The sequence below is a fragment of the Arvicola amphibius genome, chromosome 12, assembly GCF_903992535.2.
Source record: "Arvicola amphibius chromosome 12, mArvAmp1.2, whole genome shotgun sequence".
Classification (NCBI taxonomy): domain Eukaryota; kingdom Metazoa; phylum Chordata; class Mammalia; order Rodentia; family Cricetidae; genus Arvicola; species Arvicola amphibius.
This window is the reverse complement of record NC_052058.2, coordinates 38,476,859-38,621,037: the sequence shown is the minus strand read 5'-3', so window position 1 is coordinate 38,621,037 and position 144,179 is coordinate 38,476,859. Positions and strand designations below refer to the sequence as shown.

Here is a 144,179-nt window from a genome sequence, read left to right as displayed (position 1 = left end):
CTTCCTCTGCTGATTATTAAATACAGAGTCTTATACAAGGTAGAGAAGTGGTTCTTTAGACAGGTAAGTATCCAACCAATGAAATATTCTCCTTTGTACAAAAAATTATGTAAGGAAAATAAATCTAACCAAATTTGTAAAGTTCATTAATATTAATTGTTGGCCTTAACCATGAGTCAGCTTGCCATTTAAGTTATAGGAGAGAAAAACCCGTCATTTTTGTTTGCATTTGACGAGCTTTGAATTATTTTTGAGCAAAGCTCCTTTCCTTCAGAATATAGTCCTGTAACTCTGTGCTCCTGAGAAATGTTTCTCTTTAGAACATGCAAATTTTAGATGGCCTGCCATTATGTGCTTGTGAGGTCTTCAAAATGTGTTGTTTGGTACGTTTGGAACGTGTGAGTATTTTGAATAGCATGTTGGTATGGGTTCTGATAGTGAGCTAAACTTTCTTGTTAGCATTTGGTTGCTGCAGTCGCTTCAGTGAGGATCAGCTATTCTTAACAGGCTTCTTACGTGGCAATTGAATCACATTTTGACTGTTAAAGCAATTCCAGTTAGGTTTGGCACTTCATCTGAGCAAATATCACTGCTTTCTATCTCTAGTTATTGTGACAGCCCTCGATTTTGTCACGATGTTTGTGGTCAGTCTGTCCAAATCAAAGCTTTCTCAGAGATCCTAATGAAAAGACAAAGGAAACTTTAGTTTAGTGTCCTTTTACAGGAGTGAACTTTGCAAGGCTGGTCTAAGACAGGAGCCAGGGCCTCAGAGGAATTGATTTTGTGACTTTCAGGGACCCAGCTTTTGCCCCTGTGTCATAGGAGGATGCCGCTAGTTTGTTTCTGCCTGCTCAGTCCCAAAAGAATCATACAGAAACCGTATTATTTGCAATACTGTTTGGCCAATCACTTAAGCATGTTACTAGCTTGCTCTTATATCCTAAACTAACCCATCTCCATTAATCTGTACATCACGACAAGGTTGTGGCCTCCCAGCAAAGTTTCAGTGGGCTATAGCAGAGGCATCTGTCCCCTGCAGGGCTACATGGCTTCTCACTGACTCTGCCTTCTTTCTCCCAGCATTCAGTTTAGTTTTCCCCATCTAGCTTTACTCTGCTAAGCCACTGGCTGAAACAGATGTATTCATTAGCCATTAAAGGCAACACATAGACAGAAGGTCTTCCCACACCACTCCTGGGCTGTGGTTATCTGTCCTTAAGGCAGCTGTGTCTGAGGTATCCTGTGTTCTTTTAGCCAACACTGTCTGACTCAGATCTCTGTTGATCTTGCAACCTCCAGCCCAGCTAACAAATTTTAATTCTTCTTTTTTTGTACTGTCCTTCTTAATTAGCTTGTTTGAGATAAGCTTATGAAAGATCTTCTGGTTCAAGCTTTTGCTTTGATTTTCTTTATTTCTCTCACCACTGCTCCTCCCCCTTATCACTCATCATTCAGAACCCTTATCCCTGCTGTTTTGGATCAGATGTTGTGTGGCCACATCCTCAGTTTGCATGTAGAATATATCCACTGATTCTCATTAGAAATTGTTCATGATTATCTTCACAGATGTTTTCACATATGTGAGCAATCACACCATGTCCCCTGGATGACAAATTAGTCACCTTTTTTTTTTTCAGGAGAAACTTATTTGTGTTGTAATAATGTTTCTGCAGACAACCACAAGCTTCTAGGACCTTGGAGCTGTTGTGCCCCATCTGGCCTTCACCTGGCATTATACATGCTCCATGGCACCAGTGTTCCTGACCTAGGATCATCACAGGTGGTGGTATTCAACTTCATATCTTAGTCCTTAATGTGCGTGTGGCATCTTACTATTTATGGCTAAAACATGGTGAGTCATAATTTCAGAAGGCTGCATAACACACAAATGGTTTTTTATTTGAGGCTTGTTTTCCCTTCTGATGCATGAAGTTTCTGTAAGAATCAAGAGGATTTATATCAATGTATCTAGTAAAATGTAAATTACAACAGGCTGTCAAGAGGATTGCTTGTAACACAAAATCACTAGTTTTTTAACTAACTAACTAACTCATATTCATAGTATAAGAAAAATGTTAAGTACTGAAGACAGTAGTCCTGTGTGACAACAGAGGAACTGTGGATTTCCCGTAGGCAACTTAAGAAGACAAGAGTTCTCAACTCACAAAAGGAAGACAGCTGCAGAGCATCAGGATAAAAGGGAACACACTCTAAGTTCAGTGATGTGGACACTTTTAAGAACAGATATATTTATCTTAGTCAACCTTTGATATTCCTGGAGGATTGACTGCAGACTTCTGTAATGACACCAAAATCCAAAGATGTGCAAGCCTCGGCATGTAGATGCTTTCTTGTCTGCGGACAATCTGTGTGCTTCCTCCTGCATACTTCAAATGACTTGTAGATCACCAGGGATGCCAGGTACAATGTAGGGTGCTATATAAGTACATGCATGCTTTTGTTCAAGAGATGGGAGCAAGAAAAACAGGACTTTTCCTACTCAATACAAATATATCTCATCTTACATGTTTAATACATGGCTAGTTGTTTCTAAGATTGCAGAACTCACAGAAACAGGAGGTTGAATGTAAGATGTGTTTTGATTCACTGTGACTTCTATTGCCTTTGAGTTATCTGCAACGAGACCTGTGCCCACAGTATTTACCATAAAGGGCATGAATAAAGTCTTGGAGGTTCAGTGTGAATAAGAGAGTGGCACCTGCCTATGGTCCAAGAGGTGCTGCTCCTTTGGCTGACAAGATACAGTCAATCTGCCTTTGCCTTTCTTAGAAAAAGATTGCTATTTTTGGAAGTAGAGGATAATGCAGAAGCTGTCTTAGAGGCAACATGGGCAAGTTGTTCCTGTTTGAATGTTCATTGTTAGTGCTACTTATATTGAGAAAAGCTGGTGTTTGGCTGCCATGTTCACTGCCCATGTATCATGCCTCTCATAACCTTGTCTTTGTTTCTCAACTTAAAAGGGTGCAGAAATAAAAGGAGTAGAGACTTTGTGAAAATGAAGGTTCTAAGTAGGAGAGAACATGAACTATATAAAATTACATATATATAATATATACTTTATATACATAAATCTCCCTACATACAAGCTATTTAACAGATGTTAAATATTTCTTTAATTTTAAAACATTCCATATTTGGCTAATACATGTAATATTCCTCTCATTTATGGAGAAATGGATGTTTATATGTTAGTAAGATTTGACACTCATCAATATTGTGTGTCTCCAGTATAGTTTCATGACATTAGTAAGATACACGGTAGCTATCAGCAGTAACTACACACATTTTTCTGTCAGTCCTTAGTAGTTATTAACATGTATTCTATCACCATTGCTTTTCTTATTCTGAATATTACATATAAATACAAAACAGTCTTTTAATTTTGCCATCTTTTACTTATTTAATTGGACACAGAAAGTTATACATATTAGTAGGATGCCATAAAAGCACTAATGTTTTAATACATATTGCATACAATAAAATACTAGTTTTTTTCTGCCTAAACAAACTGTAGCTGTTGCCAATTCCCTCCCCAGTCTCTGATAACACCCGTGCTGCTCTTAGTTTATATGAGATCAACTATTCAGATTATACTTATGAATAGCCTGGCCTATGCCTTTACCTTGTCTGTCTTCATTCATTTATTAAAATGCTCACAAGATTCATCTACAGTGTCAGATATATGGATGAAGTAACAAGAGTAAAATGGTAGCTTCTCAGTTTCAGGAGGTACCATTTATTAATTGTTTCTCTCAGTGTCTGTGCTACTGGTGTAATATTTAGGAAGCAGTCGCCTGTGCCCATACTTTTAAGACTATTTCCCACTTGCTCTGGATTTATGTTGAGGACTTTGATTCATTTGGACTTAAGATTTGTGCATGGGGATAGATATGGGTCTGTTTGCATTCTTCTACAGGTTGACATTCAGTTGTGCCAGCACCATTTGTTGAAGACGCTTTCTTTTTTTCCTTGTATAGTTTTAGCTTCTTTGCCAAAATGCAGGTGTTCACAGGTGTGTGCATTAATACCAGGGTCTTCAACTTGATTCCATTGTTTCACGTGTCCGTTTCTATGTCAATACCAAGCTGTTTTCATTACTATAGATCTATAGTAGAACTTGAAGTCAGGAATGGTGATTCTTCCAGAAGGTTGTTTATTGTACAGGATTGTTTTGGCTATTCTGTTTTTGTTTTTATATAAAGTTGCGTATTGTTCTTTCAAGGTCTGTGAAGAATTGTGTTGGGATTTTGATGGAGATTGAAATGAATATGTAGATTGCTTTAGGTAAGATTGCCATTTTTACTATGTAGATCCTATCCATTCAAGAGCATGGGAGATCTTTCCATTTTCTGATGTCTTCTTCAATTTCTTTCTCTAAAGGATTAAAGTTTTTGTCACATGGGCTTTTCACTTCTTTAGCTAGTGTTACCCCCAAATAGTATATGTTATTTGTGGCTACTGTAAAAGGTGATGTTTCTCTGATTTCTTTCTCAGTCCTTTTATCATTTGTATATAGGAGGACTACTGATGTGTTTTTGAGTTGACTTTGAATCTTACCATATTACTGAAGATGTTTATAAGCTGTAGGAGTTCCCTGGTAGAATTTTGGGGGTTCACTTATATAAACTATCATATCATCAACAAATAGTGAAAGTTTGACTTTTTCCTTTCCAATTTGTATTCCCTTGTTCTCCTTTTGTTATCTTATTGCTCTAGGTAGAACTTTGAGTACTATATTGAATAGATATGGAGAGAATGAACAGCCTTGTCTTGTTCCTGATTTTAGTGGAATCATGTTGAGTTTCTCTCCATTTAATTTGATGCTGTCTGTCGGCTTACTGTATATTGCTTTTATTGTGTTTAGATATGTTCTTTGTATCCCTGATCTCTCCAAGACATTTATAATGAAAGGGTGTTGGATTTTGCCAAAGGCTTTTTCAGCATCTAATGAGATGATTATATGTTTGTTTTCTTTTTTAGTTCATTCATATAGTGGATTACATTGATAGAGTTTTTCCTATGCTGAACCATCCCTGCATCTCTGGAATGAAGACCACTTGATCATGCTGGATGATTTTTTTTGATGTGTTCATGGATTTGGTTTACCAATATTTTATTGAGTATTTTTGCATCAATGTTCATCAGGAAGATTGGTTTGAAATTCTCTTTCTTAGATGAGTCTTTGTGTGATTTGGCTCTTAGGGTAACTGTTACCTTGTAAAGAGATTTTGGCAACCTTCCTATTGTTTCTAGTATGTGAAACAATTTGAGGAGTATAGATATTAGCTCTTCTTTGAAGTTCTGATAGAATTCTGCATTGAAAAAAATCCAGCCCTGAGCTTTTTTGGTTAGGAGACCTTTGATGTCTCCTTCATTTCCTTAGGGGTTATAGGACTATTTAAATAGTTTATCTTGTCTTGATTTAATTTTGGTATGTGGTACCTGTCCAGAAAATTGCCCATTTCTTTTAGATTTTCCAATTTGGGGCAGTACATATTTTCAAATTACTATCTAATAATTCTCTGGATTTCCTCAGTGTCTGTTGTTATGCCCCCCTTTTCATTTCTGATTTTAATTTGGATATTCTCTCTACTTTTTTGTTAGTTTGGATAAAGGTTTGCATATCTTGTTGATTTTTCTCAAAGAACCAGTTCATTGTTTCTTTGATTCTTTGTATTGTTTTCTTTGTTTCTATTTTATTGATTTCAGTTCTCAATTTGGTTATTGCCTGTCATCTGCTCCTCTTGGGTGAGTTTGTTGCTTTTTGTTCTAGAGTTTTCAAGTGTGCTTTTAAGTCACTAGTGTGAGATTTCCTGACTTTCTTTATGTAGGTACTTAGTGCTACAAACTTTCCTCTTAGCACTACTTTTATAGTGTCCCATAGGTTTTGGTATGGTGTGTATCAAGTTTCATGGAATTCTAGAAAATCTTTAATTTCTTTCTTTATTTCTTCCTTGACTCAGGGTTGATTCAGTTGAAAATTGTTCAATTTCCATGAGCTTGTAGATTTTCTGCAATTAGTGTTGTTGTTGAATTCTAACTTTAAGCTAGAGTGATCTGGTAAGATGCAGGGGGTTCCTCCATTTATTTTTATCTGTTGAAGCTTGCTTTGTTACTGAATATGTGGTCAATTTTAGGGAAAGCTCCTGAGTTCCTAAGAAGAAGACACACATTCTATTGTATTTGGATGGCGTGTTCTTTAAATGTCTGCTAATTCAATTTGAGCCATGACATCTGTTATTTCCCTTATTTTTCTCTTAAGTTTTTCTAGCAGATCAATCCATTGATGAAAGTGGGGTATTGAAGCCTCCTACTATTAGTGTGTTGATGTGTGATTCCCTTCTATATACTATGAATATAGTTTATTGCCATTTATTAATACAGAAGCTGCTTTCTGTCAATGGCTTAACAGATTATAACCAGGGTGGAAAAAAAGTTTTAAGCTGTTTGAACTGTTTGCTTCGCTCGTTTGATTTTTTTCATAGTTTTCTTGGCTTTCTTTAAGAGATTTATGGATTTCTTCCATTTTTTTGTTTGTCTTTTCCTTCGTTTCTGTAAGCAAATATTTTATTTCTTTTTTAAGAGTCTCTATCATCTTCATAAAGTTATATTTAAGGATGTTTTCATCTGCTTCATCTAGGTTAGGATGTTCAGGTCTTCCTTTTGTAGGACCACTAGCTTCAGGTTTTGCCATTTTGCTCTTTAGGTGGATGATTGTATTCTTGCATTGGCTTCTACCTATCTCTTCCTCCTAGGGGTGCAGGTCGGGCTGTGTCTTAGGTGGTCACCCTTCCTCCTGGTGCAGGTGGGGCCATGCCTCTGGTAGTCACCGATGTGGCTCTAATGGTTCTTCTCCAGGTGCAGTCAGGGCCAAGGTTCAGGTGCTCATAGGTCTAGTGGGAGATGGTTGTCTTATGCCCAGATTCACAAAGTCCCCCCAAAACCAACAAGGAGACTGAGTCCTGTATGTAAAAGCAAAGAGCCTTTATTTTATACAAGTCTGCAAACTCGGTCCCTGTGTGGTCAACATTTTGGAATAATGGGAGAGTCCCAAGCTCAGTTAGAATTGAGTTCTTATAATACCAAAAATGGTTGGAACATTAGTGATTTCCTTTGGATGGTCTGTTCTTGGGTGGTGCTTGGGTAATCTCAGTTTGTGTTCCTTTCTTCAACCAGGTATTGCCTCAGGGTAAACTACTGAGACTCAGGCTTCCATTAAGTTTATTGTGGCTAGGTCCAACACTAGTAGAAGATAATGACTGGAAGTTAAGAACTTCCTTTGGGTCATCTGTTCCTACTATTAAGCTTATTATGGTTGGCCGAGTCCTACATTCTGAATATTGCTCATTTATAAGATACACGTTTTTCAAAACTTTTCCATCATTCAGGGATACTCTTAAACTTTTTTTGGTATTGTCTTTCAATAATTTGAGTTAATATGGATAATAATGTATCTGATTTTTCTCACAGTGATTTGCACACATTTACTCAAACCATTTACTGACTTACGTGTTTTTGTAGGTCCTTGACACATTTTGAGTTTGCTGTCTAGCTTATTCCTGCACCTGTATGGGTGGGTTTTCACGGCATCATTTGTTGATTGACTTACTTCTTCAAATAATATTTCACCCCCTGTGAGAAACCAATTGCTATGAATGTGGGTATATTTAGAGACTTCTAACTATCTCTATTTTTATGCTACTAACTGAAATGTTTTATGGCCCAACAAGCCTCTCTTTCAATGCAATAATCTAAACCATACCAAATGAAACTGAATTAGAAAAAGCCCAGGTTTAATGGATGCTAGTGCTCCCAAGGGGCCTGGAAGCCTCCCCTTACTCCCTTTCCCCCCCCCCCCCACACACACACAGACACACCGGATAAAAGGCCAGGAAACCACAGAGAGGGTAAAGAAAGATCAAGAAGACTATGTGCTAATTCTCTGGGGTGCGGTTTAAATAGCCTGTGGGAGTGGTCTCAACCCTCCCTGTGGAGGTTGTCACTATTTAAGAAGCCTTCTAGGAGGTGGAGTCTGAACTGAGGCAGTTCCCAGAGGAAGGAGCTTGGGGTGGAAAGTTCGGTTCAAACATGCCAGGGACTGGGGTGAAGCCTGGACCCAAACACTAACAGTCATAACATAATAGAGCTTCATATTAATATTAAATTTGAAAACAGAGATGAATTGGCTTTTTTTTTTTTTTTTTTTTTTTTTTTTTTTTTTTTGGTTTTTCGAGACAGGGTTTCCCTGTAGTTTCTAGAGCCTGTCCTGGAACTAGCTCTTGTAGACCAGGCTGGCCTCGAACTCAGAGAACCGCCTGCCTCTGCCTCCTGAGTGCTGGGATTAAAGGCGTGCGCCACCACTGCCTGGCTTCAGAGATGAGTTTTTAAATTTTGATTTATTCTTCGGTCCGGTCATATAATACTTCATGACCACAGCCTCCTCTCCCTTCACTCCTACTAGTTCTTCCCCCTCCTTTTCTTCTAATACTTTCTAGTAGGGCTGCATTTGTGGATAGATATTGTTTGAATTTGATTTTATCATAGAATATCTTATTTTCTCCATTTGTGGTGATTCAAAATTTTGCTGGGCATAGTAGTCTGAGCTGCAATCTGTGGTCACTTAGGGTCTGCAGGACATCTCTCGAGGCCTTGCTGACTTTTAGAATCTTCACTGATAAGTTAGGCATAATTATAAAAGGTCTGTCCTTATATGTTACTTGCTCTTTTTCCCTTGTGGTTTTTTCATATTCTTTCTTGGTTCTGTATGTTTAGTATTTTGATTATTATGTGATGAAGGTATTTTCTTTTCTGGTCCAATCTTTTCAGTGTTCTGTATGGTTGTTGTATCTTTATAGTCACCTCCTTCCTTATATTAGGAAATTTTTCTTCAATTATTTTGTTGAAAATATGCTGTAGACCTTTGTGATTCTTCTGTTCCTATTATTGTTAGGTTGAGACTTCTCATAGTATTGAGATTTTCTGAATGGTTTGTGTCCAGATTTTTTTAGATTTAACATTTTCTTTAATTGATGTATCTATTTCTTCTATTGTTATCCTTAATGGCTTGGAGTCTTTCTTCCATCTTCTGTTAGTGAAGCTTGCCTCTGTAGCTCCTGTTTAACTTACCTAGGTTCTTCTTCTCCAGAATTCCCTCTATTTGTATCTTCTTTATTGCTTGCATTTCCATTTTCAGGTCTTAAAATGTTTTGTTTCCATCAATTGTTTGTTTTCATGTCTTGTACGTTTAAAGTGAACTATTTGTTGCCTCCAATTTTGGTTTGTCTTTCCTTTGATTTCTTAAAGGAGTTATTCATTTACTCTTTAAAAACATCTATCATTTTCATAATGTTGGTTGTAATGTCCTTTTCTTCTGCTTCTCCTATTTCAAATATTCAGGGCTTACTGTAATAGGAAAGCCGGGCTCTGGTGATGACACATTGTTTTGGCTATTGTTGTCTTCTTAAGCTGGTACCTAAGCATCCAGGTTTGCAATGATTTTATACTTCTAGTTGCCAATTTCTTAGTTTGTTTTTGTTGAGGTCAAGTTTTGTTCTTGAAATCTGTCTCTCTCTGGTCATCTGGTTGGTGTGACCTGTATTAGGTCTGAGTTGCATTTTTTTCTGCTTCTAGTTAGCTACTCTTTAATCCCAGAAAGGTTTTATCAATGCTTTTTCCTAGGAGAAAACTGATTAACATGCATTTACTATGCATGCTATTTTATATATATATATATATGGGTTTCTGTATGTTTTTGCATATGTATACTGTATTCATTTCTCTTTATCTAGGAACTCTCTTTTTTTCCTTTTGGCCTCTAATAAATACCATTCTATATATGTGACAGCTTTCTACTTTCAGCATATGATAAAAAGATTGTACATATGATCTATTTCTATTAAATGTATTTACATTTTATACATATGTATTCAAATTGCAGGATTTCAGTACCATGTTATTTTATATACATGTAGGTGGTTCACGTGTTACATGCTATACATTGCATATGTATACGCATATTTTATTATATGATTTTTATAGCACAAAATCAGTACATTTTATATTTTATATTCACCAAAACATTCTAATTTTTAAAAAGTTATGAAAGATTTTTAGAACATGTGTGTAATATTTTGTCTACATGTATGTATGTGCATTATTTGTGTGCCTGGTTCCTCAGAAATTAGAAAAGGGTGTCAGATTCTAGAACTAGAGTTATAGATATCTGTGAACAAACAGATGGGTGCTAGAAACCAAACTTGTATGTATGTATATGTGTGTATGCATATATATGTATATATATCAGATACGAGCATATAGTATTTTATTTTGATTTGTTTTACTTTATTTGACTGATGAGTTTTGGAGTTTACCAAATAAAACCAACCTTTCTACTGGCTGTTTCAGAGATTCAGTAGATAGATTTAAAAAAAGGGAGGGTGGTGAGTTTTGAGAATGAGGCTTTAGACAGTGTCCAGTGACTTTTTGCTCCCTCTTGTGGGCTGGCTGATATTTCCTGATAGTTGATGGATGTTCACTTCAGGCTGCTATGCAGCTGGAGAGAGATGGATTGAAATAGAACAAACTCAATGTTCTGACCAAGATTCGACCATTTTTTTTTAATTGAACAAAGCCACTCCAGAATGATGCTTTGGCTAATTGCCAATGTTCTAAAAAAAAAAAAAAAAAAAAAAAAAAAAAAAAAAAAAAAAAAAAAAAATTCATTCTGGCAAAGTTTTGCAATCTTTTTTTCTGTTGCTGTTATAAAGGAAAACATTTTCAGAAGTTTTTAGTTTGCAATCTTGCTGACTTTATATAGTCTTCAGCAAAAATAGATACTTTCAAAATCCAGGGAAAATTACTGCATGTTACTTAGTACCTACATTCCTAACTTGTGATGTGTTTTGTATATAATTTGCTAATTTACTAGTAAAGAATGGTACGAAAATCCCTGAAGGTAGACCAGGCAACAACAGTCTTCCAGGTCGTCACAAAACCTATCTGATGCTTTGGATTTCATTGCCTCATCCCACGTGACAAGACTGCCAACAGTAAACACAGGAAGACGTAAAAACAGGACTGTAAAAGATATAATTATCAAATGTCTGACCCCTATTGCATGGAAGAGAGTGAGAAGAGAGACCAATTATTCCAACAAAAGTCTGTGACACCAGACCGAGGCTTCCAGGAAAGATGGTGGACTGGGCTGCTTGAGATTCTGTCAGAGAAAAGAGTCAGAGTTATGCGTGAGTTACTGTATTCTAAGAAAAAAAGTACAAGAGCATCAGTAATAAAGATGGAGGAGGGAACACTGCCAAATTCATTCTGTTTAGCCAGTGTTATCCTGAGGCCAAACTCAGAGGAGGATGCAACATAAAAAGAAAGCTATAAACTGATATCCTTGATCAACATAGACTGAAAAATGCTGCAAGTATACTTGCAAAACAAGTTCACAAATACATCAAAATATTATGTGCCACGATGAAGTTTGTGTCCTTCAAAGAACGAAAGGAGGCACAACAGTGTGTAACACAATGCATAGATGCATCAAGAAAAGAGATCACATGCGTATTCTAAGAGAAACAGTAAAAAGCCTTTGACAAAATTTAGCACACCCTAAGGATAGAAAGTTTCTAGAACCTAGAAACAGAAGGAATGCTACTTAAACATATTGAAATTAGTAGCCAACATTATACCTACTGGAAAAATTCTGAAAGCATCTTCTCTAAATTTAGGAAGGGAGAAAGAGTTCTGCTCTCACTTCTGTCAATCAATACAACACTCACAGTCTTGTATATAGGAATAGGACATGAAAGAAAACAAAAGAGCTACAGAACAGAATAAGTCGAAGTATTCCTTGTTGTAAATAATGAAAACATAAAATTCATGCTCTGGCAATTCTGAAGCATGCATAGGCAGCCTGTATATGGTAGTTCTGTTGAACCTGTCCATATTGGGTTTCAAGGTCTATGTTGATGAGGACGACTGACTAGGTCTCTTCCTCAAGAGGGCACCAGCTCTTCTTACAGGTGTTGAGCCACCATGTGGTTGCTTGGAACTGAACTCAGGACCTCTGGAAGAGCAGGCAGTGCTCTTAACCTCTGCACTGTCACTACAATAATTATGATTAAGAACCTATTGGTTGATATCACTGGAAAGTCTACTCTTTTCTAAAGACAAATGGAAGTACAGTGGATCTGAGGGAGAGGGAAGGTGTGTGTAGATGAGGGGCCTATAGGAATAGAAGGAGAGGAAGCTAAGGTTAGGATGTATTTTATGGGAAAAGAGTAAATGAATGGAAAAAGATAGTTAAGAGCCAACAAAAACACTTTTTTGCCCATTCTTGGGACTCTTTCTGTTGGGTTGTCGTGGCCAGCTTCAATATGATGGCTTTTGGCTTGTCTTATTTTGCCTTGTTTTGTTATGTTTGAATGTTGTCTCTTGGAAGCCTGCTCTTTTCTGAAGGGAAATGGAAGGGGAATGGGTCTGGTGGAGAGAGAGATGGCAGATCTAGAAAGAGTGGAGGGACAGGGTGTATTGCATGAGAGAAGAATCTATTTTGGGGGAAAATAAATAAAATTTTAAAAAGAACCTAAAGAATGCACTGGGAAACTCCTTGATATGATAAATTCTTTCAGCTAGTGAGCACAACAGAAGATCAATACATGAAAAAAGTAGTTTTTCTATATGTGTGCTCTGAACATGCTAAGCAAGAGTTTAGGAGAACAATACAGAACAGTCTAAGGAAAATAATCTTTGATTTAATCTAATCAAGCAGACAAAAGACTTCTACAATGAAAATTTTAGCACACAACAATAATAAATGTATTAAAGATGGTCCTAGAAGATGAAAACCTCTCTACATTCCTTAATAAAAAAGAAACAGCCAACATATTAAGCATATTCTACAGAACTTCCTCAAAAATACTGAACATGGACTACAAAGATAGCTCAGGAGTTAACAGCACTAACTGCTCCTCCAGAGAACCAAGGCTGGATGCCCAACCCCCACATGATCACTCACAACCCTCTGTATCCCAGGAAATCTGATGCCTTCTGCTGGCTCACATGGCCACCAAGCATGCACATGGTGCACAGAAATACATGAAAGTAAAAATATCCACAAATATATGTGAAATAAATAAGTGAAATTTGAAGAAAATGAACCATGCACATACTTTACGGTACAGCTATACCACTCCTGGGCATATACCTGGAGAAATCCAGTAGGTGAGCATTCAATGGTAATACTTGAACACTCACGTTTGCTGCTCACAGTAGCCAAAGTATGCATTCAGCTCTAGTGACCATCAACAGATGCATGAGGAAAGGGAACATGGTAGGTATAAAACAGTGATGTATTTAAGGAAAAACAGAATTATGCTGTCTGTAGACAATGGGTGGAAATAGAGATCATCATGTTGCATAAAATATGCCAGACTAGGAAATGCATACAACACGTATTATTTATATATTATATGGAGGGGGCAACTGAGGGTAATGGGAAGGTAAATGTGAACAAAGTACATTATGTTCACATTCATGAAGATGTCATTATAAACGTTTGTGTAGTTAACATATATTATTTTTATATACAAGGCAACTTGGATAAGGGAGGACTTCAGATTAATACCCAATCCCACAGAACTAAGAAAGGCAGGAAGAAAGCCTGTGTACTTAAAGAGTCATTTTAAAGGAACATTCTACCCTGTGCCTTGGGTGTGTGTACATAGGAGATATCTGTTTACTGAGGGGCAGAGATGCCCAGAGTTAAAGAAAAATATCTGACACATACATGCATGTTTACATATATGTGTAAATTGTTAAAATATATATATATATGTGTGTATTAATCTTATTATTTTAAAATATTGATATTTCTGTATTTTCCATACTATCTAACAGAAAAATTGCAACTAGAAACAGAAAATTTCACCAATAACACTAAGTTTTTTAAACATTACTCTCCTGGATTATGATAGTGATATATTAATCACGGATATAGCTGGTACACTTTCTAGATGCCATAACTGAGTCCTATCGAGTCCTACTAATTACAAGATGAAGAAAGATTTTGTATATCTAATGCACTCTTCTGTTGTTTATATACTTAATCATAACAAAGAAAAAAGTAACAAAGAATCAGAACTTACTAGCTAGAATTCTATTTATTTTCTTGTTTCTCCAATTTCATTAAGGACTGAAGGACTGGGCTCCCAAATTTGCAGAACTTATGGTGAGCCTGAACTTGTATGCAAACTGTTTAAACCTCCCGTGAAAGCATTGAAAATGAATGAGTAGGCATCCTTCTCCGAGGTTGGTTCTCTGACATGAGGCCACAGACTGAATGACCCCATGGTGATACATCTCTCACAAACGATAAATAAATAAGTAAATTGAACAAAGCACAGCATTTTTAAAAGAAAGAAGAAATTGCTATATTTCTGTACGATGAGGAGATGATTTTGAGAATCTGACTGATAAGTTTGTTTGCCAGATTTCAAGATGAAAGACACCTACCTGCCTTACTCATTAGCCAGTGGAATGATCCAATCCTGTGAGATCCTGTCACTTCAAAGGGCCACTGGAATGTTACTTCCAGGAAAGACTGACTAATAGTTTCCTTTGTGAATATGAAGGAGAAGATGCTCTCCCTCAGGTGCAGCTTTCATCACACTCCTAGGTGGATATAACTTTTAGGATTCTGCATTTTTTTTTGAAGAACCTTCCAGATAGGTAGATTTCAAGGTTTCTCTTGCACAAGCCTGTATGCGACATGCGGTATTTTCTTCCATTCTTCAATCACAGTCTGAATTTTTCCTCCTTGGGAGTTAGATGAGCACCTAATTTTCTTGTTTATTATTCAGGTAATTAAAAGGGAAAATGTACTTGAGGTTAAATATTTGGGAACCATCTAGATATTGAAGTATTGAAGTATGCAAACAGGCAGAAGCATGATTATGAGTTTGGAACCAGCTTGGGATACTTATAGCAAGACTAGAGATTCATCTCATCAGTAAAGTACTCACCTGGCATGTGCAAACACTCAGAGTCTCATTCTTAGCACTGCAAAAAGAAATAAACAAATAAATACAATTTATGCTCACCATGCTTTATGGAAAGGTACTCGCTGGGGATCCTTGCCCAGAAGTCAGATGTGTGCCTTGGAGACCATTATAGACATTGACAGTTTGCTTCACTGGGACTCACAGAAGATCATGGGAGAGGGTAGATGAAGAGGGGAAGAGAAAGAAAGGGGAGAGAATAAAAATATATAACTCAATAAAAAAATAAAAAGGAAAAAAGAAATAAAGGGCAGGACTGTGTGGAGGGGCAGTAAAAACGTGTAACTGTCAGCATATTAACCTTGAGGCTAGTCAGCACCTACACTGGCTGTGCTTGTCAGGGGAAGACTTTGGGCTAATTGAATATTTCCCAAGAGATTATGTCCATCATCATGGCATTCCTAAAATGATGACTCTTAGATTTTGGTGTAGTATTTTCTTTAATGTTAAACTAAAAACCATAAACAGTGACATTTTGCTTTTTAATCTTAACCACTGTAACAGAGACTGAAAAGTATTTCAATCTGCAGTGTTTGTTGGGAGGTCAGAGTTGAAGGAAATTCTTGTTTTGGTCTCTGACAGACCTCTTCTTCTTAGCAACCATTAGTAGGATTGGGCATTTAAACCTCTATTTCAAATACCTGGTGTCTGCTGATGAAATGAAGATGTCTCTTCTCCTAAAGAGAGCAGGGTTCAATAAATGTGGGCAATCCAACCTGCCTCTTTGCAGTATTTTTCGGTACATCAGCTCTGGAAGTTCTCTATTTCAATTCTTTAGTACTTGTGTTTGGAATCCAAATGATCACTGTTTGGTATATAGTTTTCCTCAATTCTCACACATATAATCTCCTTCCTGTTTACCTTGTTCTGTAGGTAATACAAATGGTCTTTCCAGAACATGCTTATCAGTATATGTTTTTGAACATTCAGGAGTGTACACACACACACACACACACACACACACACACACACACACCAAGCACATTGTGGGCAAATAAAATTATCTATGAACTAGCTTTAAAATGTTGCAAAGGGCTAATTTCAAAAGAGAAGGCATATTCATTTTTATATTCTTACATGCATTAAAGATAATTAGACTTCGAAGAGGTAAACTAAAAACAAAGTGTAAAATAGAAAAAATTACAAAATATCTCCTAACTGCTGAGGCAACTAGAATAGAATGGATATTTTGCTGAATGTAGATGTAGTTTTGTTTTTGCCTAGTTGGTATGAAATTCTTATGTCTTTTCACTGTTATTCATAGGTATTAAAGATTTGAGCAATAATTTAACCTCAAATTTCCCATGTGAAGAAAATTAAAAAAGAAATATACCAGGTTGCATCATTATTCTTATTTCTATTAATAATTAAAAGCCCACAAACATTCTTATAATGTTAAAAAGATATCTGTAGAGTCGCATGCCAATCCTGAACATTAATTAAATTTCTATAAAACAATGCTCAATGAGTCTTTTTGGTTTGTAGAAATCTTTCCATCATTTCATACCCTCAAAAGTAGCTAACACCAGACACACCCTGCCGTATAGGACTATAGTCCTATACTCTTCTAGAAGGTGCTTGACTGTAATCTCAGCACATGGGAGACTAAAACAGAAGGATCGTGGGTTTCAGGACAGCCTTGACTCTTTAGAACTCTCCAGGCCAGGCAACTTAGTGAGACCATATCTAAAAAACCAAACCAATCAACAAACAAAAAACAAGCTGGAAATACATCTCAGTGGTGGAGAGCTGTCTAGTATGTATGGAACTCTGGATTCAATACTCAGTGCTACCAATAAAAATGGAGTCACCAATAATCCCTTGTTCATCTACAATAAGGTCAGAGTACACCCCACCCAATGACGGCAAATTCTTAAGCACTAAAAGGTCTTCTGAGGTTAGAAATGTCTTATCTGTCAGGGTCCAATGCCCCAACATAAAACTCCTTTTCCCTCACTGGACCGGTGCGGAGGCGAAGGAGAAAATGAGACACAGCAGTTCATACAGCAATATGAGTTTCAGGCTTTATCCATTTTTGAAGATTACCCACATTTATTATTCAAACACCTTTTATTCCCCCAGGTAAACCAAGGTGGAAGCTTATTAATATTCTCTTTCCAGGAGACGTGGAGGTACAGTCACACCTGCAACTCGGTCACCAGCTAGGAAGTCACACCTCTTCCCAGGTGATCTACATAATAACAAAAGAGAAGGAGCAGTCCATTTTGAGCCCTTTGTTAGGTAGCCACAGGTTGTCTGGCAGGTTACTAGCTGCCTTGGAAACCAAGCATGGCCAGAGAACTTGGCTGTCACATCTTGTAGGAAATATGGGCCTACACTTATCTCTATAAAACAACCAGAATCAGGGATGAACAATTGGTGTTCTTCTATGTGACTGGCAGTCGTGTTAAATAATACTAACATCCTTCTCTTGGAAGTCCAGGTTTAACCACAATTTGATCATCAGACTTGAGGAATCTGCTTATAGCAATCACCCGTGTAAAATCAATTTCCCACATTTGTTTTTCTGTCTTTGGCATCGCCATCATCAATGCTCAACACAACTATGACCATTAATAATTTTCTCAGATACTTCTTAATAAAAAGCTTGATCCAGTTGATAATTTCCTTAACAACCCAAATGTGTAGTCTTCTCTCCTTTCCTCTTTACTTACGCTCTTTTCTGCCTGCTGAGACAGTACACACACACACACACACACACACACACACACACACACACGTCCTTTGCTCCACTTAACTAGATATTTCAAATTCAGGACAATTAGCAGCCTATCTACACCTTCAAGATGCTTTAGAGTATCTACTTGACCACAGTGGGCTTTGTTAGTTATAACCCATATTTTAAGCAAAGTTGATGGTGTTTTGCTTCTCTTAAAATATCCTTTTGTAGAGACAAGCACTTGCCAAAATCCACTCAGAGATACCAAAACCAAACTTGCCAGTAACCCTGTAGGTTTTCTTTTCTTTTTCTTTTTCTTTTTTTTTTTTTTTTTTTTTTTTTTTTTTTTTTTTGGTTTTTCGAGACAGGGTTTCTCTGTGGCTTTGGAGCCTGTCCTGGAACTAGCTCTTGTAGACCAGGCTGGTCTCGAACTCACAGAGATCCGCCTGCCTCTGCCTCCCGAGTGCTGGGATTAAAGGCATGCGCCACCACCGCCCGGCTACCCTGTAGGTTTTCCTTTGAGAATATTTCCTGGTAATAGGGATAGCAAACTCAGACAAAGGGCAGACACAATAATCACCAGACTCCGGAGTCAGTCTGCTATGTCTCACTCTGCTGCCTGCTGGTCCTGATGTTGTACACACACACACACACACACACACACACACACATGCATGCACATACACATGTAAACACATGCATGCATACAAATACACACATGCACGCACACAGACATGCACACGTGCACACACAAACATACACGTGCATGCACGCACACGTGCTCACACAAACACCATACATCTTAAAGGGCGACTCTGCAGTTCTGCTCTCCCATAAACCTCTCCTGCATAATACAGTGCAAGTGGAAGGCTCGTTATGTAATGCCGCTCTCTGCTTTTCATCACTGCAATCAAATACAGGTGACAACTCAACTAATAACTTCAAGTAGTTTATTATTTCACAGTTTTGGACTATAAGAGCAGAATCAAACGTTTTTGTGATTGAGACTTCGGGGGAGGACACTGGATGGCAATGGCAGCAGTATTTCTTAAAGTTGGTGCTCATCTCTCTAGCCAGAAGTAACGCAGAGTAGGACTGTAAAATCCCGTTTGCGAGTATCTTCCAATGACCTAAAGACCTCTCATCAAGCACAATCTTTTAAGGTCATCACCATCTCTTAATACCAGCAGGTACACAGAGGCAATGAAGATTTTCATTAAGTAATCCTTGCTCCTCCCTGCGTGTGACAGCCACAGCACCAGGCTCATGACACACGACAGTTTTTAACTGTTTAATGACCTACTCCAGGATATCTGCCTTTTCTCTTTAAAGAATGAGCCACATCAAGCATACAAGTTTGGATATCGTATACAATGATATATGATATAGGATAACCCAAGAAGACATGGGTTACAGAATACCTGAACATCTTTAGAACTATAGACAATCCCAGAGAAAATGCATAGGGAAAAGTAAAATACAGCCCACATACAGATCTTAATATTGTGTTAGAAAAAAATGTGAGGGCCATTCTAGAGGCATCGATTATTGTGGGCAAGATCTCAGCGGCTAAAACCAAAGCTATTTTACCTTCAATTTCTCTGAGTGACTTAGAAGGATATCTGCCTGGTTGTAGGCATCATGTAAGTCAGGGGAGAATTACAGAAAATTATCTGTTTGCGTTCTCCCATGGAGAAACACATGGACTGTTATGAAGGCTTCTCTCTAAATCTAAGAAAGTGGAGCACATACATTTCTAGAAAACACAGGTGAGGTGCGGCCAAAGATTTATTTATACAAACATGAAATCACATCAGCTCTTTCTGAAAGCAACAGTATTATGCTGCTTTTCTTAAGAATAATGAGGCTTGAGACAAGGATGTTTTTCCTCGGTTATAGGAAAGCACTTCAGAGAGGCAGCATCATAAGTTCAGTTGTAGCTTCTCACCCTGCTGTCTGAACCAGGAGTGAGAGATTATGCGGAAATGGCCCAGTAGGATGCTTTCTGAGGTCTAGAGGAGGAAGAAGACTGGAGCTTTCTACCTTTGTTTTCTCTGATTTTTCAGTGTTTGCCCGATGTAGCTTTCTGAGTCAGCTAGTAAGGCAAATCTCCATCAGCCAGTCTTTTAATCTTAGATAGTAAAAGTATGCTGATTTCAAGACGGTAGATGATCAGGATGATCTATCCATTTGGGGGAAGAATACCAGCTACAGAAAGGCAAAAATTAACCAAATTCTGTGTCTTAATTAGGGTTTTCATTGCTATAAGGAGACGCCATGACCATGTATCAGAAACATTTAATTGGGGTAACTTGCTTACAGTTTCAGAGGCTCATTCCATTTTTAAGACAGGAAGCATGATGACAGTGTCCAGATAGACATGGTGCTGGAATAGCTGAGAGTCCCACATCTTGCAGGCAATAGGAAGTCACACTGACAGAAGCTTGAGAAAAAGAGACCTCAAAGCCCACCCCTACAGTAACATACTTCCTCCAACAAGGTCAGACCCACTAACAGGGCGACTGCTTCTGGGGGCTACTTTGAAATCACCACATGCTTGCTTAACAAACAGTGGTGGCAAATGAAAATGCCAAGAACAAAGTGCTGTTTGTTACCTGAATATTGCGCTTGTATGAATTTGGTAGAAAAGAATGGTTTGTTCCTCTACAACACTGACTTCCTCTAGCTCTGAAGTCCAACTTATTGTCTGCTGCTTCTGCTGCTGCTGATGGTGGTGGTGGTGCTGCTGCTGCTGCTACTGTTGCTGCTCCTACTTCTGCTGCTGCTCCTACTTCTGCTGCTGCTTGAGTCCACCCTGGAATCTAACTAGCTGTTGCCAGATGTCTTCTTCCATGTTGAGGATGGTCAATACTTGATGTACCCTGTGACTATGATCCACTTTAGCTAGCTCCCCTAGTTGATCTTTCTAAGGATAGTTTGTATCAACTCAACATGACTCTCTCAAATACCCTGGGTTTTATTTTGAGCACTTTAAGTTTCTTATGAGTCTGATTTATCTTTATTTGAAATCAAAGGACTCAGTATTTGTGTTCAAACATAGCCTCTGGTGAATAGATGCACTTCCAAAAAAGCCCCAATTTTAACCTATTTAGAAATTGTCCTATCCCAACTCCATCTGAAATTCACCACCAATTTTTTTTTCTTAGCACCTTGTTTAAACTACCAATTCCACATACTGATCTGGTCAGTGCTTAATTTATAATATAACTTAAATTTATTAGCTGACATTCCAAATTCATGAGACTTTTGAATAATGCATTTTTTTTTTTTTTTGCAACTTGCGAATGGCTACATCTGGAATTCCTCACCTTTCCACTCTGTGATGTTTGTTCTGGATTACTCACATAAATTATTGTTCATTTTATTGATGGCATGATGCATTGGAAAATTCCATGAAGTCTTGATGTTGTGAAGACTGCTTTTTCTACAGGAAGATTTCCTGGTGTCCTTTTGGATCGATCTTATACTTTGAGTTGATGAAGAGCCCAAAGAAATAGTTGAGGTCATTATTGAGAGATACAGAAAAGAGAGGATATTTCTATTTTCAAAAGGTCATCACAATTTCTATAGAACTTTTATAGTTGCAGCCACAGTACTAGGCTCAGACTAAGTTAAGAGGTAAAAAGGAAATTGATATGGTTATTCAGAAGAAGGCAAGCTTCAGCAATTATAAAATGTTTATACTGTGAGATGTGTCCAGGTATCAAAATGCTTCGAAACTTGAGTCCAGAGAGCAATATGGAGAATAACTGGGGTCTGTGAGGCAGACTGGCTTTTAAGTGACTGTAGTATAATTTGATCTCACAGTTAATAGAGAGTTCTGCCATTCAATGGTAGGAATGTGAAGTTCTCTGGCATTAAAAAAGGATGATGGTAAATCAGTTAGATATTTACACAAAAAATGCCTACTATAACCATGCCAAGAAAGCTTATTCTTTGTGGACCCATAATACAGTTCTCTTTTCTTGGTATTCTAGGGTTTATTTTTGGTTGCTATTGTTTGCTGTCAGTCACTTTCCCTACAATACAAACTCCATGAAAGGTGGGTTCTGCTCCCTCTTCTATCCTCCAAGGCTCACATCTGGTTCATGATGAATGAGCTAGGTGGAAAAAAAAAGAGGAAAAGTAATAAAATCAAAACTTTTCTCAAAATTAAAGTCTCTTAAAGTCTGCCATTCCCAGGCTGGGCAGGCTTCCCCAAGTAGGAATACCTTCTTATGAGCTCTGATAAGAATAAAGTGACTTGGCAATAGGATCTGGACATTTCTGGCACCCTCTCCTCAGCTGCCCAAGGACCTAGCTGGGGGCGTCTTCCTGGACACCTGGGAACCCCTCTAGAGTCAAGCCTCTGCCAACCCTAGAATGGCTCCCTTAAGTAAGATATATAATTCCTTGTTCCCATATCCACCCTTCCTATATCCCAACCATCCTATTCCCCCAAGCTCTTCCCATCCTCCACTTCACACTTTTCTCGCCCCATCCCCCCTCCCCCCATCCCACCCCATACTCATGAATATCACCATAGAACCTTCACCTGGCATTGGATGGAGAAAATGACAGAGCCCCACATAGGAGCACCGGACTGAGCTCCCAAAGTTCTGATGAGGAGCGGATGGAGAGAGATCATGAGAAAGAAAGTCAGAACCATGAGGGATGCGTTCACCCACTGAGACGGCAGGACAGAACTAATGGGAGACCACCAAGTCCACTTGGAATGGGACTGATGGAACATGCGACCAAATCGGACTCTCTGAGGGTGGCTGATGGTGGAGGCTGACCGAGGAGCCAAGGACAATGGCGATGGGCTTGGTCTCTACGACATGGACGGGCTCTGTGTGAGCCTTGTCAGTTTGGTTGCTCACCTTCCTGGACCTGGGGGGAGTTGGGAGGACCTTGGACTCAACATAGTGTAGAGAACCCTGATGGCTGTTTGGCCTCAAGAGGGAGGGAGTGGGGGTGTGGGTGGAGGGGAGGGGAGGAGGGGAGGGAAGGGGGAGGAGGAGGGGAGGAGATGGCAATTTTTAATTTTTTTTAAATAAAAAAATGAAAAAAAAAGATAAAATAACCCCCCCCAAAAATAAATAAATCCTCCTTCTTCCACCCCCCCCCCAAAAAAAAGAATAAAGTGACTTGGGAGGCTGAATTATTTTGTAGGATAACAGATTGGAAGTGTTTGGCCAGTGGTTACTGCCAACCTTGCAGTTCTCGATGAAGGATTTTTAGTAAGGGTTCCATCCTTAAAGACAATCGTATTGTAATGACAGAAAGTAAATGGCCTCGTGTTTCTGAGCTTAAAGATTTAGTCTTTGAGAGAACTGAGTTTCTTCTGACTCAGAGAAGTAGCTGATGACCATGCTTCAAAGATACCAAAAGTAAATAATCTCCTTAGTGATACATTTCCATAAAATTAAGTAACAGCTTTATTTGATAGTTGAGAAAGCTGGTCCAGAGGTGCTTTTAATCATAACCAGAAGCAGAGATCTAACTTGAAACTGAGTCTTCATATGAACCCATCATAGTGCTTGGCTTCATTAAACTATGAGTCATCAGAAGCAGGTAGGTGTCTTAGTTACTGTTCTCATTTTTTGATGGAATAGCTGGCTAAAGTAGCTTAAGGACAGAAGGTGTTGCTCTTGCCACAGCATGAAGATGCAGATCATACAGTTAGGCAAGTCTGGTGGCCGAGTCTGGAGCTACCTACTCACATTGCAGCCACGGGAAACAGAACAATGCATGCGGATGCTCAGCTATCTTTCTCCTTTTCTTCTGGAACTAGACATTAGTCTATAGACTATGATTTGAGTGAGTCTTCCTGCCTCAACTACCCTCATCTAGAAAATCTCTTATTTTCTCAGAGGCTTGTCTCCTTGGTGCCTCTATGCTGTGGGACAATGGTCTTGTACCCTGTAAAAATTTGTCACTGGTATTGTTTTAATAAAACACTGATTGACCAGTAGCCAAGCAGGATGTATAGGCAGGGCGACTAGAAAAGGAGAATTCTGGGAAGAGGAAAGGGTCAGTCTGCAGTCATTACCCAGACACAGAGGAAGCAAGATGAGACTGCCTTGCTGATGAAAGGGACCAAGACATGTGGCTAATACAGACAAGAATTATGGGTTAATGTAAGATTTGAGAATTAGTTAATAAGAAACCTGAGCTAATAGGCCAACCAGTTTTTAATTAATGTAGGACTCTTTTTTTTTTTTCTGGAACTGAATGACTGAGGGACCGGGTGGGACAGAAGACAGAAACCTCTGTCAACACCTGTAAGTCATTCCATATAACAGACTACCTTTGGTCCCAAAGGAGCAAGAGAGCCCACTACTTGATCTTGACTATTATGGATACACTTCCCCAATTCCAGTCCAAATGCTTACCACCTACTACAAGAAAGCCTTACAGCACAACTCCACCCTGAGGATGGTTCCATCTGCTAACCACTTCTAGATGGCCCATTACAACCTGCTCCCTAATGGAAAATTATTAATGCCTTGGCATTGGGCTCCCCTGCCTTCTCCCACTGGGGATGCTTTCTGTGTGAATAGTTGATGCTGAGTGCAGTGGCTTGTGCTCCTGGAAAATATGAACTCAGTAAGGAACCATGAATAAGCTCTTAGAGCCGAGAAGCAAGGAGGAGAGGGAATTTGGAAAGAGAAGTTAAAAAAAAAAGACTTTGGGACACAATGAAGAGAATGTGGACATTGTCCAATAGTGGTTTCAGGAAGAGAGCATTTACCCACAGAAGCATTACAGCACCTCTCTGTGATTTGGATTTTTTCCAGTGGGGGAGGAAGAAGGCAAAGAACACAGAATACTGGGGGTGGGATGGTGATGAACTAAGTGCAGAAAAGAAATCTTCTTTCTCAAGTCGTCAACAGCAGTACCTACTGTAATGTGGAAAGGCTTTTATTTACTGCATGAGACAGGCAGGGAGCAGATGCTTGGCAGCCCACAGAAGGTTAAGGCTGGGTTAATTTTTACTTATGCCTTGCATTAGAAAGCCAAGAGTATGGTTTCAACTCCCCCCCCCCCCCCCCCGTTTGCAGTTCTCAGCGCCATAATTCAGCACTGCTAGGTTAGGGCATGTTCTGTCAAATTAAAAACCAAAGGTTCTCCTATGGGAGAAATCTCAGTGTTAAAGCTAAAAGAGGTGACAGCCACATTACTGCCATCAAAAATAATTTATTAATCATGCCAGTGCAAAGAACTCTGGTAGGCACAGTTCCCCAAGGGCTTCCTGTTTGAACGCGTTCTCTGCTCTTTCCCATCTCCTCAGAGTCGCATTCGCTTTTCCCTCCTCACCTGTGAATAAAATAAAATGGATACCCAGGAAACTTCATCTTTGCCGAGTGCATCACAGGACAAGAGAATGCTGTCTACACCAGCGTCCCCAGACAGCGCTGCCAGGGAGACTAGTAAGAAGTTGCCATTCCTAGGCTCCCGTTCTTTCTTGGCGCTTGTAAAAGTAAATAAATAATTTTTTTTTTTTTAAAATCGCCTCTTTCGTTTCCACCTTAGCCTTAGGAGTCTGGATAGTGTTGGGAAACGTAGCTTTACATCAGTAGTGTGTTATTATATTAGTACCGGCTCTTGCTCATCCCTCTCTGTGCCACCCGGTCCTCAGGGAGGTACCACAGTGCACCCGATACTGGAAAGACTCCTGTCTCTCTGTACCCATGAGAAGAAACCGGCCACGTAATTTGAGAGACTAGGCAGGATCTTTTTCTCATTTTTGCGTCTTGCTCTGTGACGTGTGTACTAGGGCGTACCTACATTTATAAAAGACAATACTTTTTAAAAGGTTAAGTTAATGGCTCGGAGATATGATTGCAGAAGCATCTTTTTCAGCAGAATCTCTTGGCAACTTCGAAGAGAAGGTAGCTCTCCGTCCAGCTGCACCGCGGCGGGGCAGGGGAGCTCAGAGGCGCCCTCCCACCTATCACGCCCCTGCGCCTTCTCCCTGCAGCTTCAGTCTCTGACCTCGCAGGATCCTTAACAGAGACCCGCACAAAGGCAGAACCCGACCTGCGGGTGCCACACATCTCCAATGAGGGTCCGCTCGCACCATTTATTTATCTAGAGCACTGGAAGAAAGCACCATTAGGTGTTGGTGGGAGGCGCTTGTCCGAATCCCACCCAGTCCGCGGCGATTCCGAACAGACACCCGCGCCCTCTTGGCTGCTTGCGAGAAACCGCCTGGAGCAGCCTTTCGCTGGGGGATCAGTGCCGCCCCGGACACCCCGTCGCGGTCGCCAGTTTCTGCTCTCCTGTTCTACCCTGCAGCGGCGCCAAGGCTGTTTGGAATCCTCTGCGTGCTGGTCGGGGTGCGCCCCCGGGTCCCCCGCTCCCGGGCGGCGGCGGCGGCGGCGGTGTCGCTTGCTGGAGTTTGACTCAGGGGTGGCAGCGGCAGTGGCTGCGCAGAGCCGCGGGCGGCGGGAGCGAGGCGAGCCCGGCTGCTCGCCCTCTGAGCTGCGCTAGGATTGGTTTTTCCCGAAGAGCGCTGACCGAGGGTTGGCTGCGGGCCGGCTGAAGAACAGGTGCACCTCATCGCCCGGGCTCGCCGAGCAGCTACTGAGCATCGCACCGCGCCGGGGCTAGGCGAGCGGCTGCCAGGCTGGCCCCCTGTGTCGGAATGCCGCTTGCCGGCTCCGGGCATCAAACGGCTGCCTGCCCGGACCCCTGAGGGCAACGTGAGGCTCTGAGGTGGGGGCATCGGCAGCGCGGCCAGGTGCCCCAGGGAGCGAGCCGGGCGCGGCGCCCCAGGATGCCGGCGAGGCTGGAGTGCTCACAGGCGGCGGGCAGCACCAACGGCGGCATCAGCATCAGCATCAGCAGCAGCGGCAGCATCAGCACCATCAGCAGTCGGGGGACCCCGGCGCGCAGGAGGCAGCTAGGCGGGCTGCAGACGCGCCCCGCCGCTCCCTGACCGGCCGGCGGCGCCGGGGCCGGTCTCGCCCCTCTTCCGCGCTCCTCGCCGCCCCCTCCCCGGCCCGCGTCCCCTCCCCCGTCCTCTCCTCCCCGCCCGCCGCCCGCCTCTCGGGGGGAGGGGCGTGGGGGCAGGGAGCCGATTTGCATGCGGCCGCCGCGGCCGCGGCCTGCGCCGGGAGCCCGGCCGCCGCGGAGCCCCGCGCCCAGGGCGCCCGCGCCCGGCCCGCGCGGCCCCATGCCTCTGGCGCGGCCCTCGGGGGGCGAAGGTGAAGACCGGCTCCTAGTAATGAGTTGAAGGGGCGGGGCCGGCTGCCCTCGCCACCTGGTGGGCCGCTTCGGCAGCCGCCGCCTCGGCCGAGGAGGGCACCGCGGCGGCTGGCGGCGGCGGGCGGGGGCCCGGGACGGCGGCGGAGGAAGGGGCGGCCGAGCCCCCCCGGGAGTTACGCTGTAGCGACTGCATCGTGTGGAACCGGCAGCAGACGTGGTTGTGCGTTGTGCCTCTGTTCATCGGCTTCATCGGCCTTGGGCTCAGCCTCATGCTGCTTAAATGGATCGTGGTGGGCTCCGTCAAGGAGTACGTGCCCACGGACCTGGTGGACTCCAAGGGAATGGGCCAGGACCCCTTCTTCCTCTCCAAGCCCAGCTCCTTCCCCAAGGCTATGGAAACCACCACTACGACCACTTCCACCATGTCCCCCGCCACCCCCTCTGCCGGCGGCGCCGCCTCCTCCAGGACGCCTAACCGGATTACCACCCGCTTGACCACCATCACGCGGGCGCCCACTCGCTTCCCTGGGCACCGGGTGCCCATGTGGGCTAGCCCGCGCTCTACCACGGCACGGAACACTGCGGTCCCCCCGACGGTTCTGTCCACCACGGTCCCTTTCTTCAGTAGCAGCACGCCAGGCTCCAGACCCCCAATGCCAGGAGCCCCTAGTACGCAGGCGATGCCTTCCTGGCCCACTGCGGCGTATGCTACCTCCTCCTACCTCCACGATTCCACTCCCTCTTGGACCCTGTCACCCTTTCAGGATGCCGCGGCCGCCTCTTCTTCCTCACCCTCTTCCACCTCCTCCACTACCACCACCCCAGAAACTAGCACCAGCCCCAAATTTCGTAAGTAGACTCCTTGTCTCAGCAGTGATTTACTGCCGAGTTTCTTTCTGCTTTCCGGCTCTCTTTTCTCCTGGTTGCCACTTCCCCAATACCCGGTTTGGGGCAGAGTGTGAGGCTATGGTTAAAAATGGCCTCAAGGGGGCCAAAGGTGTGGGTCTCTGCTGTGTCTGTGTGTGGAGTAGGGGCATCCAGCAAGTGGAAGAGATCTCTAGAGCCTGGGCTCCTACTTCAGTGGGTCCCAAATAAGAATAGACTCCTGACTCCCTTAAAAGGGTTAAGCGAATGCAAAAGCTCCTCACTGCAGACTTGAGAGTGAGTCCAGGTTGTACTCTCCATAGTGGCCTGGGCAGGGATGAGACTATTCCCTTCCCGGTGCACCCAACCCTTCCCGCCCTCCTGTGGGAAGCTTTTCTAAGCACAGCCAAAATTGATTATGATAGCCCACCAAAGGAAGTTATGACCAGTGTTGGGGTAAAGATCTGATGCAGGTGTCTGGTAGTGGTGTCCATGGGATGTAGCTGTCGACTCTTCCAGTATCTCTGCCGGGCAGCGACTAGGAAGGGTTAATTAGAAGCCATTGGGAGAGGTAGGGAAATGAGGCGCTCCCAGATGGACCCCTCCCCTCAGCCTGTCCCTGGCCATTCCCAGGTGTGGAAATTGTTTCCAAGGCCAGTGGAGTGAGTTAACAGCGAGGAAATGCAAAGGGGACGCTGCAGAGCTGTGGCCCCCAGGGTCCTGGAGAAGGAAGAGGATTTTTTTCTTCCCCTTTTCAGTTGTGCCAAGCCTTTGCTTTTGTTCCCATCCCAGATGGGTGAGGGGTGTAAACCTGATCTCTTTCTCCCACCCTGCCGATGATGAGCAGACTAGCACCCGGCTTAGTACAACGGCCAAGCTCTTTGTAACATGTTCCCCTTTGGGTATCGCATTTCAGCCTGGCACAGTCGGTGCCAGTAGCGGCCAGTGTAACCCCTAAACATGGTCGCTTTCTCTTTGGAGCGGTATGCTTTCTATTTTTATGAGCGTTGCGGGTAACTAATTGACCTCCACCCCACCCTCTCCGCTTAGTGAACAGAAATCCCAGGAATCTTCTGTTTGTGCCTGAGCATCCGGATCAGAAAACACTTGTGCAACCTGTGAAGGTTATTCAGGACAAGCCCCCAGTATGTCAGTTCAAGTTCCAAGACAAGCCATTCTGAAAGAAAAAGAAAAATACAAAGAAAGAAAGAAAAGAAAAGAAATGGTCTGGATGTGTTGCCCTTAGTATTCATGTTTTGAGCTGTAACATCTGGGAAAAAGAAAAAGTGTTCCTCACTGCTCAGTGCTGATAGGAATGTGATGGTTGCTTTCATTTATTATTATTATTATTATTTTAGTTTCCTGACTCCTCATCTTACCTAGGGTGTTATTTAACATTTGTGACTTTTTTTAAAAAAAATGTTGTGCACATGTAAGTAAAGGCTAGGGGACAGAGACTTGTGCTTTTACACTGCTTCAGAAAATTGCATCTATCACCCGGATGGTCCGTGGGAAACAGGAAAGCAAAGAGAAGGAAGGTTTCTGCCACAACCTAGAAAATCAGTAGAGCTGGCCCCTTGCAGCTTCCCCCTGTGTTGCTTGAAGTGGTGATTTCTGAAAGCACATTTTCCAGAGAAGGGAGGGTGCTCCTGCTCCTTTCAACAAATCTAGCTTGAGTGTTGTGGCCGGATAAAGGGTTGGTGGTGCTTCTGAGAACATTTATTGCACTGAAATGGGTTCCTATCTATGTTGGAGACCTTAGAATTTTCATCTATTCTGCAGCAGTTGATATAAATAATGGATTGTGGCCCTACTTCTCACCCCCGGGGGCTGTGGGGAGCACAGTAGGGGCATTGTCCTGTCCTTTCTGTATTGATTTCCTACCTTTCATTCTGAGATGGTCGTTAAAGAAGAGCCCAAGGTAATTATTTCTGCCCCTCCATGATCTTGTTCTGCATTCAGTAGAAGGGAGTGGATGGCAGCCTGTTTAATAAGTCATGGTTATTGACAGGACTCTGTGCCTTAAGGAAAGAGGTGGGACCTCTGTACAGGGTCTCAGTGCTCGCATAGACCTGCCAGATGTATTTGTTTCATTTGTAACTAGGGTCCAGATCTTTCTCTATCTGACATCTTTAAACGAGTGTTGAGTAAAGAGATGAAAATGCAAGTATGCAGATCTAGCAGTTAATGGCCTGGTTTAGCTGCACTAAGAGGGGGCAATTTAATGAAAGACATATGTAGTTTCCATAAAAATTTGAGTTATATGGGTAGGCTATATAGTCATTCAAAGGACAGTTTATTTTTTCATGTATGATTTTTTGACTGATTAGCAAGATGGGAGATATTTCATTTGTGGGATTATCAGCACTGCTATAGTAGGCTGAAACATGGCCCAAGTAGCTGTCATTCAAATTGTTAACTTGTTTGGGTTATGGCATTCAAGTTCCCAGATGATAAACGTATTTGTGCATATCACCCATCACTATATTTTAGTAGATTTGTTTCTTCCTTTGCTCCCCACCCCCCACTGTTCAGAATGCTCATTCTGGCTTCTTTTGTGGCACCTGAAGGCAGTTAAAGATAATGCTAACCCAAATATTTGTCAATGCCCATGCCTTGGCTTTCTGAGAACAACATTTCATAGCTTAGAGGATGAATACATTTGTGCTCCTCTTTGGCAATGTAGTGGCTGCTATCTGTAAAATCTTCATAGCTCTTTGAGTAGAAGCTTGTTTATTGAGAAAGATAACGACTGTTCACTGGCCAAGGGTTAACTGGACTTTTGCAGAGGAAAGGATATTTTATTATTCACATTACTTGCTATGTGAAGGGCTCATTTTTTTGATGATGGACTGAGGCAAAAGTTAAGACAACTTAAACAGTAAGCAAACAAAGAGAGTTTGGCATTTGACTTCTAGCTTCCTGACTCCAACCCTTGAGTCATGGGGTGTACCAAACTTCCCTGCATCTCTGGAACTTCTTGCCTTTTCAGTGGCCCAGAGCTGTCCTTTTCTTTAGACTCATTTGAGAACAAATATCTTAAACATGTGGCTACTGTAAGATTAATTCAATATGATTCTCCTGAAGGAATTTTGTAGCCATGGTATAGATTAATAAGTGTTTTAGAGTCCAAAGGGACCATGCACTACAGGTAGAGAACAGTGATTTTGTAAAATGTACAAACACTTCCCCTTTGATGGAAGTTGGAATTGTTTCTTCTGATTTCAAACTTGACTGTATTACTGCCAATGCAAACAGGGGTTGTTCTGGACTCTTGGAATTTTTTTACCTAGCTGGAAGTGCTGCTAACAGGTGGGAAAAAAGAAAGCCCAGGCCACTAATGAAGTTCAAACCGAGTTAATGGTTTGTTCTTCCAGTCATCTTTGAATGGATTTAAGATCACAAATATTGAATAGTACAATCAGAGAAGGAATTTGAAGATAAAATGTCCTTTTGGTGTTTAAACATGGCATAGTGGTGGTTTCAATTTACCATCTAATTAAGTAAAGTTCTACCAAATCACATTAATTGTGATTTTGAAGGAGCCATTGCTCACATCAGTTGCTTATTGCAATCAGAGTGCTCAGTGGTTTCATGAGCAGCCTCGGTTATAATTGATTTAAAAAGTTAAGCCTGTGTCTTATATACACGAGCCACGACCTTTAGAAGACTCTTAGCAGAGAAGGTAGTGACCTCATAAATGCACGGTGGCAAAAATGGGAGGACCCAGAGCTCAGGATCAATGAAGTAAAATTGAATTTATTTTTTATATGAGCTTGTGTTGCTTTCTGAATATGTTTTTGTTTTCTTTGTCATTACTGCAGGAGTATGGGGTTTTTCTGCGTCAGCCTATTACACTGTGAATTTTGAGGCACACATTTGAATTTTGAGGATCATTTTGTGATCCTAACCAGAAATAAAACAGCAGCAATAACAATGTGGGAATAGGCATAGCGTTTCCAGACTGCTTTTAGGCTCTTTTGAATTTAGTCTTACTTCATTGAGAACAGGTATTTTTCATCATTCCTTTTGCAACTCAGAGAACTGTAGTAGGGGTTGGAGGTTATCTTGCTAGTGGAGAATGTCTTGAAGGCTCGATTTATGAGGATAGCCACCTATATTTTTGAGCTGTTTCTCAAATAGATGTCTAAAACTACATGCTGTTTCCTTGCAAACGCGTGAGGAAGGAAATAGACTAAAATCAAAATCAACAGCAAGCAAGCTGGCTTGTGGCACTTTTTGCTACTGAAGGACTCAGGCTCTCTAACATGACTGTGAACCACATCAGAAGTCCTGGTAGAGATTTGAAATCAGCGCTGTCTCCAGAGAGCCAATGTGTGTATGAGACGAAGTTGCCTTTCCCTCTGGATTTTCCAAGCCTCCTTCTGGTTACACCACAATGAAACAAAGATGGCTTTCAGCTCATTCCATCACAGAAATTCTTTCCTCAAATCCTCATATTGAGAGCCAAACCATGTCTCAATAGTCTATCAGAGATGCTGAAATGAAAGACGAAAATTAGCCCTGAAATACAGGAAAGCAGAGGGCGAGACATAAGTGTAAGTCTTTTAAATGCATTTGGGATCACTTCTGGAGAGAACTGAAATTCACATCGGTCTGACTGTATCTTCAGAGGTCCGCGCTGGGAAAGAACAGTATGGTGTTGCCTTGAAAAAAATGGTATTGGTAAAGTCTGAGCCCCTGACACTCTACCCATCTTTACCTGGGATCAACCCTTGTAGGCCTGTGCACCCAAGGAAAAGCAAAGGGGAAAGAACCAAATTGGCTGTGGGCTCATCTAAGGCTGATAGCAGGCCTGCATAGGTTTCCCTGCTCACCTGTCAGGGAAAAGGGTTTATCCTTCCAGAGTATTCATTCCTTCCTATAGCCCTGTCCATTACTGAACTGGAGAATGACTATGGCTGAATATTTCTTACAGGCTCTTAACTGTATGTTTGCTATGCATACCTTTATTTCTTTATTTTGGTATAAATACTACTCTCAATACAGGGAATTGTCTTAAATATATACATTTAAATATATACATTTAGCTCCATGTCATTTCAATTTTTTTTAGGTGTATGTGTGTGTTGGTATTTTCTTCTTTATTTTTATTTGACATTTCATACATTTGTATAATAGTTTAAACAAGTTTTCCTTCAGCAAGTCATATTGGACTTCCTTAGTTTATTTAGGAAGTTAAAACTTATCTTTCCCCTTACATAACTGAACTACTAACTGCTATGATACTTTAGAAATTTATCTAAAATACTGATGGACTATTACCAACAATTTATTTTTCTACATGATATTGGCTTATATAACATTAGTTTTGATTGCATTTATTTGATTCAACACTGCAATTGTACAATTAAATGTTATATACTTTCATGTATTTTCATAGCTTATGTGATACATTTTATCTTTTATATTCATTTATTAAACATTTGCTCTGAAGCCCTAAGTGTTCTTTGTTGGTTTTTTTTTTTTTTTTTATTTTAGAAAGTTTATAGAAATCATTGCTTAAAAAGGAGATAGTTATCCACCAGGTGTCATGACACTCAGTAGGCAGAGATCTGTGCATTTGGATCTCTGTAGGCTGGAGGCCACTTTGGTCCACATAGAAAGCTCCATACTAGCCAGTACTACAGAATAACACCCTGTCTCAAAAAAGAAATAAAAGGAATAAAAGAAAGGAAGGAAGGAGAAAATTAAACAATATAGATTCATTCTTCCCATATCTTGATTTGGGGCCATAGTTTATTCTTGACTATGTATCTACTTATTTAAGAATAGCATGTGTTTCCAAGATATCTCCCACTAATTACTGGTTTCTTTTTAAGGCATTAGGGAAGAAGCTGGATGGGGCAATACATAATTACGCTCCTATCACTTGAGGTCAAGACAGGAGCTTGAGTTAAAAGCGAGCCTGAACTTTATTGCAAGATCTAGTCTTAAAAAATAAATATAAAACAAGACACAACAAGGCACATTAGTGAAGGAATTTACAGGCAAATTATTTTCACAGACACTGTAATATGTTCCCTGGGAATCATTTAAAGCTCCATTCCTTGCCCATCTAATTTCAGGTAATTTCTTTCCTTAAAAGAAATAACCTCACCTTTTGGAGTTTCTTCAAAACATTCAACTATGATTTAATCGAAACTACAATTACCTTGCATTTCCACAATTATGTATCATTGGCTTCCATACATAATATTTAGCTAAATTGCATAATTGTCATAACACTGGCACAGGGACGTTTGTTACCCCAACCATGTTAGTAAAATAATAATTCACCCGGCAGCTGCGGATACTGAACTTTCCACTGCGTCTGAGTCTACGTGCCTCTCAGAAGGACGGAAGGTGGTCAGAGGCAGCTAGGTAAAGATAGTGATACGGGAAATCTGACTTTTGTAGAAGGTGACAATCATCGGAGCCACAACAGAGATGTTTATCATCAACAACGATGATGACAATGACAGCCACAAACTCCGTATCTTTGTTTCTTGTACTAAGGAACTTCACAACTGAGAACACTGATTCGTATTTCATAACTTAAAGTTCCCCCCATGCCATCCTGAGAGTGAAGTCATAGCCCTCACTCTGCACCACTCCTGTAAGACACTCTGCTGCTTCTCTTTGAGGGTAGACTTGGGATTTTCATGCAGGAGCACACTAGTTGCTATGCTGAGTTGGAAGAGGCTGTACCGGAATCTTCCTCACTCCCAATTGTTCAGAAACAAGTCTGCCATTTCTCTCTCTCTCTCTCTCTCTCTCTCCCCCACCCTCTCTCTCTCTCTCTCTCTCCTCTCTCCCCCCTCTCTCTCCTTGTTTAAATATTCATTTTACATACCAACCACAGTTCCCCCTCCTTCCCCTCCTCTTGCTCCCCCACCGTTTTTCTTCTCAGTCCACCCCTCATCCACTCCTCAGAAAGGGTATGGCCTCCCATGAGGAGCCAGAAAAACCTGGCAGAGTAAGTTGAGGCAACACCAAGTCCCTCCCTGCTACATCAAGGCTGAGCAAGGCATTCCACCATAGAGAATGGGCTTCAAAAAGCCAGCTGGTGCACTAGGGATAGATCCTGGTCCCACACCCTAAGGCCCCTCCAACAGACCATGCTACACAACTGTAGCCCACATACAGGGGCACCTAGTTCGGTCCCATGCAGGCTCCTCGGCTCTTGGTCTAGAGTTGGTGAGCTCCCCTGAGCCTAGGAGTCAGCCATTTCTAATCCATTGTTTGTTAGGTTCAGTTCTTATTCATTTGGACATAAGTTTAACACAGAGACAAACTGAAATTTGGGAGAAAATGAGTGAAACTAGACACACTGCAAGTCTGAAGCACACAATGATCTGGCAGTCAAAAGACACAGTGCTCCAGGGACCCACTTTTTGCCATTCTTGCACAGTCCTATTGTTACCAGGTCCTTAAAGTTTGGGCAGAATTTAAGTGAAAATAGGGAATATTTGCATCATATTCTGTTCCCATCTTAGCAGTTGCAATAAATAAAGTTCTGGAGGGCAAAGAAGTTTATTTCTCCACGGAAGACCTTTTTTAGATATGTGTCTGTACTGGAGAACCTTAATATTATGTTTTGAAAATCTGTTATGAAGTCTGTCTGTTGGAAACTTCTTCCTCACTTGCTGTTGTTGTAAGTGTTAATACTTTGAGGAAGGCTAGTTACTGTTCATGATCACAGGTTCCCGAGCATGAAAAAGGTCAGCCAGAGACAGTTCTGCAAAACCAAATTGTGAATTAAGCTTAATTACAGAATTTTAACAGTGTCTATGAGTAAGATTTGTTCTTGTGGCAATTTCTGGAAGTTACACACACATCCTAGATGCAACAAAAAAGCCAAAAGAACAGTTTATTTATTTGTCTATTTTAAAAGACTCCATACAATTACTTTTGCATTAATATGTCATAGGATTATGATAGTAGCAATGTCTTACTATAGTCCTTTAATAAAAATTAAGTGTACTAGTCTGTCTCACTTTTCCAAGACTACACACAGCCTAAAATATGATAATCCAAGTGAATTACCATAGGTTAATAGTTCTCTCCAAGAGAAAACCTGACATCATTTTGAGGTCAGGTTTACTTTAGTTCCATATGACGTTTTACTTTGAGCTGTGGGAGGATTGTTCATTCACGGGAGCCAAGTCTTGGAAGAAATTTGAGACTTAGGTAACAATGGAAATGAGGATGGCCATGTGGAGTCTTCCTGTGAGCCAAGACAGTTTGTGTTACCTTGGCATTCTTTATCTGGCTTTTTTATTTTTTTTAAGGATAAGCTCAAATATGCTTAGTATATTCATGTGGGTAATGAGCTGGCCTGAAAGTTGTCCTGTGATATGACTGGAACATGTTTAAGTTCAAAAGTCTTGGGGATGATTGGCAATATAGAAGGAGTTTCTTGATAGACAAATAACGGGGTACCAGGAAATACCAGAGTCCCAAAATATAAAGTGACTACCATCAACTGTCCAGAAGATCTACGTGGAATATTAATGAGACATGGTATTTATCAAAAGACATCGCAAAACAGACCCACGCGTTACTTCATTATTTTTTTTTTGTGTATCCGGTCTTTTTTATTTATACATGAAAAGAATATTCCATTTGGATAAATTGAAAGAGAATTGAGACTATTAATGCAAAACTTATGAAAAATTATAGAATGTTTGGAGGTGTTGCTTAGTGGTAGACTATTCATAGAGTACTTGACTCTATAAATGACCCCTACTTTTAACACACACAAACATACACATATGGAAAAATGGAAACTGGTTAATTAGTAAGTTTGTGTTATAATCTTTGAATAACTGTTCTGAAAACCAGAGGCAGCATAATATTAGGAAACTTTACTATCAAAACCCAAGATGCCATGAGTCAAACAAGGAATGACAATTCTGTCAGAAAGAAGTGGGGCAGGATGCTTTGTTACATGCATGCAAGGTCTGCCCTTCCTAGGAACAGAAACAAAGGAGGAGTCGATTCAGGCAGGGTCGAAGACCTCCTGGGGGCAAGGAGTGGGAGAGAGGAAGGAGGGAAAACTGTGGCTGGGATGTGAAATGAATGAATAAATTTAATAAAAAAAAGAAAGAAGGCAGGGAAATTCCTTGCCCAAATTTATTGCAGAAGAAAAGCTGATGTTGGCATGGTGGTAAACTCCTTTAGTTAAAAAACATGATGATGTGAATAATTATTTATAATAAATGCTGATTTTTAATTGAATCATGCTTAACTGAATTTTTGGTATGATACTCTGTCTTCATATTTAATTACTGATGAATGAATAGTCAGAATCAATATGAGAATTCTCCCTTTCAGAAGTGAGTGATGTTTACCAGTATTATTATATTAGTTTCCAGCAATGTTTATGTTCAATTGTTCTTATAACTGTAGATAAGTAATATATTAAATGTTTTACAAACCAATTAATTAATTGTGGTTTATATTAAAACTAAGTAGATTATATTTTGAAAAATGACCATGGAAGAAATTGAACAAGTTAAAAGAAGAATATATTTATATTTGGACAAGAAATTAGTACCGGTATTGCCTCACACTCAAATGAATCTAAAAAAAAAAAGAATCAAAATATATATAGTGTGTATAATTTTTCAAAAGGCAGACTTTTCATGTATATATTTTGTCAAAGAGAAGCTTTAAGTTCTATCAAATATTTGGCATTTTATACTTCATTTTAAGTTATATATTTTTAGATTAGTAAAGAAATTAGAAAATAAATTTTTATTTACATAAGGTGTTGTTAGGAGGCCATTAGATTTGGTTTTAATGACTTTAGTCTTTTAAGATCTTAAGGATCTTGGGAAATGGAAAAAGTTTATTATTATTATTATTACCCACAACTACTTATAGTAGAAAATTAAACAAGATGTCAGATTTCATTAAGCTTTATAGATTTAAAGATATGTTTAATATTTAGTAACCAAATTTAAAGAAACCATTTTCAGCATTAGTGGATATTTCTAGATTATTTAATGAGAATCTAGTTATTCTGCTGTGCTATTCTATGTCTTCTACATTTTAGTTAATGGACCTGAGTTATCTCTGCAATCCCAAGTGCTTAAGCTGTTGAAGTAAAGAATAATCCTCACACATTAGTTTGATTTGGGGGGTTATTGGTGCTGCTTCTCTGTAGACATTTCATTTTTTGTCATTTGCATCTGTGTTCTAAATGATGGTGTCAGCATGAAGGGGTTGATGAGTTGAGGCCCTGCTAGGAACTGTATTTTCCTTTGCTCTATTTACCTTCTTGGAAGCTCTGTGGTTTAACCTAGCCTTGGTCTTTTATGGGCAGGGACAGGTATGGACATTTAGTGAGCTGTTAATGACTTTTGCAGTCTGCAGATGTTTGTCAGTCTTCAGCATTGTTTTTATGGATGGAAGTAGCCAATAGAAGCTAAGTCACGTTTGTTATTTGCATGTTTGTTAAAGGTGTGAGGAAAAGGACCAGAAGAAATGTTCCTGTTGGATCTTAGAAGGCTCACGTCCAACGGATGAGCGAATTTGTGGAAAGACTAATCCAGATGTTTGCTAAGGGCTGTGAACCACTTTCAGATTTGACAGACTAGGAAGCTGAACTACAGATAGGCGTGCTGCATGGACCAGGAGCCAGAAGAAAGTAGCCATTTGTAAGGAGCAAAAGATAAGCTGTGTTCAAAGTTCCACAAAGAGCTCCCAGTCACAATGTGGAACAAGAAGAACTGGAATGGCAATGTGGTTCTAATTATAAAATGTTTGACTAGGAAAATTCAAGATATTGATGGCCTCTAGGGAGTAAGGAGCTTAGCCCCATTGCTCACATTTTGCATATTATTTTGGGTGCTGTTTACAGGAGACATTTAATTAGATAAAATAAATTCATATGCATTCCTTTGGCCCATCTAGTTTTTATATTCATTAACACAAATTTTAAATATTTTTTTAGCCCCTTTCTGTGACTTTTGTCAATGCAAATTCACATCGTGGGCTGCTCTTAAGAGTTTTCCCATTTGTAGACCCTAGACCATAACTGCAGTTCTTTACTGTCTACAAGATGCAGACAATCTTTCTAACTTTTATTTAAAAGATCTGAGCTGAGAGGATTTTCCATGCAGTCAGTCACACCCCGTTCTGATTTAAGCTTTACTGAATGGATATCTAAGTCAAAGCTTCCTTTATATCAGGAGTGCTTCTTAAACAGTGTAAGTCACATATTTCTCATATATATTTGTGCACTTTTATAGTGTCTTTATACCAACTCTGCAATTAAAGGTGTATAATTTGCAAGTGTTCTAATTTGTACCCCATGGCTGTGATGAAATACTTGAACCAACTGGGGTAAGAAAGGGTTTATTTGGCTTACACTTCCGGCTCATGAACCATCATTGAGGGAAATCAGAGCAGGAATTAAACCAGGAACTTGAAGCAGAGCACATGGAGGAATGCGCTTACTCTCTTGGTCTTTGGCTTTACTCAGCTAGCTTTCTCAGACAGCCAAGGCCAGCTGTTTGGTGATGGTGCACTCCAGTCCACAGTGTGCTGGACCCTTCCACATCAATCATCAACCAAGAAACTCTCTTCTAGACATGATCGTAGGCCAGCCCGAGCAAGGCAGTTCTTCTTAGGTGATTTTAAGTTGTGCTAAGCTGACAGTAGAAACTGGCATGGATAAGAAAGCCAGTTCAGTATTGAAATCTGTGGTTTTGCGGAGAAAGGGAATGTATGTATGAGAGATTGCATAATCTCCGAAGTATATTTCCCACATGAAAGTATGTCAGACGATTTCAGAAATGAGCCGTTGGTACTAAGGAGAATTTCTTTTGGACAGAGACATACAGAAGTGAGGGCAAGGGAAGAAACTGGTAATAAACCAAGATGGAGCTTTGCAGTACCTGCACTGGGGAAACTGGTAGGGGTGATGGATGTAGCTTTCCTCGGTAGGTTCTTTGTGGTGAACAAAGTGGTGGGCATTACCAGCTTTAGTTGTTGGTATGTAAATACCCACATACAGTTCTCCCATCTATGATGTGAGCCCTCCAGAGAGTTGTGAGCCAGCCTCATATTGCACAGGCCCCATCATCTTCCATCTCTCGGTCCTACCCACGCGATGAATGCAGCCTGGGCACCCAAACCAGCATTCCTTTTGAATGCTATGCTGCATCAGCATTTTATCCCCAGAGGTGCTGAGTGGGCTCTAGAAAGAGGATCCCAGATGAAATAAGAAAGGGTGTGTGTGTGTGTGTGTGTGTGTGTGTGTTTGTGCATGTGTGTGCGCATGCACGCGACAAGCAATCCACACCGGAGGCTTTGCCTCTGTGAAGTTGGAACACAGTTGCAGGTTAATTCAGGTGAAGACAGGCAATCAGGGGCTCCCTCTTGTTATTCTCCTAGTATCTCCTCTTTCAAATTTTTGGATATTGGAAAGCTGTTATTTTGGGTTAAATCTAGGGCTGTGTTGATGTGACTATGGATAAACTAAGCATCCTTGAAACACAGCAATTCTACTGCTTCGTGCAGCACTTTGAAGCAGCAGCGGAGTGAAGTCAATACTTAAATATATCCTGCACAGATCAGGGCGTATGTCTTTGAGTAATTTTCAGTAAGTTAGCTTTGGGGTATCTTTAGAATGCTCTGCCCATGGAGACCTGGCATCTGCTGGACATATCAGAGGTACTGTCACTTCCTTGCCTTACTTCAGGTTGTGGCCTCTTGAGTTCCTTTCCATGATAAGAACCCACTCTAGGGAAAGGAGAGACTCTTTGTCATTTCTCCAGAGTTTTGATTGTAAATGCTAAATCAGCAGTAATAGCAAAGGTATCACTTCTATATTTCCCATGGATCAGATACTTTCCACTGACATCAATGCTTTTAATATGCCAATTGACATATACTGGTGTTATTTGCTTGGATATTTTCAGTTGTTTTTATTGACACAGGCAAATGGAAATCTTAGTTGTTTGTGCATGCCTTTGTGCATTTAACCAGAGGATAATTGTTTTGGAAAGGAAGGCAAAGAAGGAGATCTGGGTTTTAGAAGAATCCTTACTGAGTCTGTGTTTCTCCTTCATCCTTCTGTGATACCACGCTGAGGCTCATCTTTCAATGTGAGCAACTCAGAGCAATTTATGAGAAATAATGAAATGCTATTACTTGCCATGGTCTACAAATGGCTGAGTGTTGTAAAAGTCTGAGCAGTGCCACTATATCTAAATGATTAGATAACACATAGGTGTTAACCTTGAAGAGAAGAGGTTAATGACCATCAGGCTTCAGAAACTGCCTTGCCTAGTCTTTCTAGAAGGAAAGCATGAAGTCTTTCTCCTAGTTTTATTGGCTGGAAACAATGGTGGTTTGAAGAGGTGGATATGTATCACCGACTGAATGGTCTTTCCCAGGTGGTGGATGCTAGCATACCACAATATATACGTGTTGTTTGGGCATTTTTACTGAAATGGTGTCTTAAAGAACACACAGAATCATTTTTTTAAATCAGACTTCAGCTCTATAGATATATCACTTTTTATCAAAATTAACTTTTATCATGGTATTTGTATGGTGTCTCATCTTCATTTTCAAGATTGGAACCAATCCAATGCAACTGCAACATGCCCCTCTTACCTCCCTGGTCCTCTGCAGTGTACAATTGCAGAATGTTGTTCACAACAAATGTCGGCTCTCTTCATCTTGCTTGCCATAAAATACCTGTGTATCTAAGTGCTAGGATATGAACACTTTAATTGCTCACTACAGACTGTCTTTATGCACTGCACTCCCATTGTGAAAATTGAATTAAATTGCTGGTCCATGAGGTCTTTATGTGGAAAGTAGTGTCTCTACACATTCAAACCATGGAAAAGGTGATCTCTGGCTACTGAGACTTATAATCTCAAAAACTCTGCTGAATTTTAGCACTGAATTTTCTCACATTTCTCCAGAATTATCCCTCTGCCAAATACAATATCCTGTTCCCCCAGCAGAACAGCTTCTATTCCCCACATATCAGCTGTAAGGTATGAATTGAATTGCTTTAAAATAGATCACATTTCAGAGGGGTGCTCTAGCTGTCCTCTCAGTTTCTTTTCACTTCTGTGCTGAGAAGTCCACTTTAATCTTCAGTTATTAGTGACATGCAATCAAGTGAACCTCTTGACCTTCACAAAAGAGGGGCTTTCCTGCTAGGAACGTTGGGTGGTTGGTTCCAGATCAACAAAGATTGCTACCATTTATTACAGGAGAGGGATTCAGAAAGAAAGGCGATTTGTTCAAAGCACTGCATGGCTCTTCTTCCAGTTCATATGCCTTCTACAAGATTTGGGAAGGGCGGCTGGGGAGCTGTGTGCTCTTAACAGTGTGGCCACTCTTGGGTATCTGAGAATGAACTCCGAGGTTGAAATACTGATGTGGGTCTATGTCTCCATCTCCACTGGGCTGCTACCACCTTCTCTGAAACCATGAGCTACTCATTCTGGTCTATGGCTTCATCTCCACTGGGTTCCCCTGGGTCCACTATGGCTGCATCTCCACTGGGCTTCTACCACTTTCTTGAAACCATGAGTCACTCATTCTGGTGAACTAGAGGGAGTCACTTCATCTGATCTAGACTTTCCTCAGAGATTGGTGGGAAGGTAGAAGGTCATCTCATCGAGCATATCCATGCTTCACAGAGAGCTTCATAGTTATCACATCTGCATTCTTCTTCACTCCGGAGAGGTCTAAGAGCACCTGGGAAAAGGAGAAAGCGGTGATGGTCCAATGGGAAGGCTGGCCTAGGCTGGAGAAAGTAATCTCAGAGCTTCTACTTGGTTGGTTGTCTGAGACTCAGTAATCGGATTGGTTCTGAGTTCTGGAAATGAAGTTGTTAGACAGTTGGGTCTCTGTGGCAGACGTTCCAAAAGCTGAGCTTCTATGTCTGGGACTAAGGTTTGTATGGTACCAATGATTTCTGCCTCTACCTGTTTTCTTTCCCAAGCCTTCCTTCCCTCCTGTTTTCTCTCTGCTGAAACATTTTTGTTTCTTGTGTATTGCTGATGAGAGAGGTGGAAGAAATCATACTACTGTTCCTTTTTTTGATAAATTTACTTGTTTCCAACCCTAAAAATATCTCCCCTTACACATTACTGGTTTTCATGCTTGAATACACAAAGTAAGTGTGTGTGTGTGTGTGTGTGTGTGTGTGTGAAAGAGAGAGAGAGACAGAGAGACAGAGAGAGAGAGAGAGAGAGAGAGAGAGAGAGAGAGAGACAGAGAGAGAGAGAGAGAGAGAGAGAGAGAGAGAGAGAGAGAGAGAGAGAGAGAATTGATTATAAAAACAGGAGTATGAAGAGGAGACCTGAAGGAACTTCTTCCCCAAACAAATTGAATTTCTTTGGAATTATAAGTTCATCTAATTCTACATTTAATGCTGCCAGATCCTCCCAATTCAGTAAAATTTCTGATTGCTGAATTTTACTGTGTTACAAGTAGAACAGAAGACCCAGAAATGGTTTCTCTTTTTGAATCACTATTATGAATGTCTTTTGTGGTTTTGTGGATGTCATGTTGCTCCTTTCAAATGTAGGTCCTCAAGCTTGGCAGCAAGAGCCTTTATTGAGTGAATCTTCTCATTGGTCCCTAATTCAAATTATTATCAGAGTTTTAAAAGGGCATTGTTACTCTGCCTCCCATGGTCTAGATGTTGTGTACCATCAGCAACACAACAAAGTTTATCCAAACAGTTTTAAGAGAATCCTAAGGGTGTTCTCCTGCATGAGTCTCCAGTCACAGGGAGCAGAAACTCTGCTGACTACCTTTAGGTGATGGTGTTGTGTGGCTGTTCTATCCTTTGGGCTGATACTTTAGCATCATCCAAGCCTCCATGGGAGTCCAGGGAACTGTAAGCACAGGTGAGCCTAGAAGTATTAAAGCTCCCCAGTGACAAAGGTTTTCACCGTAAGCCAAGGAGGAGTGCTATGGCAGAGGCTCTGTCATCAGGAACAGGGTAACAGGTGTTCTTAACCAAGTCATCTCTATAGTGGTCAGCTCAGGCTGCCAGCATAGAAGACCACAGACTGGAAGACCCCGACACTGAACGTTCATTTCTCTCTTCCATATTTTGTGGTGATATTGTGTTTGTGCTCTAACAAATAAAGCTTGCCTGAAAGATCAGAGAAGCAGAGCAGCCAGATACTAGTTCTTACTGCTACTGAATCCTAAGACCAAATGGGGAATCCTGTTTCTACCAGTCGTCAGACCAAATGCCATCTCCGTGAAAATTCAGACTGAATCCTGAGCTCCTGTCTCTTCCCACCTTATATTCCGTTCTCTGTCCAGCCATATCATTCTCTGTCTCCACAACCCTGGTGCCTGGATTAAAGTTGTGAGCCATCACCACTTGAATGTTTCTCTTTTAGACAGATTCAATCTCCTGTAGCCCAGGGTGTCCTTGAACTCACAGAGATCTGCCTGCCTCGCTCTTTCCCAAGTGCTGGGAGTAAAGATGTGTGCCACCACTGCCTGACTTCTATTGTTGACTTTAATGTGGCTAGCTCTGCACTCTGATCTTCAGGTAAGCTTTATTTGTTATAGCACAAAGAAAATATCTCTACAATAGGTTATAAATCCAAGGATTTTGGAAGCCATGGGTTTTATTTTCTTTCTTTTTTTTTTCTGACCTGTCTCATTGGTCCGACATATCCACACATGTTGAAAGTCCTCTTCTTGGAAAGACATCTGTGTGATTGGATTAGGCTCAGCTCATTTTAACTTGATCACTTCTCATCCTATTTCCAAACAGCAGTTACATTTTGAAGTATTGGGCTTCGGCATATGAATGAGGAAATGGCACTCAGTCTATAACAGTGGCTCCAACACACAGAAGCACAGGAATCCAAAGTAATGTCAAATTGTCTGATAGCCTTAAATTGCAGCTTTCTTAGTGGGCAGACAAGTTCCAACGTTTCTATGACACGCAGAGTGCTCTGTTCTCTTGGTGTCCTCCTCCCGCCATTTCTTCTCTGAGGTGTGGGCATGGAACAAGGGAAAGGAATCAGCTTCCAAGAAGTATGGCGTCACTGCTCTGCATCTGAGTCTGTGACAGCCCTTGCCTCCAGCGACTGCACTCTAACGCTGTTCCAACTAATAAGTACCATGGAAACCCAGTGTGCTCCAGGGGTGGTGGAGAGGTGGGTGAGCATCAAATCACCAAGTGACACTGGCTTTTCAAATGTCACTATATAAAAATAGAATTGCTTGAGAGAGCAAGGCCATGCCAGCCTTTCAGCTCCTGACTTTGGCATCTGTGCTACTTTGCTTGCATCTGTCTCCGTGACAAGCAAGGAGAGTCTCTGTTTTCATTATTATTGCCACCATGCCCCCCCCCACCTTTGAGTCCCTTATTTTCTTCTATTTTTTTGTTTCTAATGTGTTTTCTCTCCCAGGCTTCACTATTTTATTTTTTAAGATTGAGAAATATTGGTTTGGTATGAATGTTTTAGAATATTAAAAAAAAAAAAAAAACAAACTCCCGTATCTTATATCAGGTAAATAAATAAAACCACACACACACACACACACACACACACACACACACACACACACACACACATTCTGATTTGGTCTAGGCATCTTCTTTGCTCTTAAAAACTCTGCTACCCCACAGAAACCTTAACAATTAAATTTGGCAAAGTGCATTTAGATTTTCTTTATTGTATCAACTGGCTGGGCTGAAAAGTGGCTGATCACCTTGGAACACACGAACCACGCCCATGTTTCGTTTGCTCTAGTTTGTTTGTCAGGCTGTGGATGTAGACTGATGGTGTGTAAATGACCAGTACAGGATTCACATGGGAGCTTTTAGGAAGAGAAGGTTCAATACAGGTTTTGACTTTTTTGAGATGCTGATCTTTGTGACCTTAGCCTTCATGAAACTCAGCTTCCTTATTTGTAGAGATGGGTGCTGTAAATTCCATAGTTACTTAAGGATTTATCAAACAAGTGCTAGCACAGGTTAATAACGTCGATATTGGAATCTGAAGGGTCTTTGGTTGTATAGGATTTAGGAAAAACTGAGACCATTCCAGGGGCTGAATATTACTCTGTGTCATGGGCCCATTCCCAAATTTAAATTTGGGAGCTAGATTTAATCTTAAATGCTAGATACTATGTGTAGAAACTGCTGTTTTAAACAAGATCATGCCAGAAAGCACTGTGGAAAGGGAGAGAATGATGCTGTGAAAATTTAAATTTCACAATGGTATTGAATAGGAAAAAAAGTATCCATTTCCAGGTACCTGGGCCTGAATTTCTCAGCCTTCAAGGAGGGCAGGGGGCAGGCTAAGCCAGTATGCCCTTTCATTGTGATTGCCCTTGAAGTGTGGGATGCACAGTTTGATACCGAACTGAGTGTCAATTTCTGATGTCTAAATTTCTGACACAGTATAAACAGCAGAAGAGAGAAAAGCCTCTAAAGCCTGAAGGACCATCTCTATCATTTTCTTGACATCCTGTATCATGCTGTTTCTCCTCAGGATGACTGTTCTTAAGAAGTGATTTTCAGTGTTGAATAGAGAATACTTTTTTTCTTTTTCTCAAGTATGTGTATCTTGCAAAATGTAGCTTGATAGATTGAGCAAACTATTAATCAGGATTTCATATGTTGAAATGGAAAAAAGATGATTTATCATGTCAGTAAATGCTAAAACTTATCGCATGGACTCTTTCTGATTTCTCCTCATTTCCCTCTTCTTCATAATTAAAAAAAAAAGATAGTAGCAGATTTAATCTCCTAAAGATGAAAAATTAGAACTTTGTTTTCTTCTGTTCATATTGAAACACTGTGTGACAAATAGCTTTTATCATGACTTAAGGCAGAATAAACCTGTTCAGATAAGTTAGTCAGAGAAGAAAGCATGCTTCATCTCTCCTGCATCTAGCCTGTCTCAGGATCCTTCATTTCCAGTTACTTATAAAGTACCCATTCTTTTCCAAGAGCAGTTGCAGGCATCCAGGGGAAGGGCTGCAGTAACAACGAAGACTGACTTAGGCTTTGTCTTCCTAGAGCTTATGTGCTAGTGAAGGAGTCAGATGTCAACGAGAAAAGTATTTCATTCCATTAAGAAATTTTGACATTGACAAAAGGCTATCATGTTTGAATATGCATGTGCACCTGTGGGACCTTCTCCCTGAGTTTGTCCTAGTATAACCAAGTCCCAAATAAGGAGGGACATGCAGATACAGGTGTACCTTAGACACAGAGGCACCAGAACAAGAGAAAGCAATTTAAGCGCATGTGGGTTCAGGAGACAGCTGGTGAAATGGTAGAAATGTAAGCACAAAGTCCTGGGTTTGAATCCCTAAAACACAGAAACAGAACTGGCAAAACTTGCTACTTTTCTGTAATGCCAGGGCAAGTGGAGATGGGGGGGGGGATGTTTGTGGCTTGCTGGCACGCCAATATACCAAAATATGTGAGCCCAAGGTTCACTGAGAGACTGTCTCAAAAATTAAGTTGGAGAGTCACAGAAGATGCCCATCATTGGCCTCTGGCCTCCGCATGCATGCACACATGTGCATGCAGACCTGAATGCACACACCCACAGGGATGCGTGTACATACATACATACACTAGGATTAAAAAGCCTACAGGGATAAAACCTGTAGCAAATAGCCATTGTTCCCGAAAGTGAAGAACAGGCCAGCCGGGCGGCGGTGGCGCACGCCTTTAATCCCAGCACTCGGGAGGCAGAGGCAGGCGGATCTCTGTGAGTTCGAGGCCAGCCTGGTCTACAAGAGCTAGTTCCAGGACAGGCTCCAAAGCTACAGAGAAACCCTGTCTCGAAAAACCAAAAAAAAAAAAAATAAAATAAATAAAAATAAAAAAAAGAACAGGCCAGAGTAGTGGAAAGTGCAGAAGAGGATAGATGAGGCAGGCTTCAGAGTAAACTTGGATTTGGTTTGTGTTCTGTTAGAAAGCAATAGGGGTTTATGTAGCAAATGGCTCAGGTGCTGTGTGGTGCACATTCTAATGGCCATGCAAGAGTGAATATTAATGTCAGGTCCCCTGGGAGGGGGGACAACTTAGACTAAACTTAGGGCCTGTGGTGTAAATGGTTCTTAATTAGATTGGGCATGCCCTAAGGCTAAGCCAAAGAACTTTCATGAGATGAGAAACAGGAATCATGGATCCCGATACTGTCCTATATTTTTGTCCTGAATCGGGGTGGGGGCGTATAGTTTCACCATAAATTGAGACAAAAGGGTTAGGATCTGCAGGGTTTGCGGAAGAGCTTAACTTAACTTAAGAGCTGTCTTAAGTACACACTGAGTGCCAGGCGGCTGTGGCGCACGCCTTTAATCCCAGCACTCGGGAGGCAGAGGCAGGCGGATCTCTGAGTTCGAGGCCAGCCTGGTCTACAAGAGCTAGTTCCAGGACAGGCTCTAGAAACTACAGGGAAACCCTGTCTCGAAAAACCAAAAAAAAAAAAAAAAAAAAAAAAAAAAAAAAAAAATACACACTGAGTGCTCTCCCTGCTTATTAGGTGATCAACAGGACACTTTTAAGAAGGTAATTCAGTATAATACAGAATTCAGTTACAAACTGCAGTGTTAAGAGCAGGGTTGCCACAGAGAGATCCCTTCAATACTGAAAACTAGTACCAGAAAAGACACACCTCTCAGAACCTAGGGGAGAAGCTTGTAGGAACAGGATACCGAGTGCGTTAGCAACTTGTTCCACCAGCACACTCATTCTAAGCCACTCAGCGAAAACAAGGGAAAATGCACCCTCAAACACATTCGTCACTCAGGAGCTTGTCGGGAAGATGGGGAGTGGCAGACATCAGTAGCTTCTTCAAGTTTGTCAGCTGATTGAAATGTATTGCCAGGGTAGGGGACAGCTGAGCAGAGAGTGAGGAAGGCATACAATGCTAAAATATAGGATTGCCAGAGACTCTCCCAGAGAATGGTGGAGATCTCTTTATTGGCAGAAGAAAAGAAAATGAAAAGTTCAAGTGTTGTTACCTGGAGGAGAGAAGTCATCTGCCACAAACTGGCATCAACTCCAGGAGAGTGAAGCCGGCCAGGACCCTTATCTGTTCTGTACCATGATATGATGGGGGGAAGTAAGGACTGGCTCCTAAGGGGAAGGAGAGGACGGCATTTCAGGAAATTTCCTACAGACAAGAAGACAGTTGCTCAGCCTGAGATCAGGCTGCCAAGACAACTGTCTGACTCTGAGCCCTCCCTGTGTCCAGAGTTGGCAAAATCTACTAACTGGATAAGACAATTTGTAGAACATTCCAATTTCCTATCTTTCACAAGTGAACCATCATTTTCCTCTGATATCCAGCATTGGTAAAGATCTCTTTGTGCTAGGGCATTTATCAAAGTAATCTCTGTTTTCTAAAAAGAGATTTCTACTCTATCAGCAAAACAAATCATTTCTTAAAATCCATAGCCTAAAGGAATGCTTATTCTATAATGAAAGGAGATTTCAGATTACGTTATCAAATCTGTAACTATGATGGATACTTTAGATACAATGTGATGGGGTGGTGGCCAACTTTAATTCTCTTAGATATTCCATCTTAAATTTTATTTCTCTCCTTTTAAATTTCTTAGCTTTTCATAGACTTCAGATTCCTGTGATTTCAGTAAGAAGAGTTGAAATATCAGTTGACAAGAGATTGATTAATAAATTCTTAACTTTAGTAAGGTTTAATTATGGGTTTTACTGTTTGATTCTCCACACTTTGAAAGAGACTGTCTGCCTCCTAGAGATGTTTTATGAATAGATTAACAGGTGATAATCAGGTTGTGTGATCCTGGTTCTGTGCTACAATTCCTCCACTATTGTTATTATTAACAATGCACTTTGTCCATGAAAGTTCTAATCTTCACTGAATGTTTCATTAATGTAAGTAGAAAAATAAGGTGAATAGATGTGGGAGTAAGCATTTTTGTCACTTGGTGTGAACTGTCCTCCTAGGACAATGGTCTATGCTTGGATACTTTGTCATGGCGATTGTAATCTATACTTGACCTAAGTCAACAGGAGACAAGATGATTATTGCAGTTTTATTTGCCACTGATTAACTAGGGAGTGGACACAATTTCACCAAGAAGTAATGGGTAATGTTCAGGAAGCCACAGGGAATGTCCTACACTAATTAACGAAGGGAAAGCCACTGGAGAAAATGTATGTTTTGGCCTGTGCTTGCTAGATTTCAATGGGGTTGTGTTCTCTGGAGCTGATGATTTTGTGGAGTTGTCAAAGTAACCAGAGAAATTAACACTGGTTGTTTCCAATGAAATAGAAAAATGGGAACATATTTGCCATGTATCTATTTTAAACATGTATTAATAATTTCTTCTTTTAACACACTTTTCCTGTTAAAATGCCTAATATTTCAAAATGATTTCATATAATGTCCATGTATATTACACACATCTAAGTTCATTCAGAAAGCAACACCAAAGAATTTGTAAGAGCCTGTGGATCCTACACAAACACATTGAGTGTTATAGGCTTGCAAAACTTGCTGTTCTGTGTTGATGCCCTTGGGTTCCTCAAAGCATACCAACAAGTTCCCTCTGAACACGGTGAGGTTGTCAGGTGGACTCTGATTGCTCCTGTCGTGCAACATTTGTTTAGCTGAATTTCCCGGAAATGGTCAAGATTTACAGCTTGCCAACATAGAAGTGCTTAATTTAAATTAGACTTCTATATGTTTGTCTAGTGTTTTAGAGCTCATTAAGCAGATATGACTGCCATTCAAGGGAATGTTACCAATGGTAGGTAAGTTTATTGAACCATTTGAGAAAGTACTGTGTAAACAAGAAATTGTATAAATCATCAGCTGTCATCCATTCTCAGTACCACTGAAGCTCAGGCATATTTCAGATGTATATGGTAGTAGTTATGATGGGTGAAAATATGACATTGTGTAAGCAGCTTTGGCAAAATTCTTTCCCTTTTGGATGTAAGATTTTATTTATGTCTTACCTGTTATCAGTCAGTGATGAGATGAACAAATGGATCCACATAACATTGTTGAAAATGAGCTGCTTACTGGTTCTATCTGGCCTCCAGCAAGGTCAAGAATATGGTGGGTATGAATGAGTCTGAACGAAAGGTAGATGTTTAGGATTATAATAGAGGCCATCTTATGTGTTTTCCCACCTTTGTCTCTGGAGTCTAGTACAGGAGCGGAGGGACTATGTTTAGTTCTGCCTCTACTTTGTGGACAGCAGATAAACATTATTCTGTAGCAAGCACCTCCCCGAACTTCCAGTACTGGGAGGAAAGAAAGAAGGAAAGAGAATTTGGTCACCGTTCCTTACAGAGGAGAGTGGCTTCACATCCATCAATTATGTATTCTATGTTTGTAGAAATGTTGACATTTGGCAGAAAACATTAAATGGCTCTTTAACAAATCCAAGTAACCATGAATTTTAAGTAGGATTCCTGGATGTAGAAAAATGTGCTCTGATCATGTATTTGTTTGTTTGCTTGTTTTTGTAGAAAGAACTTGCTTGGTTGTCATACACTGGACTACACTTCTCACTTATGTATCATGATAATCTTCTCTGTCTTGCTGTCTCTTTGACTCTGTCTGTGTCTGTCTCATGTGTGTGTGTGTGTGTGTGTGTGTGTGTGTGTGTGTGTGTGTGTGGTGTGGTGTGTAGGAATAGGAATGATCAGGTCACTTTCACAGTGAAGCTAGGTTTCAGACACCGGTAATTGTAGCTCCTGCTTCTAAGTGGGATTTCATAATTTGCTTTATGGTCTACATGTTTTGTGAAAATTTTCACTGGCGTCTCTGAGGTTGTTGTCAGAGGGTACCTTGGGAATTCCATTTCCTTAGTCACATGCAAGCTGAAGCCCCAAAATCAAGATTTCTTTTCTTAAGGTAATGGAATGAGAACTTTGGGGAAGTGGTATAAGGGAGTTGGGTATTCAGGTTACGGAGGTGAAGGTGCCCTGGTTTGGGGTGAATATCTACTGTGATTCATACCATGGAACATCACTTTAAACCTGTGCAAGAAGGAGACATCAGATGCAATTATGTCATGTTGGGAGAGCCTCATAGTAGAATTAGCTTCTTAAGAAGAAACACAAGAGGGCTTGTATCCTCTTCCTGCTTTTGACCATGTGAGAATACAAGAAACATATAACTGCCCATAGACCAGACAGATCTGGGACAGAGGCTTGATTTGAGATTGTCCCAGTGGAGCTCGAAGACATAAATGGTTGCTGATTATACTATCCTGTCTTAAATACTTCTGCTTCTTTGTTTTACAAGCTCATGGCTTGCTTACTGAGTACTTGATTGGAAGTAGGATAGAAAGTTGACAAGCGGCCCCTGGATGGAGAGAACACTGGTCAAGTGGTTGCTGCCACTACCTCTCTGACTTTAAAATCTTTGACATTGTACTTAATTCTAACTTTTATCTTCATAAAGGAAGTCAATGGCATGGCAGTGCAAGTGCATGACAGTGAGCCTCAACACCGCAGCCCATTCCTGTGAGTGTCCAATGGGACAGGTACTCTGACTGTCTCCGTTTCACTGGACAGAACCTGAAGTGGGAGGAGTGAAGTAGCATGGCCAGTGTGTTTTCACTGGTGATGAGAAAAGGCCTGATTTTATAACCCAATCACATTTTCAATGTCCTTCTCCATTGCCTCCCTTGAACTGTTCACTTACATTCAAAAATAGCCCCAAAGATATTTGACCTAAATACTCTATAGCACACAGAAAATGGATTGCCTTACTTTAAAAACAAAGTAAAACAGGAAGAAAAAAAACTTCTTGGTTTTTTTTCGGACTCAGCACCCTACCCTCCAGGCATGTGTTTACCACCTGCCGTGCAGGTGCAAGACATGTAATTATATCTTAAAATCATTTCCAGATATGCTAGGAACCGTGATAGGACCAGCTGTGTTTCTCATAAAAGATTAGGCACAAGTCATGTCTGTGCTTTTCTCTATACTCACTTGTGAGTGCCCAAGCACTGGGTTAACTTGATAAACGAAAACAAAATTAAATAAGCTGGTGTAAACACAGCTCAACAGACTTCCAGAAGGCAGATAAATGTTGCATGGAGACATCCATTGTAGCCAAATTGCTGTCGTTAGTATTTCTGTTTGAATAATAGTAGCTAATATTAGTGGAAAGATAAAAGTGTGTTGAGAACCTGTATATCACATGGCTGGGAGGGCAAGGCTTCCAACACTCCAGTAAACCCATCTGGAGAGCTTCAGTCACAAGGGCTTGGCTGCCTCATTAGCTGTCTCCAAAAGGCCTTGCTTAAGTAGTGCAAATCATTGTTTCAGGGCAATGGTGCAGAGTGAAGGAAAACAAACACATTCAACTGCTATGTGGTCTTTTTCACGTTAAAATCTGAAGATGATGCAAACTTATCCAAGGATTCCAACAGAGAACTGAGGATCACATTAAATAGTCACATTAGAGATCAGTGCTATGCAGAAGATGCTAATGATGAAGAACAGTCTAGTATCCATCTTTGAGACTCTAGGATGCATCTTCATAAGTATGGTTACACGGTTGGCCGTGCATTTGCATCCGCCAGGAATCGGAGTTTGAGAGAAGTCAGTTTAGTCAGGCTTCCTTGTTTAAATCATTAAGAGCAGTGACTGCCAGTCTCTGTTTGATTTCAGTGACAAGGCAGCTTGACGTCTCCTTAGACCTTCACTCCAACTTGCAGACAGTGCTCAATATTTTAAAACCTCATATTCTTACCTTCAACATTACCTTCAGTGTACGTCTATTGGCTCCCCTACTTGGAGCCAAAAGGGTAACTTGAAGCCATGCCAGCAGACTCCAAATCGTTTTCTCTTTAGGCCAATCCAGTAGCGTCATCTCATTTGTCTTCATAGAGGCTGGGCTTCACATTCCCTGGCTGCTTCTTGGTGACTGTTTTGGGGAATGAAACAGTTTACCCCAAACTCTCAAGCCTTTCATTTAAACAGCTGAATTTTTGTGAAGTTATCTTTCCAGAGCCCAAATTTTCTCCTTTATAAGATCTTCATGTATCATTGTACCTACCTAAGAGTGTTGTTGTATAAACACAGATTCTTTAACACTTAAAGGATCTTTTTTAAAAAAAAAAAAGAAAGAAAAAGCTTAGTGCCCTGAAAATCTCCTACTAAAAAGCTGAAATTCTTTTTACTGTCACGATCTTGATGTTTAAGTTCAGGACCAAGAGTAGATCTCCAGACCAAGGTCCCTGTTGACTATATCTTACAGTATTCTCATTGTTTCCCCCAGTTTTGTATCATTCATGAATTTAGTATCATGCACCGCTCTTTAAATTTCTAAAAGGAGAAATCCATTCAGACTGATTTATTGCTTAGGAATCCACATCATTCCCAAGTGAACTCAATTTTTATTTTTATTTTTTTTTTTTTTTCTCATGGTTTATTTTTTTTTATATTTAAAAATTTCCATCTCCTTCCCTCCTCCTCCCCCCTCCCTCCCCTCCTTCTCCCCTTTCTCTCCCCTCCTTCTCCCCCTTCCCTCCCCTCCCCTCCACCCATACCTCCCCTCCCTCCCTCTCAAGGCCAAGGAGCCATCTTCTTCATGGACGGGCTCTGTGGGAGCCTCCTCAGCTTGGTCGATCACCTTCCTGGACCTGGGGGGAGTTGGGAGGACCTTGGTCTTAGCATAGAGTGGGGAACCCTGATGGCTCAATTTTTATTTTTTATTCATTCACAAATCACTTATCATTTTTTCCTAGGTCAATGTGCTCTGTCATCATTCCCTTGTTGAAAGTAATGTGCCCTCTGTGGTCCTTGCAAACACTCCAGGATTCTCATTTCTCTAGGTTTTCAGAGCATGCTGTTAGCTGAAAAGCCTTTGGGTAGCCAGATGCACTCACTCTGGGACCACAGAGCTGAGTTTACATGGTTAAGGTGTGAAAAGCTCTTTCATCAGACCATTCTTTCTACACTTTGGAATCACACAAGAGTTTAACAACAATATTATCTTTCACATTCACAGTTAGAACTTAAGCAGTCGAAGCAGAAGATAGAACAATGTCCTTGCACAATTCAATAGGACATTACTCAGTAACTCTGTGTGCTCTAATAATGGTTTTCATCATGGTTTAAGCTCCTTTTTGAAAGCTAAATAAAGTTTGGCAGCTATGGATATGTTGTTTTGTTGTTATTAATACCTCTCTCTCCTCTCCTTCTTTCTCCTTAGGCTTTGCATATATATGTGAGTGGAGTGCATACAAGTATTTATGCATGTTTACATAAGTGTAGGTGCGTGTGTGTGTGTGTGTGTGTGTGTGTGTGTATGTGTGTTTCGCATGTTTGTGGAGGTCCGGACTTGATGACTGTTTTATTTCTCCATCATTCTCCGTTTTATTTATCAAAGGTCTCATGAGATACCATAGCTCATAGAGTATTCTAGAAAACCATATTGCCTCAGGCATAGCCTGTCTCAGCCTTTCCAGTGCTGGGAATATAGGTGACTGCATTACCTAGTTACCTTTCACATGGGTACTGGGTATCTGGATCCTGATCCTTGTACTTATACAATAAACACTTTATCTACTAAGTCATGTTCCCAGCCCTTGCTCAGTTCTTGCAAGCCATTACTTCTGGTGAATAGCTGTTGCCTTCTGCAAAAGATTAATACTGTTTTTCACATAGCTTAAAAATATCTCCTCACTTTATTTATGGCTAGATTGCCACATTGTATGGATTCTGATGTTCTGCATTGGAATAATTTGTGGCTGCATATATCTGCATATACTTTTTAGAAAGTCTAAAACTTTAAGGTCTTTTTTTCAGTTATTAGAGAACAAAGACCTTGAATATTTCCATAGCTTATATTTTATGATTTGTGGAGGGAGTAAGGTTTCTTTGTCAAGCTTACTTGTTTTGAAACAGTGCTCTTTCTTAGGCATCCTCTGTGGTTTAGTTACTCATCTAATAATGTGTAAATAACTTTTTTATATCTACCTGCATCATAAGGCTGTTAGAAGAATTAGATGGGCATTACAAGAGCTCATCCATGATTGTGAAAGCCCAAGGACACTGCTCGGCATTCTTCTCTGAGTTGTGGCCTACCATTGCTGATAAAACTGTGAGCAGCATTTTCAAGGGAAGACAACATTCCATTTTCAAACAGAAAGGTTTCTTTTCTGCATATGCAGCCAAATCTTCATTTTCCATACGTTTTATCTCAGTCTAAGTCACAATAGCCATACTGATGAAGAAAGTTGCTGCTTTAGTCAATTGATACTGCTGGAGATAGCCTGTTAACCAGGAAAGTGGCAAAAAGGCCTCCTCTAAATATGTAGAATCTGAGAAAGTTTCCTGTAAGCCTGGAAAGTACCTTCATGACATGTATATGGAATTGAGTGTAACTAGAGCCAGTGACTTGGCGGGCAGCAGGGTGAATGAATAGCAGATGGGGATGGCAGCTGCAACTCGCTCAAGGGATGGGTTATAGCTGCAGGTGTGAACTGATCCTTTAAGATAAAAATGCTTGGGAAGCTTTCCTAGAGGGGGCATTGATGTGGGAAGAAAATAGATGATATGGTGGTTGGAGTCAAAGCAATGAAATGAGTGGCCATCATGGGGTAGTTTTGCTAAAAGACACTTTTCACATGGACTAGAATCATGGCAGAAGAGTACATGTGGACATTCTGCTTTGACATATACAGCTAAAGGTGATATTCACAGAAAAGGTTCCTATGGAGTAGGCAGGTACAAGGGTACAAGGCACTGGGAAGAACAAAATTTGACTAGAAGGTGTTCTGTGTGTTGAACTTGTTCATACTGTTACTCATAGAAGGAGAGCAATGACAGACAAGATTTACAGCTGGAATTTGTATTCTTGGTTTGAGATCTGTCTATTCTGCGGCTCTTTTAGAGTTATGGTGAGATATGTGACCCTCCAAAACTGAAATCATTTGAAGAGCCCCTAGCTTACATTTTTCATCCATTTCACATATGACATTTTTATTGATATTAATATAATTACATCAGTTTCCCTTGCCTCCCTCCAAACTCTCCTATATAGCTTTCCTTGCTCTCTTTAAAATTCATGGCTTCTTTGTTCAATAATTGCTGTTACATGAATATATGTAATACACACAGACAAACACACACACACACACACACACACACACACACATATATATATATATATATATATATATAGAGAGAGAGAGAGAGAGAGAGAGACAGAGAGAGAGAGAGAGAGAGAGAGTGTTTAGATTTCCTGCCTGATTTTATCTCCTGAGCCATTGACCAAAACAGTTTTATTCATTATCCAATAAAAACAACACATATAAAGAAGGACATTTCACACCATCTCCCCTTTTAAGTCTAAACAAAAAGGAAAGTTTTAACTTTAACAGATTAAAATTAATTATAGCAAAATAGGTATCAACAATATTCAGTCTATTTCTATCTGGCAAAATTAAAAATAATAGTCTGTGTGCCTACTTCAGTTTGAGATGGTTATAAACAAGGATATATATATATATATATATATATATATATAGAGAGAGAGAGAGAGAGAGAGAAGGCAATCAGGGAGACACCATATAGCTGCCAAAGGAGAAGGATGCAAGACCCAGTAGGTCACAGCCTTGTGGCAATACACAGATTAATAGAAATGGGTTAATTTAAGATATAAGAGCTAGCTAGGACTATGCCTGTGACATTTGTCAAAGAGTATTGTAATTAATATAGCTTCTGTTTGATTATTTGGGTTGGGGCAGCTGGGAAACAAATAATCAGTCTTTATTTATACTTGGCAATAACTAGCAGTTCTCTAATTGAACTTAAGGCCTCTCTAAACCATACCTAGTACTGGAAACCTAGCAAACTTCCCTTGGCAGGTGAAGTAATGGATATTAAAGGAAAATCTACAACCTGCAATTTACTAAACCATCATAACCCCAAGAACATTCTAAGTATTTGTCTTTATAACCATGCATAAGTACACTTTAAATTAATTCTTTAAATGTTGATAATGCATGCTTTAGAATGCAGAAGCTGCCTTTAATTTGATGGAGCTTAGATATTTGAGGTACTCTTTATTAGCATACTAAACAGTGATCAAACAAGATCATGTTTCTTCCTTATTCGTGAATGACAAAAATTCTGTATCTTAGGAAACAACCTCCAAATTACTTGTTTATGAATATACAGCGTTACTTTTAGGTATGTGATCTGTGTCAGTTTTACATGTCTTGTTTCTGTGACACAATACTGGGAAAATGCAAATTCAAATAAGTGGTTAATTTTGGCTCACAGTTTCAGGAAGTATAGTTTCTTCCTGCAGCGAAGGTGTACAGGAGATACAGTTCCTCCCTGCAGCGAAGGTGTACAGGAGATACAGTTCCTCCCTGCAGTGCAGGTGTGCAGGAGATATAGTTCCTCCCTGCAGGGCAGGTGTGCAGAATATATAGTTTCCTCCCTGCAGTGAAGGTGTGCTATCTAGGGCAGGAGTCAGCTTGTTGCATTGCATGCCCCCCCATAGTAATCAGAATAGTGAATACTGAATGCTTGTAATTAGCTCACTGACTCATTTTTATTCAGAGAATGACTTTAGCCCATGGAATGGTACTACCCATATTTAGGTTGGGTCTTCACACCTTAGTTAACATAATCTAGAAAATTCCTCATTGACATGCACAGAGTTTTGGGTCCATGGTAATCCCAAGGCCATGCAAAGGTGACAGTAATTATTAACCATTACCTTTCCCTTAGCAATGAATGACACACTGACACACCTATCTGTCTCTACTAGCAAGGAACATCTTTCTTAGATATTATCACTTGGTACCACCATAGATTCTAAGATGTGGCTGCACTTGGTTTCTCGGCCACCCAGACCCAAATAATCACACAAAACTATATTAATTACTACACTGTTTGGCCTATTATATCAGACTTCTTATTAACTCTTACATCTTAAATTAAGCAATTTCTGTGTATCACCACAAGGCTGTGGTCTACCAGTAAGGCATGTTCTTCTCCTTCAGTAGCAACGTGTCTCCTTGGCTCCACCTACTCTCTCTCTATATCTCTTCCAGCCTGGCTATATTCTGCCCTGCCATAGACCAAAGCAACTTTATTCATTAACCAATAAGAGCAACACATATACAGAAGCACATTTCACATCAATGATTATTACAATGACTGTTTCATTTGAACCTTGGCATGGTCAGTATCTTCTTGTTGTTGTTGTTGTAAAGTTTACAGATATTTCCATGAGCCAGTCAAGCAAGTTTGTGAATTAGTGTCCCACTGCAGCTACAAAACCAGCCACCCCCACTTCTGTGGCTAGTCATCTTACAGAACTGATTGAGGCAATAGAAAGTCTGAGTTCTCATTCTGATTTTGCTAGAAACAGATTGGCTGGCTTTATTCAAGTACCTTTTCCCTTTCTAAAGACTGGTGTTTTCTTGCTCCATTTGAGCTCTTGATCCAGGGTACCATCTCATAGGACATACACTAGATTTTTGCAGAAATGCTTATTGCTTATTGATCCATATTTGGCTGAAACCAGTGAGCGTTTCTTGGCATGTGAGCTACTACACTGCAAGGAAGACTGTCCTGTTGGCAGTGCCTTGAGGACTGCTGGAGAAGTAATGGAAGAAGAAGTTAGTTGTAGCTCTGAAAAGCCAACATAGTTTCTTCTCCGTAATTACAAATTATGTCCTAGATAGCAATAATATTTTAACACAAGCTAGTTAATGTGCGGTTCCCCTCTGCATGCTGTGAATTTGTTTTATTATCATTGGTTAATAAAGAAACTGCTTTGGCTTGTGGCAGGATAGAGGTAGGTAGAGAAAACTCAACTGAATGCTGGTACGAAAGAAGATACTCTGTAGACCAGGCTGGCCTTGAACTCACAGAGACTCATTTGCTTCTGCCTCTTGAGTGCTGAGATTAACATGCATGCTACCACCAATCAGCTCTGCTTGTTAATGAAATGCTGTATGTCTGCTCTCACATTGTTCATTGCTCTCAAGTTGGGTCTCTTTCCCTTTACTTTGAAATACATATTGAATGAGTGACCTTTGTACCATTGTGCACTATGAATCGCTTATTCTGATATATCTAAAGATTTCTGAACTCTTAGCTAGTGGAGTGAATGAATTATTTATCTTTCCCCCTATGGGGCCTTTTCAATTAACATATTTAAGGTCAAAGTATACACTGGTATCCTGAAGGGGGACATTTGGTGGTGGTGGCAAATGATAATCTGTGAATGATTGACTGCCCCCTACTTCATAATCTATGCTTGCTCTGCTGCCACTAGACAGCAAGTAAAATACTGGTTCTCCTCTTCTCCAACTTTAGTTTCCAACAGTCATCAAAGGCAAACCTCCCAAAGCTGGAAGATGTTCATAGTAAGAAAAAAAAAATCCAGGTTACTTTAATGGTGATAACAATATGGTCCTTGAAGATTAGATTCTTGAGCACTTAGCAGTGTTCAATAAAGACATACCTCAGGAAATCAAGTCACTATTAATTTATAAAGAAAAGAGAGGCATAAGAGATAATCTAGTGAAAACCATAAGGCACTCTGCTTTGGGTGGTTTTAAAACTTCACTTAAAGCTAAGAATTCTTGTTCTCTGAAATGGAAATAGCAATGCCATCGCAGCTGTTTGGGAAGATGGAGCTGCAGCTCTGACTGGACATGAATACCACAGATGCTACTTCCCTGCACAAGGGAGCTGCTGAGAAGAGCTACTGTGGCAAGATTTTAAACTTGCCTAGTTTTTAAACTTAGGACTTGTTCTGCAAACTTCTCCTTAAAATAAAACCAAGTCAGGCAGTGGAGTTTATCCTTGGAATGTATCAAAATTTGTGTCAGCAGATATTATTTCCAGAAAAACATACTTTAATTGTTACCAATATTATGATAGTCACTTCTTCCCCATCAATTTGGCGCATGCCAAATGCTTCCTTTAGTTTTGAATCTTATTACCATGTCTTTATCAGCAAGGCATTAGGAGGTATTTTGGCATTTGGTCAAATCGTTGCTAATCATGTCAATTAGCCACCAGGAGAATTCATTTACTTTTGACCAGGCAGAATGTGACATTTTAAGCTAAAACGCTAGTATAGAGTAAAGCTTGCCATAGTAAAAACCATGGTAGTTCACCCACAGTCACCCGTGTCCCTGACTCCCTCACTTAAGGCACCACCAGTCCCTAGAGGGCTTTCATTTTTAACCAGCTCTTGGCCCATAGATGCTTTCTGACACACAGGAAATGACCCCTCTGCAGACTTTTGTGGCAGGACCTAAGGAATTCCTAGCCCACCCATCTTTACTGTTTCGTTGACGGAGGCAATAATTTGCACTTGTCCAAATTTGTGACACGTAACTTGCTTCTTCAATGAGACTATCAGGAAGACATTTCTTCTTCTGTTGTTTATTCTAAGTATACTTCTTTTTGAAACCGTGTTTTATACCTCCAAATTTTCCTGTTCACCAAAACAAACAAACAAACAAACAAGTAAAACAAAACAAAGAAACCTTCCAATTCTATAAGGAGTGGTGCAGCAGAATTAATCTGAATTACTTTGGGTGCCAAATATCTAAAGAGCCTAAACAAAAACACAAAACAGTGCCTTCCTGAATAAGAATCCTTTTCTTTTAAAAAAGAACCATAACTACCTATTTTAGTATTTCCATTATACTTAGGAAATGTACTCTGAACTATAGTAAAAATGAATGTTAATTACCAAAGATTATAAAGTGAAGGCAAGCAGAAAGAGAAAATGTCCAAAATTATATTTACTAAGAAACAGAATGGTTGCCAATATTTTCAGGTTATGCTTTCCAGAAATATTGTTTGCCTTCCTTCCTTCTATCTTTTTTCCCTCCCTTCCTCCCTCCCTCCCTCCCTCCCTCCCTCCCTCCCTCCCTCCCTCCCTCCCTTTTTCATTTTATTCAGGCTTTGAATGAGGACATAAGGTGACAGGGTCAGAGGGACACATGGTTTTGAACATAGAGTGTTATTTGTACCGATTGCTGTAAAATTGGCTTCATGTTTTCATGCTATGATGGGACTAGGCAAAGAGAATATTTAGCAGTTAATGAAGAAGGAAATGTTTTTGACAAAAGGCCTTAATGCTACAATGCTGAGGTTGAGCTCTTTTGTTAGGCTACGAATGGGGAAGGCCATGTACAAGTAAAGCTGATGGCAGGGATGAGGACATTCTGTGGAAAAAGAACTAAAGATCCCCTGCATCTTAAGAACCATGTGACTAAAGCTAAGGGGTCCTCGAATGATAAGATAGAAGACTGGTAAGAACCAGACCTTCAAAGTCCCTTTTTTTCCTAGCTGTGCTCATTTAACTTGATATATTGTATCTGTCCTCCCCTGGTCAATATTCTAAAGGCAGTTGAATGTGGTGCTAAGAGCCCGGCAATGGAGACAGATAAATCTGGTGTGTAAACTTATGCAAGCTAATTAATGTCTCCAAGGCTTAATTTCCAAATCTTTAAAGTGGAAATGATTGAACTTGCTTCCAGAAGGGACTGTGGGGAGGAAGGTCAGATAATATGTGGGAAGCAATGTAGAAGACGGCACCATCTTTAATCAGTTTTATGGTTGGATTTATTCAAGGTACATTGATGGAGTAACCAAGGGCTTACTTAAGAAAGGTTAATTTAGCAGAGGTTGTAATGGAGCTTCAAAAAAAAAAACAGTGGAAGCTGCACTTCTCTCCCACCCCACCTTTGGAATAATGAGCTGAGGCTTACCATTGACCGGTGCTCTCATGCAGAGCCAAATGCTGTTATAGGCCTAGTGTTTATGACCTTAAAGGAGAGAAGAGGCTGTTTTTACTCTTTCTTACCTAGTCTCACTTAGAAGCTTCTTCCCAGCATTGTAGAGATGGTCAACAAATACACCAAGGCCACTGTGACCCTGAGGCTTTGCTTTTCTAGGACAGACAGCACAATTTCAGCGAATATATTACTTTAAAAGGCGTTTATCTTTTTGTCACTTTTAGGAAAGGAGGTTCAAAATCTGTGATACATGATGATTCCATTAAATGAATAGCACAAATCTCTGGCTTTTGTAACCAGTGGTCTACCCATGTAGACCGTCCATGGTGGCCTGTGTAGGTCTTGGTTTCTAAATGCCACATACTAGCTGCTACATGTATCAAATGTCACCCGTGTGAACAGTTCAGTAGTTATTGACAAATTAATGATAACTTTTTTTTGATTCATGGATTATAAGTGATTCTAACTATTCTTGTTTATATTTTCATAATTGACATGTATTGCTTTTGTAATGAAAACACTCTTAGATATTTAAAATTACATGTTAAATTGTTTTTACACTCATCTTTATACAACTTTACATTCATGCTTAACATTTCCATTCCCACAGATCATGCCCGTGGATTCTGTCAGAAACTTTAATAATAAAATTACTGCAAATAGGGAACCCTCAGAGTGGATGCAGGGGTTGTTCTAAAACATGCAGATTACTTTCTAGAGACTTGAATTTTACTTGAAGGAGGGAAACGGTGCCTCCCTTAAGCAATTTGTATGTTATCTATGATTCAAACGAAGTACGAAAGTAAACGAGGAGCACAAATACCCACACCTGATCTTTATTATTACTCATTATTGTTATATCCTGTGAAGGCCCCAGTTTTGTTCTTAGTGAGGGTCTTTTGGGGAAGTGTCTTACACTGGGGTAATTTATATTTTATTAAAACAGTCTCATCCTTATTAATGGACTATTCCCTTGGAAAATTAGCTAATAAAATTTATGACTTTTTTGTGGCAACAGTGGGATATATGTTGTCCAACTCCTCCATAAAAAGGTCTTTTAATGTCTTAGAATCTTTCAGACCTAGGACTACTTGCTTTTCTATCCTCCACTTCCAAGAGCCTACTGTCTACTAAATGTGCTTGCTATTTAGTGTTGAATGTTAAACATCTCTACTCCATGGCTGCTCCTGGCTTAGGGAGGCCAGGTTCTACAAACTGACAGAAGGGCAGACTTTCTTCTTGGGTATACAAAAGATTAACATAGATGTTGAGCAATTAGAATATTTTAAACATTCTTTATAGTAGTCAACTCACCTTTACATATATCTTAGCTATATAGTTCTACAATAAAACCAAAACATCAAATAGAATGCCTGATTATATTCTGTGTTCAGCTGTGGGGTTGCTATTTCTTTTCCAGCTCCACTTCAATATGCACCTACTTTGCATTATCAAACATAGAATTTTTATTGATCACTATCAATGGTCAGGAGAGTATAACAAGCCGGCTTCTTGCTAGGATCAACTCTTAGGGAACTTGGAGTTATCCAGTGATTCCTGGGAGCTCTTGGGAGTCTCCCCACTGTGAATGCAGCTTCAATCTCTCTGATGGCACACAAAAGACTCATGCTCTTCCTCACAATGTCTCCAAACTCTGGTGAGTCACAAATCAGAGGAGCTTAATGATTCGAAGAAATGAATATTTTTCTGCTCCCAGGACAGGGAGCTCTTGCCTATCCAGCAAGGTGAGCAGTTCCACCCATTAGTATACAGTGAGCCATATGTAAATTACATGTACAAGTTTATTTCAGCAGTTTATCTAACATATATTCATATATATGACTATAAATAAATATGTATTAAAATATAACTTCAACATGTAACTGATGTGTGATTAGAATACTTTATATTTTCTGAATTTTCAGTACCCAGTCTAGCTTTAATATAGATTTGCAGTTTATCTGAATTCAGATTCACCACATGTCAAGTGTTCTCCTGCCTCCTAGCAGCTATGGACAATATAAGTACTTTATTCTAGTTTGTCCCATAGGAGAAATGGTTGTTTCTTTTTTTCCTCAGTAAATACTTAGTAGGCATCTAACATTTTCACCATTTTTTGTTGTTTCATATCTATGGCCATACACTTCGAATTTTGATCAAAAGCAAGAAACCTAATAAGAATTAGTATAAAGGAAGTGACTTTTAAAAGATCTGTATGTCATACAAACAACTGGATATGAATTTTCACACATTATAGGTGGAGCCTTGAGATCATCCATCTTCCAGTTCTGTGCTAGATGGGATATAAGCATTGGCATAGTTGGACTGTAAGTAGCATCACTAAGAGTTGACCTTTACTCTTTAAGTACAACATAGGCTATTGGAGAAAATTAGGGAATTCCAGGTACTTCCGTAAATGTGAGAGTGTGCCATGTAGGTGTCAGGTACATAAAAACTGACCATGAGCAAATACTTAAGTCCAGAGACAGGTCATGCCAGACCTAGGCCTTGGTTTGTGCTTATATTTAGGCACCTCATTTTGTGGCATCTCCAGACTTGCTTGAGCAACTGGTGATACATACCAATGTCTTACCTTTCTGCTGAGTAGTGTCTACTCGTGTTATTCCATGTTCTGGTACATTTTCCAATTCAGTTTTCACAAAATGTCTCAAAGTGGAGACTATGAACATCTTCATTTATTGGATGATAGAATTTGAAATGTAGTACTATTATGAACATGGATGCTGGCCCATAATGTTATTTCCCAGAGGAATGTAAAACTTTGGCACAATTCTGGCCCATCCTAAAACTTATACTTTTAGTTTATACTGCTTCCCTAATTAGATAATATGATGGCTAAAAATATAAATAACCAACCACAGATTGTAAACATATCCTGGTTAATGGAAGAACCTTGATAATATGTTGTCTGATTTTTGCCAGGTTAGATTGAAATTAAATTATTAAGTACACTTAAATCATTTAACTTATTCAAGAACCAATTCAGATCCACTTTACATTAAGAGTTTCCTACTTCACGACCCTCATTTGAAATTCATATCTCTTTCCCCTGATCTCCATAAACAGTTTACACATCTCATGGTGCATAATAACCTCTCTGATTATAGCTAGCTTGTTTTATCTGGCTTTTTATCTCCAACCACTCCCTGTGTCTTCAGAATGAAGTAGCGGCTGCAAGGGTTAGTTCTTTGTGTCCTCTGAATAAGCTGAATGGCTGGATGCATAGGGGAACGATGCATGATAGAAGGAAAGAAAGCACTTTCGCGTACTTGAAAATAAGAGAACCCTCTGTATTAATTAAATTGAGAATAGATTTGGGGTAAACCCCTTTAACTATGGAGGCGGCCATTCACAACTATTTGAGGAGGGAAAATGACACGGAAGACTGAAATGATCATCTGATGGAAGTGGTAACTGTTCTTGCTCTCGGTGCACAGGCTTACCATCCACCACGTGCAGTCTCTTTAGGATTCCACAGAAATTGCTTCATGTATTTTTAGAAAACATCCTTTCCCAGAGCCCCCTTCAAGTTGTCCCTTGGCATGAACAAAACGGAGAGTGCTGGGCATTGTAGAAACCAATTCTTATCAGCTTTGAGGAGGATAATGTGTTTCTGTAACTAATGTTTCAGGAAACCTGGGCATGCTCACTTTCTTCTTCCCTGAATGTGTTTTAGAGAAAAGTCTGTCAAGTGATGGATGCTGAATTCAAATGAACTTGAAAGAAAGCTTTGCACTGGAATATCTGTGACTTTTGCCATCTGGGTACATCTGACTTTACTTTTGCTGTATTTGGAATGCTCCTTGATAGTTCGGTCAAGGTTTACAGTTTCCAGTGGTGGATTTGAAGGACTGTGCCTTTCACCCTCTGCTGCTCACTTCAGTTTTGGTGCTCATATTATTCAGTTGGGCTTTCCTTCTATCATAAGGGCAGAGGAAACACTAATGTAATTTGTTACAGCCTTCCAGGATCCTTATGTCAAGTGCTTTCTAATATATTTTGGGTTACATGCAAAAGACATGTAAGACACCACCCCCATTAATCCTGTTTTCTGGATTTTTCTGCTCGTAAAAGTTTTCCCCAGGCTTTGCCTTAGCAGTGAATGATGATGCATAAAGGTATCCCATCTTAATCGCCACATTCTGTGTAAGAGAGTGTACCTCCTCTCTGATTTTGTTAAGAGTTATTTAAAATGTATATTATTTCAAACTAGGCAAACATGAACTGCTGGGGAAATTATAGCATTTGGTTTTACCAATAATGCATTCTTAGTTTTTCTTAGTGCAAATAGATTCATTGACCTTGTCCATAATTCTGGATTTCTTTTTCTGCATTGACGTGTTACTGGTTATGCGTAGTGAATGCAGTGATTGCATTTCTCCTGTCAAAGAACTTTGGGATGCCTTTGATACTTAGCAACCTACTGCCCTTTGATTTATTTCACCCCACTAACTGTTGTTACATTATTCCTTAGGCACACAAACTTTGCTTTGGTTTAGTTATGCTACAAAGCCATCCTGTTCCAATTGTTGCTTTGAGGGGGCAGTAAATGCAAAACATAACTCATTTTTCATCAAACAGACATCTGTTGAATGACCATTGGGATCATTTAAGGAACTGTCTGGAAAGAACTTAGTGAAACACTTCAACTGAAGAATTCTTTCTAGGAATTATACTGTTCCACAGGGTTGAGGGGAAATATGGAATTGGGTATAGGAAACTTACAGGGGTCAAAGTTTAGTTTTGTGTGTGTGGTTATCCACTCGCCCCAGCAACATTTACTGGAGACACTGTCCTTAGTTTTTAGTATGTTTATCACATTTTTGTTTAGAGTACATTTGGTATGAAAGTTTTATCGATCTACTGTTTAAGATTTCAACAAACAAAAGCAAGATTTGTTTTAAGGGCACAAAGACAGTGCACATCAGATTATGTCTTCTACTGATACGTTAGAGACAGGCTGGGCTCTGCATGGATAAGATGGCTTAAGGGTGGCAGGAAAGTCACACAGTAGAATAGCATACTTGTTATCAAGCCCAGATTCCACGGCAGAGCTGAGTTTGTACATAGGAGTATCTTGTATAAGGGTGAATAGTCAGGCAGACACTATTCAAAAGCTTCTCTTCCCTGTATTCCCTAAATAATGTTGGGGAAGTTTTGCGCCTTGTTTTTTAAAATTATTTATTTGCAATTTTACTTTTTAAGTTCTATTTCTTGTGTTTAATTTTTAAATAATAAGGTCACTGAAACTCATATATGCTGCAGAAAACCTTATGCAATAAATAGGTAAAACATACCTGCAGTCTTTATACTTTATACACAAGGCAGCTTTATTTGATTTCAAGTTTTGTCTTCAGTTGGAATATGGGATATTAGGGAGCCTTTTGCATGTCAAGGTGCAGGAGGCAGAAATCGCGTTCCCCTCTTACCTACATTAACATGCAAGAAGTAAAACTCATGTTAAGTGGAAATGATATATATATATATGTGTGTGTGTGTGTGTGTGTGTGTGTGTGTGTATTCCTTTTGAATGTACATAATGTAACAAGAGCGATAGATTTGAAATTACAATCACTAAACAAACTCAGGATAGCTGTTGTTCCCCTAACTGGAAACTATAGCAGAGAGGACATTGTCTGTGAGTGGTGAGGTCATCAAAGAGGAGGTGTGGAGGCTCTATTCCTTTATTACGCATTTTTAAATTTAGATTTTCTAAAAACACTATCTAAGCACATATATCTATATAGCTCTCGTTACTCAAATTTGCAACCTCCCTCTGCTCATCCTTACCTGAGAGTGAGCTCTCTTAGTGCACTAATGTGTACATCAGGAACTCCTGGCTGAACAGACTGTCTTCTGCATTCTGACTTTCCATGGGCTGGCACTCTGCTTTCGACCTTTTGGGACCATTTGACCTCGTTAAAAGGAATTGAGAGTTCTGGGGAGCCTGCTGACTATTTTATGTGTTGGCTGTGGTTGTGGATTGTGCGACTGTAATGGTGTTAGTGTTCCGGCTTGTGTTGTGAGCTGTCTCCAGTTGTTGCCATACTGCCTGTGTACGGTGCTGCTAGAGAAGCATTTGCAGTTGTTGCAACTGAGAAGCGGAAGAGCCCAGGCAGTTAAGCAGAACATCTTACTCCTCCTATCAGAGATAACAGTTAGCTATAATACCCATGACTTCTCTTGTGCTTGGAGAGTACGAACTCAGAAAAGAAGAGATTCATCAGTAGAACGACCAGTAAACTGCATGCTTAACCTATGAGCATGAGGTTCTTCTAATTCCCAACCAGGGTGAAACATTCTAAGTCCATGTCAAACGCCACTAGGGTCAGCTAAAGCACAGTGGGCATCTGGGTCAGATGAACTGCAAAACCATCTTTGACATGATTAGGATTGCCACAGGTAACGCTGCACATATGGAACAAAGCACTTCTGTTGATGTTTCTTCATGTTCAGAAGTAACATATTCTTGAAGAGATGTTTCCGTGTAGCCCATTTTTCTGCAATAGGGACAGGTAAAAGACTGTGGTTGCTCTGCAGAGAAAGCACCTGAGGACACATAAAAATCTACCCTTGCACTGGGTGGTCATTTCTGTGCCTTGTCTTTGTCTCTCTTTCATAAGAAGATCCAGAAAGAATGTAACCATAGCAAATTAAACACTTATTTCTGGAACCTCAAAACTTTTCAATATAAATCACAGTTGACACCTTCATGTCAGGATGTCATAGTCCTAACACTAGTGACCTGGCTCCTCCTTGGTTTCTGGCTGCAGTGTGTCCCCACGGTTGGCTTCCTGCACTGCCCTGGTTTTGTCGCAAGACTGGCTGTGCAAGGAGAGGGCAGGGCATCTTTGGCATTCTCATGAGAATTTCATAGTATCTATAGAACCTTTGGGCAACACAGACAATTTCAACAGTGTTAATGTTTCCAGTCCTTGATCATGGGAGGTTTTTTTTCACATCTTTGAGTCTCGTGAATTTCTTTTATTAGTGCTTGTAATTTTCACTATAGTGGTCTCTTACTTCCTTGCTAAATTTATTCCTAGATTTTTTTATTCCTTTTGTGATTGTGAGTAGTATCACTTTCATGATTTCTTACTCCGTGTTTGTCATTGATATATAAAAATCATACTCCTTACAAAAGTTACAGTGGATGAAAGACATCTAAGATCAGAAATTAGGAAATTATTAGATGAAATCATATGATAAGCAGTTAAAGTCATCAGTGCAGACAGTGTTTTTCTTTGTTTATGTTTTATAAGATTCCAGAAGAATAAATAGCAAAAGCAAAAATAGAAAGTGATTGTACATAGCAGAAGCAACAGTCAACAAAATGAAAGGATAATTTAGAAGATGGGAGACTTTTCCCAAATAATACATATTCAGAATATATAAGAACCTGACAAATAACACATATTCAGAGTATATAAGAACTAAATAATAGCAATAAAAGCCAGATAATCCATCCACAAATGGGTTGTACTAGATCTGAAAAGACATCCCTCAAAAGAAGATACTCAGCAGGTCAATATATTTAGGAAAAGAAAATGCTTTTTTAATTAGTCTTCTGCAACATCAAAATGCAAATTAAAACCACAAAGAGATATGACCTCACCTCAGTTAGAATATCTGTTACCAAAAACTAAAACGAGAATGATTATATGGTTCGGCTATTCAATATTTGAGTCTTTACTCAGCGGAAATGAGATCTGGATGATAAAGAAGATACCTCTGTTCTGCTGTTTGATGCTGCATTATTCACTATTCACAGAGCTGAGATACTTCACCAGGTCCATTTATGGCTGAATGAGTGAAGAACATGTGCTATATATTGAATAGAATATTATTCACATGTAGACAAATGGCATCCTCTCACTTGCATTGAAATGTATGGAATTGGAAGACACTATGCTAAATTGCAGACAGAAAGGCAAAGTATATTATTTCATATTAATTGTGGATGTTAAAAAGTCTGTCTGAATATAGAATAATGATTACTAAAACTTGGAAAGTGTGGGAGGAAAAGGAAAGAGGCAGTTTGATAATGAGGACTCAAACAGAAGGAATTCAATTTTGTTTTGTGTAGCTTCATGGAGGAACTGTGATTCATCATAATATATTCAATATTTAATGGAAAACTGTAGAGGAACACAAGGCTTCCAAACATAAAATAATGATAGGAGATGGAAATATAACACTTATTTGTTCAGAACATAGTGACTATGGATACTGAAACATCACAGTGTCTTTGCAAATGTGTATAATTGCTAAATATTAACTATATTAGAAAAATTAGTTATTTGGAAATACTAGGGGTTGATTATGACACGTTGTATGTGTATATCAAATTAAGTCTACACCATATATTAGGAATTTAAAGTAGTATTGGTTGGATATTTTCATCAGCATCATCAAATTTAATATTGCTTCAAATGATTTAGAAACAAATTGTGTGAATTTGTGTGTATGCGTGTATTATGGATCAAGCCCACATCTTAAGAGGTATCTGGCTCATTGATTACACAGATTTTGCAAATTATGAACACAACATATGCCTCCAAATTGATGTAAGGTGAGATGTGATGTTGAAGAGATTTAAGATATCCAAACCAAGACCACCAAAGGATTGAGGAGCCAGTCCTCTTAAAGTCCCACTCAATGATTCAGAGATGCCTCCAAAGGATTCTGTTTGAAGGTCAAATGTAAGATCAGAGCAAGGCAAAGATAGCAGTAACTGATGTGGATGATACAGACCAGGAGAGCCGACCTTGATTCTCTTTCCCTCTGGAAAAGTAGTTTTGCTGCTGCAAGGTTTTATTATTTCCTAGTTCCTCTTTCACCTTCACTACACCTCCAAAGACACAAATATATGAAAATTAAATAACAATAAACTAGCATTTGAAGACAGGCCTCCAGGCAGAATGAACAGCAAGCACCAGATGACAATGGGATTATGTTAGAATTCAGAGGAAGTTAATGTTTTATGGCCTCAGGAGTAGATGCATCTTTAGGAAGAGCAATTTGACTTTAGTTTTACAGCATTAGGTAAGGAGTACCCTGGGAAAAGATGGGTTTCATATGACATAGTCTCTTGCTTGCTTCTCTGCTGTCACCTGTTCCTGCCGTAGACTCCGTAGACTCTTCAAGTTACAGCCCATCACCCCTACCACTCGCAAAGGGAAAACTCACTGAGGTTGACTTTGTTCCTGTAGCAACTTCAGCTTTCATTCCTGGCCCTGGTACCCTAGTCTCAGCACACTCAACGTGGGTCTCACCTTCTAGTCTTATTACATGGAACTTTAGATCAGAGCACATCCAGGCTTAATAAAGAACTAAGGCAGAACTACCTACCTTTAAAAAATAGTCTATGACATTATTTTGCTGTAGATTTTTGTTACTTTTCTCCCCCAAATAGCCCTTCCTTCTTTAATTTGGAATTTTTTAATTTGGAATTTTAATTTAATTTGAAATAGCATTCTGCATTTATTCCAAGCCAAGAAAATTAACAACCATTGTATTTTATATATATTTTCAAATTTTAATACATTGTATATGTAATAATAAATATTGGTATATATGAGGTTTCATAAAACAGGATTACTTATCCATAATGTGCTTATTTAATTCATAGTTTACGAGCATTTTTTCTTGTTAAATACATATTCCAATAACAATTATTTAATCTTTAGATGAAGAGAAATTTGTTCTATTCTTATAGTTACACTCATTTCTGTACATGTTTTCCTAACGTCTTATATGTTGATATGTCTATGATGGGCTGTGGCTAAACCATTTTATACAATGACAATGACTTTTAGAGTACTTTCTTCCATAAAGCTTTCTGGGATAATTATACATACATCACTAATCTTTCAATATATGTCCCAAATTCCTGGCTCATGTTGTTACTTGTGTCAGATGGGAATGCTGGGTTACACCAACTCCTAGATTCTTCTGCTGAGTTAGTGCCAACACTTATTACAACAAACAGGCAGACGATAACTAAATGCCTTGCTACTGAGATGAGAGAGAAATGGAATTCCATTACATCATAAGACTAATTTTCACTACTTTAATTTCTAATGAGCTTTATTTTTCTTATGTTTAATTTTTTGTTATTCATTTATTTATATTTTCTTAATTGTGCTTTGTGATCTCTAATTGTCCTGTGTTGTTTTGAATTCTTCTACCTCATTATCTAATTTGAGATAGTTTTCAGTACATATTATAATAGCAACTCCATCTCTTCCATAAATGCCATAAGGCTTTGTTTGGTTCAGGTTCTCCTGCTGTTAGTGTTTTCCCTCTCATAAGATATTTTATTAATTCTCATATGATTTATAACTTGCATTATAATTCTTACAGCATTTTTATATTTAAATATTAATATATCCCAAAGTGTTTTTATGGAGATATAGGAATTAGTGAATAATTTTGATTGTTTACATACATATGATCTGTGGTATTTCCTATTTATTCATTGTTAGTTACTTTATGGTTAGCTATAACTGTTGATTTAATAAAATCTAGAATCCCTTGGGAAGAGAGTCTTAATGTAAGATTATCAGCATGGAGTGGTGAAGTTGGAATTTTCTTTGGGCCGCCATAAGCTCTCAAATGAAGACACTGAGATTTATTATTAATTATGAATGCTCAACCTTACCTTCGGCTTGCCCCACAGGTTCTTTTAACTGAATTTAACCTGTTTCTATTCATCTGCATTTTGCCTCAGGGTGTTTTGCCTTTCTTTCATTCCATGTGTCCTACTTTCCTGCTTCCACTTTGTCTACCTGTCTGGCCCCTGACATGCCTGTCATCTTCTTTTCTTTTTCTTGAAGCCTAAGTTCCTCCTCCTACTTACTCTACCTGTCTGCAAGTCATCCCTATACCTCCCTCCCTTGCTTTTGACTGTTCAGCTTTTTTTCCAGTTTATTTATTTTTTATTAATAATTGCCATCTCCTCCCCTCCTCCTCCCCCTTCCCTCCCCTCCCCTCCACCCACACCCCCACTCCCTCCCTCTTGAGGCCAAACAGCCATCAGGGTTCTCTACACTATGTTGAGTCCAAGGTCCTCCCAACTCCCCCCAGGTCCAGGAAGGTGAGCAACCGAACTGACAAGGCTCACATAGAACCTTCACCTGGCATTGGATGGAGAAAATGACAGAGCCCCACATAGGAGCACCGGACTGAGCTCCCAAGGTCCCAATGAGGAGCAAAAGGAGGGAGATCATGAGCAAGGAAGTCAGGACCGTGAGGGACGCGTTCACCCACTGAGACGGCAGGACAGAACTAATGGGAGACCACCAAGTCCACTTGGAATGGGACTGATGGAACATGCGACCAAATCGGACTCTCTGAGGGTGGCTGATGGTGGAGGCTGACCGAGGAGCCAAGGACAATGGCGATGGGCTTGGTCTCAGCTTTTTATTAGATCAATTAGGTGCCTTAGGCAGGCAAGGTAAAATAGCAACACATCTTTACATAGTTAAACAAATGCAATACATCTTCACATAGTCAAATATTTTGCAGCATAAACAAATGTAGTACATCTTTTTGTAGTTAAACAAATATTCTGCAACATAAATAAATGCAACACTTCTTTACATAGTTAAAAGAATGTAACACATCTTTACAAATAGCCAAACAAATGCTGCATATCTTTGAATAGTTAAACAAATATAACACATCTTTGCATAGTTAAACAGACGGTGATGGTCATGTCTATGGAGGATTATCTTAATTAATTAATTGATGTGGGAAGACTCAGTCTATTGTGTGCGGCTTCATTACCTAGACAAAGGGATCCGAATGGTGTAAGAATGGGGAAAAATTCTAACTTAGCGTGAACAAGAAAGCAAATAGGCATGCATGAATGCATTCATTTCTGTCTACTCATGACTACAGATGTGAAGTGACCAGCTGTGTCAAGCTCCTGCTGCCTTGACTTCCCTGAAATTCTGACTGTAAGTTGGAGTTGTCTTGGTATATAACAACATTTATACTTCTACTTAAAGTTGTTCATCTTTGTAAAAATTCTGCACATTTCCCTCATATAATTAGTCCTTTTGTGTTTCATTCATTGTGTTTCTTTTTATCCTTTCTCTGCTTCTAGGTGTAAATGGAAGACCGTAAGTAATAAATTTTTCAGGGTGCTATTGAAGAAAAAAAACCTATAGCTGTTAATTTACAATATATTTTAAGTTAGGAATAAATGTTAAAATATTTTTAAAAGGCTTTTATTCCTTTATTAGATTATATGTAGCATAATGTTACTCCAATATCTTGTCTTTGAAGAAGTCAGTTTAGGTACGAATTAATACTAGTTTCCTATGTAAACTGTGAATCATTCCATCCTTTTCTTTATTCTTGAGATAAGAATTTATGTTCACATATAAGCTCTTCACTTTTAGAATGGTAATTCTTAAAAACCTGTTTCAAAGCCTCAATTTTATTTCTTAAGGAATTACACGTATCAAGGATTTGCTTGAATACGTTCTCTTGGATAGCTTGAAAGGAAAGAAGGCAGAACATTCCAACGCTATGTAGATGGGACTAGTTCACTCTGTGGAATGACACATTGTGTAATAATTTCTGTAGTGAAGAAGGAGGCCATTGAGTACATCACGGTTGCAAGTCTATTCACCTTTTCTCTTGCTTTTAGCAGTAATTCAAATATTGCTATGACATAAACTGAAACTTTAGTATTTCTTACATGTTCACTTATTATCAAGTTTCTCCTGTGTCATTTAGCACATTGCTATTAGAAACCATACCTCTGACCCTATCACCCATCTATTTGCAGAGTAACTACTCTACTTCCTCAACCAAACAGAATTTCCTATATGGCAGGGTCGACTGCCTTTATGTACTGAGCCCAGCCTCCTCATCAACCCTCAGCTCCTCTATGTGCTCACTTCTTGTTTGTCCACACTCCCCAGAGACAGTGTGTCTTTCTTGGGTGACAGAGTCCTAAAAATACTCAGCTTCTCCCAGATACCGGATACTAACATAGTATTTCTCTCGTGAAGCCTTTCTCCAGCTCGTCTTCGTCTCTATATCATATCCTTCTCTGTCATTCAGAATGGTATTATACTTATGGCGTTATATTAGGTTTCTGTATTTGTAAACCCTCCTTGTTATTTTCTTCAGCTGCAGGGTAAGCAGAGTCGCTGGCACCCAAGAATCACAAGGAGAATATTTATAGGACGTGTGTGCTCTCAAAGGGGCTGCACGCCAGCAGTTTCATTATATGTCTCAAATTCTGAGTAGAAGTGCTAATTACTGTTGAATGGATGCTGAGTACATGGAGAATGCATGATAAACTTGCAGTAAAGCCTGTCAGACCCCATAGGGTTTATGGAGAAAAGCAGTAGGAGGTAACTTAGGGTCAAACCATCATTTAGTATGTCAGTGGGAGTAAGGAGATCAGGAATGGGCATAGCACCCAGAGGGCAGGTTTCTTAGCTGTTGGATAGTATAAACTAGCCTGCTTAAGCAGCTAATATGCTTATTTTCTAATTTGTATTTTAAAAGAAGTATTTGCTTCCAGGCAATAGATACCACTTTTGGATCATATTTAAATCAATTAATCATCATATAATTTTTAGTATATTTAGTGATAACATTATAAAATAATTTTAAAAGACAGTGATTTGAATTCCCAAGCTGTGTATAGCATATTTGGCAACCAGACTAGGGTTTTCCTCTTTCCTTCCTGCGGTGAACAACTTGTGCCTCCCTCTGAATTTTACTCATGCTTTGCAAGATTCCTTCTGAGATTTAGCTATATATTTTAATTTTTTGAGGTAAGGTCCCTCTGTGTAGCCATAGCTGTCCTGGAACTTTCTGTGTAGAGCAGGCTCACCTCAAAGTCATAGAAATCTGTCTGCTGCTGCCTCCTGAGTGCTGGGATTAAAGGCATGTGCCACTATGTTCAGCTGTCTACAACTTTAGTGCCCTATCCCAGGGGCACCAGAGATGTCCCCTTCAGTGGGCTTGGATTAGATAGCATGTAGATCAGTTATCAAAACTTTACATCTTGGTTTTGTATGGCTTTGAACCACAGTTCCAAGTTCATTATTTCAGTTAAGTCTCTAAACTTCTTTACCATTCGCAGTTCCTGTTCAGGTTCTCTGGAAATATTTATTTGGTTCACAGCTGTCCTGTCAGTCAATAAAGGTGACCAGATTCCATATGACACATAATGTTATTTAACTAAGTTTATTCAATAATTACTATCAGGTGGTATCTATGTGCTGAATTTAACCTAAAAAGGATCTAATGACATTTATACATTTCAGGAAAGGCATCATAAGTCTAAAGAGGATAAAAAAAGATGTTTTTATCTGCCTTCTCTTCAGTCCTGTATTCTGTGGATTTGGTTGTTAGCTGCTTTGAGAAGTTTATCACTTAGCCACTGTTAATGTCTTTCTTTTGTCCTTCAAGCCACCATTAGAAGCCCCCCACTCCTTCCCACAAGCATTTGCACTTAGTTAATTGGTTTGACCACTTGAATGGGCAATATCAAAATGGCTAAAGATATATGGAAGCTATATAGCCTTGTCTTAAGAAGTATCCCAGCCACATGGGCTAGACAATCAAAAGTGACACATTATATCAAGGGATTCAGAAACCAAGATGGAAGGCAATTTATCTAATTTAACTGTCTTTATTATGTGGAGAATAATATGTGGTGAGGGAATCCCACTCAGAAATTGGATCTATAATATATGAAAATGTTTAGAAGTAAGGACACATTTTTTGTTTTTCAGGACTGAAAATACATAGCATGTCATGGGCGTAAACATTAAAAGGTTAGAGATTTATATTTGATTTTGAATAATTGATTACAATATTATATTCCAGTGAAAAATTCAAAAAGCAACATACTGAAGTTGTTCATGCAAATATAAAGTACAAATTCTAATTAACTGTTCTGTTCTTTTCTGGTAAAAGTACTTTCTCTTGTCATTTCATGAGTGTAATGGAAAAGTACCTCCTGGATTTGAATTAGCTGGGTAATTCTTGACTTTGGTCAAGCCTTTAAACTGGTGGGAACTTTAATGGATATTAATTAGTGTGAAAGCTTTTTATTCTTGGAGGGACCTTTCTTTTTGTGAAAAAGAGAAATCTATCTTGATTGACAGATGGATCCCTCTGTTTCATGTTTTATTGTTTTTGAAGAAAGGGTCTTTGATTTCCTGCCAGGGAGCTTTCATAAAAGGACCTGGGCATGCTGAGCCCTGATTAAACATCAGGGAGAGGTGATGGTTCTTTTATGCAGCTCTCTCCTGAATGGTGAGGAAGCCAAAATTACAGTGACTGTCAGAGAGGTGTCTGCAGAAGGACCACATTCAGCTGCAGGAAAAATTGACACAGGGAAGGCAGCAGTAAGAGTGGGTGCAAGAATTGTTACTTATAATTCTATGAATATTTAAAGAGCATCTATAAAAGCAGGGGTTGGACTACTGCTTCAAAACACAGAATAGCAAGTGCTTTCCTATATTGCTATTGAGTATTGACCTACATAACTGAAGCCTTTTTATAAAATAGATTTTTACTTTCATTAAAGGATCCTACTAGCATTAACAGATATGAGAAAAATCATATAATATAGTAAGTAAATAAATGAGCATTTCATTTTGTCTTAGACTTATTGTTTGCTTTCAAATTTTTCCACGAGGCATCCCTGTTAATTAATTGTGTCTTCCAGGGTTAATCATGAAATTAAATTCATGTGAAGGCAAAATAAACTGGTCTCAAAGTATATGACAAGTGGGATCCTGGAAGTTGCAGAGGTGCAAGTTTAATCATTACATGTATCCAGGCTCTGCCTTCTACCATTCATGTGGCTTTGGGTGCGGTGTTTTACTTTCTGGTTCTGTGAACACAAAAAGGAGATAAGACTGCTTACCTGGCAAAGGAATTTTGAGGACTCAATGGGTCAATGAGAACACCCCACATGCTCTGGGTCTTAAAGCACTCTTGGGACAATCATATTATAGTGTAATGTCCCCAAATATAACTAAAGACAATACAATTGATGCTTGAGTCATTGTTCTTATTCTTTGACAAAGAGACAAAAATAAATTATTGAAGAATTTGGGGTCATTGACAGTTTTTTTTTTTAAATGACGTATAGAAGAGAAGAACAATGATCCTTCTGTTCTGATTTGTTCTGGGTGTTTAATTTCACCCAGAACATAAGCCATGGAGTAGATTAAGAATATCGTAGAAACAGAAAGGTCATTTATCCATTTTTCTTTCACTTGTGTGTTTTCACTGAAATATTAATACTCTAACTGCTGAATTTTCACATTTCCCACGAAGGAAAATGGTCAGAGTCTAAACATCTACATCTGAAGGCTTAAAGGCAAGTATGTTCATACATGCTCACTGCAAATAACCAATTGCTGGTATCAAAGTGCATATTTACTATGAATATTTAATGTGAATAGTAACTTTTTGACTACCTTGTATGACAAAAATTAGATCTTTTGATTTTCAACCTGTTGAGAAATAACTTGGTTTCATATTTTAGTGATTATTGGGTGTATCTATAGTCATGGAAAGACTTTGCTTTAGCACAGCTTTAAATTGATAGGAAACCAATCTGGAAATACAGCTTTTCACCCATTATTCCATCTTTTACCTTTCCCGTCTCAGAGGCCACTAGCCTGTCTGTACAACTGTGCACTTTCTAAAACATTGGAGTCTTAAAATATGCACAATGCACACTTTTCAGCTTTGCTTATTTCTCTTAGCAATGCGAACTTAAGGTCCTGATGAACCATTTTATGACTTATTTTCAATGCTATCTAATATTTCATTAGATGGATATATCACAAATTTTAAAAGCAGACACATTGGGGTCATTGAGTTTTTAGGTCATTAAGAATAAATGAGGCAGTAACATTCATAGGCATGTTTGCATATGTTTCATAAATTCTAAGTCATCTGAGTAGATATCACAAAGCAAAAATGCTCATGTTTCATACCTGTGACAAACTGCTTTCCAAAAGCCTGTACTATTTAATATTCTCAGTAGCAACAATGGTCACCCAATCACTCACCAGCATGGTGTGTTTTCAGTATTTGTGATTTCAACTTGATTTAATGTGTGTATAACTGTGATTTAGTGTGCACGCATGTATGTCTGCATGTGCTTGTGTGTGTGTGTGTGTGTGTGTGTGTCTGTGGTGTTTGCAAATGTGTATTAGGGAGAGATGGGGAGTGATTTTGTGTTTTTGTGTGATTTTTACATTTCACCTATAGTATCACCACCTTAGGGCATATTATTTTATCATTTATTTATTAATAAAAATAATATGTATGGGTGTTTGCCATCATAGATGTCTGTGTACCATGTGTTATATGCAGTGTGTACTGAGGCCAGAAAGATTAAGTTTCCCTGCAACTATGGATATAGACAGTTGTGGTCCTCCATGTAGATGCTGGGAAATGAACAAACTTCCTTTGCAACAGCAGTAAGTGCTCTTAACTGTGGAAATATCTCTCCCGCCTTGGATATACTTCTTCACTATTTTGTTCACCTTATTCCAAGTCTCCACAAAGCACGTGACATGTAACCTAGTGGGTGCTCAGTAAGTACCTGTGAGTGAGTCATGGCAAGTGAAATTAAACCTCTCTAGAACTGAATGACTCACTTGCTAATAGTGTAAGCATTTTCATAAGGAGTAGGAGGTGACTACCATTTGCATTTTTGCTTTCTATGGTCTTGCTTTCTACAGTTTCAATCATGTGTGGTCAACAATGCTTCAAAAAATGTTAATTGGGATGTTTCAGAAGCAATTTATCTTTTAAATTTTGCACTGCCTTACTGTGGTGACATCTCTAAGAACTAGGATTTGAAACTTCCCTTTGTTCTGTTCTCCCAAGACATAAACACTGCTCCTTAGCCCTGAGCAGCCCTCATGCTAGCATAAGGACTGCTATGGTATCAGGGTGCTGGTGTTTCAATCTCATCTTATTAAATAACAAACCCAAAGTTCAAAGTCATGATATCATAATCCAGAGATTCTATAAAACAGTCCTGAGCTTTTTATGTTAAAGGAGAGCTGAATAGCCAATAGCAAGGCAGGAGAAAGGATAGGTGGGGCAGGCAAGCAGAGAGAATACACAGATGAACTCTGGTACGAGAAAGAAAAAGGAGCAATAGAGAACAAAGAAAGGAAGATATCAGGACCAGCCATCCAGCTGCACAGCAAGCCATAGAATGAGAGTGGAGGAAAAGTAATTAATACAGAAATATGAAAAAGTAAAAGCCCAGAGGCAAAAAGGATAATTTAAGTTAAGAAAAGAAGGCTACAAACCAGCTAAGCTAACGCCGGGTATTTGTAAGTTAAGGGAAAAAATAGGAGAAAGTGAAAAGTTCTCAATAAGATACAGACATCTTGGTCTTTTTGCTGAGATATATGGTAAGAATGAACCATCTATTAATAATAAGGAAAACATGTACTGGTTTTACTGTTAGATCTTAACTGAAAGTGATAACATTGTGTTTAGTGTCTAAATTTTAAATAGGAGAGGCTTAAAGTGTTGTCCAAGGAAATCTTAGGCTTCTTTGAACACTTGACCTATGAATTCCCCAGATGAGGGACTCTAAGCCATTTCCTACAAATGCAGTAAATAATGGGTATTACAAATGTCCCTAATAACTTTATTGCTCACTGTAATACCCACATTAATTCACACATTTCATCTCTTAATGCAGGCAAACTTCTTTCATCATCACAGGCTGTACACTAAAGTGAGACACTCTGAGAAAACTGGCAGTTCCATAACTTTCCATTGCATTATTGAAATGGTACACACACTTTGGTATCAGTTAATATCTCCCTCTGTCCATTTTATAAGTTCATCTTTATCAGTGGCAGACACATGTAGCAAGAGCCGTGGAACCTAGAGAATTCAATGCTATCCAGTTCACTAGGCATCCTTTGGGGTCTAGGGAGCTAGTCCCAAAGATAAGGGGCACACTGTGAATCTTAACTACTTACCTCAATGTAAGCGCCAACATATTTGTCTTCACTTAGCCAGTTAATAAAGTAAATCTTCCCTTAGTTATTTTTAATGGAAGTGACCTTTTATTTAACATCTGCAATCTAGTAACTTTGACTGAGGGTTGGGATATTTTTTGCACAGTACACTTGCTGTGGGGACCTAAGTTAAAGCTCTCTCTTCTCTAACCCTTTCCTACTCAGTTCTGAGTTCTTCTGGTGATTCAACAGCAGATACACTTCCAAGATCAGGCAAGTTTGGGTCTCAGCAAGCTTGAGTACTAATTTTAGCTATTAGCTATGAGACATTAATGTGAAGGATTTGAAAGAAAGAAGTAGTTATACTGATATAGATTGTTGGCCCAGTGACATGGCTCCATGAGAAAGAACATGCTATGTAAGCATGCAGACCTGGGTTTGAATCTTCAGCACTAATGTAAAAAGCCAGGCATGACCAATTATGCCCATGACCCCATTTCTTGGGATTGAGGAGGGATTCTTGGGGCTTATTGTCTTCTAGCTTAGCCAGTGAATGAAGAGGTCCAGGAAACCTATATGAGGGAATAAGACAGATGGTGAAAGAAATGGATACTCACATTCCTCCTCTGACTTCTGCATGTGTATGCATAGGTGAACACACCTGCACACATACATTACAGACATGGGCACATATACATTGTAAGAAGTTCAGTGGTTTTTTAAAATATGCAATAGATCACAGTTTATCTAGTATGGCTTCTGTCATTCAAAGAATAAAAGTACATAAAGCAAATAGATACTGATCCCCTTTCCCCACTTTCCTACTCTATCTCCAAGGCTTATGAGAAATGTATGCAAAATACTGTCAAACTGTAAATAGGATCTTATTGCTCTAACCACAGCACAGAGAGAGAGATTAGGACATATTGGAGGGTATGAAAGAATAGACTTGTAATCCCAATCCAGGAGTGTTTAAAAATGTAAACTGATTTTTTTTTTTACTAATTTTCACACTTGAAATGGTGGCATTCATGAACTCCAGCCAACAATGGCAAGTGTCCTAGGGAATATTTAGATTTGTGTAAATAGGCTTTTGTACCCATCTACTCTCCTCATGCACATTTCTAACCCATTTGAAAGCAAGTATAATTCTTCCCAGTTAGACATGGAACAAGCATCTAGGGATTCAAACACATCAGTATTTTGAGAGACCTACTGGATAGCTGCAGTTTCCATATATGTATGTTGAGATCTGGGGGTGTAGTTACACAAAATGCTTGGCATGAACTCCATTTCCAAATTGTTCATGATCAGTTTACACAGCCTGGCTGGGCTCAGTAAGACACATTCCTCTTTCTATGTAGCTGACCAAGATGCTGCTGCTTTCAGTGACATGATGTGGTCATTCCTGAGCCTCCAGGAGGTTGGGAAAGTGGCCTGCTTGATTGAGGACTGTGTTGACTCAGCACTGAGACTAACCATGTGCAGTAAAGCGTGTCCTTCAAGTTAAAAGTCATGGTCCTCAGGAAGACTGTTTACTTTAGAACAAGTAAACAAAAGTCTGTAGATATACACCATATACCATACACCATGACTCAGTAGAATGACACAGACCTCAGGGGAAACAGCATACTCATGATTAGAGCTCTATTACAGGAGTTACAATTCAGGAACAGCTGAGTGACGAGACACTGGCAACAGGTTTTGAATGGTGCCAAACTCAGAGCTTCCTGTCCTTTTCCTGATCAGTACAGACATGACACCATCCTTGCTCATCAGCGTGTTCCCCAAACAGGAAATTTCAATAGACTCCACTGTATTAATAGGGGTGAGCAACCACTGACATCTTGATTAGATTTAACTTACAATCTGTCATAATGACTTAATGTGAAGTGATTTCAAGAACTGTATTCGTCAAGATTCAAGTCCTGGGTGATGTCTCTATTGCCCCTTCATAAGCCCAGAGTCATCTCACCTCACTATGCACACAAATTTGATCCAAAGGCTTTAGAAATGGCAAAGATATCTCTGTCGTTCAGAAAATTCAGATATTTAGGAAGTCTTTCCCAGGAGCCAAGGCTAAAAACATGATTTTTAAATTATTTTATTTTATAAAATAGATTTCCCCCAAACCAGGCTAGCATGTCAGAGTTTGTAGGCATACTTCTAGTCCCCATGTTCTGAGCAATGTCCTCCTTTCGGGCTGTGGTCCCTGTTTCTTCTTGAAAACTGAGCTTCGATCTTTGCTTCCACTTCACTCTTCCACTCTGACAGACAGTCACATCTTGCATGTGCCTTACTTTACCCTTTCCAGTCCTCACACTCTGAGCAAAGCTCTGCACAGAAACGTAAAGTCACCTAGTTACCTTTTCCCAGTAAACTGTAATTGCCCACAGCATCTAGTAGGAGAATTTCAGCTGATACCAGCACTTTTACTAGAAGGAAAAAGGAATTACTTCACACTTATGTTTTATGGGCAAGGAAGAAGGCTCTTCCACATCAGTGCTCACAACTGATACAGAACAAAGACATATTTCAGTCCATAATATACTTGTTTTGTAACCATGAGAACTTAAGTTTGATATCAAGAACCCATATTTAAAAGAGAAAGAATCACAAAGAACAAAAACAGAAACAAAAAAAGCTAACAAACAAACAAAAAAGAAAAAAAATACAAAAAGAAAACGAGATGAGTTGGTGTATACTTACAATCCCATTGCAGGAAGGGCAGAGACAGAAGACTCTAGCAAGCGTAGCCTTCATGGTGAGAACTCAGTGAGGGCCTTAAAAACCAAGGTAAGTGGTGCCTGCAGAATGACATCCAAGGTTGTCTTTTGTCCTCTACATCCACATTCATTTATGTTTATGCTAATTGACATGGGTACCTTCTGATCCACAATATAACATATGATTCTTTAAAACACTTAAAGACCAGTGTTGATTATATACTTAAACTAAAGTAAACTTGGAACAATATATTGTATGAAACTAGTCATGAAGTTGTATTTTCTTATACTTTCTACCGGTTGTATCCTCTGAATGCTAGAATTTGACATGATTTCTTTTAGCTACCTAAAAAAAAAGAATTTTTCAGAAAATCATTTCATCGTATCTCAAAATGGATTGAATCTATCCATGTAATGTTATTGAATGTAGTGAGCTTTTGATAACTCCATATTGTGATCCAAATGCCCAAGTTGTGTGAGGATGACATTGATCTTCCATTCCTGCTTCCACTTCCCACCAGCTAGGGTTACAGGTGTGCCCCAACACGTCTGATTCAAAGGGGTCCCTTGGCATGCTAGGAAACTCTTGCATTAAGTGAACCACAGCCCCAGTCTAAGCTTCTAAGAACTTTGTTAGGAGACTTATTGTAGCCTCTATGTTGCATGCCCACAGCAAGATTCATACAAGACACTTTCAAACCTATTATTTTATTTAATCACAGCAATTTCCCACCACAGCCTTGTAAAGTAGATAATTAAGCTTCAATTTTCTACATCAGAAAATTTAAGTTAGGCAGAAGGCAGACTTATCATTAATGAGGTGACAGGTAGCAGATACACAATTCAGGGATTTTGAGCAAAGTCCTTCGCAGTGACATATGGTTAATTGTTTCTTAGGTGTTCATATACTTCCCCTCACCCCTTAATGCCTAGTTTGTAATGGTTTTCAGAGTATTTTCCCCTTTAAAAAGGATTGCAGTATGTGCTCAGCAGGTCATTAAAGTAAAGTTAACTATTGGGTTTATTCATTCAGTGTGCTTCTACCAAATAGCTCCTATTTTTATTATATATGTGACTGGCATTTATGAATTACACACATCTTTTGTTAATTCAATAAATATTGAATCACAGTACTCACTGATATTACATGGTAATGGTAATTAACAATGATAACAGACATAACGGAGTTTTCTTAAAGTCTTTAGTTCATGAGTTGAAGGGTGTCTTCTGCTGTTTGATTTCAAAGATTTAAAATCACCATTTGAAATAATTAGTTTGAAAGGGTATTGTTTAAGACAATTTATTATTGTTATTTTTGTAATTCCATGTGCCCTCCAGGCTACATCCCCAGTGATCATGGCAAGGGGTATCCCCAATTTAAAAGTTGCTGCATCATTGAGAGTGTTTGCAACAACTAATAGCCAGGTATAATGACAGCGATCCAGCTTCAGCAGGTACCATAATTGCAGATTATACCCTTCCTGGTTTCCTTTTTGTGTGAATAGTAAGTGTATGAAATCTTGAGTCAACATTTCCCTTTCTGTTGCATAAACAGTGCTGAAAGCTTAATGATCAGCTGGAGCAGAGGCGTAATGAGTAGTTGCTGCATTGTTCATTAAACACCGTGGCGCTTCTTTCTTCACCATCATTTCATCCGTGCTTGTATTTTGCTTTTCCCTCCAGTCTGTCACTCTTCTGGAGCATCGGACACTCCCCTAGAGGTAATTGCTGTGACACACATAGTGCTTCCATCACACAACAATAGAAACGTCTCTCCTTCTCCTGGAGCTCCCTTTATCTGGGAGAGTGTACTTTTGAGGATGGCAAATCAGTAGGAAATGAGCCATGTAGAGGACCTGTCACAGACAGAGATTTTGGGGAGGGAATGGTGGCCTTCTGCATAATCAAAGAACATGTTTGTAAGTTGAGAGTAACATTTTAAGTAATTTGACATTGGAATTCAGATCCCCCCCCCCCAGCTTTATTTTTCTACAGTTGGTTTCATATCACTGTATTTTGTGTGCCTTTCTCTGCCAGGATATGGCTCCTAGAATAGAATGTTCTACTTGATGTACTAAATCTAAGTTGTTGCAGTATTATTGAATATAGCAATTTGGTATCCCTTTCAGTAGCCAGTGAGCATATTGTGGAAATATGGTATTTGTATGTCCCCTGTGCCAACCCATAATTAATTGCTGACACAATAGGAAGTCTTACTGGAGAAATGGATACCAAAGCACACATTTCAATAAACAGAATTACTTTTCATTACATCCAAAGCATCATCTTGACTCATTATGATATTGTGTTCCCTTTCAAGCATGTACTAGCTTAGGAATGTGTAAGTGTAAAGATTGCTTTTGAAGTCTCCCAGGACTCTTTGCTTTCAAGTATCAAGGAAATAAAAGTTTCTAGATAAATACGGACTTAGCTTCTTTATGGGATTTTTATTTGCAATCCATTACCTTACTGTACATCAGAGACTATTGTCTATAAATATGAGTTAATTGGGCCAGGTTCTTGGTCCTGTTCGGTATTAATAAGTCATTTGATGGGAAATAACATTAAGTTTTGTTCATAACATGAGTAATTTCTGAGGAGTAATTCCCAAAGCAATATCAGAAGTCACAAGATGATAACTTGAGTAAAAAAAAAAAAAACCTTACACAAAGTATTTTCATGTAAGAATCTCCTGAAAATAAGAATGTCCTTTTGTATAAGAATGCTTTTGTGAATTACATGCCTACAGAATTACATATACCACAGAGACCAGTTTTCCAAATTCTCATTTAAGATAATGTTTTTAACGATCTCCCCTCATAACTTCTAAATTTTGTCTCCTAAATGCATTTACTGAATAATAACTTGTTAAGTTTTCCCAATGATTAATCACTCTTCTTTATAATTTGAATTAATTCCAAGCTATGGGAAAGGACACAGAATACATTGTTCCTTAGTTTGTGTCTTTGTTCAAGGAAGCACAATATGAAATTCTTGCAATGTGTTTAAATTGTTTATAGATTCTTCTTCTACCTTAGTTGGTACTTGGCTGCAGTATTAACCAGGGTTCTAAAAGGAAGAGAACTGATTGAATGATTACATATATGTATGTTATGTTGTGTATTTTAAAGGGCTTACTTAATATGGTTGAAATAATCCAGGGACTGGTTCAAACTGGAAGCATCAGGAAATCTGTAGCTTTTCAGTTTATAAGGTTTGTGCCTAGAAGTTCTAATCAGGTTCTGAAGGAAGAAGATTTCTGGCGAGCCACCAGTCCTCAGTTTATATTGAAAGCCTGAAAAAGCAGGTTCCAATATCATTAATATCAACGAAGATACCATCACTAGCTGCAATGGGATGTATTAACTGAGCAGTGTAAGCAAATACTTTTCTTTCTTCTGTGTCTTTTTGGTTTTGTTTCATTTTAAATCTGGGCTGCTGCCAGAAGGTACTGTCCACATTAGGTATGGGTCTTTCCACATCAAGTAAGACGATCAAGACAATTCCCAGAGATACCTTCACAAGACATCCTGATGCAGACAGTGCCTCTATCGAGGCTTCTTTACCAGGTGATTCTAAATTATGTCAAGCTGACATTCTAAAACCAATGGTCACAGCAGCTGGGACAATTTGATTAGCAAAGATAAATAATGGAAAATAGAAGAAAATGGGAATGGGTGATGAGACTAAATAAGACAAAGAAATGGTCAATGGAAGAATAGAACAAAGGTGCAAGAGGGCAAACTATTAAAGGGGAAAGCAAATCTAAACCACAGTATCAGAAGTGTTCCATTGCCAGTAAACCTGCGTTCACACACGATAAATGCTGTATTTTCTTCTGCTTTCTTTCTTTCCTCCCTCCCTTCCTCCCTTCTTTCTTTCTGCCTCTGTCCCTCCTTTCTTTACTCTCCCTCTCCTTTATCCCTCCCTTCTCTTCCTTCCTTCCTTCCTTCCTTCCTTCCTTCCTTCCGTCCTTCCTTCCTTCCTTTCTCCCCTCCCTCCCTCTTTCCCTCCCTTTTTTCTTCTTTTCCTTCCTTCCTTCCTTCCTTCCTTCCTTCCTTCCTTCCTTCCTTCCTTCCTTCCTTCCTTCCTTCCTTCCTTCTTTCCTTCTAATTAAAACAGGCTCTCACTATGCCATCCAAGCTGGCCTTAAACACATGATACTTCTACCTCAGATTTCATAGACTTGAGGTTATAAGCATGTCCTGCCATACTTTGTTTTCTTTTGTTTTGAATACTTTCAGTTTGAAAATGAAATGCTTTAACCGAGGAAGCATAACTATTCTTTTGACTATTGTATTTAAAATACATAATACATTAGGAGTAATTGTTTTGAGCTAAATTGATACTGTAGTCAAGAGATTTGCAGTACACAGATTCAATATAAAATAAAGCTAGATTTTTAAACTTTCAGTTGTGCACATTAATATTTTCATTGTAGTCTATTATAGGATGAGTAGCCCATTAACTTAGATCATTAAAAGTTTTAACATTTACATATTTAAAACACATCTCTCCTTCCACACACCCACATATAGACTATTTTCTCCAGTGTAGGCAAAGATAGTCTTAAAAACGGAAATTGAATTATGTTGCTTCTACCTCAATTAGCCAGTGGCTTCCTGTTATAATTGCAATAAAATGTAAACTTTGCCCACAACACAAGGTCTTTTTTAATGATCTCCTGACAATACCCTTGAGTTCTTCTTCTGTACTAGGTGGTGGAAGTGTCTCCTATCCATATACTCATAATAATATATTTGATTAGCTACCAGTAGCTTTATGACTGTTGTCGGATGGTTAACCACTCACAGAATCTATCTCCCCTCATTTACAACCCTGCTATAGCATCATGTCCTCTAAGAAACTGCTCTCAAACCTCTATCAAACATAGCTCTTCTTTCTGTTCCACTCTTAATCTTCTTAGTGTACCAACTTGTTTCTTCTTTGTGTGTGTGTGTGTGTGTGTGTGTGTGTGTGTGTGTTTGCTTTTCTCTATAATATGTCATCTCTCTGAAGATGACAACAGGTTTGTGTGCTCACTGGGCATTTTAATTTGCATCATATTCTTCTGTTTCAGCTCTGATACCTAAAGTCTTTTCATGGTGAATAAGGGGAGGTCAATTTATAGTCTCCTATGTTAAATTCTTCGGGAAATACAAACAAAACAAAATAGAGGTACTCAGATTCTAGAAAGAAATGAAATGGAATATATAATAGTGATAGATGTAACATGTTTAGTTTGGTATTGCCTAAGAAGGAAATTACAGATTTCACTCTATATTGGTACAGACTCTATATTGGGAAAGGATTTGGAGTACTCAAGAAAGAGTGAATGCAGCTGCAATTGGACCTTTGAGGATACAGCACAGTCAGGTGAGCCTGGAGAGAAACCTCAGAATTAGACTTTAAAGAAGATGGGCCCTTGATTTGGGTAGTGTAAGAATGAAGGCTGGGCAATCCATAGGAAGCAAGCCAGTAAGAAGTATCCCTTCATGGTCTCTGACGGAGAGCCAGCTTCTTGGTTCCTGTCCTGCCTTTCTTTGGTGGGGACTGTTACCTTGAAATTTAAAATTAATCAAACCGTTTTCTCTCTTAATTAGTTTGGGTTAGTGTTTTATCACAGCAACAGAAAGCAAACCAAAACAGAATGTGGGAAAGGATGCCAGTGTCCATTGCTTATATATAATGAGTGGGTAAAAGGATACAAGCAAGAACCTCTGTCAGTTATGATTTATTGTAGCAGGCTGAAAATTGTTGTTATTTTAGCTCTGTCACATGATGAGGTTGGGGACCTGGGATATTTATATCCCACTATGAGCCGTAGCCACAGATCAGGATAAACATCTATCTCCACGATTCAAGATGGAGACTGCACATTGCATCCTCTCTAGGCAGCTTGAGGTGGATTTCAAAAGAAGTGATGGAAAAACCATCAAAAAATAGTCTTTTGGAATTAACTAGTTTTGGCACTAGGGTGATGGCTCATTTGGTAACGTAATTGCTTTGTGAGCCTGAGGCCGTGAGTCCAGCACCTTCATGAATGTCTTGGTGTGGCAATGCGTGTCTGTAACTCCTGTTACTAGAAGAGATAATGAAAGGAGGATGCCTCCAGTTTCCCACCAGCCAGCCTAGTCCAAATGATTACCTGCAGGTTCCTTGAAGATACACCATGTGAAAAAATAAGGTGTAAATAATAGAGAAAATTGTGTGTGTGTATGTGTACATGTGTGCACACCTGTATGTGGGTGGTGGTATATGAAGACCTCTCTAAGACCCACAATATTACTCTAGCAAAACTTCCTTAACAAACATTTTACCAGCCCATTCACTTTTCCATATGTCATGGTGTCCAGTCTATGCCCACTGTTGTGCATTAGATCTGCAGAATGTTTTCATTGTTCAAATCCAAACTTCCTGCCCTTTAACAACTATTACTTAATAATGCTGCCTATGATCTCTGGAAACCACTGTTTACTTCCTGTTCCTAAGAGACTGAATCCATTCACTTCCTCATAAAAATGAATAACACGTGCTAGCTGTTTTTTTTTTTTTTTTATCATCTTTACACAAGCTATGGTCATTGAGAAAATGGCTCCAGAGAATATTGTCCTGTACTATGGAATGACACAGATACTGTTCATGGTGTTCCCACTGGGAAGTGGTTCTGGGGGGAATTTAAAAACAGGCTGGGCAAGCGAGGAGGAGCAAGTCAGTAAGCAGCATTCTTTTATGGTCGCTAGTTCAGTTGACTTCTGCCCCAACTTCCCTTACAGAGCGACTGTCACCTGTAGGCATACAAGAAAATTTCCCTTTCCTCCCCAAGCTGTTTTATTGTAGCAATACAACCTTAAAGCATTTGACATTCATTTTTCTTTGACAGTCTTATTTTTCTTAGATAATCCTATAAATTTATACACAGATTATAGTATATAACAGGATTACTTTCTTTTTAAACATAAGAGAATGGTTCTGTAAAAAGCACAGACATGCAAACACTATTTAGAGAGGAGCCTTTTTTTGGAATTCTTTGTATTGTTTATGTACTCAGATATAGGATTATTATAATATGGTAAATTTGTTTTTAATATTTTGAGGAATATCCATATTATCTTCCTTAGTTGGATATATTCATCACCCTACTTTTACTGCACTAGGATTTCTGTATCCATACAGTCTCATGCATTGTTATTTTGAATTTTTATTGTTTTTAACATAAACTTTGTAAATGGGGATTGTGTTTCCATTTCCTAGCTGCTCATACCCAAATGATCACCCAGACACTATATTAATTACAACACTGTTTGGCCAATGGCTTAGGCATATTTCTAGTTAACTCATATATCTTAAATTAACCTATTTCTATTAATCTGTGTGTATCACATGAGATGGTGCCTTACTGGTAAGGATTTGGCATCTTCCTCTTAGGCAGCTACATGGTGTCTGCCTGACTCCACCTTCTTTCCTCCTCTGTCTCTGCCTAGATTTCCTGCCTTACTATATTATGCACTGTTATAGGTCTGTTATAAGCAACTTATTTATTAACCAATGGTAATAAAACATATTCACAGAAGACAGAGGGGAATTCCACATCATCTCCCCCTTTCTGTCTAAATAAGACAGCTTTAACTTTAACATACTAAAATTATATATAACAAAACAGTTATCAAGTAAGAATTATAGTTATAATATTAAGTTCTTATACATTTGGCAAACTAAAGAAAATACTCCATCATCTATTCTATCTTTGTGAGTCTGAAGTTTTATAGCTAATTTACCTTTGTCATAATTAAGGAAAACTGTAATTATAACTATCTGTCTTCAACTCCATCAAAGATCCCAGAAGGATATAATTGCCAAAGTGCATTGTAAGTAACTTCCAAAACTCTAGAAATGACAGAGACCTCTTGCAGCCTGTACAGTCACCCAAATTTATTTTGTAACATTGGGACATCCATCTTTAGCCTACATTCCCAGAGTATCTGGCAGACTTTTCCATGAACAGGAAATTTGAAGGACTGTTTCACTGATATTGGCAGTTTGTCAGTCACTTTATTCTGTGACCTGCAGAATGTCTGGAAGAATCTTTCATTATGCAGGAACCCTGAAGGACAGTTTTACCTTTTTTGGCAAGTTCAACAGTCATATTTTGTGGTTCTGCATGTCCAGTTTATATATCATAGTGACAAGAATTCCAGGCAAGAGCAGTTTCTTGTCCAAATGGCTAGTCTTATCACATTGAAGGAAAATCCCCTAACGAGTTTCTTCAATGCTTCAATACATTTCTTTGATGTAATTGGTGCTGCCAGAAGCAGACAAGTCTCATTGTCGAGTAAAGTCTAAGTTCTTAAACCCTTTTAAATGCCGTATTCTGTAAGCCCTTGAAGTGTTGAAGATTTTCTAGCTAACTGAAATATGTCTCTATATATCTAGGAAACCTAACTAATATGGCTAAAAGTTTGATTATTATGGATTATTATTAATCTGCATTTCTTAATTATACATTACATTTTTAAATGAGCTGCACAAACATAATACTTTAAACAAGAGCAGAAATACATATGCACAGTATAACAAAATAGACCTTAAATTTGTATATTTGTATCAATAAACTAAGATTCATACCAATGCAAAGTATCCATCTCTATACCATATCCCTGTCTTTCTTTTCTTTTTTTAGAAATTGACAGTGACCATTAATCATTTCTAATAAACCCCTTTAAAATGAAAATAAACATTTATAAACATTCATTTTGGGAATTTGGGCATAGTTTTATATGAACTGCTTCCTGCTGTTGTTTTGCAAAGTATTTTTAAGATTCATGGAGACCTAAAGGAGGTTCTTGTTCCACCAAACCACATTAGTCTGGAAGGAATCTACATGTTCCCATCCTCTGTGGAAAGAAAAGCAGAACCTTTTTTCCAAGGTAATATTTCCTTAGACTCAAATTTTGAAATCAAGTTACCCTTAAAATATGTATGTGGGTTTAGCTTAGCAGCCTCCAGAATCAAATGTTTTATAGCAGTTAACTAAATATAAGTCAAAAAATCTGAAGAAAACACTGTTTGTATATATTCCATCTATATGTGTGGCTTATTTTTACTCAATTATTTATTAATTATTTTATTATCTTTAGTCTTTTAATCGATGACTGTACTCTTTTATATTACTTTTATTCTGTTTTTAGATACTTTGTTTTATTACTTAAAACTATTGCTGTCTATAACTGCCTATACCCATTTCTTTATTTCTTAAGCCTATCTACATATTTTTAAACGCACTGTGACATGTTCAGAGGTTTATTTTTGTTTGAATCTATCTTTATTGCTTATAAGCCATCCTCTTTTGATCACTGTTGTAAACTGTTGAGCAGATATGGCTAAGACCAGAATGGTCACTTTAGCTGTTGGTTTCACCCAGCTCAGTTTTTCTACATGGCAGAGGTCCATTTACTGCCAGCTCTGGGAGCCTTGTTTACCACCCCAACTCTCTGAAGTAGGTGGCCCACATTACCACCAAGTAACTTGCAGTATACTGTCCATAAGCCCTATTCACGTGCTCCATAACAGGACCTCCTGAAAGAGCCAGAGCCATTTGTGCCACCAGCATGAACCAGGAAGCTGTCTCTTAAAGGAGTCATTTTTGTTGCTAAGGTTGAGTCAGGAGATCTTCCCTTAAAGAAGCCACTCCTCTACTTACCACCAGCAAACGCAGCATATCTTAAAAAATGTTTCCATTGTTCAAAACCGAACTTCCTGCCCTTTAACGACCTTAAAATTAAGAATGATTTATTGCCAAGTTCCTTCACTATGTTTGTTGAGATGATAATGTGGTATTTGTCTTTCATTTTATTGATGTGTCATGCTATGTAAATTTGTTTTTATATGCTGTATCATTATTGAATTTGAAGGATAGATCTGACACAATCCTGGCTTATAATCCTTTCAATGTTTTGTTGAATATTAGTTTTGTTATTTTTTCCTCTGAGGACCTATGTATTACTCTTTTGGCTAGTACTCTATATTTTTTCTTCTCAACATAATTATTTGATTTTGATAGTATAAGGATGTTGTCATCATAGCATGACATTTATCAGTATGTCCCTTTTTTCAATGTTTTTGGAAGAATTTGAGAAGCACTTTTTTTAATCCTCCTTTAAGTACTTGTTGAATTCTCCACAGGGGCCATTTAATCATAAGTCTTAATTTGTTTAGAGACATTGGCTACTGATTAAATTTCAGTGCTCATTTTTGGCATGTGTGTGTGTGTGTGTGTTTATTTCTGTATTGGCAGGTTAATATTTATAGGAATTTCTACTTTATTCTAGGTGATTCAATGTATAAATAACCATAGTGATTGATTGGTTTTGATCTTTTTTGCTTTATCAGCATTTATAATGTTCCTGTATCATTGCTGACTTTTGTCATTTGAGTCTTCTGACTTTTTATCATCTAGCTAAGAATTGATCAGTTATTTTGATATTACTAACTTAATTCAGTCTTCTTGATTTCTCATAATTAAAAAAAATCCTAGTATACATTGTTCTAATCTTTAATAGTATTCATCCTACAAAATTTGAGTATTTCCCAAAAGTATGTAGTTAGGTTATTGGTCTGAAAAATCTCTCTCTCCCTCCTGTCTTACTTTCTAAACAGTATCTGCCTACATAGTTCAGATTGGTCCTTTCTGCCTTAAATATAGTCATTCACCACCACTCGTGGTCTGGTGAGAATTTTTGACTATTTGCTTGAAGCATGCAACAATTTATTGTATTGGTGCAATCTTTGTTAAGTATCATTGGTTTCATTGTGTAATATTTTCATGGAGCTTTGTTTGGGGACAGAAGAGATTTCTTGTGATTTTACTGACTCATCGATTGCTCAAGAGTGCGTTAATCTTCATGTACTTGAAATCTTTTCCAATTTTCATATCTGATTTCTAGATTTAATTTATTTTGATTGGAAAAGGTAGCATTATTTATTGCATGTTTAATTCTTTAGGGGCCTTTTATCGTTTAACAAATGACTACCTTGAGGAATATTCTGTACATAATTGAGAAGAGTATGCATGCTTCTTTGACCATGTGGAGGGTTCTCTTCAGGTTTTCAGGTTATCTGTATCATTGCTTACAACCTTGGTGTTCACAATGACCTTTTTATTCATGTGCTGCCTTTTAAAGGCGAGTGGCAGAAGCTTTAGGCAGCACCTGGACTTATAATGTTCAGTTCTGCTTGTTTTAAAGGAATGTTAAAAGATATAGTCCAAGCCTAGGACCTATAAGATAATCAGTAAAAATTTTGAGCATGAGTGTTTCAAAGCAGACATCAAATGTCCAAAATATTAGATCTAATTGCTTTAAGAAACTACAAGTTGGTCTAATGAGCTTCTTTCTTTATTGATGGAAGAATCTCAGAAGCACTCCCTTGTGTGTCTGTAATATATGAGCTTTTACCTTCTCATTTATGAAGTTACAATAGACATATAATTCTTGCCTTATTACATATTCTCCAAGAAGCACAGTAAAAATAAAATGGTGCTTTAAAAGTTTCAAATGTTACTGCTGGGAATCCAAGATGAAGAAGATATACAATCCAAAATCACTTCCACCCATGTTGTTACACACCCTATTAACAGTATGCACAAGAGACAATTCTATTTCTAGATTTTATCACCGCATTTCATATTTTTAACTGGCGAGAGTCAGAGACGATGAAGTAGGAAGATGTCCTACAAAGAGAAATTATGCATTTACATAGAATCTCACAGTTGGAAAATGTGCTTGTTAAGCATTTTACCTTCATGTAATATGGAAAAGTAAAATGAAAACAAATTTTAATAAGTTGATTTTATTTCAGAGTTCCTAGCTTAAAATATGAATTTTTGATTGAATGTGATGATTCTAGGCAAATGTTACTAATTTCAACATATATATATATATATATATATTAATTTCAGAAGAAAAATTTAAAAGTATAAATGAAACTTGAAAGGCTTAAAGAATCTTTGATTTGAATTTCTCTGATAGCTAAGGATGTTGAGAATTTCCTTAAGTGTCTTTTAGCCATTTTAGATTCATTTCTTGAGAGTTCTCTGTTTAGGTCTTTGCCCCATTTTATTATTGGGTTATTTGTTCTTTTGATGACCAATTTCTTGAGTTCTTTGTATATTGTGGAGATCAGCCCTCTGTCTGATGTGGGGCTTAAGATCTTTTCCCATTCTGTAGGCTGTCATTTTGTTCTGTCAACCATGTCCTTTGCTTTACAGAAGCTTCTTAGTATAATGAGGTCCCATTTATTAATTGTTTCTCTTGGTGTCTGTGCTACTGGGGTTATATTTAAAAAGTGGTCTCCTGTGCCAATGCATTCAAGTGTTCTTCCTACTTTCTCTTCTATGAGGTTCATTGTGGTTAATTTTATGTTGAGGTTTTTGATCCCCTTGATTTGAGTTTTGTGCATGGAAATAGATAGGGAACTATTTTCAATCTTTGGCATGTTGATATCCAATTATGCCAGCACAATTTGTTGAATATGTTTTCTTTTTTCCATTTTATATTTTTTGGTTTTTTTTTCAAAATTCAGGTGTTCGTAGGTGTGTGGATTGATATCTGAGTCTTTGATTCAATTCCATTGGTCCTCTTGTCTGTTTTTATGCCAATACTAGGCTTTTTTCGTTACTATAACTCTATAGTAGAGATTTAGCATTCTATTCTGAACAGATTAAAGGATGTTAGTGCCAACTGAAGCAACAGTGGATATCACCTCCTGAGCACAGTGCATGACAAAGATCAGAGCTCCCAGTCTTGGATACAGGTTGGGTGGCACTCTACTTCAAATTTTCCTAAAGGTTTTATTATTAATTAATTAATTTAATGCTGTGTGTGTGTGTGTGTGTGTGTGTGTGTGTGTTCATATGCCCATACATATATGTAGAAACCAGTGCTCAAACTCAGGAATCCTTCCAAAGGAGTCATGTATATTGTATTTTGAATAGTGTCTTCCCTTGGCCAATAAATCACTGATGAAGCTAGGGTGACTGACCAATGAGTCTCAGAGATCTACTTGTATCCTGCTCCCCTGTGCTGGGATTCTAAGAGTATGTAATCATATCCATATACTCATATGGTAATAGAGCATTCTGCCCAATTCCGCTATAGGGTTCAAGCTTCTAAATTTAAAATACCTCCTCAATAATTGGATGGTAAAGAAAACCCCTAGCAGTAATGTTTCCTTTAGAAATTCCACTCTTCATTAAAAATAAATCAGTCTTTGTATGTGTTCACAAAAAGAAGAAGATGTATATGTTTTTTAAAGCTTCAAAGACGAATTTTCTAAAATTTCCCTGCCCATTATAATAGGTGTTGTTTTCTCTTCATTCTGCTTGGAGTTTTGTTCACATTGATTGAGCCCTCTTGGTGTACCAAAATTAAGAACAGCAAGGCTACCAGTAGCAATATCTGAATGCTCATGCTGTAGGGAAGACATCAATGCCATAATTACTGAAGTATGAGTTATACAAGGTTTTCTAATTATCCATTTGAAGACTGAGAACACTTACAATATTAATATCACTAATACTAGTTTTAGTATATTAAAACTAATTGCTTCTTTATAAGACTATTGGCTCCTATGTGTTTTCCCTCTGTCTTGTTTGTTTGTTTGTTTTTCAGGTACTATCCCTTCTCCATTTTATGAACATATTTTTCCTCCATATCTCCCATTTCTTTGTATATAGAGTTAAGCACATTCATTTTTTTTAAAAAAAAATTATGACATACATTGAAAAAAAATTGGTTTGGTGGTGGTAGCATATGCCTTTAATCCCAGCACTTGTGAGGCAGAGGCAGGCAGATCTCTTTGAGTCCAAGGCCGGCTTGGACTACAGAGCAAGTTCCAGGACAGGCTTCAAAGTTCCATAGAGAAACTTTGTCTCAAAAAACCAAAAACAGAAAAAGCAATCTGGCTTCTTATTACCAATGCTCCTAGAAATTGACTCCTAAAGCTGTCCCCCTTTTAGATTCTCATTAAAGAAAACCACTGTAGACAATGAAAAAGATAAAATCTTCCATCTTCCATTCCACTCTAACTACATGTGACCAAGCAACTTTCTGAATGCATCTGAGAGAAAATGGATATAAGGTGACCAATTTCTTGATTGAAAATAAGTGTGATTTATTCATATGAATGGTAGAGTGGAGAAGATATGCTGTCCTAAACATGGAAGAAACCGCCAAGCCTCCGTACGTGTTTGCCAATTGCTTCAAAAGAAAAGAGCCAGATCTCCTTTTTTTCCATCACAGCAGAGGTCCTATAAGCTGAGGCTCCTGGTTCTTCTTCATGATTGCTCAAAATTTGCATTCTATAAGAGGTTTAGGGATACTGATCACCTAGGTCCTCATAATGGGTGTGGCTTCCAAATTGTGATCTGAGAATGAGATATACCTTTGACGTATAGTTGTACTGAGCCTGTCATACTCATATACCAAGAGCAAAGGCAGGAAAGGGAATGGACAGAAACCCTCTCAGTCCAGCAGAGATGCAGTAGATGAGTTAAGTTGGTTTACTAAATGCCACTTGCATCTGATGTCTTGATGTCTCCCTGGCTTACCTTCATATCTAAGAAAGGGATTTATCAATCATGAAAATGAGAAGTAAGCTGTCAAGAGAAATCCCATGCTATATCCATGGATGAGTATTAGACAAGTATACTAGCTGGTTTTCTGTCAACTTGACAGACTTACCAGAGACGAAGAAGCTTCAGTTGAAGAAATGTCGCCATGAAGTCCAGTTGTAAGGCATTTTCTCAATTAGTGATCACTGGGGGAAGGCCCAGCACATGGTGGATGGTGCCATCCCAGGACTAGTGATTCTGGGTTCTATAAGAAAGCAGGTTGAGCATGCAACGGGAGCAAGCTAGTCACCAGTACCCTTCCATAGCCTCTATATCAGCTCGGCCTCCGGGTTCTTGCCGGCCTTGAGTTCCTGTCCTGACATCCTTTGATGATGGGCAGTGACGTGGAAGTATAAGCTGAATAAACCCTTTCCTCCCCAACTTGCTTTCACTGTAGCAATAGAAACCCTAACTGAGACACCAAAGCATTATTAGACGCATAGTATGTAACAGGGTGTAGTGCATCATGTAACTAAATATTCATAGGAAAAATTTTTAATCTGAGTTTTTTTTTTACTGTATATATCTCTTTTTTTCTGACCACAAGAGTCTTCTATTTGCTAAGTGATATGGTTAGGATTAAAGCCACGGCTTTGGCAGTCAGATCCAGCCCCAAAACTCCTTGCCTTCTTGAGAGTCTAGCTTCATGGCAGAGGTACTGGTGGGAGCCATGATTTTACCACAACGATGTGGCCTTTTTAGGTCCATGCCACCACCAAGAAGTCTAATGCTAGTTGCCTATAAACACCATTTAACTGTTCAGTGGCAGGGCCTCTTGAAAGAGCTGGAAGGCTTTTTCCACTAATGCTGCATCAGGAAAGCCTTCTTAAAGGAGCTGTGCCTCTGCTTGCCTCTACAAAACAGAACCCACCTGAGAAAATGCTCTACCAAGAAGTCATGCTTAGCTCTATTCTGTTATGTCTAGAATCCCTTCTCACGATCTCTCAGCTTTTATTGCGGATGTGGTTGCCCCATGTTGGTGCCATTTGTAAACTGAGACTTCTCTTTCATTTCCCAGCTGCTCAGACCCAACAAAAAATCACCCAGAACTGTATTAATTATAGCACTGTGAGACCAATGGCTCAGGCATATTCCTAGATGACTCTTTTATTTTTTTATTGCTTTATACATAATACCATTCAAAATTTCCACTTCCTCCCCTCCTCCCATTTCCCTCCTGCTCCTCTACTCACCCTCTTCCCCTCCCCCTCCAGTCCTAAGAGAAGGCAGGGCACCCTGCCCTGTGGGAAGTCCAAGTTTCTCTCCAATTTATCCAGGCTTAGGAAGGTATGCATCCAAATAGAGTAGGATTCCAAAAAAAGCCAGTACATGCAGTAGAGACAAATTCCAGTGCCATTATCGTTGGCTTCTCTGTCAGCCCCCATTGTCAGCCACATTCAGAGGGTCCAGTTTGATCCCATGCTCATTCAGTTCCACTCCAGCTCACTTTGGTGAGCTACGATTAAATCAGACACACTGTCTCAGTGGGTGGACCACCTATCATGGTCCTGACTTCCTTGCTCATATTCTCCCTCCTTCTGCTCTTCAACTGGACCTTGGGAGCTCAGTCCAGTGCTCTGATGTGGGTTTCTGTCTCTATCTCCATCTGTTTGCAGGAGGAAGGGTCTATGGTGATATTCAAGATAGTCATCAGTATGACTATCGAACAAGGCCAGTTCAGGCACCCTCTCCTCCACTGCCCAGGGTCCTAGCTGGGGACATCACCATGGACACCTGGGAACCCCTCTAAAGTCAAGACTCTTGCCAACCCCAAAATGGCTCGCTTAATTAAGATATCTTCTTCCCTGCTCCAATATCCATCCTTCCTCCATCTCAACCATCCCACTCCCCCAAGCTCTCCCCAACTCTCTCCTTCTTTCTCTCTTCCCCTCTCCCCTTTTCTCCACCCCATGCTCCTAACTCGTGCCTGTCGATCTTGTCTGCTTCCAATTTTTGGGAGGATCTCTCTCTATATATTTTTCTTTGGGTTCACCTTATTACTTAGCTTTTCTAGGATCGTGAACTATAGGTTCAATGTCCTTTGTTAATGGCAAGAATCCACTAATGAGTGAATACAATTTCTATTAATCTGTGTATCGACACAAGGATGTGGCTTACCAGTAAGATTCTGCTATTTTTCGCCTTCAGCAGCTACGTGGCATCTGCCTGACTCTGCTTTCTTTCTCCCTGCATTCAGTTTAGTTTTCACACCAAGCTATATTCTGCCCTGTCATAGGCCAAAGCAGCTTCTTTCTTAGCCAATGGTAATAAAACATATTTACAGCATTCAGAGGGCAATCCAACATTAGGAATAGACTAGAGACAACCACAACTCACAGCTGCCTTAATTTTGAAGCTAACAGATATATCTGAGACCCTCAGTTGTTAATTGTCCTCAGCAGATACAGCTTGGCTTGATAATTGTTCATATTGAGGAATGGACATTGCAAAATCCACTAACAGAACATTTGTCAACATACAATAAACTCTGTCCATTGTGCATATCTAACATACTAATACAGTAGGAGAAAGGCGCTCCCATAATGAAAGCAGGAAAATGTTCAGTCACACTAGAAGAGTAGATATCCAAATGAGAAAGTTTTCAAAAAAAAAGCAACAACAGTGATTATGAGGAAAGAACAGAATCAAACATAATCCAAATGAGGAGAAGAAACTTTAAATGATAAGCATAATTTGTAAATTTAATTATTATCTTTGACTGTAACTGGAATAATTCATCGTTTAAAAGACACAGACAGAAGGAGAAGAAGAAGAAGAAGAAGAAGAAGAAGAAGAAGAAGAAGAAGAAGAAGAAGAAGAAGAAGAAGAAGAAGAAGAGGAGGAGGAGGAGAAAGCAAGCATTCTCACAATATGTGGGAATTCGGTTTCCCTTGAATTTGTAACTATGCCGTAGTTTTTTCCCCTGTGGCATAAACATCTTTTCATGTGCATCTGAGCTTTATAGTTGCTGTCATATTTAAAAGGGAGTAAAAGCTGTCTTAAAATAATAAAAAAAGAAAAAAAATAAAAGACACAGATTGGTTTATTTTTTTTTAAAAAAAGTATCAGCAAAATGTTTCATAAAAATGTTTCTCACTGGTAAAGAAATATAGAGACTGAAAGTGAAAAGAATGATAAAAATATATTTCAAGTAAATGAAATCCCCAAATCTGTAGGAGTAGCTATAATTATAATTAAAAATAGATCTTAGAATTAAAATAGTAAAAAAAGAAAAAGGTTAAAATCTATATAAAAGTCAAGTGTATTTAGCAGATGTTTGCATGTTATTTTACCCAACAATTACATAATGTATTCTTTAAATCAGTGTTTATAATTCCTTCTGGAGAAGATTATATTCTGGCAAAATTATAAATATATATAATTTAATAATATATATTTAATATATATTTATATATGATATCCTGTATTTTTTGTTATCTCAATGGATTGAAGTTAAAAATCAACAACAAGAAAAACTTAGGCAATATTGTATATTATAGAAGCTGAAAGACACAGTGGCTTGCTGAGAAAATCAGAAGGAAAATTATAAAACAAAAACAACAAAAACCCAAACTGAAAAAAAGTGAAATGGAAATACAACATTATAAAGCCTGGGAATGGAGCAAAAGTGTTAAAAGTGGTGGGGGAGAGCATTTACAGAAATAAGCACCTCCATCAAAATACACACACACACACACAAACACACACACACACATATGTAGGATAAAATTCAACTCAACTTAAGCTTGCAGAAAATGCTAGCTTCCAATTCAGTAATAGGAAACAGCAAACATTAGAAAAATATAAGTTTAGTCAAAATAACAACATAAGCCATCAGTGAAATAGTTATTTAAAAAGTTAATTTTCCCCTCCTATACCTCCCCTCCCTCCCTCTCAAGGCCAAGGAGCCATCAGGGTTCCCCACTTTATGCTAAGTCCAAGGTCCTCCCAACTCCCCCCAGGTCCAGGAAGGTGGTCGACCAAGCTGAGAAGGCTCCCACAGAGCCCGTCCATGCAGAAGAATCAGAGCCCAGCGCCAATGTCCTTTGCTTCTCAGTCAGCCCCCGCTGTTGGCCACATTCAGAGAGACGGGTTTGGTCGCATGATCCATCAGTCCCATTCCAACTGGAGTTGGTGATCTCCCATTAGTTCTGTCCCACCATCTCCATGAGTGAACACACCCCTCACGTTCCTGACTTTCTCCCTCATGTTCTCTCTCCTTCTGCTCCTCATCAGGACCTTGGGAGTTCAGTCCAGTGCTCCAATGTGGGGCTCAATCACCTTCCCCATCTGTCGCCAGCTGGAGGTTCCCTCACGGTCCTGACTTGAGGGAAGGGGGAGGAGGAGCGGAGGGAGGGGGGAGGAGGAGGGAAGGAGATGGAAAATTTTTAAATATAAAAAAAAAAAATAAAAAAAAAGAAATAGAAAAAAAAGTTAATTTTGAAACACCTTTAAATAGATATGTGTGTGAGAGAGAGAGAGAGAGAGAGAGAGAGAGAGAGAGAGAGAGAGAGAGAGAGAGAGAACCAGAGACAGAGACAGAGACAGAGACAGGGAGAGGGGGAGGGAGGGTAAGAGGGAGAGAACAAAGTAAAATATATGACAGGTAGAAAATGAGAAATTACAGTTGATGCAGTATAAATTCAAAGGATCATTTGGAATCTTTCTGCAAGATGCATGTTCCCATACTGAAATTCTACAGTCTTTGTGATGGTGGCCCAAACACATCTCCACTTGATAGAGGAAGGCTCCTTTAGCAAATGGTGCTGGAAAACTTGAGTATCTACAGATAGCTGACTGAAACGTGATCACTGTCTCTCACACTGCACAAATATCAACTTAAATGGATCAGAGCATTTTAGTTAACACCTGAAACTTTGGAACTATACTGTAGAAAAATGACTTCTGGGAAACATTTCAACATACTGATGCAAACAGTAATTTTCTAGAAAAGACTTTCCAAAGCAAGGGAGACAAGATAAAATTTGACATATAAGATTACATAAAACTAAAACCCTCTCCACAGCAAATGAAATAATAAACAGAATAAAGAGCCAGCCTCCAGAATGGGAGAAAATATTCTTAGCTATATATCTGACAGAGGATTAATATGTAGAACACAGAAACAACTCAAGGCTAGAGATGACCTCGCATGCTCAAGCCCTGAAGTTCAGCCACCAGTACAACAAACCACCCAATAAATCTACCAAATAAACAAACAAGCAGAACACAAATGAAGAACTCTCAATTCCATCCAAAAGTAATTAAAAGTGGACAGATGGCACCAGTTAGTAAGAATAAATATAAATAGCCAATAGCCATGTGATGAAATGCTCACCATCTTTATTCAACAGGATATATCAATCAAAGTATAAGAGAATGTAATCTCACCACTGTGAGGATGAATATTACCAAAAGCAAAACTTCACAATAGCAAAAGCTGGCAGGATGTGAAGGATAAAAGTCTCCTATACACTTGGTCTGAAGTTAAATTACTATGACCTTGTAGAAAAATAGTATTGATATTCCTCAAAAAGCCTTAAAATAGAACTACCATTAGATCTAGCTATTAGAGGCCTAGCTACAGAGAAACCCTGTCTCAAAAAAAGAAAAATTATTATTATTATTATAATTATAATTATAGTAATGTTTATAATAGCTATGAAACAGAATGAATCAGCCTATGTTTCCACCAACACATGAACCAATAAAGAAAACATGATCCATATACTCAAGATAGTTTAATTCAGCTAAAACTGAGCAAGAAAAACTTCTATTTTTAACAAAGTGGATGGGAATGAAGGACATTATATTAAACATAATAAGACACATTGAGTCAAATGTTGCATGCTCCTTTCATATGGAAACACAGAACCAAAGAATAAGAAAGGCAGAATATATAAGGTTACATGTATGTAGAAGATTCCAAGACTGACCACTAAATATTAAATAATCAAGTTGTCTGTTGTTCCCTGAGAAAAATAATTTCTTCTGATCTCAGCATTCTCTTGTTGCCCTAAATAAAGTAGCTGTTTTTCTCAGTTTGCGTGTCTATTGATATTGTTATTATTCAGACTTGGTTAGGCAGCCATGTCGATGAAACTTCATGACCTTAGCTTCCTTGCAATTTCATGGGGACACAATCTCACCGAAAACTTTCTGTTCCTCTGGTTGCTACAATTTTTCCACCCCAGAATGTACTATATGTATTTATATCCATAGGGATATATACACATATATATATTATATCACATAATATATATTATATATAATATATGTATATGATAGTATAAAAAGAGTTCATGAATTTGAGAGAAAGAATGGGGTAGGAGTACAAGAGAGAGGTTGGAGGGAAGAAAGGCCAGGAAAAAATTATATAAATATAATTTCAAATTTTTAAAAAATTTATAAAAATGTTAGCATAATTCATGTGATCTAAAAGCAGGATCACTAACTGGTTCAGGAATGAAGGGACAAAAGTGGGTAGAAACAATCTGTGTCCCACATGAAAATACCAGAGCAAGTCCTGTCCTACAACTGATAGCCTATTGATGATAATGAAAACTATATTTAATTTAGCATCCAGTAAAAAGGCTTAAATATAATTAAGTGCTTGCTACAAACTGAGTAATATCAATATAAATGGAAGAAAAATACAGTTTGGAAATTATTGAATTTAAAGATGAAAAATATGGTTGTAAAGTTAATGACTAGTTTAGGTTATTGGGGGGTCAGAGAAAGGAAAGAAAGCAGACATTAATGTGTCTCATCTTTCGTTGCCAGAATCTGAAGATATAATTTTATTTTGAACTTGCATAGATTGAAAGACAAAGGTTACATTCTGGGCGGCAGAGGGAATCAATTTGAATAAAAGAAAGAATGCAACTGGTGAGCGTTTTTGCTGGGTCACAAATGGAAGTTATTCCTTCCATTAAGTCACCCCTGGCACCTTTTCAATAGTTGGAGACGTATCTTTCCAACCAATGCTGTGACATAAACTAAACCCCTGACTTCTGGCATGGTCTAGACCTCTGTGTCTGACTTCCCATATTTTAAGCTTCCCAGCCTATGCTGACCTCATCCAGATGCCTGCCCTGTGCCATAGTCAGAGTCTGTGCTGAAATGACTTCATTCCCGCTTCCCTCAAACCTCTAGATTGAAAGCCTGCCCAATATTCTCTTTAGAGTAACTCTTCCTGGATTTTTCTGAGTCTTTGCTTTAGTTGTGATCTCCTTATCGAGTCTGATGTGATTGGTCTTTAGTTGTTTCATGTTCAGGATTTTGTGTTGTCTCAGTAACTTGATTTTATCTTCTTGAATATCTGAATGGCATTAGTTTTACTCCTCTTCCCACTTTTCCTCTTCACTGTCATCTTCCCCTTCCTGCTTCTTCCTCGATGCACTAGTCAAGTATGAACTGATTCAGATAATGAGTAATAAAAACGGTTGTCAGGACTAAACCTGACTTTCGGCACTGTCTAGTTACATTCACTTTCCTTTCCCACATGGTGATTCTGATCGTAAATATGATGGATATTTCAAAGAACACATAGTATCTTCGTTCTTAAAAACAAAGAATCTAGGATTTACAAATCTTTATGTATGTAGCTAAGTAGGTCCCTTTTCATGAGCAGGTAGCAGGGGCTACCTGAGTTCTATCCTTTTCAATCTATCTCCAAAATGTATACTTTATATGTTGGTTCTCTGACCATGTGCACCCCAGAATATGCTCTCCCTTGAAATTGGAGCCATTGCAAATATCTTTATTGAGATGGTGTTGTAATTGACTGGGACAGACTCCTAATATAATATGGCTACTGACCTTAAATTGAGGTTACCTAGAACACATGTATGCACTGTGGATTGAGACCCTAAGAAGAAGAAAGTAGAATCAGGCCAATGCATCTATAGTCAAGGAGGTAACATTTTCACTAACTAATTGTCCGTCTTTCTCAGAAGGAACTACCCTTGTCGATGCCTTCCCCCAGGACTTCCAGGGTCCATAATTGCAAGATAACATAATTTTGAGACTAAGCCGCTCTTGTTATAGTACACATTTCATGATTCACCATTAGTCAGAGTTCTCTAGAGGAGCAGAACTTATAGAATGAATATCTATATATCTGTATAGATAGGTATAGCTATATCACACATGCATACACACGCATACACACACAGACACACACACACATATGTATATAAAGGGGACTTGCAGAATGGCTTATAGGCTGTGATCCAGCTAGTCTGGCAATGGCTGTCTACTAATGGACGGTCCAAGAATGCAATCATGGTTCAATTTTTCAGTCCACGAGACTGGATTATCTCAGCTGGTCTTCTGTCTATGCCAGATCACAAAGTAGTAGTCTCTAATGTCAGTGAAGAAACAGACTTGTTAGGGGAGCAAGAGCAAGCAGGAAAAGAGAACAGGCTTCACCAGCAGAAGGCATGGTACAAATTAAAGGTGGATCTTCCCACCACAGAAGGTCAGACATAATGTGTCTTCCCACTTCAAATGATTTCATGAAACAAATAAATACTTCACAGGTGTGCAGAGCATACCTATTTAGGTTTTAGTTAATTCCAGATGTAGTCAAGTTGACAATCAAGAATAGCCACCACACATATGTTTACTAATGTCCAAGAAGATATACCGTAAAAATGATATCCTTAGAGTTACAGAAAAAGATGGGAAGTCAAATCAGCTAGTGGACAATAAACACAAGGATAGCCCAAGGTGGAGTTTTTTGTTTTCCTCTTCCCATGGTGCATTTCATTCTCTGCCTATCGTATGAGCAGCATTGCTTCAAGCCACTGTGTGTGGCCGCATAAATGTAGAATTGTCAGTGAAAAAAAAAAAGCTAACCCAAGTTCTCTACTATCCAGAGGCTTTTCTGAGGCTTCATCACTAAAAAAAAGGTTGTCTGTCCACATGGACTCCAGGGAGGTTGAATTGTTGGTATATGACTAGTTCTCTCACCTAAATGTCACTGTTAGATGTTTCCAAGATTCTTCAGTAATAACATAGTCACTCCTCTCAGGTATGACATTCAATAGATGTCTCTTCTCCTAAATGAAGTGCGGAGTTTACAAAGTCTAACTGCACGTGCAGGGAGACCTCTGGGGTAAGCTCTAGAGGTCCTGAAGTCTAGAGTTGTGTCACTCCGAAGCCATGGCCAAGGCTGCGATCATTTGTTACCTTGCTCAGGAACTATCAGATCTGTTTCCTGTGGGTAAGTATGCAACATTGGCTTGGTGGTGCCCACTGTGTGGTGATATCCTCAGAAATTTAGAGGGGTTTCAGAAGGAAGCTATGGCCAGGAGGTTTATGACTGTTAATTATTATGCATCCTCCTCTGTATTGGGAAGTTAAGTTCCAGAGAAAGGCATGGCTCAAAAAGGAGACACTGAGAACGTGACAAAAATCTTATATTCAGGTCAGAAGCAGTTTATATTTACTAAACAGCAGTTATCTCTGGCTCTCAGGTACCGAGAGGAAGAGTTGATCTTCTATTGCGTTTATGGAGATATTCAGAACAATAAAGCCCTTGGTCCTCTGTGAAGAGAATCCCCATGAGAATGGAAAGTGCTGTTGCAGAGAATCGTGCTTTCACAACCCCTGTGAACTGTGGAGACAACTGCACAGATCGCTCCAGTTAGGAAGTTTTGGTTATTAATCAAACCCTACAGAACCAATGGAGGATATCCTTGATGTTCATATCTCCACAGTCTTGATATTTCAAACACTTAGATATTAGAAACTATTTCCGGTATCTAGGTCTTTCCTAGAGAAATTGTGCTGGGTTCCTAGAATCCCCTGGGAACTATTCAGGTCATTTCTAAACTGCCTAGGCCCCAACCTTTTTATTTGCCTTGGTGACTACCTTTCTGTTCTCACTTTTAATACACTGTCTACTAGTGTGCAGGTTGGAATCTTTGATCTTAATCATGTGGTATCAAACAGAGATAACTAACACATATTAGATGAAGAGGTAAAATTACATCACATCATCTTGTATGTGAGAAACACCACAAATAGTGTTTTATTCACAGTGACGTCCTTGACGCTATACCTCCTTCACAGGTGGAAGAAACCCAGGCTCTAATAGGGCCTGAAAAGTACCCTGAGCTAGATGCATTTCTACAGCAAAGAATAAGATCCATCTGTCAGTCCAGAGCTCTTCCTACTCCTTCCTAGCACAGGCTGCATCTTGTCTATGCCTCAGCTCATTTCCAGGCCAATCAGAATGCATATACTATGCAGAGTAAAGTAATGGCTGCCTTCAACCCAACTGTGTGTATTTATAAGGCTCATCACTTGCCCAGCATCTCTGTTTTATCTGAAAAGTATTTCACTTCATTCACTCACATGCTTATAGTAAACAAAATGACAAGATTGTTATTAAATTGTGGTCTTTGCTGTCTTTCACCACAGCCATAAAAGGAAATGGTATACAGAGCCCGTGATTCATTTCATTCAAACACCAGTCTTGATTACTATTATTTTTTAAAGTTTTTTTTTTTTTTAGTTTGTTTGTTGTTGTTTTTTTTTTTTTTTTTTTTTTTTTTTTTTGAGACAGGGTTTCCCTGTAGTTTCTAGAGCCTGTCCTGGATCTAGCTCTTGTAGACCAGGCTGGCCTCGAACACAGAGATCCGCCTGCCTCTGCCTCCCGAGTGCTGGGATTAAAGGCGTGCGCCACCACCGCCCGGCTGTTTGTTTTTTGGCATCATTTCCCTGACATCATTAGTGAGTTTAGCTACAAACTCTGTGTTGGAAATTTGTAGCCCTCTGTGTTGGAAATTTTTAAAATCACGATCTTGCCCTTGAAAAAGATAGACAGCTGATAAATGCTGTTGATTGGCTTGCTACTGCTAATTGTGATGCACAGAACAATTGAATATTGAAGTGGATCATTAGAAGGTTACAGAATCTTCAGAATATTAATATTTATTGTTTTTCTACAGTTATCCTTTCTAGACTGTCATTTGGCTAAAGAAATGCATTGCAAGCCAGGACTGATCCCTCTAAAGAGCACAGATATATTAGCATTCAAACTCACCATGCTTAGAAAAAGGACCAGGGAACTTTCCTTCCCTCTTAGTACTCTCTTGCCCAGGCAGGAATAAGGAAGCTTCACCAGCTAGACAGCAGTCATCTGTGATCATTGCTACAATACAAAGTAGTTTCTTGTTTATAGTGATGCCTCAGATTTGAAAAATAATATTAAAAATTAATTGAATGCTATCAGGAACTGAATGAGCACCTGCTCAGCGACAGTTTAAACTGATTTGTGAAATTAGTGTTTTCCATCATGAAAACTCCTCCTGGCTAGTGCGTGTGCTCACATGGACTGTCAACCCCAGCTGTGCCACTGCCCCCAGGCACATTGTTGCCACAGTGTGTGTTGAGACACCCAAACATTACAAAGGGCAGTAGCATAGAAGAGATTTGTTGTTCTCTATTTCTGATGCTTCTGCTTTGAATTGATCAGCAAACTCCCTGGTAGTGTATTCCAACAAAAAAATTCCACAAGTTTTAATTTACATATGATTATTTTAACATCCATTTTCTGTGCCTTAAACCAAACTTATGCTGGTATTTAATTTGTGTGTGTAGCTGGGACTGGGAATGTCTATTATTAGTCTCTGTTTTAATGCTATAGGTAGAGCTAGGAGTGGGTGGCAGAAACCAGCATGTCTCTGCTTATGCGTTATATTTTTTTTCGGGTCACTGTTGACCTAAATTGTAGGAATCCAGGGAGTCAGTGCAGCAAGTCCTTTGTCCTGAGCAAATATTTGATGCAAATGACTGTTCTGGGTATTACTTTTAGCTGTTTTCTACTTTTGTGTTTTCTGTAACAGCCCCAGCAAGCTAGGCCTTTCCTGTTTTTATCTGCTTCTGACAGCCCGATTTTGGTCTGGCTGAAGGATTTAAAGATAGGCATTTATTTTCTTTTTCCTTCATTGTACTGGCAAGCCATACTTTCCAACTCTGCTCCTTGAGTCCAATACCAGTGAGTAAAGTCTAAAAGCCATTGTTTGATGAGAAGTCCATAGCCCAGTTGAATGAAGGAGATTTCTGTTCTTGAAGACCCACTGTGGTAGTCAGTTTTCTGTGACAAAAGACCTGAGAGATACAGAGGATAGGTTTGTCTTGGCTCATGTGTTCAGTCCATGGTTACTTGGCGTTGTTGTTTCTGTATTTGAGGGAAGACAGAATGTACTGGTGGGACGTAATGGTACATAAAAGGCTTGCACCTCATGGAAGCTGGGACGCACAATGATTGGATGGGTTTGAGTACCCAGGAGCCCTGACAAAAGCATGACCTCAGTGACCTAATGTTCTTCAATGAAATCTCCTCTCATAAAGGTTCCACCATCTCCCATCAGTGTGCACACTGGTGGCCTCTTACAAGAGTCTTTGGGGAGACTATTGAAGATCTGAATCATAATAATCCAGCATTGCATGTATTTGTCATTTGCCTTGGGGTGCAATATTGGGGAAGGTAATCCCTTTGTCTAGCTCCTCCAGGTCCCAGAGAGGGCTTCTCTTTGCCTTGCCATTGTTTTCTAGTATTTCTAACTGGCTGTTCCTCAGAGTTAGTAACAAGCTGACAACTGAAGCATCTCCTGAACTAGCTCTGCCTTTTATTCTTGTAATTACTGTCTGTTCCTTTATCTCCATGGACCTCAACAGGGCTCAGCCTGTATCTCCCTGCCTATCCTGTGCCTTGCAGTCACTCAGGTTGATGTCCTATGCTGTGTTACCAAGTCTATGTCTTTTCCTATGTTGATTTGTAGCTGAAGAAAAATAGGGAGATTGATCAAGTGTCAAATACCAGGGCATTTAAATGGTAACCCTGTGTCCATTATCCTGCTTTCAGACTGGGAGTCAATGACTTTCAGATATTATGACATAGCTTCTAAGAAAATATAAAATGAAATAGTTTCATTCTGCTCCAGTGGTCAGGAAGATTCCAGGAAAAACTATGTGCCCAAGCTTTTGTTATTCCCTTGTGGTCTCAAAATTTAAATTTATTTGATGTTTATAAAATGAATGCAAATTTCCAAATTATTTCTAAAAATTCTTTTTTGTTATTTGTTTACATTGTTCAACTCATAAAATCTTAGTATTACTGTAGAGTTTTATGGTGTTTTATCATTTATTTTTATTCAAATCTGCATATTTGGGAAGTAGGATATATTTAACTAGATGTGGAATTGTATAAGAAACGTTTTCAATGGTTTCTGAACATAATGAAAATTATGAAATCCTTGCAACAATACCTTTCCTTTGTCTTTTCCATCTTTTAAAATAATAATTAGGCAGGCCTATAAAATCTCAGTAGTCCTGTTTTTGAAATACAATAAAAATAAACAGTCTAGAGGGTTGTGAGTAAGTTTTCAGTGAGGACCAGGTGGTTTTGGAGAGCTGGTGCGGTCTCAGGAACAAGGCTAATGGGGAGCAGCCCTATGGGAGAAGTGGGGACTGCTGAGGTGACTTTCCTGTGCCTGTTCTCAGGGTCTTTTCTTCTTTGGAATGCTGAGCTTTTTTATTGCTAGCAACCAATGTATTTCTAGTTACGTTTAAATATTATTCATAGGTTATGGAATATGCGTTTTCTTCCTTTGATTGTGTACATGTGATGGAGACTTCCAAAAACATTACCCCTAAGTAGTTTGGGAAAGTTCTGTAAACTTTATCAGGAGAGAGAAGAAATAGTAAGAAAAAGTTGAACTGAAATCTCTCTCTTTCTCTCTCTCTCTCTCTCTCTCTCTCTCTCTCTCTCTCTCTCTCTCCCCACACACACACACACACACACACACACACACACACGAGCTTATCAAAATCACAGCAAAGTTGTGAAATTTGAGGAACCAAGTGCTCCTGAGCACACTACTGATTTCTGCTCCTGTCTCCAACTCAGCTTTTCTTGTACGTGACCTGATCAGATTCATGGTTTTAATAACCTCTCCATGCTGATGATACCAAAATGGTTTCTCTGGCTCTCTCTTCTCCAATAAACTGCAGGCTCATTTATCCAACCACTCACTCAGTGTCTCCAATTATAAGTGTAATAGGCACCTTAAGCTTTATATATTTAGAACAGAATCCCCAGTTCCTGCCTAGAAAAATGGAATCATTACGCAGTGTTCCTCATCTGAAGCAAAACCTCCCATTTTATTTTGGTGCTTGACTGTGCCTTTTTCTAAATGGATAGGAAGGAAATTTCTTGTACACATGCTTTTCTTGCAACACATAATTGACAAACACCCCACAAGAGGACAGTTTGTATTCTGTCTGCTTTAATCATAGCAGTGGCTCAGAGTTGGCCCTAAAATGTGACTTACATATATAAGGGAAAATTAAACAGCTTCTGTGTGGATTGCTGTATTTTTTGAAGCTTGCTTAAGGTTCGCCTGTTCTCCATGAGGGCTCAGTGAGGATGGGACACGTGGACAGACTGACATGGAAAATTGTAGAGGTCTCCCATTCAAGACAACATCAGCACCTTCAAGTCGTTTGTTCCATTCAAGACAACATCAGCACCTTCAAGTCGTTTGTTCCTCTAACTTTTGCCTGGTCCAGTATATGGTGCAGATACTCGAGGGTACCACTGAGGCACGTGTATGATTATGTCATCCATTTCCACTCACATCAGTAAACTTTACAATTCGAATGGAGAAAGTACAGCATACATGATGACGCATGTCATCTGCCACAGCTGGCTGTGAACCCCAGCATACATGATGACTGCTGCCTACCTCTTCCATGACATGTCTGTGAACCCCACCACTGCTGGCTCTATGGGAAAAAATCTTCTAACATATTGCTTAGCCCTTCCCCACAATAGAGAATATTTTCTAGGCAGAAGACAGATTGATCCTTTAGAGTCATGAACAAAGTCCATTCTGATTATTCTTAAAAGGCCCACTTCTATCGCATTTAACATACAGTAAAGTGCCTTTTTCTCCTCCAACAGGCCGTGTATTATCTGGGGTCTCTCATTTTCTATGAATTTCTGACTCTTATCCTCCAGACTTGCAATACCCAAACCATACTAATGTATCTCTTCTTTAAAACACCCATTTCTGAGCCAGAGGCAGCTCGGCAGCAGAAAATAGGCCTGTCTTTCATAATTGTAGGGTTGCCCCTGGTCTATGATATTTGGCTCACTTCGTACCTGTACCATTTTTTTTTTTCTCATCAATGATTTACTTCATGTGTCAGGTTATTAGAAAGTGAGTGAGCTGCCACTATTCTCTGTACTTAAAAAGGCCTGAATGACTCCAAAATGTCAAGGAAGAAGAAACCTGAGCACTTGAGCTACAACATGGAGGGGGCTTTCCATCAGATAGGAACACCTATGTGGGCAGTTGAATGATGTTGCAATAACTTTCGCTTACTCACACTCGGCTTTACTTGAACTAACTCATGACTATTCATCCAGACCTATATACTTTCAGAACTAATTCATAATTACTAAATAATATTTTCTTTCTTTTCCTTCTCTTCATTTTCTTTATTTTTTCCTTCTTTCCTCTCTCTCCCTCTCTCCCTCTCTCCCTCTCCCTCTCCCTCTCCCTCTCCCTCTCTCTCCCTCTCTCCCTCTCTCCCTCTCTCCCTCTCTCCCTCTCTCCCTCTCCCTCTCCCTCTCCCTCTCCCTCTCCCTCTCTCTCTCTCTCTCTCTCTCTCTCTCTCTCTCTCTCTCTCTCTCTCTCTCTCTCTCTCTCTCTCTCTCTCTCTCTCTGAGACAGGATCACACTACATAGCCCTGACTATCCTGGTACTCACTGTGTAGCCCAGTCTGACCTCAAACTCACCTCTTCTGCATTCCAGTGCGAGGATCAAGGATGTGCACTACTATGCCCGGTCCTTGAACAAACATTCTCAGACTTCCACTGGGGGTTCTCCAGGTGGCTTCTCACTAATATGAGAGGACTGCTGCATAACTCAAGCCGTGTCACCAAAATGTTGCCTTATTCATTGCAGCCACAGTGGCTTCTCTGTCCTGTACTGTGAGATTTCTTCCTGGTGTTTGTGCCTCCTTTCCACTTTATCATTTGGGGGTGCTCCTTCCACTGCACCCAGTCGATATACCCTCTGTATACATAACTATGCTTACAAATCTTATTTTTTTTGCTTTATTTATTTCATAGTCATCTTATTATTTGAACTATTACTTACACATTTTATTTGACATATAAAGTTAAAGCATGCAGTTAGTAGTAAGCCTCAAATAGAAACAACCTGGCTTTCTTTCTACTTATGAGTGTTTATTAACTACACAGAAAAATGGGTTTCATTATATCATTCTTATTCATGCATATATGTGTTTTGATCATATTCACATGTCTCTTTTTCTGATCCCCCCACACTTAAAATATCTAGAAAATGCTAACATAGCCAGTGTTCATCATGCCCCTGGAGAATGATGAATTCAAAGAAACTATGTAATGTAGACTGAGAAAAGAAATAGAGTTAGAAATTCATCTTTCATAGTTAATTTATTGCCAGTGGGTGAATCATTTAACTTCTCCATATCTTCTCACAACCATCAAATGGGGATAGTATCTACTTCATGCAATAGTCATGATAATTAAATTTAATATATATATACATGTTGTGTCTACATATATGTTCATGTTATACATTAATATATGTTATATATTTCCCTTTCTCTAATGTGTGATTATTCACTAAACGTTGGTGTATATGTTTTCCTGTCTCTCTCTCTCTCTCTGGACCTATGCTAACCTTATCAATTTTTATACTAACAAACATGGAGGTCTAACACATTTGACACTTCTCATAGGTTAATCTTTGGGACTGGAGTAAACAGTTACAAAGACTGCCAATACTTTTGTACTCTGGTGCCTGTTGGTCCCTATAATACCCCCCAAATCAGAAGATCCTGAAACCTGGCCAGGCTTTGAGCGTGACACTATTTCTCCGTGATGCCGTTAGAACTGCCATACTCTGTGCTGATTGTTCTGCATAAACTGTGCCTTTACTGATGTCAGGTGAACTCGTGAGGGCACGGTGTGGAACAAGTGGTGTTCACACGACAGATTTGTTGATGAGAATCTCTAGGAATTAATGATATTTTGTGGGAGGTACTGATGTAGAAAACACATGTTTAGAATCCATTGTTACTTTGTCTTTAACTAAAATCTGTGAATGAGGGAGTGGTAAGCTAACTTTTGTGTAACACTGAATACTCCTGAGTAAAACTGATCTTCTTGCTTCATATATTTCCACTTTCCTGCCCAAGAAACATTTGCAATTGTATAGAAACATAGTGGTTATCTTTTCTGCAGCCAAGGGGCAAAATTGTTTTTCTTTTAAGAAATAAAATATTAGTTTACATATGAAAGATATACACAGACACAGGCACACCCACGTGCGCGCGCGCGTGTGTGTGTGTAACATTACATAAGCAGATATATAGATTTCCTGTAGTATTTAATATTTGGGAGGTAAAATGTTCACGAAAAGTTGGTAGGAAATATATGCCAAAAAGTTTCCTCAGGGAAGCTATCCCTAAACAAATGGCCCCAAATGCTGGTTTTCTGTATGTTCTCCAGTTCATCTTCATGCCTCTATATTTATGTATGAGTAATATATTTGTTGTTTATTGCTCTAATCATTAAAATGATCACATTAAGGATATCTTATAATTTAATTTGTTTCATTTAAGTCTACTTCAAATTTTCTATGGTATTTCACATGCTATTGTAAGAAGGACTTGTAAGGTGGTCATTGCCTTCCTGGAAATGGTTCTGTGGTGGCAGTGGTCATCGATGTCTTGACTGTCCTCACGTCACTACCTTTTTTATCCTTTCTGAGGGAGAGTCATTTCATTCTATTGGAGACGTTTCTCACATGCAACAGTGGGTCTCTAAGGGACTTGATTGCATTTAAGCAGCAATTCCTTCCATCAGCTGGGGACTTTTGTCCTTTAGGAATGGATAAGACAAAGCATTTGAGAGCAAGGAACACTCCTAACCTATGACTGTCTTCTCCACTGACTGTGAACAGAGGACGGTCTTCTAGTATATCTCTGGCAGTCATCTGAGGACAAGAACGGAAATGATCTTTAGAGGGAAGCCACAGTTACATGTATCACAGTGCAGTAATGATTAAACTAGCCCTTTATATTAGCCCTATGCAACTGATGCAACAAACCTGGAGCCACAGCCTAGCCCGAGACTTCCAGGAGCGTTACCAGAAAGCATCCTCTCAGTTAATGTTCTCATGTGCATTTTGTTGAGTGTTCACGAATCTGAGAAACTACAGAAACACTGTGTCCTAGGACTGTATTTTCTGGTTTATTTACCTATCATTTGTATATTTTTGCAAGTTGTACAACCAGTAATACTGTTCTGCTCCTGTAGATTTGTGTGTTTCACAATGTTATTAAAAGCTTTATTAGGTTTCTTCCTGTGGTCTTCTATATTAATTCCACTGCAAATGTGAAACCTCCAGAACTTTTAATATATTTCAGTTTTTCCCTTTCTTTTTTGAGATTACAGAGTATGCCAAAGTGTTCTTTGTTTTCTCTTTCTTTCCCTTCCTCCCTTCCTCTCTCCCTGCTTCATCATGGCTTTTTTTCCTGTTTTTTTTTTTTTCTTTGAACACACAGAAATCCTCCTGATTAAAGACATGAGCCACCATGCTTGGTTCATATATATAACACTTAAAAAATTGGACTTAAAGAATTTTTGGAAAATTGGACTTACTTTTCACACCCCTCACCAGATGACTCTCCAGTTTTTTGTTACAGTTTCTAGGTTGTGGTGTTTTTGAATGACTTTTTCAGGCCACTTTTATAAATAGCTGGCATTAACTTTTTGGGTACATATTCGTCTTCTTTATGTAGTTGAAGCCATCTAAAGTTAACAAGAATATGTGGCAGATGTGTGTAGAGCATAATATAGGAATAAAATATTACTTAATTTATCACATATTAACACCTAATTTCTTTAAGACTATTTATTGATCACTTCATTATTTTCTCATGAATTTAGAATTTTTATATAATATAGTAAATTATTATATATGCCAGGATTTGTTTTCAGATTTTCTGGTTGATTTCATTCATTTCTCTGTTTTTCTTTTTGTTTTAATAGCCATATTGTCTTGTGTTAATTACTTGAACTTCTCTGTGGGTTTTCTGATATAACTGGGCCACTTCTTCCCAGCATGATCCTTTTCCACACAGGTTATTTAAAATGCTTTTTTTAAAATATATTTTAAATTCAAACTGAACTAGCTGAAGTAAAAGCAAGGAAAAACATGAAAATAGTTTTATTTTATTGTCCTCCAGGGTTAGAGGAACATGGTGAAGGGTGATTATTCTTAACTAAAATTTTGTAGCCTTGTACCAAATTAGAACATTCTCATGGCTATTCCTTGACTAGAGTATTCTTTATCTAGTGTATTAACTTTCAAACATCCTCAGGAAATAAAAAAAAAATAGAAAAAAGCCTGTTTCCTTTCAAGCTTTCCTTTCACGTGGCACTAAATTTTGTACTACATTTATGTACATTTTCTGATTTCTTTTACAAAAGAGAGCTATTCAATATTTCCCATAATTATTTTCATCTTTATAATCAAAACAGGTAAGCTTTCAGGAGTGAAGTGATTGACATAAGCCTATAAAACATGTTAGCAGCCAGAGTGGAACTAAAGTCTGTCTATTCAGTCTCCTGCATCGACTCTGTAGACTGCCTGCGACTAGAATCAGCTAGATGTTCCCTTTACCTGGGACTGCACAGAAAGAGATGTGTGAACGTTGCCCTCCACTACTCTGAAGCCAAGACATCCCTTTCCCATTATTACTGGGTATCTTCTCTTCAGTAGCGATGGTTTCCAGAAACACATGCTTGGTGCATCACCTGAGCATTGGTGTGATGTCTCAAGATCCCAGGAGCTCTGGCTTTAGTATGGCATTGCTTGGCAGAGTCATATCAACAGAGCATGCTCCATAGCTGTTTTCTTTCTGACTCCTCTGCTTTGCATGGCCAATCCTTGGCATACAAAAGTCAACCTTATTTTTCTTCTGGTGATGTTGGCAATGTTATGGGGCTCTCACAACTGGCTAAAGTGCTCTTTCCAAATGCTCACTGATGTTTTCCTTATTGGACTATAATTTCAGCTCCTTAAGCTCTCTTTACTGAATGCTGTAATGAAGGAGGTGTGACTTGGGTTTCGAAATGTGGTGGTAAATTATCCATCTATGAATTAACATGTATAATTTAAACACACTTCATGAATAATGATGAATTTCAAGTTTGACTTTTTCATATAAGTGGAATGCAAGGTCTCTTTATTTTCCACTCTGTATATTTTATTAAATAAAGATGAAACATGTATGCTTTGGTTTTGTGGAAACAGCTTTACAGATTATGGGAGACATTTTCACCAAGACACCACCAGTGGGCTTTGTCATAAGAATTGTTCCCTGGAGATGTAAATGAATAAGCAAATAATACCACACACTCCATGCTCATCTCAACTTGCTTCTCTTTTGTATTAGTTTCTTAAACCAAAAAGTGTGCATTGTAGAAAACAATACTGACACATATCTTTGATACTATCTGCAACAGTATTTTACCTGTGACAAAATTCAGGGCAAGAATCAGAAGGGAAACAGTCTTAACTGTGACAGTTTGGGGGCAGCTGTTCTTGTCAGGTCTGTGATGAAGTTTGATGTTATTCTAGATGTTTGTATTCACAGACTGAATTCATAGCACTAACAGATATGTCCTGCTGTAGTTGGAGTTATTGTGTATGAAGCTGCCACACCCCTTTCTATTGAGTCAGCGCTGGCAGCAAAACACAAACTCATTTGATTTTTGTTCCAAGTTCCTGCTTGAGAAGGATCCTGTTTACAGAAGGCAGAATACTCTGGTAAAGGGCCATTGAAAATATGATCCATGAGTCATTACCTTGAACTCCTTATGGAATAGATTCATAACTGCCCTACGTCAGCAGTTTTAGGGCTGGGACCTCTCATCATACATCTTATTAAAATATCCCCCACATGATTCATAAAAATACTCAAGCCTGAGAATACACATTCTGGTAGGCAAAAGTAAGAAATTTTCAAGTAGAAAGTCCTCAGTCAGAATTTTAGCTCTGAATGTTTTGTGTGATTTCTGCTAAGTTAAATTTAAGAAAGCTGAGACTTGATTTCATCTTTTATGAATTGTAGACATTAATATCTGCATTCTGTCAAATGATCTATAAAAAGTTTCATTAGGCCTGCCAGGAGAAACCAGCTCTCAACATACTGCTAGGGGCTGTTTTTGTATAGCTCCCACAATGGCATGAAATCTAAAATAGAAATTATGATCTTTAATATATTAGTTGTGATAATCTTTCTAGATCTCAAACTTTGAACCTGATACTTTCATGGCAAAATATGTGACTTGTTTCTATCTTAAAATCCAAGTTGGAAATATTTGATCATATCTCCTTCTTTTTTAGTTTCTTTTTTAAAAAAAAAACTGTTCTTTCTTATTTTATATGCCAAATCCAGCTCCCACTCCCTCCCACCCTCCCACTTGCTTCACCTTCTCTTTCCCCCATCCTAACCCTCATCCATTCCTCAGAGAGGGTAAGGCTTCCCATGGGGAGTCAACAAGTCTAGCTCTGAGATAGGACCAAGGTTCTCCCCACTATATCTAGGCAGAGCAAGATATCCCTCCAAAGAGAATGGGTTCCAAATAGCCTAAACAAGCAGTAGGAATAAATCTTGGTCTCACTGCCTGTGGCTGCACATCTTGCACCAGCTATACAACTGTCACCCACAATGAGAGGTCCTAGTTTGTTCCTATGCTGGTTCCCTTGATGTCAGGCCCAAGTAGGTGGGCTCCTGTTGGCTCAAGTAAGCTGTTTTAGTGGATGTGCCCATCATGGTCTTGACTTTTTTGCTCATATTCTCACTCCTCCCACTCTTTATCTGTACTTTGGGAGTTCAGGCCAGTGTTCCGCGGTGGATCTCTGCATCTGCTTCCTCAGTTGCTAGATGAAGGTTCTTTGATGACATTTAATATAGTCATCAAGCTGACTACAGGGTAAGGCCACTATTGCTTAGGGTGTTAGCTATGGTCATCCTGTGGATATCTGAGAATTTCTCTAATGCCAGGTTCCTTGCTATCCCCATAATGGCTTCCTCAATCAAGATATCTCTTTCCTTGCTCTCTGTCTCTGTCTTTCCTCCATCTTGATCATCCTGTTCCCTCTTGTTCCCCTCCCCCATCTCCTTCTCCACTCCTCCTTCCCTTCTGCCTTTGAGCCTGGGGGTAAGGGAGATTATATCTTCTTAAAGATTTGTTCTTGTCACCTGTGGTCACAGATATTGGCCACACAAGTCAAGAATATTTACATTCTCAGTTGTTGTATAATAATCTACCCTTCAACTTAGTACCTGAAGTGATGAAGCATTTTGGGAGAATCGGTTCAAGATAATTGGTAGGTAAAAACTGTGGGTGACCAAGATCATTAAATAAAAGAGAAAGTATTTGTATATAGTCAAACCTTGCTATACCTTCTTTATAATCCATCTCTTGATTTCTTAGCATATGTAATAAAATATAAATACTATTTAAATTGTTGATACACTGATGTTTTGAGTATAAAGAATAATACTAAGAAACAAAACTCTCTGCTGTGTGTTTAGTGCTGAAACAATTTAATAATTACTTTTTGATGTTCTGTTGGTTGAATGCATGGATGTGGGTGGATGAATATTTTGTATAATTATGAGCTTGAGAGTCAGAAGTTTGGGAAAAGCTAAGATAAGGGTTAATCTCTGGTCAGTCTCTTCTTAGCAGTAGTTTGGCTTCTCTTGGAGATGGCTCCTTCAGCTGAATGCCCAGCCTTGGCAGTGTTCCTGGTTCTGTTCTCCAGCGAATATTCCATCCTTCATATCCAAAGGCTTGCTGTAGAATTCCCAGCTTCTCTCTTGGGTATGGCATACTTCCCATTCTGTGCTTGGATTTTGAAAGGTAGGAAATAGAAGCTCTCAGGTCAGTTAAAGCATTTGTCTGGAACTGGCACACATTCCCTGGTGGCTAATGTGGCTAACACAGTCCCAGGCTCATCTGGATGCAAGGATGAGATGAAGCAGTTTCCATTTCTTTATGGGTGATTGACAATGCAAAGGAATGTATAGAATGTAGAATAGAATCTTTAGAATACATCGTCCGCTACAGTGGAGTCTACAACATATAGACTATTCTTATTAAGTATGTGACTATTAACAAAACTATTTTAAACAAATAGAGCTCCACTAAGAGTAAACGTAATTCTACACATTTTATGTTTTCTAAATTCTCTATTTTATTCCTTAGCTTGTCGTTTTAAGAATCCACTCAGTTAAGTCCTTGGTCCAAGAGTGAACTGTCCATTCCTCCATCCATCAAATCCGAGCATGGACTTTGTCTTACATAAGGGAACATACATCCACATTTAGAGTTCAGTGCTAAAGGCTGCTGTGTTGATGTCAAAGCCATGTTCGGGCCCCAGGAATGTAACCTCACATCTCTATGATAGACCCACAAGAGTTCTTGCTGAAGCAAGTAACATTTTCATAGCCTTTCACGTTACTCACATAAAATCACACTCAGAGCAGAAATCCGAGTCCTGTTCTACTTGCAATCCCAGCAGTATTAATCACTCATTTGTGTTTTCATTGTCATTACATTATCACAATATTGCTATTCTCTGATCAATTTGTTTTTAACCAAGAAATAAATGAGGGCATTCTGGGTTTTATTTTAAAATTTCAAACAAGAAAAGCAAAGTAACTAACCCTGTTAATTGACATCTTTTCTTGCACTCAGATCTCTTCACAGCTAGACAGTCTGACTAAGTTTGTATATAGCCTTTTAGATATGCGTCCATATCAGTAAATGCTTCCATATGATTTGCCTCCTGCATATTCGTCATGTTGTATTTGAGTTTGCTTTATCCACTGAGAAGACTATGTGTATATCAATTCCACTTTATTTTAGGATTAAATAAAGGAAATTAGGTAGGAAAAAAAAAAACCACCTAGAATTAACTCTATTGTATGAACCCAGAGTAGTTAATATAACCATTCTTTCATGGGTGAATCTGACAATGCTCCCAGCTTTTGACTAAAGATGTCAGTGAACATGTACACATTTTTCACACATGTCTTTAAGCTTCCAGTGACTATGTAGTTAGGTTTTAGAGGTGTGATGTAAGATCAAAGGGTTCCCGTGCCTTGTGAAGACTGCCTTCTAGGAAGAGTCATCTGCAGCAATGACCTCAATAGAACCCCAACCCTAGATATTACTTAATGTTATTCTTGAAATTTTACATAAGGTATTCCTATGTAGGTCAGTCTGCCCTTGAACATGATATCCACTCAGTATTACCTCCGAGAGTTCAGATTAAAACTATATGTCTAGCTCAAGTACAACGGGTATTTTTTCTCTTGTATTTAATCTCTTTTTGAGTCTTTTGTATGTGGCAAAGGAAATGGTTTATTTTTCTGATTAATATTATTGAATGCACAGTTTTTAACTTTCTCAATAAAATATATTTAGCTCAGAGCTCATTCTAAATGTAAAAAAATAATTTTTTTCATTGCATTTAACTTTCATTATAGATATGTTTCTTTTATTGTTCATGATTGTTGAACTTTATTAAGTAATAATAAGTAATGATTGATAATGAGATGTTTTATTAATTATAAAACACTATAGATACTGAGATTTCCTTTATATTTTTCTCTGCAACTACTTTTGCAATATTACAAATGTCCTTTAACATTCTATTTCTGTAGCGTGAAATTCCATATATTCATTATTTTTAGTATTTAGCATGGGATTTATGAATTATTCATTGTATTGTCATTATTATTCATTAAAGCATACTAGATACACTTTTACTTTTGTTCACCCATTCTATAAATTCTTTAGAACCATTACATTATAAAATCATAATAATAACTGTGTAGATTTGTTTTATATTCTTGTAATTTCCCCTTACATGTTTGAAAACTGCAGTTTTACTCATGTAAATTTCCTAGCATTTAGGTGAATTTTCCATATTGCCGAAGTAAACCTGTCTTCATTTCCTGTTATTTTCACAACCCAATCTGTGTTATTGGATGGATAGGTTTCTAATCAGAAGACCTCTGGCCTCAAGAGAACTGAGGCCATCCACAGAATAAAATAGAACATTAAATAAGCAAATATATGTGTGACAAAATATAAGTCGTCATTGCCTTGCATCACTAACCCCTACTTTTATTTTTATTTTTTTTTAGTGGTTTTCCTACTTTAATGAACCCCTGCTCAATATTGTAGGAAGATGATTGTCACTCTGGGCCCAGCTGGGCATATACTTGTACTTTTGTTACTGGTGGTGGTGGTGGGGTGGATTCCCTTGAGTCTGTGTGCCTGTCTGTGCCTGGAACTTCATGCCCAAACATCAAAGAGCCTTCCAACAGCAGCTGAGCCTCCTGCAGAGTCCTAATCATTCAATAACCAGTCACTAAAGAATCCTTGTACTATGTTCCACTAGGGAACAGGAAAGCTGTCAGTCCTCATACACCATACAAGTCAAAGGAAGGCCTTTATTAGCAGTCCTCACTCTCTACCTTGTTTGGAGACAAAGTCTCATTGTTTATTTATTATTAATATTATTATTTATACAACAGCAGTATAAACTACCTTGTCTGTGAGCTTCTTAAGATTCTCCTGTTTCTGCCTCCCATTCAATAGGGAAAATGGGATTACAGACACGTGTTGATGTGCCCAGCTTTACATGCATCCTTGGAATTCAAATGCAGATTTCCATGACTCCACCACAGGTATTTTAGGAACTGAGTCATCTCCCTAGCCCTGATTAAGTATTAAAATACTATTTCCTGTATGTCATCATGCCAGGTACATGTAGGCACCTGATAAAAGCCCAGCATAGTCTACCTTTATGATGATGGTGACAACCATATGGATTCATTATGCTGACAACCATTATGGACAACTTTATCTGAAGATACATTAAAAGCAATTCCTCCAATCCGTCAGTTAACACTTCTGAAACTTTTCCCAGCAATAGATGCAAAATATAAAACTGGGATTACGAGAGGAAGTCATGCCATTTTTCTTCATATACTATAATGTTTGAGTTATGCATAACTGGCAGTTACTAGCAAGTCACCATGTCATAGATAGACAATTTGTTATTTTTTTCCTCAGAGTAATTACTCTTCCTGCTACAATGTGTTAAAGGTAGTGAGGTGCAGAGGAATCACAACATCTACAGGGCCTTTGAAGAATTTACAGTAGATTTACACTGGGCTTCAGCCAAAAGGCTAAGAAGCAATTCAACTGGATTTACAGAAGAATGTTTTTTTCTTAACCTTAACTTTAGCAGTTCTTATCAATTCTATAATTACACAGTGGTGAGAAGGTAATTAGCAACTTGAATCTTAATTTATCACTTCCATATTGCAAATTCAGTCTCTATTAAACATTTTATGCCATGAAACAACCTAAGAAAGAAAGAAAGACAAACAAGCACCAAGTTGTGGCTTTATTGTCTAGGAGGGAACGTCGCTTTTGCCTGCCTACCCTCACACTTTTGAAGAGTTATTTATCTGAGATTCCTGGCATCCTCCTCCCTGTTCTTTATTTAGACTTTGAAGAGAATATAACCAGGAAAACTCTTAAGTTTTCTTCCTTAAATATGTGCAACATAATTTAAACATGTCATCTGTATACTGGTGCTGAAAATCGCACTGAAATTTGTCACTGACGGGCTAGCCTTTTTGCTGGGAAGAAGTGAAACATACAGAGTGAAAATATTCCAAAGGCAAATGACTTTTTAGGCCAAGGTATTAGGAGTAAGAAACACAGTGTTTTATGTCTTGTCTGAATGGATTATTTGTTTCCAGGGACAAACTGAAGATGGTATGGGCATGTACCAGAAACTTAAGGTGGTATGGCTATGTACCAGATACTTCTGTGTTCTGTGATGAGACACCATAACCATCAGCAAATTTTCTCTGCTTATAGTTCCAGAGGAAGAATAAAGCACAGTTACTAAAAAGCCCAGAGACTGATATTGGGGTTCAACCTGAAGATAAGACAAGCAAAGCAGTCAGCCACTGGCTCTTACTTGGACCTAGGTTTGAAATGGCGATCCTGCCTCCAGGAATTTCAGAATGAGACTAATAATGAGAGCTGTCTTTTTCCATTTTATAATCCACTCTAGTTCTGGGATTAAGGGCACGCCTCCCTACCACCTGATTTCTATGGCAAGCTAGTATGGCTATTAAGATTAAAGGTGCGTGCCATTCCTACCTGGTCTGGAAGGCTGGCGAGTGGGGCTGTTTTACTCTCTGATCTTCAGGCAAGCTTTATTTATTAAAATAAAAATATAATGCCCCTACAGAAGAATCCACAATGGTCAAGGGAGGTGTGGCAGACGGTAGCTAGATCACACTTGCATCCACATGTAAGAAGCCAAGATAAAACTGGAAGTGGAGTGACATTATAAACTCTAAAAGCCAGCCCTCAGTGACACAATTCTTCCAGCCTTGCCACACAACCACATAACCTCCCCCAAACAATGCCACCAACTGGCAAGTAGGCACTTAAATATGTGAGCTTTGGGTGGACATTTCTCATTCTAATTCCCAGAGGGCCTACACCTCATTTAACTTGTGATGTCTGCTTTAAGAATAAGAAAACCAATTGAGGAGAGGGAGAGATGGATCCGCAGTTAAGAGCACTTTCTGCTGTTTCAGAGACCTGAGTTCATTTCCCACCACCCTCATGGTGGTTCACATCTGCCTGTAACTACAGTTTCAGGTGACCCAATGCCTTCTTCTGGCTTCCACAGCACCTGGCATGCCCGTGGTGCACACACATACATGTTGGCAAGCACTCCTATACATGAGATAAAAATAAAACATTAAAAATAAAGCATTGCCAAATGAAAGCTAGGGGAATCATCTTAGAACCCATGCAAGTGGAGTTCAGTGAGGTTTAAATATCATAAGCTTCATGTTTGATATTACTCTTCCCATATCAGGTCTAATTGAGACTTCTTTCCCTCATTCCCTTATATCAGTCTTTGTTGGATTTGTTCCCCAATCACAACAGGATAGATGTTGAAGTTAGCCTTTGTATGTGTTGTTCTGCAAAGTCAATGTCTAATTTCCCATGATGTAGATCAGGGGTTGAAACATGGTTAAATCCTAATAAAAGTTCCTTTCAATCAGTGGTCAAAATCCCCAGATGCATATAATAATTTTCTCATCTTACTCCATTAAAGAGGGTGTGCATGGTCTGTTACCAGGCTCCTTGCTTTTCATGAGCAGCCACAATCGTATTGAGTTTTAGGGGTAAGATCATCCTCTATTGTGTTTAGTTTATCAAAAGGTGTCTTACTCTGTTCATTTATATTTTGATCATATTCTTCATTTTCCACACAGACATTCTATAATCTTCTTGCCCTCTCTACCCACCCAACTATAAGTTCTTTCTGAACAAATAAAAAACAGTAAAACATTTTCCCAAGGAAAAGAGGCAATATAAAACACCTCCCCTAAAACCACCATTTTTACCCATATAAATGTGCACATGCTCTCTCTCTCTCTCTCTCTCTCTCTCTCTCTCTCTCTCTCTCTCTCTCTCTCTCTCACACACACACACACACACACACACACACACACAAAAATGCAGAAAACAGAAAAAACCCTGTGGAGTCCGTGATACATTGGTCAACTGGTCCCAAACCTGAGGCTTTTCCTAGAGTATTCAATATACCCAGTGTTGCTCTACTTGAAAAGGTTGATTTTGTATCTTCCAGCATGTATAAGTGGCATTTAGGCATTTAGGCACCCTAGTGCCTTTGTTCCCATCCATTCATTTATTCATTCTTTTTTAAAAAAATATAACAAAATAAAATAAGATAAAGCACAAACTAGCACATCACAGTTGGACAAGACAAACCAATAGAAGAAAAAAGAGACCAAGAAAAGGTCCCAGAATCAGTACATTGGGTGTGATGTGAACCGTTGTTTCAGCTCCTGCTCTGTTGATGTCTCACCATGATGAACTGTACTTGGAAGTGTGAACTGAAATAAACTCTTCCTCTTTGGAGTGTCTTTTATCAGACTATTTTGTCACAGCGTCAGGAAAAGAATTAAGAAAACACTTGACCCCATAGCTTCATCAATGAGTATTCTTACCCCAGCCTGATGAGGACTTACCCATAGCTGTATAGAGGCAATGTCCCCTTCTATTAAAGTTGACATCTATATATTTTCTTTATACTTCATCACCTTGGAGACAATGTACATTTGGTAGGGAGGTGCAGGATGGAGTAGTTTGAATCCTAGAAGAGAGAGGGTCTAATGACCACCTACCTTTTCCTATACGAAAGAATGTCACCATGCCATATCCTGCATGTTTCTTTCTAGTACTCAGCAAACGTTGCTGTCGTGATATGGCTCTCATACCCAGAGTACAGCATTCCACAACAAAGGCACTAACCCTGAATGTTAGGAGAGAACTGTTTCAAGTGAGTAGAAGTATAAGAAGAAACAGTCTAAAATATATCTTTCTAATAGCCTTTTAGCCTGTAATTTATTCCACTTAATTTCCCTTTTGTTTAGATCATTGTTGGTTTTTCTATTTGAAAATGGCAAATGTGGGCAGTAATTTGATTTGTAATCGTAGCTTGCATCAAAATGTAATAGTGGAGAGAAGGAAACTTCAACCTGAGCTTTCCTGAGTTTTTCTACACACACATACACACACACACACACACACACACACACACACACACACACACACGTCATCTCTGAATCTATTCTACTGATTTGCAAATATCCAAATCATACAAATCTGCTCTTGTGGGTTCTACTAAGTTAATTGAAATCACATTGAATAACTTGGTTCATAACTTAGCCGATGTTTTCGTTGCTCTATCTTGACACATGCCATCTACAAACTATCCAGCCAACTCTAGAATAAGCATAAGGAAGGTAATCAATGCCAGGTGGACAGATGCATGAACGGAAGAGAAGTTGTTCAGACAGCACTCATAGCATTTCTCACCATTGTCCTATCACCTTTTCCAATGCTTTATACTTGTTTGATGTAAATAAGTAAAGATCTGATCTCAGTAAGTTGTCAACTACACTAGAAACACAAGCATTTTATCCTTTTAACTGTACCTTGCTAAAGAACTGAGGAGTATTCCTATTTGTAGAAGTCAACATGTTTTCAGGTTGGACATGAATCCTTGGAGTTCATTTACTAGAAATTAATCATTTGGATTTGAGCTTTTGTTTTTCTATTTACTGTTTTTGTTTTAACTTGGCTAAGCTGTTCAGCATCCGGTTCACTATTATCATTAATTATGGAGATTATATGTACTGTATCTTTCATTTCACATGCTTATGGGGAGAGTCAGATGCTAACAGGGATGACAAAAGTTTTGCTTCCCATATTAATAACTAAACCACAATTTGAGGTGCTATACTATAAGACAATAAATATAATTTCTAAAATATCCAAATTGTCTTGATAAGACAAAAATAAATACAAAGTGGAACCTATCAGAGTTTACATACATATTCATATATATATATATACATATATGTCATGTAAATGCATAAATATACAAATAAAACCTGCTTAGTCCATTAAGTGTGGTTGGTTTGTATATGATTTCAGAGCTGAGCACTCTGTGTTACACAAAGTGTTAGGTGACTTATATGGGAGAAAAGCCAATTTTCCCTCTCTTAACGGTCATTGGTTATCTGTAGTTAATTTTCTGTTTCTTTTTTAACTATGTTCATAGCAACTTTATTTCTATCTATTTATTTTAAAAACAAACTCTTCTCATTTTACATACCAATCTCAATTCCCAATTTCTCCCCTTCTCTTTCTCCCCTCACCCCACACACCATCCACTTCTCAGTGAGGGTAGGCTTCCTATGGGGAGTCAACAAAGTCTGGCACATCACTTTGAGGCAGGACCAAGACACTCTCCTCTATATCTAGGCTGATCAAGGTACTCATCCATAGAGAATGGGCTCCAAAAAGACAGTTCATACACTAGGGATAAATTCTAGTCCCACTGCCAATGGTTAGACAGACTGCCCAAGCCACACAACTGTCACCCACATTCAGAGGCCTATTTTGGTCCTATGCAGATTCCCCCACTGTCAGTTCAGAGTCATTGAGCTCCCACTAGCTCAAGTCAGCTGTTTCTGTGGATATCCGCATCATGGTTTTAACCCCTTTGTTCATATTATCACTCCTCACTCTCTTCCACTGGACATTGGGAGCTCAGCTCAGTTCTTAGCTGTGAATCTCTGCATCTGCTTTCATTAGTTGCTGAATGAAGGTTCTATGACAGCAATTAAGGTAGTAATTAATCTACTTACAAGGGAAGGTAAATTCAGGTATCCTCTCCACTACTGCTTAGGGTCTTAGCTGGGGTCATCCTTGTGGATTCCTTTGGAATTACCCTAGTGCCAGGTTTTTCACTAGCCCCATTATGGCTCCCTCAATCAATTTATTTCATACCTTGTTCCCTCTCTGCCCTTCCCCATCTCCACCATCCCATTTCCTCATGTTCTCCTCTCTCCCCTCCCCTCCCCTTCTGTCCTCCCTTCTCCTCACCTCATACTCCTAGATTCTCAGGAGATCTTGTCTATTTCTTCTTTCCAGGGGGATCCATGTACGTCTCTGTTAGGGTTTTCTTGTTACCTAGCTTCTTTGGGGTTCTTTACTGTAGGCTGGTTATTATTTGCTTTATGTCTAATATCCACTTATGAGTGAGTACATACCATGTTCATATTTCTGGGTCTGGGTTACCTCATTCAGGATAGTTCCTTTTCTATGGATGTGACCCTGAGAGATTTTTTTTTTTCTACAGAAGCATGTATATTTGAGTCATTCTAATTTCAGGTCTCATTTAGGCAGTAATGTTGTTAGGGTATCCTGAGTGTAGTTTCCCTGTAATTTTGAGGAGATATAATCCACAGTAGTCTGTCCTTTACTCTGACTCTTACCAGTAGATATGAACATCCAAAGTAATACAGTTTGGCTCAGTTCTTTCTCTTTTAACCTCACTGCAGTGATGGCCCTCCCTCTGATCCAGCTGGAGCACCTGTGTTGCCTTAAGTCTGGAAACTATCAAGACCTCTGGTGTCTCCATTGTCATTTCAGATAAGATCCAGTCTGGATTAATTAAACCACAGAAGGGATAGATCTCTACAATCTTTGTTTCTGGTGAATTTACTGAATTACTGCCCCATCATATAGAAACCAAGTAGGTCCACAGCCTTCTTTCATTTTTGTCTTGTATATGTTCTCTTTTTGGTTCAGGAGGACAACATTTCTGCTATTGTAAGCCATCCTTTAGTCCTGGCTGCTGCTTACAGGCTGATTACAACATGAGTCACACTCATAATTTCTTTATGAAGCTACAGTCCAGCCCCAATCTTGGAATTCTCTGTAGATTCTCATTCTCTCTCTCTCTCTCTCTCTCTCTCTCTCTCTCTCTCTCTCTCTCTCTCTCTCTCTCTCTCTCTCTCTCTCTCTCTCCCTCCCTCCCTCCCCGTCCCCCCCCTCCTCTCCCCCCTCCATCCCCCTCCCCTCCCCCTCCCCCCCTCCCCTCCTCCTCCTCCTCCTCCTCCTTCTTCTTTCTCACTTTCTCTTTTCTATTGCTTGCTTCCATCCCTCCTCCCATATGGGTCCATGTACTTTATCTTTGCTCAATTCCTTTTTTATCTCCGTTATCTCTCTTCCTCTATTAATGTATACTATAAAGAAATTTTTTTTGTCACCTTTTCATAAGGAATGCCTTCCTCCAGTGTCCAGTAGCATATTTTTTCCAAGTCCAGGATTCTAGGCGTCAAAACAGGTGTAGTGAAGCAGCCCCGGAGAGCCTGAGCCAGTCTTGTAGACGCCTCGACTTTAGCTCCCAGACTGAATTTGGGTTTGTGTCCACCAAATCTATGAGAGATTGTGTTTCCACTAAGTGGCAAATTGGGAGCAATAGAAGAGTGGTGGAATCTTGCTATCAAACACAAGTTTGAAGCTTTCCTCTGCGTTTTTCTTTAACATCTGCTGCCATTTGTAATCACCACCAATGCTCAGTAGTTCTAACTTTAGTTGTCCTTCATCCTTCTGCTCCAGTTTTCATCTGGCCCTTCGTTCTGACACCTTTTAGATCCTGCTGAAGCAGCACGGCCATTGTACTCATCAGTTTTATATCAACATCTCCAGCTAGAGGCATTTTAAGAGAGGGAATTTCATGTGAGGAAATATTCCTGCCAGGTTAGCCTGTGGCACATGTATTTCTTTTGATTGATAATCATTATAGGCGTACCCAGCTCATTGTGGGTGATGCCGCTCCTAGGCTACTGGGAATGGCTGCTAAGAAAGCAGACTAAGGAAGTCACGAATAACACGCGAAGCATCACCCCTCCATGGCCTCTGGATTAGCTCTTGCCACCAGGTCCCTGTCCTGCTTGAGTTCCTGCTCTGATTTCCTTCTATCATAAACTGTGATGTGGAAAAGGAAATAAACCCTTGCTTTGCCAGGCTGCTTTTTGCCATGGTGTTTTATTACAGAAATAGAAACTCTAACCAAGACAGCCATTGTCCACTCGCTATCTCTGTTTCTGCTTTCACTCCTGTTTACTTTTCCACATTACAAAAACAGTCCTTTCGAAGTCAAGTAGATTTTTTTTCTATATAAAACCCTGGAATACCTCAATGAGTTCATTTAATAATGGCAAAATTTCTGTTCAACATGGAAACTTAAACCACTTTTTTCTCTATCTTTCCATAGCTGTAAATATTATATTATTTTTCATGTTTGCCAAAAATTTTGAGATTATGTCTCCGAAGGATTCTCGGCTCTCACTCACTCTCTTGCTCACTCTGCATGCACATACAAACAAACGTCCATTTTTTATGTATGTTTTCTCATTCATCTCATGAGACTAACTTCGGTTGCTTCTTTCTTGAACATCAGGTTATGTTACAAATATACATGAATAAAGAAGCTCAGACAGGTGGTTCGGTCAATTTGCCGCAAACGCCTGCTGGAGGTAGCATTAGAGAATTTGTGCTATAGCCTGATATGGTGCTGGAAACCTTGAATCCCAGTGCTTGGAAAGCAGATATGGGTTGATTTCTGTGAATTTGAGGCAAGTTTGATACACATATGGGAAATACATAGTGACTTCCTGCCCACCCAACCTCCATAATGAAGAAAGTAAATATTGGTAAGAGGCAAAAATTAAAATATACAGAAAGCAGTTTTCCAAAATGGTTTTTTCTTTGAAACAGTTGAGAAATCAGAAAGTATGTCTTAGGGATGTCAGAAAGTGTTAAGAAAAGGTTTACAAAGATCTATGTGCACATAAACTTAGGAAGGGATGGAAGGACTGGAGAGCACACACAGACATCGGCAATCACTGAAAGCCTGCTTATACCAACATGCCTTCCAGTGCTATACTATTAATTCCCTGGAAACGTTTGTGAAATGAATGCAGTTACCCACTTTTAAAGTAACTAAAGAAACAGAACAGAATTAATAATACTGCCCAGAAGAGCTAAATCCTGGAGAATTGCAGATTGTTTTGTTACTCTGCACCTTGGACTGGATGACCTGGGCCATGCTGGAATAATAAGGCAGCCCAAGCTCATCCTTGGAGAAGTCTATGGATGACATCATTGGTTACTGTAACTGTCAGGTCAGGAAATGAGGCTCATCATTTCCAGTCGCATCTACTAGAGGTTTCAGTCACTGTTTATGATATGTTTCAAACACATTCCAACAATTTTAGAGAATCATCATCCAATTGGTAGGAATCATGACTCAGCAAAGAGCTGTTAATGCATGAAGAGAGCTCAAAGCCACGAAGGGGGCATTAAGTACACAGGGAGGACAAGTAGTGGCAGAGAGTCCCAGGTTTAAGGCAGACTCTGGAATAACTGAGCTGTCAGTACCTTCACCAGGTCACAGAATGTGAATCAGTTTTGCAAAGTGCTCCTCGTAATGCAAGAGTAAGATATAAAACCAATTTTGTACTTAAAAATCATCTGAGTTGGGGGAAAAAGGCAGAAAACACTGAGAAAGAATAATAAATAGCACCACAGCACAGCAACGTTTGCATAGGCCCCTATAAAAAAATCAGCACTGTTTGCACAAAAATAAAATACAGCAATAATTGCATTTCATAGCAGGAAAGAGTCAATTGGTATATAAGGGGGCAGGCAACGTACCATTGGGTGGAAATGGGTTTTTCTATCTTTTACAATTTAACTCTTCATTTGATTTTTCTGATCTATGGGAGTCATTGCTACAAAGAAAAGTGTGGCTCATTGTTATAACATAATTAGCTGTTACTGCTTCTAAGACAGAGCTAGGAATTATTTTTCTATTGTGAATAAGCATGTCAAGATTTTCTGTTTAATTTTGAGCTGTTCAGTTTTTTCCAAGACAAGGTATTCTTGAGTTTTTAAGAAATGCAGCATCTTAGAAAATACATTATTCTTAAAATGAATTGGCTTGTAATTAATACAGAATGTTGAAGTGAAATATAGAAGTATGTTTAATTTCAACTAAAGGGCTTCAAAATATAAATTCTGGGACTATTGGAAAATAGGACTATCCATACATAGTCTTAATTGAAGCAACTGATACAAATAAAAACAAATAGTTTAAAATAATAAAAGTTAGGATGTTTAAAAATATTTAAATCAAATATATAAACCCAATGAAAATGATACATATATCCAAAATGGTGTTTCTGCAAATGGAACCTTAAAACTTTGAATGTTAGCATTTAGCATGTACTTAGAAGTAAAACTTATTTCCTTTATAGTTTTTCAGTTATATCTAAAACAAGAAATATATAGTGACTTTATAATGTGCCATTAATTGCACATCTTTTAATGAATTCTTACTATAACATTATTTGAAACAAATTGTGTAATAGTGGAAAAAGTGATTACTTGAGTATTGAAAGATGATTACTTTTGATATATATTTAATGATCAATGACATTTTTATTTATCTCACTATCCTATTGTGTAACTTTTTCTCTTTGAATCTTATCTTTTGATTGTTGTAAACTTTTGTATGTTTATTGTATGCACTGTGGTGTTTACATCCATGTTTACACTGAGTGTATCTAAAAAATCCATCCTTACATTTGTAGCATTGATCTAACTTTTAGAACCAATGTTATCTCTAGTGTTGCATTCCAATATAGAGCATAGAAAACTGACAGTGAGTGTGGGATTTGCAGCTGTCGGCAACCAAGTAGCAAAAGAAAAGTTGGAGGATGTGTGATATAACATTTGAGTTGAGAATTGGTAATATTGCTGACCAATAAGCACTGGCACTGAAAAAATTTACATAAAATATAATTGAGCTTAGAAAATAAGGAGAAACTGCATATAAGTAGGAGGCCACTTGCTCATTTCCTAGCTGCCCAGACTCCCGAAATAACCACACAGAAACTATATTAATTAAATCACTGCTTGGCCTATAAGCTCTGACTTCTTAATGGCTAGCTTTTACTTATTAATTTAACCTATTATCATTATTTTATATTTTCCCACAAGGCCTGTGGCCTACCTGCAATGTTCCAGTATGTCTGTCTCTGGGGACAGCTCCATGGCTTCTCCTGACTTTGCCTCCTTTCTTCCAGCATTCAGTTTACTTTTCCCCACCTAGCTCTACTCTATCATATCACAAGTCCAAATTGACCTCTTTTTAGCCAGTGGTATTCACAGCATACAGAGGGGAATCCTATATCACAAACCTTCCTGCCTAATAAATGTGATAGTATCACATGGATGGTTTGTGTGAGTGGAAATGCTGATATTGTTTAAACCAGCTGACTGAAATAGGTTGACATATATCTTCTGTCTAGAGATAAATGTGCTTATTCCCATTCTCTCTGTATTCTTTAGTCATTTTTATCATGACTTCAAATCTGAAACAAAACCATGTAAATTATTAATGTATAAGAATAGTGTTTTAAGCCAATGTATGATGGTACATGCCTTTAATTCCAGCACTTGGGAGGCAGAGACAGGTAGATCTCTATGAGTTTGAGGTCACCCTGATCTACAGAGTGAGTTCCAGGACAAACCAGGACGGTTTCATAAAGAAACCCAATCTTGAAAAATAAAACAAAACAACAAAAATGGTGTTTTAAGTTTGTTTTGAAAAAAATAATTTCATGTGGTACATAATTGCTTTGATATTGTTTGAATTCAAGAGATGCATACACTAAGTTAGGAAAACATAAAATTCATCACAGTGTGTCAGTCATGTCTAGTGATGGTGTGCGGTCGGTCATTTATTTGCATCTATAGATGCTCAAGTAGCAGCTCCTTCATTCGTGTCTTCTTTTTTTTTCTCAGTTTTTTATTAAAGATTTCCATCTCCTCCCCTCCGCCTCCCCCTTCCCTCCCCTCCCTTCCACCCATACCCCCACTCCACCCCTCTCTAGGCCAAAGAGCCATCAGGGTTCCCTTCACTATGTTAAGTCCAAGGTCCTCCCAGCTCCCCCTAAGTCCAGGAAGGTGAGCAACCAAACTGACAAGGCTCACAGTGAGCCCGTCCATGCTGTAGAGTTCATGCTCATCACCGTTGTCCTTGGTTTCTCAGTCCTCCTCCACCGTCAGCCACATTCAGAGAGTCCGGTTTGGTCCCCTGTTCCATCAGTCCCATTCCAACTGGACTTGGTGGTCTCCCTTTAGATCTGTCCCACCGTCTCAATGGGTAAACGCACTCCTGGCGGTCCTGACATCCTTGCTCATGATCTCACTCCTTTTGCTCCTCATCAGGACCTTGGGAGGTCAGTCCGGTGCGTCTATGTGGGGCTCTGTCATTTTCTCCATCCAATGCCAGGTGAAGGTTCTATGGTGATATGCAAGATATGCAATTCGTGTCTTCTTAGGCAAGCAGAGCAGTGAAGTTCCTGAGCTCTAGTGTTAGAGCACAAATGTAGTGACAAAGCTAAGATAGGAGACTAGATCAGATCATTAAGGTTTCAAAAGCCATGTTCCTGCCATCATCCTCAGCCCCCTATGAGGGCGAAAGATGAGAAGAAACCAGAACTTATTCATCAAGCACGCTCAACTTTGATGTACTTAACTTTTTCACTCTGGAAAATGACAGATTCTTTGTGTTGGTGGCAGCCATTGTTATTGTTAATTTCTATCTATTACCTTTTCAGAGGAATCAACAGTGTTGCCTAATTCTTCGTAATTAAATGCATTATGAGAAATAGGATCTTAGTGTAATATCTGAGCTCAGCTTGGCTAACGAGTCAGAGAATCTATTATATTCCTTCAAAATTTTCTAATTGTGGCTCCTTTTTTACCTGAGAAATTCTTATACCATCTTGGGTATATAAGATATAAAATGGACATATAAAATATACTAATAATTAAAATTATTTTTTCAGAACTTTGTGATATATGTGTGATTTAATGAAGCTGAAACAAATGTTCTGTACTGAAATGTTTACTCTTGTTTATTTTTACACAAGGAATTAAATTTTAGCTGATATTGCAGAACACAGAACATATTCAAGGGTTTCTAAGAATTGAATATTATTTTGATTTTAGAATCATCAATGCTTAGAATTATGATTCACATGAATACATAGTGCAAATGGCAGTAGTATTTCTTGACTATTTCATAAATTACTGAACATTCTCCTCTAATCCCAAAATAAATGCATTTAGTGATATATATATATATATATATAGACACACATATAGACAGTAAATACATATACATGGAATACATATACAATAAGTATATATACAGTGAATATATATAGTTAACATATATACAGTGAGTATGTATACAGGGAAAAATATCTATACAGGTCAGCAATTCAAGCAGTAATCCTTAAAATCAAGCATTCTAGCAAAATTCAGTCCCACAGATATACTAATTTGAGTCTTACATTTTGAGGGGTAATGTTAGAAAATCATGTTTCTTTTCTGTAACTTAATCCTTATATTTCTATTTGAAGAGAAAATCTATATACAGTAAAAACACTGCAATTCACAGAAGAATGTCTGCATGAATATGAGCTGAGGTCTTCAGGCAATGTCTGTTGGCATTCCTTGGTATGGCAGCATGCACACTGCTGTATGCATGTGTGTATTCTGAACCAATACTGAACTGAAGTTGTGCAGTACAAAACAAGCAAGGGCTGACAGGAACATCATGGCTTTTCTTGTTTGATTTGCTGAAGTTTTTGGTCATCTCATGTTCGGAAGCCTCCTGCTTGTTGATAAAATTCTTTTATATCATGAGATCCTGTACAGGGCTGTTATCAAAGATTAATAAACTAGTACTAGAGTGATATTTGTGATTCTCTGAGGTCCCCAGTTACAGTGATATAGTATGACCAGTCAGTACTTTATGAAGTGTACAGTGTCTTGTCGATTTTCAAATAACTGTGTGTTTAACCTTTGTAAATATAGGTAGACTTATATAGCATGAAGTACTATTACAGCTAATAGGGAAAGACAATGTAATAACATGAAGAAGCAACCCAAAAAATAGGAAAACATGATAGTCATTAATGAGGTACTGAGAAAAGAAAATCAACAGAGGAGAGGTTGCTTCGCGATGATTATTAAATATTAACCTCTAATCTAAGGTAAGGGTGTGCCCAAATTGAGAGAAGAAGACCTTTATGTAGCAAGAAAGACATAAAACATGATCTGGAGCCAGCAACATTCTTGGTATGGCTGAGGAAATGAAGAGAGACCAGTAAGGCCAGAGCCCAGTGGTCAGAGAGGCAGTGAGGAGGAAAGAGCAGCACATAAGGCTCAGAGAAAGCAAAACTTTAGCTCGTGTTAAGGAATACAGGTTCCAGTTAACAGCAGCAGTAAAATAATGATGAATTTGTAAAGCCCAATTTCTGCACCTAAGGTTCAATGGTCATTGCAGAAGAGCGAGCAGAGAAGTTATAAGAGCCAGAGACACGGGAAGTTGTGAGGTTGTGCTTCCTAGATTTGCAAGAGGAGCTATAACCTATGAAGTCTCCCAAATACTGCATCCTCAGCAGAGCCTGAAGAAAGGCAACTCTAGTAAGAATGCAAATATGCAAGGAGAACTCGACCCTAGTAAAAGATCTACAGGGAACTGAGCAATGCTGAGAGCAGGAACCACGTCTTCACGAGGAAAGGACACAGCATTTAGTTATCCAATAGCACATGGTAATCTTTGAACACATGGACATACAAGTGACATTATAAGGATAAAACAGGTTGCATTTATGTGTTAAGAAATATTTATTTATGGCCGGGCGGTGGTGGTGCACGCCTTTAATCCCAGCACTCGGCAGGCAGAGGCAGGCGATCTCTGAGTTCGAGGCCAGCCTGGTCTACAAGAGCTAGTTCCAGGACAGGCTCTAGAAACTACAGGGAAGCCCTGTCTCGAAAAACCAGAAAAAAAAAAAAGAAATATTTGTTTGTTTGTTTGTTTATTTATTTATTTATTTTATTCAAAATTTCTGCCTCCTCCCCGCCTCCCATTTACCTCCCCCTCCCCCCTCCACTCCCCCTCCCTCTCCTCTCCGAAGAGCAGTAAGGGTTCCCTGCCCTGTGGGAAGTCCAAATTCCTCCCCCCTCCATCCAGGTCTAGGAAGGTGAGCATCCAATCAGGTTATTATACACACACACACACACACACACACACACACACACACACACACTAATTATAAAAATGGAGCCATGGATTTAAAACAAACAAGTGGACAGATACATGGGAGCTTTTGAAAGGAGGAAAGGAAAAGAGAAATGATGTAATTATAATCTCAAGTAATTGAAAAACAGTTTTTAAAAGAAATGATTTTGAGAGTACAGACAGATAGAATAGATAGGAAGAAATACTTAAAGTTTGGAGATCCGCTGGGTAATTCCTACAATCATGTGGATACATTTGAGACACTACATTATCCCTGTGTGAGTATGTTTGGGTAAGAAATGTTTAAGAAATTATACTTAACATGTTGTAAAAGTAGAATATGGCAAATGGAGCTTCTAAGTACATTGTAGTAAGGGAACTGAAGAAAGTTTCATTTGATTTTGTCTTCAGCATCATGGTAGACCTTGGTGATTCCTAAAAGCATGTCCTAAAAGCATGTGTTTGTTGACTTCTTGAGCCGTTACAATATTGGGTCTTTAAATATTTTACAGTTAACTTCTATATCTCTAAGAGATGGGGCTAGCTTAACTCTTGGTTACATTGATATACTATTTATTGAAGACTTCCCTCTTTGAATGCCTCATGGCATCTTTTAAATCAGATATCTGGTTTAATCTGTCTCCACTATGATGGCAGGGTGGTTAGTGTTCTGTCTAATTGCCAATGTCTGAGAAAGCTGAAGATATGAGTGTGAGAGTTATCCACTTGTAGCAATATAGCTTGGATTCACCTGAGCCCAAGAATGTGGTTCCTAATTCCATGCCTTATGTATGATAGATCAATATTTAGAAATTGAACAGAAAGGGAAGAAAGAGGAAGCAGTGATGGTAAGACTGGGGTCATTCAAGAATAAACCGAGATAGGTTCTATAAGCTTAGAGACCAAACTATTAAATAAAGAAGATATCCAATTGTGGCAATACTCGTGGGTAATTGAGTTGAAAAGAAAGATCTATGAATTCTTCGGCAACCAGGTTATTGATGATAGAGAGAAAATATTCTTTTGAATAGGCACTGATGTTGACCCTAGTATAGAGAGAAATGCCTAGAAAGTGAGAAAATAAACAGATTTCCTCCAGGAATTTGCATGTGAGGATGATCAGAAAGGTAAAGTGTGCATAAGGAGGGAGTTAATGGATTAAGACTACATGTTTCCCTTACAAAGGAGAGGCAGGGAGGGGAGCAGAGAAAAATTTAGAGTTCAGTAAAAATCAATAAAAAAAGGAAGGATAATCTGGGTGGTAGTGGCATGTGCCTTTAATCCCAGCACCCTCAGAGACAGGCTGATATCTTTGAGTTCAAAACCAGCCTAGTCTACAGAGTGAGCTCCAGGACAGACTCCAAAGCTACAGAAAAACCCTGTCTCAAAAAAACCAAAAACCAAAACAAAAAACAAACAAACAACAAAGGAAATTGTGACAGAAACTTTTGAAACTTATACTGAAGAGACTTTGGAGGTCCAAGATGTGTACTTGGACATGATTGGCTCATGTCCTAGGATGGTGAAGAGGATTTTTTTTTCCATCTGGAATTAGTCTGGTCTTCTCATCTATGACCCTGTGGAGAGGATCTAAGCTCACTTCTAGTCTTCCTTTTAACTTGACTATTTGGCAGATTTACTGTGGTCCCATACTTATGCATTTAAGCAGCGATGAAGACATGAGTTATATCCTGAGGCTGTTTACACTTATATTAAATGTAGAAAACTTAAAGATGAATCTAAAAGATATTTAACTTTATTTTCTCCAAGGGAATTTTTTTATGGTTCATTTATGGATTCATCTGTATTGCTTTCTGTGAGAAAACTGGTATCATCGATTCTTTAGATTGCTCATTTTTCTGCAGAAACTTTCACATCTTTTGGATTTTGAGAACATATTTTTTCACATTTGTTTTATTGCTTTAATCTTATTTTCACTACTTTTTTCCAATGATCCATAAGACTGATGCAGTAGAGAGAATTAAGTAAGAGATATTCATTAACAGCAATATCGTTTTGAAATCTTGTTCAGTTTGAACATATGTAAAGAATGATATTTTTAGTACATTCTACTGTAAAAAAATCTTTAGCTGAAGTTCCCTAAAGAGGTTTATAGCAGAAGCCTTAAATAACATTTGCAAAGAGTATCAGTGCAATCTATGCTACAGTATCACTTATATTGCATTCAATATGTTAGTAGAAATTGGCTGAATTGCATTGGTCAAGATGATTTTTTGTTTTTTTAAAAAAAAACCCAACAACAAAAAACCTGTATTACTTTATATTTAAAGAAAACAAACCTTGTATTTTATATTAATAAAATGAAAATCCCTATATTGAATCTGAACCATACAATAGAATGGTTGAAATGACTTCATAATGAGATTTTGTTTGGGGGCTGTTTGTATTTTTAAAAAAGATGTTGAAAAACTGTATTATCTCACTCTAATTGTGTGGATCTAAATCGGTCAAAGGGCCCGTGGCATTTGCAAGGTGTTACCATCTTGACCATCTCACAAAATCCTTGATCCAGGAAGACTTGTGCACAGGCAATAGCTAATTTGTCATCTAGAATACAAACACATGTTAAGTGTAGAATTCTATCATCGTGAAAAACTAATCTTTATTTACTCAAAAACTACACACTGATGACATAGAGTCTTATTATTTCTCATATAAGATACAAGTTATCAGTTCTTTGGTGAGATTAAGACAGTTAAATCAAAACCAAACTAAAACCCATACATGATGTTTAGAGAGTAAGTTATGATGTACGCTGTAAGTTGCTTATGCAAAAGGTACTTCCGCCTGTACTTCTTCTGTTAGTTTCTCTATCAAAACATATGTAGCAGCCATTAATATATTAACACTATAACTCTTCAGTCCCAGAGAATACTATGTCAATTCAGCAGCCAATAGTTCACATTACTGAAGAATGTATGAATTTCAGAGTTTAATCACAAAAAAGTCATTTAGTGGAATTGTTTTTCTCTGTAATTACAAATTTAACTAATCAGAAGTCTCTAAATCACTGTATATGGACAGAGTGGTGGCTTTTACTGGAAAAATTGCTTTCTCTTAGCAATTTTCATTGACAACATAGTGGATATTGGTAAGTGTCCCTGTGAACAGCTGTCTAGGATGTGTGGGACTAGATCTGCCGCTCACTTTCTTCTGTTCTGTACTCTTGGGAGAAGCAGAGAATGTGGTCCATGTCTCATTTTGCTGGACAGGAAAAAATGTATAGATCCAGGGATAGAGATTCAGGTCAATGGTGCATTTTTTAAGTTTACAGGCAATTATGATGTTTCAAAAAGGCATCTGTGCCATAGACTTGGTGTCTTTGTGTTATCAAAATTATACTATGCAGCTTTTGAACAGCATCCACCCGAGGTTCCTTTCCTGAGACTGGGAGAGATAGGATGACTCCAGAAGATAATGTCATAGTTTCTCTTTGTCATGGCTTTGTTTTCTGCCGGAGTGTGTAGTTTAGAATTATCCTAAAGCCAGCATTTCTCTCACCCATGATAACTACTGAAAAGTGATCCCAGATAGAACGTTTTCTTATATTTTTTTTAAATTAATTCTGAAAGCTTGGCCAATAGCTTAAGCTTTGTTTTTTTTTATTTTTATTTTAAAATTTTATTCATTTTTTCATAGCAGCCGCAGTTCTCCCTCCCCTTTTCCTGTACCCCACCCCTTCACATGGCTCCCAAACCCATCCCAATCCACTCCTCCCAAGGGTAAGGCCTCTCAAAGGGAGTCAACAAAGCCTGGCAAATTAAGTCGAGGCAGGATTAAGACCCTCCCCGCTGCATCAAGGCTAAGCAAGGCATCCCACTACAGGAAATGAATTCCAAAAAGCCATTTCATGCATCTGGGAAAGATCCTGGTTCCACTGCCAGGGGATTCTCAAACAGACTAATCCATACAACCCTCACCCAAATGCAGGGGTTCTAGGTTGGTCTCATGCAGACTCCCCAGCTAGAGGTTCTGAGTTCCTACAAGCTTGGTTCAACTGTCTCTGTGGATTTCCCTGTCATGAGCTTGATCCCCGCCCCCCTTTGCTCATAAAATCTCTTGTCCCTCTCTTCTACTGGAGGTTGACCTACTGATTGGCTGTACATCTACACATCTGCAGAAAGTTCTTGTGTGGCAGCAATTCCCCAAGTGTCATACGAATAAATACCAGAAGATGCCAAAGAATGCAAGAATCCTCAGGTCAAATTTTAGCCATTTTAGAAAGTAGGAATTCTATTTTTATATTACAAATCTTTGTGATCTTTAGAGTACAACAAACAAACAAACAAACAAACACTATTCAACTGCGGTTCACTAAATTATGGTGAAAGATTTACTCTAAAAAGA

The 144,179-nt window shown here is 38.9% G+C and overlaps 1 pseudogene; it reads right to left on the bottom strand.

Annotated features, from left to right (window-relative positions):
- Window positions 1-68,383: 68,383 nt before the first annotated feature.
- LOC119827651 lies at window positions 68,384-122,572 on the bottom strand (annotated as a pseudogene).
- Between the last annotated feature and the right edge of the window lie 21,607 nt (window positions 122,573-144,179).